This window comes from Salvelinus fontinalis, chromosome 23, assembly GCF_029448725.1.
Source record: "Salvelinus fontinalis isolate EN_2023a chromosome 23, ASM2944872v1, whole genome shotgun sequence".
Lineage (NCBI taxonomy): Eukaryota > Metazoa > Chordata > Actinopteri > Salmoniformes > Salmonidae > Salvelinus > Salvelinus fontinalis.
The window spans coordinates 20,231,577-20,375,755 of record NC_074687.1 but is presented as its reverse complement, the minus strand read 5'-3'; the positions used below and the strand labels follow the sequence as shown (position 1 = coordinate 20,375,755).

The 144,179-nt window shown below is 44.0% G+C and overlaps 2 protein-coding genes and 1 long non-coding RNA gene across 4 annotated transcripts; 1 reads left to right on the top strand and 2 right to left on the bottom strand.

Moving 5' to 3' along the window:
- Positions 1 to 50,848: 50,848 nt before the first annotated feature.
- On the top strand, positions 50,849 to 72,722 carry LOC129820995 (probable ribonuclease ZC3H12C). Its single transcript, XM_055878189.1, has 6 exons — positions 50,849 to 51,157; positions 56,416 to 57,214; positions 57,384 to 57,523; positions 67,152 to 67,386; positions 67,511 to 67,617; positions 67,713 to 72,722. Exons 2-6 carry the CDS (start codon positions 56,523 to 56,525, stop codon positions 69,164 to 69,166), a joined length of 2,628 nt encoding a protein of 875 aa, XP_055734164.1. The 5' UTR covers positions 50,849 to 51,157; positions 56,416 to 56,522; the 3' UTR covers positions 69,167 to 72,722.
- A 967-nt stretch (positions 72,723 to 73,689) lies between these two features.
- LOC129820996 (radixin) lies at positions 73,690 to 141,268 on the bottom strand. 2 transcript variants are annotated; one of them, XM_055878191.1, is made up of 15 exons: positions 141,024 to 141,268; positions 131,022 to 131,121; positions 125,270 to 125,468; positions 101,115 to 101,198; positions 88,571 to 88,789; positions 86,891 to 87,042; positions 86,384 to 86,467; positions 86,124 to 86,270; positions 85,741 to 85,837; positions 82,116 to 82,279; positions 81,560 to 81,690; positions 78,272 to 78,432; positions 76,797 to 76,889; positions 74,882 to 75,091; positions 73,690 to 74,574 (listed from the first exon to the last, which is right to left on the bottom strand). In XM_055878191.1, the coding sequence occupies exons 4-15, from the start codon at positions 101,175 to 101,177 to the stop codon at positions 74,410 to 74,412; spliced, it is 1,686 nt and encodes a 561-aa protein (XP_055734166.1). In that variant the 5' UTR covers positions 101,178 to 101,198; positions 125,270 to 125,468; positions 131,022 to 131,121; positions 141,024 to 141,268; the 3' UTR covers positions 73,690 to 74,409. The 2 variants fall into 2 exon arrangements, with proteins under 2 accessions (XP_055734166.1, XP_055734165.1); XM_055878190.1 differs by lacking the exon at positions 125,270 to 125,468.
- Positions 126,746 to 129,911, bottom strand: LOC129820997 (uncharacterized). The gene is made up of 3 exons (XR_008754260.1): positions 129,416 to 129,911; positions 128,640 to 129,004; positions 126,746 to 128,498 (listed from the first exon to the last, which is right to left on the bottom strand). It is a non-coding gene; the product is annotated as an uncharacterized LOC129820997 (long non-coding RNA).
- Positions 141,269 to 144,179: the final 2,911 nt, after the last annotated feature.

Genomic DNA, 144,179 nt, shown 5'->3' with positions numbered 1-144,179 from the left:
AGTGTTGAGGAGTATTTCTGTCTGTAATATACGTTGAACATTTTTTACCAATCAATTGAAGCTATTAATTATGTATCTAGTTAAAAGACTACTCTTGGTGGACCAAGATTTGTTTTAGTCGGGGACAGCCCTAGTAGAAATGCAGGAAATGAGCTTAGATAACCAAAGAAATTCTGAGGGAGGACCCCCTGCCAGGTTATGTCCACCCCACTTCTAGAACCGAAGTTGAGACCCTGATATATTGTGTCGTTTTGATAACATATTTTCTCTAGTTTGATGTACGTGCACCAAAACTCCAGTATTTTTCCTTCTAAGCTTGTTCTACATGTTCTTTTTAAATAGAGAGCCAATTTATTTTCAGCTATTTATTTCCACGACTGATCAAAACTCATTTTCTCATGGCTCTCTCTTGTCCCTCTGCAGCAGACATATGGTGAGCAATACGTTTGGAACATCGAATCGCAATAAAATCACTATCAAATCGCAATACATATAGAATCCTGAGAATCGCAATACATATCATATTTGCACCTAAGTATCATGATAATATTGTGTTGTGAGGTCATTGGCATTTCCCAGTTCTAGTAGAGGTGTGGAGATATCTTCAAGGGAGAGTATCTTCATGGCTATCCTAACCATAGACACCGTGATTATCTAGGACCTCCAGTCAGAGTTCAAGTGTGTGGTTCTCCTCTACCGTGGAGAGTAATAAACAGTAATAAACGGTTAAAAACATAAACTTCTTCCACTCCTCTGTTGTGTACCCAGACTGGTGGAGGCTGATGTATGCAGCCGAGCAGGAGGCTGATGGTCATTTTCGTGATGTTGTATTGATTAATGTGACGACTGCTGCTCATCGAATGATTAATGGTTCATAATTACGTGATTAAATTAATCAGGTAATTATTAACTCATTAACCTGGGGAACCATGGGAAAGTTTGGTTTTATTGAGTTTCTATTTCCCAAATTACCTCAAAGACTATCAGAATATCGATTTTACAACAGTCGGTAATTAATCAATTTCCTCTACAGTCTCATTCTGAACGCCGCATAATCCGTAATTCTGCACAAACCCGAGTCCCACCAATGAGTTCGTACCACACCAATTGAGTTGATTATTTATTTACTATTAAGCTAAAATGATAATATAAGATACACATACACAAACACACAGTCTAGGCTATTGATTAGTACTTAGTACAACGAAACAGCTCCCTAGTGGGCCAACACAATATGACACGTGTTACACAACATGGGGATTTAAAAGAGAGAAAGAGATAGAGTACACGAGAGAAAAATACACTTGGGTGCATCTGTCAGCTATGCTTATTTTAACCCTAACCTTGCCCCGAACTGCCGCTCTTATGGGTCAGAAAATAATGATGTAATTACGTGTTGAAGGTCTCCGATGGGGGTCTCTGCATGGACCGTTTCAGCTTCTCTGATGACGCACTTCTCTGGTGTAACTCTCTGGTTGTCCTCACGATGTCAGTATCCTTTGTCTTAGTGGTCTGTATTCATTGCCCTTGTTCTGAAAGGGGTATTTTGAGAACAGCCAGCCCTATAGCTCAAGGCTCACAGCGTAGGGATGAAAGCAGTGTAGTGACACGATTCGATGGAGAGTGGTGACCGGGTGGTCCTGCTTGAATTCACCCTCTTAGACGCAGCTACTCATCAGTGATATAGATAGATAAAAGGTTCCTTTGTCTTCATCCTCGTGTTGCGTTTTGGGGTTGCTGACTACTCAGACCTTGGCTGCAGCTCAGGTCACTTAGTCTGGTTGTAAACTCTTAAAACCTCTCTGGGATAGCGGGACGCTAGCGTCCCAACAGCCTGGGAAAATGTAGAGCGCCAGATTCAAAAAAATTATTATATAAAATCAAACTTTATTAAATCACACATATAAGATACCAAATTAAAGCTACACTCGTTGTGAATCCAGCCAACATGTCAGATTTCAAAAAGGCTTTCGGCGAAAGCATAAGATGCTATTATCTGATGATAGCAAAATGTCAACAAGAGAGTGTAGCCTATTTCAACCATGCTGGCGCTACTCAAAACGCAGATATAAAATATAAAACATGCATTACCTTTGACGAGATTCTTTTGTTGGCACTCCAATATGTCCCATAAACATCACAAATGGTCCTTTTGTTCGATTAATTCCGTCCATATATATCCAAATTGTCCATTTATTTGGCGCCGTTGTACCAGAAAAAAACAGCATCCAATTTGCACAAAGCCACGACAAAATATCAAAAAAAACTTTGCCAAAACATTTCAAAATACATTTGTAATACAACTTAAGGTATTTGTAAACGTTAATAATCGATCAAATTGAAGACGGGTCAATCTGTTTTCAATATAGGAGATAAACAAACTCACGGTACTTTTCAAGTCTTGCGCAACAATCAAACAAAAACACCAGACATCACTCTACTTCCTGGTGTTTTTCCTTCACATTCTTCAAATGAAAAACGTTAACCTTTTTCCATACACTGGCGACATCCAGTGGAAGCAGTAGGAACTGCGAGTAAAGTGATCAGAATTCTGGCCTGCCTATAATAAATCATTGAACACACAGTGACTTAAAAAAAAAAAAGTTAGTCCTCAGGGTTTTGACTGCTATATAAGTTCTGTTATACTTACAGATATGATTCAAACAGTTTTAGAAACTTCAGAGTGTTTTCTATCCAAATCCACCAATAATATGCATATCTTATATTCTGGGGATGAGTAGAACGAAGTTGAAATTGGGCACGCTATTTTTCCATAAGTGTAAACTCTGCACCCTATCCTAAAGAAGTTTTAACTCACAAGTTTTATACCCTCGGGTCAGAAATGGGCGTTTTCACCTTTTAGGGCAATTCTCTGGGCGTACCAAGCATGAGGCAAGGTCTGGATTTTACTCCAATCCAATTTAGACAACTAACTTCACATTTCATCTTTACAAAAACATTCTCTTTGATCTGGACATTTTCCACACAATGTACAATATGCAAACATCCAGCATATACTAGGACAACTCTTAAAGTTACAATGTTTTCGTTATAACGTCATCCTTTAACTTTTAATAACATAACAAATACGAAATTAATTTTCATATTCCATCTATCGTCATTACCACCATTGTGGCTGATGAAACCTGTCGTCCCAAAGTCCATTTATAGCATGTTAATGATCTGAGGCCGGTTCTCCATAGTGAGAGGACAAAGGAATTGGGTTTGCTGCCTTAGATTTACAATGGGCGTGATGTCTCATACCCCCCCCTATCTCCATACCTCTCGATCTCTTCTCCTCTGGTGGGTGTGAGAGATCTCTCTGTAGGATTGTGGTCCACGGTAACCTGACACGAGCAGGCCAGTCATGACATCATCCTGACCCCCAGCTCAAGCTCAGGTTGAGAGGTTGGGAGGGCAAGGGTCAGCGGAGCCAGTGGGCTACTCGTCCTCACTGACCCCTGCAGAAGACTGACGGTCTGTCAGGTGGGGCTCCACCAGGCTCTGGTCCACAGTGAGATGAGTGTCATCCTCATCCAGCTGGGGGATATGGGGCAGGGGGCTGCGAAATGGGCCCATGCATTATCATGCTCAAACATGAGTTGAAGGGCATGACAATGGGCCTCCAGATCTCGTCACTCTCAGTGCATTCAAATGACATTAAACTTCAATTGCAATTGTTGTCCGTAGCTTATGCCTGCCCGTAACTCCACCGCCACCATGGGGCAAACTGCCGCCCACATGATGCCATCTGCCCGGTACAGTTGAAACCGGGATTCATCCTTGTAGAGTACAGTGAGCCATTTGCCCGCTGAAGTTGGTTCAAGACCCTGGTGAGAACAAGCACACAGATGAGCTTCCCTCAGACAGTCTGTGTGCAATTTCTGCAAACCCAGTTTCATCAGCGGTCCTGGTGGCTGGTCCCAGATGATCCCGCAGGTGAAGTCGGGTGTGGCATCCTGGGCAGTGGTCTGCAGTTGTAAAGCTAGTTAGACATGCTGCCAAATTCTCTAAAATGACATTCGAGGCAGCTTATGGTAGAGAAATGAACATTTACATTCTCTGGTGGACATTCCTACAGTCAGCAGGCCAATTGCAAGCTCAACTTGACACATGTAGTGGTGTGAAAAATGCACTTTTTAGTGGCCTTTTATTGTCCTCACAAGGTGCACCTGTAATGATCATGCTGTTAAATCAGGCTAAATTCTCACTAACAGGGGTGAACAAATTTGTGCGCAATTACATACAGCTGAAGTCGGAAGTTTACATACACCTTAGCCAAATACATTTAAACTCAATTCACAATTCCTGACATTTAATCCTAGTAAAAATTCCTTGTTTTAGGCCAGTTAGGATCACCACTTTATTTTAAGTGTGAAATGTCAGAATAATAGTAGAGAGAATGATTTATTTCAGCTTTTATTTCTTTCATCACATTCCAAGTGGGTCAAAGTTTACATGCACTCTATTAGTATTAGGCAGCATTGCCTTTAAATTGTTTAACTTGGGTCAAACGTTTTGGGTAGCCTTCCATAAGCTTCCCACAATAAGGGGTGAATTTTGGCCCATTCCTCCTGACAGAGTTGGTGTAACTGAGTCAGGTTTGTAGGCCTCCTTGCTCACACATGCTTTTTTTTGCCCACAAATTTTCTATAGGATTGAGGTCAGGGCTTTGTGATGGCCACTCTAATACCTTGACTTTGTTGTCCTTATTAATGAACCTGTCTGGCTCTGGCGTTCCGCTAGCGGAACTCCTCCCACATTCCACTGAAAAGACAGAGCGCGAAATTCAAAATATATTTTTTTGAAATATTTAACTTTCACACATTAACAAGTCCAATACAGCAAATGAAAGATACACATCTTGTGAATCCAGTCAACATGTCTGATTTTTAAAATGTTTTACAGCGAAAACACCACATATATCTATGTTAGCTCACCACCAAATACAAAAAAGGACAGACATTTTTCACAGCACAGGTAGCATGTACAAAGCCAACCTAACTAACCAAGAACCAACCAAACCAAAAAACAACTTCATCAGATGACAGTCTTATAACATGTTATACAATAAATCTATGTTTTGTTCGAAAAATGTGCATATTTGAGGTATAAATCAGTTTTACATTGCAGCTACAATCATAGCTACCGTCAGAAATAGAACCGAAGCAGCCAGAGTAATTACAGACACCAACGTCAAATACCTAAATACTCATCATAAAACATTTCTGAAAAATCGATGGTGTACAGCAAATTAAAGACAAACATCTTGTGAATCCAGCCAATATTTCCGATTTTTTAAGTGTTTTACAGCGAAAACACAATATAGCATTATATTAGCTTACTACAATAGCCTACCACACTACCGCATTCATTCATCAAGGCACGTTAGCGATAGCAATAGGAACGTTAGCGATAGCGAATAAACCAGCAAGATATATAATTTTTGACTAATCTTGATAAGCTTCATCAAATGACAGTCCTATAACATCAGGTTATACATACACTTATGTTTTGTTCGAAAATGTGCATATTTAGAGCTGAAATCAGTGGTTATACATTGTGCTAACGTAGCATCCTTTTCCCACAACGTCCGGATATTTTTCTGACACTTTTTCTGACACACATGTTCTGAACAAATAACTATTCATAAACATAACTAAAAAATACATGTTGTATAGGAAATGATAGATACACTAGTTCTTAATGCAATCGCCGTGTTAGAATTCTAAAAATAACTTTATTACGATATGCTGTTTACGTTATGGCGAGAGAGTACCCAAAACCTGGCCGCAAACGACTAGTTCACATGTTCGACAGATATATGAAATAACATCATAAAATGGGTCCTCCTTTTGCTGATCTTCCATCAGAATGTTGTACAAGGGGTCCTTTGTCCAGAACAATCGTTGTTTGGTTTTAGAATGGCCTTTTTCCCTCTCGATTTAGCAAGCACACTTGCCAAGTGGTGCGAATCTCTCCATCGTCAACAAACTCAGAGAACGGAACACGGCAAAACTCCCGAAAAAATTTCAATAATCTGATTAAACTATATTGAAAAAACATACTTTACGGGGATATTGTCACATGTATCAAATAAAATCAAAGCCGGAGATATTAGTCGTCCATAACGACAGCTTATCAGAAGGCAAATCCAGGTCCCTTCTCGCACTCTCCAGAAAACAGGAAACTGGTGACACGTCATGCCAAGAGCTATTATTCAACCCCAGATCAAGTTACACACTCAATTTCTTCTCTCACTGCTTGTCGACATCTAGTGGAAGACGTATGAAGTGCATCTAAACTAATAAATATCAAGGACTTTAATAGGCAGGCCCTAGTTTTAGAAACTAGAGAGTGTTTTCTATCCAATAGTAATAATAATATGCACATTGTACGAGCAAGAATTGAGTACGAGGCCGTTTAAATTGGGCACGATTTCCTCCCAAAGTGAAAACAGCGCCCTCTGTCCTCAACAGGTTAAGCCATTTTGCAACAACTTTGGAAGTATGCTTGGGGTTATTGTCCATTTGGAAGACCCATCTTGCAGCAAAGCACCCCCACAACATGATGCTGCCACCCCTGTGCTTCACGGTTGGGATGGTGTTCTTCAGCTTGCAAGCCTCCCCTTCTTTCCTCCAAACATAACGATGGTCATTATGGCCAAACAACAGTTCTATTTTTGTTTCATCAGACCAGAGGACATTTCTCCAAAAAGTACGGTCTTTTTCCCCATGTGCAGTTGCAAACCGTGGTCTGGCTTTTTTATGGCGGTTTTGGAGCAGAGGCTTCTTTATGGCTGAACTGCCTTTCTCGTTATGTCAATATAGGACTCGTTTTACTGTGGATATAGATACTGTATCTCAATAACTACTGTAACTACCTCAATAAGTACTATTATTGCGGTTCGCTACTTCACAAAATCATCCTCATTACATTAAATTCTGATACATGCCTTCTGTAGTTCAAGTCTACCATTCACACACGTGTATGGGGTGGCTTGAGAGGCCTCGGCTCCCTCTCCGAGGCTTTTGTTTCTCTCGAAGGGAAGAATGGCCCATACCCTGCCGCTCAATGCCCCAGCTTCCATACATGGGGAGGAAATGGATCCATGAAGCTTCCCACAGGCAAGGTTGCAGTGCTTTGTTTACATGTCTAGCACTAAGATATTGCTGTATGAATATGCTGTTTCTGTGGTTTGTTAAGGATTTTTGCAGCCACCGACTGTTTGAGACTGTTCTGGGATCCTGAATGTATCTCAGCAACCTGGCATCTTTGGCTGCTTGGTGCGCGGCCTCTACTACGCCAATGTGTTTGGCGCCATTGGGAGCACCCGTGTATGGTTCAACACACGGCAGAGGTTAACTGGGAATGCTGTTCCAGAACAGAGCTTGTGCTTTTTTTCCTCATGTATGAGCAAGAGTTTGACGTAGGAACGGGAGTGTTCACTGAATGTATAATTGAGGTTTGTGGCATCTAACGTTCACCAAGGGTAGGTATACTTGGGCATGTACAGGCTCTAAAGTAGCCATGATTGTCAGAACTAGTTGTCGGGTTTGTGCTAGGGTATGTTTAAAGGGAGTTTGCCAGTCCTGTACCTAGCCTGCTCAGCTGTTGTCCTCTATGGTTCTCTTCTCTCTCACTGACTGGTAGGAAGGCTATTCACCAGTCAATGGGAGGAAGTGGGTATTATTTTGCTATCTCAGGAACCCGGCTGTCCAGAAAAGCAGATCTAGTTCCCTCAAGGAGCCAAAATACAAATCCATTAAACTTTCTGGCACAGTGTTTGGAGTCTAAACGACAGGTGTGAATTAGACACAAACTGAGGTTAACAGCACTGGTTGAAAATATCCAATAGAATGCAATAATCAACTGTGCTAAATGTAAGAGGAAATGTAAGCGAACTGTAGAACCTTCTTAAGTATCAAATCCCGTTAACGGGATAGATGTGACAACATCCGGTGAAATTGCAGAGCGCGAAATTCAAATGACAGAAATACAAATATTTAACTTTCATGAAAATACAAGTGTCATACATCAAAATAAAGCTTAACTTGTTAATCCAGCCGCTGTGTCAGATTTCAAAAAGGCTTTACAGCAAAATCACACCATGCGATTATCTGAGGACAGCGCCCCGCATACAAAAGCATGAAAACCATTTTCCAACCAAACAGATGCATAACGAAAGTCAGAAATAGCAAGAAAATAAATCGCTTACCTTTGAAGATCTTCATCTTTTTGCAATCCCAAATGTCTGTTACACAAAGGTCATTTTGTTTGAGAAATTCCTTCTTTATATCCCCAAAATGTCCATTTATTAGGTGCGTTTGATTCAGAAATACACCGGTTCCAACTCGCCCAACATGACTACAAAGTATCTAATAAGTTACCTGTAAACTTGGTCCAAACGTTTCAAACAACATTTCTAATCCAACCTCAGGTACCCTAAAATGTGAATAATCAATCAAATTTAAGATGGAATAAACTGTTTCCAATACCGGAGAAAAACAACACGGAGCGTGCAGTTGTTCACGCGCACAAAAAGACTAGGGTCCACCTGAGTGACACTTACAAAGAATAGGACTCAATAGGACTCATTACTCCTAACAAAAAAAAAAAAATTTTTGAAAGACTATTGACATCTAGTGGAAGCCATAGGAACTGCAATCTGGGGCCTAATAAATCAGGCTTCCCATAGAAATGCGTTGGAAAATCCTCAAAACAAAATTCCCTGGATAGATTGTGCTCAGGGTCTCGCCTGCCAAATCAGTTTTGTTATACTCAGACATTATTTTAACAGTTTTAGAAACTTTAGAGTTTTCTATCCAATACTAACATGCATATGCATATCCTAGCTTCTGGGCCTGAGTAACAGGCAGTTTACTTTGGGCACCTCAGTCATCCAAACTTGCGAATACTGCACCCTAGCCTGACATTTATTTAGACCCCTTACAATGAGCCAAACATTTACTTTAAATGGATATGACAGTTTTCAGAGCAGTAATTATATCACCAGTTTGAAAAACTTGAAATTATATGAAATTGAATTTGCTCAACCAAAAGGCTATGCATGTATCAGGATTGAGGTTTGAATGTACATTAGCTAATGCATATACGTGTGCTGTGATTGATCTGTTTTTCTCTGGCCACAGGGTGTTCTGACGGGGCAGTAAATTAGTTTCTCTGTTTGGGCCAGATGTGAAAGGATTAACGGCTGGTCAGTCATGAAAAATGATGACAAGGGCTTCCTGAGTGGCGCAGTGATCTAAGGCACTGCATCGCAGTGCTTGAGGCGTCATTACAGACCCGGGCTTGATCCCAGGCTGTGTCACAACTGTCCGTGACCGGGAGTCCCATAGGGCGGGATTGAATTCTAAACTGAAGATCACGATTAGGTGATTATTGGAGTCAGGTGTGTTAGCTGGGGCAAAACTGTGACACCAATCCAGCCCCCAAAGACAGGAATTGCCCACCCTTTTGTTACACGGACACAGTCTGGCCACGACCAGATTCAAACTGTTTGAGCCCCTGCCTTCCATCCACCGTATGGCTGGACCAATCAGCGTTCTTTGATAATCTGTGGGGGCCAAATCTGGACGATGCTGGGCCAGTTGTGAGCCGCCCAATGAGACTCCCAATCACAACCAGATGTGATTCAGACTGGATTCAAACCAGGGACTGTAGTGACGCCTCTTGCACTGAGATGCAGTGCCTTAGACCGCTGCCCCACTCAGGTGGCCCCACACTCGCAATAACATCTGCTAACCATTTAACAGCTGAAGTCGGAAGTTTACATACACTTAGATTGGAGAAGTTAACTCATTTTTCAACCACTCCACAAATTTCTTGTTAACCTGTTGAGGATGGGGGCGCTGTTGTCACTATTTATGCTAATCGTGTAATTTTTGAAACGGCTTCCCACAAAATTCTTGATCGTACAATATGCATATTATTATTATTATTGGATAGAAAACAGTCTATAGTTTCTATAGGAGTTGAAATTTTGTCTCTAAGTGGAACAGAAGTCATTCTACAGCAATTTCCCTGACATGGAGTCAGATTTCAGAAATTTTGGCCCCTGATCTGGAGTCAGTTAAAAGGCCGCAGTTATTGCTATGAGTATACGGACACTGCTTACGTCTTCCCCTGGATGCCTTTACGTGATGACGATTTGAATGGGGTCGATTGCGCGTTCACAGGCACTACAAATTAAAAAACCCTGTAGCTAGGAACTCTTTTCTTGCTGCGTAATGCGCCTGGAGGACATCGACCCGCACTTGTTCCAAGCATTAGTGGAGGGAGTAATATTACTCTGGTCATGTTTCTACTCGTTATGGGAGTTAAAAACATCATAAGGTAGTTAATTTAAAGTGTTTTATAACAATTTATATCCGTTTAGTGCGATTTTGGGACATTTATTTCTGAAACGCTGTGAATTGCTGGGCACGCTTCCAGTTCATCCCGAACGCAGTTGGCATTTCCACATGGCAAGAGGACAGCTTTCCACCAAAAGACGATTAGACCGAAGAAAGGATCCTTTGCCCAAGATACTAATGGAAGAACAGCTCAAAGTAGGACATTTTTATTATGATAAATCGTGTTTCTGTCGAAAAATGTTAGTGGCTTAGGACGCCATGTTTTTTGACGTAGCTTCGCTTGGCGCAAACTGTATTGAAAAGTAAGGATAATTTAAAAAATGTAATTCCGCGATTGTATTAAGAATTAAATTGTCTATCAATCCCTGTCCACCCTATATGTTTTAGTCACGTTTATGAGTATTTATGTATAAGAGTAGATCACTGTCTAATATGGCGCACGGACATTTTCTCACCAGCTGGGCTACATTTCACATTGTCTAACCATGATTTTGGTGGCTAAATATAAACATTTTCGATCAAACTCTATATGGATTGTGTAATATGATGTTACAGGAGTGTCATCTGAAGAATTCTGAGAAGGTTAGTGAAAAAATTTATATATTTTGGCGATGTTGACGTTATCGCTCACTTTGGCTAGAATCAATGCTGGGCTGCTATGTGCTATGTGCTATGCTAATATAACGATTTATTGTGTTTTCGCTGTAAGACACTTAGAAAATCTGAAATATTGTCTGTATTCACAGGATCTGTGTCTTTCGATTAGTGTATGCTGTGTATTTTTACGAAATGTTTGATGATTAGTAAATAGGTAAACACGTTGCTCTATGTAGTTATTCTAGTCCATTTGTGACGGTGGGTGCAATTGTAACCTATGCCATCTACCTGAAATATGCACTTTTTTCTAACAAAACCTATCCCATACCATAAATATGTTATCAGACTGTCATCTGATGAGTTTTTTTCTTGGTTAGGGGCTATAAATATCTTAGTTTAGCCGAATTGGTGATAGCTACTGGTGTTGGTGGACAAATAAAAGATGGTGGATTATGCTAATGTGTTTTTAAGTAATAGATGTACATCTTTACATATTGTGTCTTCCCTGTAAAACATTTTAAAAATCGGACATGTTGGCTGGATTCACAAGATCTGTGTCTTTCATTAGCTGTATTGGACTTTAATGTGTGAAAGTTAAATATTTTAAAAAAATATTTTTTTTGAATTTCGCGGCACTGGTTTTTCAGTGGGGGTGGGGGGGAGTGCCGCTAGCGGCACCCTCATCCTAGACAGGTTAACAAACTATAGTTTTGGCAAGTCGGTTAGGACATCTACTTTGTGCATGACACAAGTCATTTTTCCAACATTTATTTACAGACAGATTATTTCACTTATAATTCACTGTATCACAATTCCAGTGGGTCAGAAGTTTACATACACTAAGTTGACTGTGCCTTTAAACAGCTTGGAAAATTCCAGAAAAGGATGTCATGGCTTTAGAAGCTTCTGATAGGCTAATTGACATTTGAGACAATTTGAGGTGTACCTATGGATGTATTTCAAGGCCTACCTTAAAACTCAGTGCCTCTTTGCTTGACATCATGGGAAAACAAAAGAAATCAGCCAAGACCTCAGAAAAAAATTGTAGACGTCCACAAGTCTGGTTCCTCCTTGGGAGCAATTTCCAAATGCCTGAAGGTACCACGTTCATCTGTACAAACAATAGTACGCAAGTATAAACACCATGGGACCACACAGCCATCATACCGCTCAGGAAGTAGACGCGTTCTGTCTCCTGGAGATGAACGGACTTGGTGCGAAAAGTGCAAATCAATGCCAGAACAACAGCAAAGGACCTTGTGAAGATGCTGGAGGAAACAGGTACAAAAGTATCTATATCCACAGTAAAACGAGTCCTATATCGACATAACCTGAAAGGCTGCTCAGCAAGGAAGAAGCCACTTTTTCAAAACAGCCATAAAAAAGGCCATAATGACCATCGTCATGGTTGTAGGAAAAAGGGGGACGCTTGCAAGCCGAAGAACACCATCCCAACAGTGAAGCACGGGGGTGGCAGCATCATGTTGTGAGGGTGCTTTGCTGCAGGAGGGACTGGTGCACTTAAAAAAATTGATGGCATCATGAGGGAGGGAAATTATGTGGAGATGTTGCTTCAATATATCAAGACATCAGTCAGGAAGTTAAAGCTTGGTCGCAAATAGGTCTTCCAAATGGACAATTACCCCAAGCATACTTCCAAAGTTGTGGCAAACTTGCTTAAGGACAACAAAGTCAAGGTAATGGAGTGGCCATCACAAAGCCCTAACCTCAACCCTATAGAACATTTGTGGGCAGAACTGAAAAAGCGCGTGCGAGCAAGGAGGCCTACACACCTGACTCAGTTACAGCGGGGTGAACAGGCAGTGGCTCGGGTGGTTGTTGTCCTTGATGATCTTTTTGACCTTCCTGTGACATCGGGTGCTGTACAGTGTCCTGGAGGACAGGTAGTTTGCCCCCGGTGATGCGTTGTGCAAACCGCACTCCCCCCTCTGGAGAGCCCTGCGGTTGTGGGCGGTGCAGTTTCCGTACCAGGTGGTGATACAGCCCGACAGGATGCTCTCAATTGTGCATCTGTAAAATTCTGTGGGTTTTAGGTGACAAGCCCCATTTCTTCAGCCCCCTGAGGTTGAAGAGGTGCTGTTGTGCCTTTAACACACAGTCTGAACCATTTCAGTTTGTCAGTGATATGTCCACGGAGGATCTTAAAACTTCCACCTTCTCCACTGTTGTCCCATCAATGTGGATAGGGGGGTGCTCCCTCTGATGTTTCCTAAAGTCCACAATCTTCTCCTTTGTTTTTTTGACGTTGAGTGAGGTTTCTTTCTTGACACCACACACCAAGAACCCTCACCTCCTCCCTGTAGTCTGTCTCGTTGTTTGTAATCAAGCTTGAGCTTGGAGGGTACTATCGTGTTGAATTCTGAGCTATAGTCAATTAACAGCATTCTTACACACAAATATGGTGGTGAGAGGAAGCACAGTGGGAGATAATGGAGCGAGATGGATTTTGGCTGACATTCTGCACATTTTCTCATCGATTTTTATTTTAAACTTTTTTAAAGCTTTTTTTAATGTTACCCCTTCCTTAACCTGTCTAGCCCCGGGGTGCCGCTAGCGGCACACCCCCCCCACCCCCACTGAAAAGGCAGAGCCGCGAAATTCAAAAAAAAAATATTTTTTAAATATTTAACTTTCACACATTAAAGTCCAATACAGCTAATGAAAGACACAGATCTTGTGAATCCAGCCAACATGTCCGATTTTTAAAATGTTTTACAGGGAAGACACAATATGTAAAGATGTAAATCTATTAGCTAAACACATTAGCATAATCCACCATCTTTTCTTTGTCCACCAACACCAGTAGCTATCACCAATTCGGCTAAACTAAGATATTGATAGCCACCAACCAAGAAAAAACCTCCTCAGATGACAGTCTGATAACATATTTATAGTATAGGATAGGTTTTGTTAGAAAAATGTGCATATTTCAGGTAGATGTCATAGTTTACAATTGCACCCACCGTCACAAATGGACTAGAATAATTACAATGAGCAACGTGTTTACCTAACTACTAATCATCAAACATTTCGTAAAAATACACAGCATACACTAATCGAAAGACACAGATCCTGTGAATACAGACAATATTTCAGATTTTCTAAGTGTCTTACAGCGAAAACACAATAAATCGTTATATTAGCATAGCACATGTGCAAACATTACCCCAGCATTGATTCTAGCCAAAGAGAGCGATAACGTATACATCGCCAAAATATATAAATTTTTTCACTAACCTTCTCAGAATTCTTCAGATGACACTCCTGTAACATCACATTACAACATACATATACAGTTTGTTCGAAAATGTGCATATTTAGCCACCAAAATCATGGTTAGACAATGAGAAAAGTAGCCCAGCTGGTCAGAAAATGTTGTGCGCCATATTAAAAATCAAATCAAATCAAATTTATTAGTCACATACACATGGTTAGCAGATGTTAATGCGAGTGTAGCGAAATGCTTGTGCTTCTAGTTCCGACAATGCAGTAATAACAACAAGTAATCTAACCTAACAATTCCGCAACTACTACCTTATACACGCAAGTGTAAAGGGATAAAGAATATGTACATAAAGATATATGAATGAGTGATGGTACAGACGGCATAGGCAAGGTGCAGTAGATGGTATAGAGTACGGTATATACCTATGAGATGAGTACTGTAGGGTATGTAAACATAAAGTGGCATAGTTTAAAGTGGCTAGTGGTACATGTATTACATAAAGATGGCAAGATGCAGTAGATGATATAGAGTACAGTATATACATATACATAAGAGATGTGTAATGTAGGGTATGTAAACATTATATTAGGTGGCATTGTTTAAAGTGGCTGGAGGTACATTTTTACATAATTCCCATCAATTCCCATTTTTAAGGTGGCTGGAGCTGAGTCAGTTTGTTGGCAGCGGCCGCTAAATGTTAGTGGTGGCTGTTTAACAGTCTGATGGCCTTGAGATAGAAGCTGTTTTTCAGTCTCTCGGTCCCTGCTTGGATGCACCTGTACTGACCTCGCCTTCTGGATGATAGCGGGGTGAACAGGTAGTGGCTTGGGTGGTTGTTGTCCTTGATGATCTTTATGGCCTTCCTGTGACATCGGGTGGTGTAGGTGTCCTGGAGGGCAGGTAGTTTGCCCCGGGTGATGCGTTCTGCCGACCTCACTACCCTCTGGAGAGCCTTACGGTTGTGTGCGGAGCAGTTGCCGTACCAGGCGGTGATACAGCCCGACAGGATGCTCTCGATTGTGCATCTGTAGAAGTTTGTGAGTGCTTTTGGTGACAAGCCGAATTTCTTCAGCCTCCTGAGGTTGAAGAGGCGCTGCTGCGCCTTCTTCACAACGCTGTCTGTGTGGGTGGACCAATTCAGTTTGTCCGTGATGTGTACACCGAGGAACTTAAAACTTTCCACCTTCTCCACTACTGACCCGTCGATGTGGATAGGGGGGTGCTCCCTCTGCTGTTTCCTGAAGTCCACAATCATCTCCTTTGTTTTGTTGACGTTGAGTGTGAGGTTATTTTCCTGACACCACACTCCGAGGGCCCTCACCTCCTCCCTGTAGGCCGTCTCGTCGTTGTTGGTAATCAAGCCTACCACTGTAGTGTCGTCCGCAAACTTGATGATTGAGTTGGAGGCGTGCATGGCCACGCAGTCGTGGGTGAACAGGGAGTACAGGAGAGGGCTCAGAACGCACCCTTGTGGGGCCCCAGTGTTGAGGATCAGCGGGGTGGAGATGTTGTTACCTACCCTCACCACCTGGGGGCGGCCCGTCAGGAAGTCCAGGACCCAGTTGCACAGGGCGGGGTCGAGGCCCAGGGTCTCGAGCTTGATGACGAGTTTGGAGGGTACTATGGTGTTAAATGCTGAGCTGTAGTCGATGAACAGCATTCTCACATAGGTATTCCTCTTGTCCAGATGGGATTAGACAGTGATCTAGTCGTATACATAAATACTCATAAACGTGACTAAAAACTATAGGGTGGACAGCGATTGATAGACAATTTAATTCTTAATACAATCGCGGAATTACATTTTTTAAATTATCCTTACTTTTCAATACAGTTTGCGCCAAGCGAAGCTACGTCAAAAAAGATGGCGTCCTAAGCCACTAACATTTTTCGACAGAAACACGATTAATCATAATAAATTGTTCCTACTTTGAGATGTTCTTCCATCAGACTCTTGGTCAAAGAATCCTTTCTTGGGTCTAATCGTCTTTTGGTCGAAAGCTGTCCTCTTGCCATGCAGAAATGCACATTGCGTTCGGCATGAACTGGAACGGTGCCCAGAGATTCACAGTGGCTCAGAAATAAATGTCCCCAAATCGCACTAAACGGATATAAATTGCTATAAAACGCTTTAAATTAACTACCTTATGATGTTTTTAACTCCTATAACGAGTAAAAATATGACCGGAGAAATATAACTGGCTACACTAATGCTTGGAAAAACAGTAGGTCGATGTCCTCCGCGCGCCTGACGCACCAAGAAAAGAGTTCCTACCTACAGGATTTTTTCATTTATAGTGGCTGTGATTGGGCAATCGATACCATTCAAAGCGTCATCACGTAAAGGCATCCAGGGGAAGACGTAAGCAGTGTCCGTATACTCATAGGAATAACAGTGGCCTTAAAACTGACTCCAGAACAGGGGCCAAAATGTGTGAAATCTGACTCCATGTCAGGGAAATTGCTGTAGAATGAGTTCTGTTCCACTTAGAGACAAAATTTCAACGCCTATAGAAACTATAGACTGTTTTCTATCCAATAATAATAATAATATGCATATTGTACGATCAAGAATTTTGTAGGAAGCCGTTTCAAAAATTACACGATTTTCATAAACAGTGACAACAGCACCCCCTAGCCTTATTAAAGTATTAGAACATGAAGGACAAACAATACAGCATCAAACATGTATCAGTCTTTCTGCAACAGAGCCATCCTTATGTGTGAGGGTGCGTGTGCATGAGAGTGATATAAAATTTCATAGTTTCCTTTTTCATGATCACAATCTTGTGAAACCTGAACCCTCCAAGATCCCCCCCACCGTTCCCCAATAGCTGTCCCTCAACCATTCAAGACCCCTCCTACAGTCCCCCCTCCAGGAAGAATTAAAAAACTTTTTTTTTTTAAATAATCCATTCCCACCTGTCACGACTTCCGCCGAAGTTGGCCCCTCTCCTTGTTCGAGCGGCGTTCAGCGGTCGACGTCACCGGTTTTCTAGTCACCACTGATCCATGTTTCATTTTCGATTTGTTTTGTCTTCATTATACACACCTGGTTTCCATTCCATAATCATTGTTCCCTATTTAACCTCTGGTTTCGCCCTTGGTTTTGTGCGTGTTTGTTATTGTCAAGTTGTCTCGTTTTGTGACCTGGATTATTTGTCTCCTTTATGGAATATTGTTTTTGAGTAAAGTAACGGTTATTACACATCTCTGTGTCCTGCGCCTGACTCCGTTTTACCCGCAATACCTAGAAATTTGACAGAAACACGCACACAAACCAATGGAGTCAGCAGGTGCACACAGCCCTCCACTACCTGTAGAGGAGCGCGTCCAGCAGCACGCAAATATGTTGCAAAGTCTCGGCACAACCATGGATCACATGCTGTAAACCATGGAGCGATGGGAGAGAGGAGTTTTTCCAGCAATCCCATCATCATCACCCCAGCTCCCACAACAACCCACACCGCTGTCCACCCCTCCTTCACCTGGACCCAGAGGGATTCGTCTCGTGCTCCCGAGGGAATATGATGGGACGGCTGCTGGGTGCCAGGTGTTCCTACTCCAGCTGGAGCTCTACCTGGCGACCGTCCACCCGGCTCATTCAGGACACGAGAGTGTGAACGCCCTCATCTCCTGTCTATCTGGGAAAGCACTTGAATGGGCCAACGCCATCTGGGGAAGGGAAGGAGCGACGTTGGATAACTATGAAGATTTCACCTGCCGCTTCCGGACGGTTTTCGATCATCCACCTGAAGGGAGAGCGGCGGGGGAAAGCTTGTTTCATCTCAGACAGAGGATGAGGAGCGCACAAGACTTTGCACTGGACTTTTGAACTCTGGCCGCCGGCGTGGGATGGAATGAGCGTGCCCTGATCGACCACTACAGGTGTTGTCTACGCAAGGATGTTCGTCGGGAGCTAGCCTGCAGAGACACCACCCTTACATTTGACCCACTGGTGGACCTATCCATCCGGCTGGATAACCTGTTGGCCTCCCGTGGACGTCCGGATCGGGGTCCAGCAGTTCCATCCCCCAGCACCTCCGATCCAACACCTATGGAGCTAGGAGGTAATACTATTAGGGGTACTGGGGTGGGGGCCATTCTCTGCACCACCTGTGGCCGCAGAGGGCACACTGCTGGTCAGTGCTGGGGAGGTTCCCCAGGGAGTCGAGGTAGCAGGCAGGGCACTGGTGGCTCATCCCAGGTGAGTAGGCACCCGACTCACCCAGAGCTCCCTGTTGCTCACATGTTTGCGTTCATAGAATTTCCTGAGTTTTCCCAACATTCCCAGCATAAGGCGCTAGTAGATTCAGGCACAGCTGGGAACTTTATTGATCGTTCATTTGCACATAGTTTAGGGATCCCTATTGTTCCTGTTGATATGCCCTTCCCTGTGCATGCCTTAGATAGTCGACCATTAGGGTCAGGGCTGATTAAGGAGGCCACCGCTCCCCTATGCATGATAATGCAGGAGAGTCATGAGGAGAGAATTAAACGCTTCTTTACTGATTCTCCTGTGTTTCCCGTGGTGCTGGGCCTACCCTCGTTGGCCTATCATGACCCCACTATTTCGTGGCAACAGAGGGCTCTCAAGGGATGGTCACGTAAGTGCTCGGGAAGGTATGTAGGTGTTTCCATAGGTGCAACTGTGGTGGAAAATCCAAACCAGGCCTCGACCGTGCACATCCACACTGAATATGCCGATTTGGCTATCGCCTTGTAAAAAGACCCATCGATGGGGGGATTGTGCGATAAATCTCCTGGTAGATGCAGCACTTCCCAGGAGTCACGTGTATCCTCTGTCACAGGAGGAGACAGCGGTTATGGAAACATGTCTCCGAATCTCTGGGGCAGGGATACATTCGGCCTTCCACTTCACCTGCCTCCTCGAGTTACTTTTTTGTGAAGAAGGATGGAGGTTTACGCCCGTGTATTGACTATCGAGGTATCAATCAGATCACTGTGAGGTACAGTTACCCGCTACCTCTCATAGCCAGTGTGATTGAGTCAATGCACGGGGCGCGCTTCTTCACAAAATTGGATCTCAGGAGCGCTTTCAATCTGGTGCGTATCCGGGAGGGGGAAACACACAGCGAGGGCAACTAAGGAGTGGCTCCGTAAGAAGCATCTCAAGGTCCTGGAGTGGCCTAGCCAGTCTCCAGACCTGAACCCAATAGAAAATCTTTGGAGGGAGCTGAAAGTCCGTCTTACCCAGCGACAGCCCCGAAACCTGAAGGATCTCGAGAAGGTCTGTATGGAGGAGTGGGCCAAAATCCCTGCTGCAGTGTGTGCAAACCTGGTCATGAACTACAGGAAACATATGATCTCTGTAATTGCAAACAAAGTTTTTCTGATGTATCAAATACTTACGTCATGCAATAAAATGCTAATTAATTACTTAAAAATCAAACAATGTGATTTTCTGGATTTTTGATTCCGTCTCTCACAGTTGAAGTGTACCTATGATAAAAAATTACAGACCTCTACATGCTTTGTAAGTAGGAAAACCTGCAAAATCGGCAGTGAATCAAATACTTTTTTACATTTTTATTCTTCACATTTTCAAAGAGTCCTTTTACATTTTCCAAAGTGGCTATACATTTTCATGAGGGTTTTTTCTCGCCTGAGAATTCATCCATCTAGTGTTCAGTGAAATAACAACACAATGTCAAAAACAGGTAGCCTAGTCAAATAATTAACATCCAATCACATTAACCATTACTCTCTCGCGGGAATTCCACTAACTTTCCGTATGTAGCCAAACGTAGCTGCTGCTCATTCCGTTTGCTCAAAAATGTATAAATGGTTAAAAAAAAGTAAGGCCCGCATCTACAGAGACACATACCAGTTCTACTTGTAGTACTGCTACAACCAGCAGTATTACGCCTGCACCTGTCGCCGACACAAGTTGTTCTGCTTCCACAAGAAAATCCAAAGCTAGCATCAGTAGATCTACATTTGTTGTTAGCCCATCTAGCATGGACACTGATAAATCAAAATCAAATCAAATCAAATTTTATTTGTCAGATTCACATGGTTAGCAGATGTTAATGCGAGTGTAGCGAAATGCTTGTGCTTCTAGTTCCGACAATGCAGTAATAACCAACAAGTAATCTAACCTAACAATTCCACAACTACTACCTTATACACACACAAGTGTAAAGGGATAAAGAATATGTACATAAAGATATATGAATGAGTGATGGTACAGAACGGCATAGGCAAGATGCAGTAGATGGTATAGAGTACAGTATATACATATGAGATGAGTAATGTAGGGTATATAAACATAAAGTGGCATAGTTTAAAGTTGCTAGTGATACATGTATTACATAAAGATGGCAAGATGCAGTAGATGATATAGAGTACAGTATATACATATACATATGAGATGAGTAATGTAGGGTATGTAAACATTATATTAAGTGGCATTGTTTAAAGTGGCTAGTGATACATTTTTACATAATTTCCATCAATTCCATTATTAAAGTGATTGGAGTTGAGTCAGTATGTTGGCAGCGGCCACAAAATGTTAGTGGTGGCTGTTTAACAGTCTGATGGCCTTGAGATAGAAGCTGTTTTTCAGTCTCTCGGTCCCTGCTTTGATGCACCTGTACTGACCTCGCCTTCTGGATGATAGCGGGGTGAACAGGCAGTGGCTCAGGTGGTTGTTGTCCTTGATGATCTTTATGGCATTCCTGTGACATCGGGTGGTGTAGGTGTCCTGGAGGCCAGGTAGTTTGCCCCCGGTGATGCGTTGTGCAGACCTCACTACCCTCTGGAGAGCCTTACGGTTTTGGGCGGAGCAGTTGCCGTACCAGGCGGTGATACAGCCCGACAGGATGCTCTCGATTGTGCATCTGTAGAAGTTTGGGAGTGCTTTTGGTGACAATCCGAATTTCTGCTGCTGCACATTCTTCACAACGCTGTCTGTGTGGGTGGACCAATTAAGCTTGTCGGTGAAGTGTACACCGAGGAACTTAAAACTTTCCACCTTCTCCACTACTGTCCCGTCGATGTGGATAGGGGGGTGCTCCCTCTGCTGTTTCCTGAAGTCCACAATCATCTCCTTTGTTTTGTTGACGTTGAGTGTGAGGTTATTTTCCTGACACCACACTCCGAGGGCCCTCACCTCCTCCCTATAGGCCGTCTCGTCGTTGTTGGTAATCAAGCCTACCACTGTAGTGTCATCCGCAAACTTGAGGATTGAGTTGGAGGCGTGCATGGCCACGCAGTCGTGGGTGAACAGGGAGTACAGGAGAGGGCTCAGAACGCACCCTTGTGGGGCCCCAGTGTTGAGGATCAGCGGGGTGGAGATGTTGTTACCTACCCTCACCACCTGGGGACAGCCCGTCAGGAAGTCCAGGACCCAGTTGCACAGGGCGGGGTCGAGACCCAGGGTCTCGAGCTTGATGACGAGTTTGGAGGGTACTATGGTATTAAATGCTGAGCTGTAGTCGATGAACAGCATTCTCACATAGGTATTCCTCTTGTCCAGATGGGTTAGGGCAGTGTGCAGTGTGGTTGCGATTGCGTCGTCTGTGGACCTATTGGGTCGGTAAGCAAATTGGAGTGGGTCTAGGGTGTCAGGTAGGGTGGAGGTGATATGGTCCTTGACTAGTCTCTCAAAGCACTTCGTGATGACGGAAGTGAGTGCTACGGGGCGGTAGTCGTTTAGCTCAGTTACCTTAGCTTTCTTGGGAACAGGAACAATGGTGGCCCTCTTGAAGCATGTGGGAACAGCAGACTGGGATAAGGATTGATTGAATATGTCCTTAAACACACCAGCCAGCTGGTCTGCGCATGCTCTGGGGACGTGGCTGGGAATGCCGTCTGGCCCTGCCGCCTTGCAAGGGTTAACACGTTTAAATGTTTTACTCATCTCGGCTGCAGTGAAGGAGAGCCCGCAGGTTTTGGTAGTGGGCCGTGTCAGTGGCACTGTATTGTCCTCAAAGCAAGCAAAAAGTTATTTAGTCTGTCTGGGAGCAAGACATCCTGGTCCGCGACGGGGCTGGTTTTCTTTTTGTAATCCGTGATTGACTGTAGACCCTGCCACATACCTCTTGTGTCTGAGCTGGTGAATTGCGACTCTACTTTGTCTCTATACTGGCACTTAGCTTGTTTGATTGCCTTGCGGAGGGAATAGCTACACTGTTTGTATTCGGTCATGTTTCTGATAGTTGTGAATCTGATGCAGCTGAAGAGCTGCTGCTCCTTACCCGGGAAAGCAAAGAACAACAGACAGGAACGTTGGACCATCGAAGAGGCGCAAATATGATGAGAACTACATTGATTTGGGGTTCACTTATGTTGGGAGTTGTGCCTTTCCTCAGCTACAGTGTGGTATAGGTGCAAAAGTACTATCTCACAACTCGATGAAACCTTCACTCTTGCGCAGACATTTACAAACAAATCATGCCAATTTGAAAACTATGCCACGGAAGTTTTTTGAGCGAGAATCAAGACAACTTTCGTGTAGTAAGACATGTATAAAAGCAGCAGATACCATTAATAAGAAGGGTCTAGAAGTGTCTTATATGGTGAGCTACCAAGTGTCTAGGACAGGCAAGCCCCATAATGTTGTGGAGGACGTAATTCTTCCTGCTGCCACGGATATGGCTGGGAAAATGTTGGGGGAAAAGGCCAAAAAAACGATACACACAATGCCTACATCAAACAACACTTTTTCACGACGCATCAGTGACATGGCAGGAGACGTTTTGAAACAATTACTGCTTCACATACAAGCCAGAGAATTCTATGCGTTACAGCTGGATGAGTCAACAGACGTGGCGGGCCTGCCACAGCTCCTGGTATATGTCTGTTACGTTTATGGGGAGTCAAGATATCCTCTTCTTCAAACCACTGGAAACCAGGACAACAGGAGAGGATATTTTTAAAGTACTGGACAGCTTTGTGATATCAAATGGACTTTGGTGGTCAAGATGTGTTGGTATCTGTACTGATGGTGCAAAAGCCATGACAGGGAGACATAATGGAGTGGTAACGCGCGTGCATGCAGTTGCTCCCGACGCCACTTGGGGGGTACACTGCAGCATCCACCAACAGGTTCTTGCTGCCAAAGGAATGCCTGTCTGCTTGAAGAACGTTTTGGACACTACAGTGAAAAAGGCCTCTGAACTATCGTGTATTTTCTGCACTATTAATGATATGGGCAGCGACTATGTAACGCTTTTACAACATACAGAAGTGCGCTGGTTTTCAAGGGGCAAAGTATTGACACGTTTTTTTAAATTGAGAGACGAGCTTAGAGTTTTCTTTACTGACCATAGTTTTCACTTGTCTGACCGCTTGCATGATGACGAGTTTCTCACACACCTGGCCTATCTGCATGATGTTTTATTTCGCCGCAACTATACTCAATGTGCGGTACAAAATTGAGGCTATGATTAAGAAGTTGGAGCTCTTCTCTGTCTGCATCAACAAGGACAACACACAGGTCTTTCCATAATTGTGTGATGTTTTTTGTGCAAATTAACTCCGATACCGATATCTGAACAAGAGAGCCTCATCGAAATTGAATTAAGCGGTTCTGTGAAAATGTTATTTAACCTCTTGACGCTAGGGGTCAGATTATTATTATTTTTTTTAAATAACGTTCCCAAGGTAAACAGACTATTTCTCAGGTCCAGATCGTAGAATATGCATAATGTAAGAAATTGTAATAGATATTGGAAACTTGTAATAACAACTTCTCAACATAAGCCATCTTTTATACAAAATACACACACTCCTCTTTTCTCTTGGACATATGCTGGTCTCATTAAGACACCAACCACAGACACACACAACTCCCCTCCCCCATGACAACCACAGACACACACAACTCAAGGTTGGAGCACAAAACAAAGAACTATCTCAGGAACCAATGGAACGTTGACACCAGGCCTGATCAGGACTACCCAAGACCCAGATCGACCAATCGGAAGGCCAGACTACCAGATCAACCTACTTAATTCAATGCATATATAAAGCTGTACAACTGTTTAGACTGCCTCTTTCCTGACGATTCCATACGAATCAGACAGAAGGAGCCGTGCTGCACGATTTTACTAAGATATCTTTACATGTGATTAAACGGCCTTATTATAAAATTATCCACCTTGTCCTATGTCTCCACTTGATCTCCTGTCTCCAGTAAACGTTTTATCAACAATAACCTGAGAAAATCTAACCTGGAAGTGATTAAAAAAAAGAAAACCTGTGTTTCCTGGTCCGTCTTTCTTCCATTTAAAGGGGTATCAACCAGATTCCTTTTCCAATGGCTTCCTCAGGCTGTGACCAGGCTTTAGACATAGTTTCAGGCTTTTATTTTGAAAAATGAGCGAGATTTTTCAAAACTAGTCAGGTGTCGTCTGATTAGTTCCTGCGCGCGAGAGGGGTAGCTCTCCGTTTCTTTTTCTCTCTTATTGAATAGGTTACGGTATTATATTATTATATTATTATATTAAATATTATCGATTATGTTTGTTAAAAACAACCTGAGGATTGATTATTAAAAACATTTGACATGTTTCTACGAACATTACGAATACTTTTTGGAATTTTCATCGAACGGAACGAGGCTTTGGTTTTCTGAACATAACGCGCAACCCAAATGGTGTTTTTTTTGTTATAAAAGTAATATTTATCGAACAAAAAGTACATTTGTTGTGTAACTGGGAGTCTCGTGAGTGCAAACATCCAAAGATGATCAAAGGTAAGCAATTAATTTTATTGCTTTTTTGACTTTCGTGACCATGCTAATTTGGGGCTAGCTGTTGTAGCATTGATTGATACACTCACAAAAGCTTGGATTGCTTTCGCTGCAAAGCATATTTTCAAAATCTGACACGATAGGGGGATTAACAACAAGCTAAGCTGTGTTTTGGTATATTTCACCTGTGATTGCATGATTATAAATATTTTTAGTAATATTTTGCGCCCTGCAATTCAGCGGTTGTTTAGGAAAATGATCCCGTAAAAGGGATCCATAGCGCAGAGAAGTTAATCAGAAGCCACTGACAAATATCTGTATTGGGCTGCGCTCAGAGAACCCTGCCTTGGCAAATCGCGCTGTTAAGACACTGATGCCCTTTGCAACCAAGTACCTATGTGAGAGTGGATTCTCTGCCATCACCAGAATGAAAATTAAATACAGGCACAGACTGTGTGTGGAAAATGATTTAAGACTGAGACACTCTCCAATACAACCCATTGCAGAGTTATGTGCATCCTTTCAAGCACACACGTCTCATTAACCTGTGGTGAGTTACTCACAATTTTCAGTGAACAAATACATTTGTTTAAGTAAGATAGCTAAATAAAGAGCAAAATTATTGATTGTTATTATTTTTGCCCTGGTCCTATAAGAGCTTGTTGTCACTTCCCACTAGCTGGGTCTTGACAAAAACTCACACTCATTCTTATGTTTAATAAATGTATCGTATCGTGTGTGCATGGCAGGCTTACAATGATGACAAAAAAACAAAATTTGAGAGTGCGCCGACCCTGGTGCTTGGGGATGAAGGAGCTGGAGGTTAAATGTTTGAAGGGGTACGGGACTATAAAAAGTTTGGGAACAACTGCTCCTTTCAACCACTCCAGTCAACGCTTCACAATGCTCATGGTGATCTTAGGCTTGTGTGCGGCCATGGAGATCCCCTTCATGGACCTCCCGATTAACAGTTTTTGTGCTGACGTTTTTTCCAAAGGCAGTTTGAAACTCGCTTGTGTGGCCTACCACTCGCTGTTGCTCCTAGACATTTCCACTTCACAATAATGGCACTTACAGTTGACCGGGGCAGCTCTAGCAGAGCAGAAATTTGACAAACTGACTTGTTGGAGAGGTGGCATCCTATGACGGTGCCACCTTGAATTTCACTGAGCTATTCAGTCAGGCCATTCTACTGTCAATGTTTGTCTATGGAGATTGCATGGATGAGTGCTCAATTGTATACTTCTGTCAATAACAGGTGTGGTTGAATAAGCCAAATCCACTAATTTGAAGAGGTGTCCATATACTTTTGTGTGTCTAGTGTATATTTAGACCTGTTGTGACAGTATATTGCGTTATTTTATGGCTGGTTATGACCCCTACATAGAGTGTGAAAACCCACAAAATCTACCACACAAGGCAAACAATCTATTACACCATAGCCTAATTGTCAACAGTATGTTATGTTATATAACCTTTTTTGAAATTGACCATGATAAATTATCATTGTAATTGCGCACACATTGATGTCAGACATGCACCTACTCCAATGCTCTGTTTCTGATGACTGGGATGAATGCAGAAGAAGATTTCAGGAGCAGGTCAAGACATCCTCTTTTTGACTAATGACATAAGGGCATGTACCTGATAGGCCTAGCTGGCTTATATGATTATGAAGGTCATAATGCTTCTTGACAGTGTCATAAAATGTATTTTCTTAGTTCACGTAAAGTTACACAGGAGGGTCATATTGCTTTATGACAGTTTCAAAAAGTGTATTTTCTACAAGTTATTTAAAATATGATTTAAAAAAACACGACTGTTAAGAATTAATTACAACAACAAAGGACTTAAGAAACAAACTTTCTGTCACGTTCCTGACCTGTTTTCCATTGTTTTTGTATGTGTTTAGTTGGTCAGGGCGTGAGTTGGGGTGGGCATTCTATGTTATGTGTTTCTATGTTGGGTTTAATGTGTTGCCTGATATGGTTCTCAATTAGAGGCAGGTGTTTGACGTTTCCTCTGATTGAGAACCATATTTAGGTAGGCTGTTCTCACTGTTTGTTTGTGGAAGATTGTCTTCCGTGTCTGTGTATGTCGCACCACACGGGACTGTTTCGTTGTCGTTCGTGTATGTAGTCTGTTCCTGTTCGTGCGTTCTTCGTGTTATTATGTAAGTTCCATGTTCAGGTCTGTCTACGTCGTTTTGTTGTTGTAGTTATTCAAGTGTATTTCGTGTCAGTGTTCGTCTTGTTTAATAAATTCATTTATGTCTTCATACAACGCTGCGTTTTGGTCCGACCCTTACTCCTTCTCCTCATCCGAGGAGAAGGAATTAGACGAACGTTACACTTTCAAACGAAAGGAAACTTCCTGGCAGGGAAAAAACACATTTCTAATAAATGTGGGTTTTGACACTCTTATGCAGCCATAAAATAACGCAATGGATGTCACAACAGCTGTAACTATATGGGTCATGACAGTGTTATGACCATATTATGATTGGTTATGTCAGCCGTTATGACATATTATGACATGGTTATGACGTGTCATAACTCGTTATGATGTTGGGTGTCAAGTAAAGTGTTACTGTACACTGTAACTACAAGTAAATACACTTTAATGAACTAAAACCTGTGTAACAACTAGTAATTACATTCTACTTATGTGAATATTGCATGTATTCTATGAAGTACTAGTGTGTTTTTTCTCCCACTTGGATCACACTTCCAGAAACTTTAAAATGAGGGCCAGGTTGTCAGGATGGGTAATGTACTGTATAAGTACACATTAATCACATGCACGTTCCCCTCAAGATGCACTTCATTTTAACTAGCTATATGCTGTGTAACAACTAGTAATTACATTGTACTTAGGCAAACATCACATGTGCTTTGAAATGGTGTGGGATGACACTCGCATTAAATCTGTTATTGTTAGCTCAACCAAGTTGACCAGATAGTATGCTTTATTTTATGGGTAAGTGCCAGCAACAACATTGACTGGAGATATATTTTGAACAGTGCACATTAATGTTTAAGTAATTAGAGCCTATTGAGCATAATCTCTCAGACACCCGATACATCCACAAGGGATCGCAACCTTTGTCAAAGTTGTTCATGAATCAGATGCAGCTCAGATGAAGCAAAACACTAAGTTGGTGAGTTAGTGTAAACTTGCACATTTGTAATAAGTACGGTACAAGCATTTGTTGTTACAGTTCTGTAATTACAGACCACAATTACAACTAGGCACATGTTTTTATTACATTATAACCATAAGTAGTTACAGTTAACTACAAAAGTTGTTACAGTGTAAATGCACATGTAATTAAGCATCCTATACCTAGGATCCTAGACCTAGGATGCTTAATTATGATGTACTAGTGTGTTTATTCTCCCACTTGATTCTAAGTCACACCACACGGGGGAGGTCTAAATAGGGCCCGCTCATTGTGCAGTGCAGTAGGCCTATAGTCTGCAGTAGGCCTATGTTACGGATACCGGTATCCTGTGTGTGTATCTTTTCTCTCCCCTCACAGGTGGCAATCATCATTCCCCAATCAGTCATCAATCAGAAGACACACCTCCTCCTGTTTCCATTACCCAATCACATCCCCTTTCCCTTGGTTTAAAAACCCATTCAGTTGTTTTCTCTGGAGCTCGATCTCTCTGTTTCAATCTCTCTGTCATGCAATCTCTCTGTAGATCTCTCGTTTGGTTTAGCAACTACATGTCACTTTGTCCATTATCCTGTGTTTACCAAATAAACCATGAGTGTTTGATGGTAATTTAGTTGTCTGGTTTTTCGTTTTCAGTGTTACGTTTTCACTATTATACTTTGCATGAGTTATGTTACGGGTCTCGTTACCATCCCCCCTAGACTGCCGGGCCAAAGGGATTCGTAACAGCCTATCTGCTCAAAGCCTATCTGCTCAAAGTAAAATGATGCTCATTTTGCTCAAATTACAGAATTGAAGTAATAAATCATGGGCCTTTTAAGATAAAATAACTCAATTTCAGTTAAAATAGCGTTTAATATAATCTCTAGAATCCACTCTTCATTTTTAATAATTTTTTTATTGAACCTTTATTTAACTAGCCAAGTCAGTTAAGAACAAATTATTATGTACAATAATGGCCTACATGCAGAGGTTAGACAGAAACCTCTTTATCTGTGTTTTCAGATTGGAAGGTCTAGGATGCTTAAGTTGTCTACCAGATGGCTGGTGTAGACCAAGGCATAGAGGAGAAAGTGTCACTTTGTGAGAAACTGTCCTGCAGCAGAAGTGAGGCTTAAGACTTCATCCACAGCAGAAACACTTACCTGGAGAAGGTTGATTCTGTTAGACAGTTCCCTGCCCTCTAAGAGGCTTATTTTAACAGTCATAAACTGTTCAAAACGTAGACTTCTTCCACTCCTCTGTTGTGTCCCCAGACTGTTGGAGGCTGATTTATAAAGCCGAGCAGGAAGCTGATGGTCATCCTGACCCCCAGCTCAAGCTCAGGGTCAGGCTCAGGGTTGGGAGGTCAAGGGTTGGGAGGCAGAAGACTGACTGTCTGTCAGGTGGGGCTCCACCAGGCTCTGGTCCACAGTGAGATGAGTGTCATCCTTATCCAGCTGGGGGATAAGGGGGATAAGCTGGGGGATAAGCTTTTGTGAGTGTATCAATCAATATTAAAACAGCTAGCCCCAAATTAGCATGGTCACGAAAGTCAGAAAAGCAATCAAATTAATCGCTTACCTTTGATAATCTTCGGATGTTTGCACTCACGAGACTCCCAGTTACACAACAAATGTTCTTTTTGTTTGCTAAATATTACTTTTAGAACCAAAAAACGCCATTTGGGTTGCGCGTTATGTTCAGAAAAACAAAGCCTCGTTCCGTTCGATGAAAATTCCAAAAAGTTTCCGTAATGGTCGTAGAAACATGTCAAATGTTTTTCATAATCAATCCTCAGGTTGTTTTTAACAAACATAATCGATAATATTTCAACCGGACCGTAATACCCCAATAAAAGAGAAAAAGAAAATGGAGAGCTACCTCTCGCGCGCAGGAACTAATCAGAGGACACCTGATTAGTTTTGAAAAATCTCGCTAATTTTTCAAAATTAAAGCCTGAAACTATGTCTAAAGCCTGGTCACCGCCTGATGAAGCCATTGGAAAAGGAATCTGGTTGATACCCCTTTAAATGGAAGAAAGACCGGCCAGGAAACACAGATTTAAAAAAAAAAAAAAGATAATCACGTCCGGGTCAGATTTTCTCAGGTTTTCGCCTGCAGAATCAGTTTTGTTATACTCACAGACAATATTTTGACAGTTTTGGAAACTTTGGAGTGTTTTCTATCCTAATATGTAAATTATATGCATATTCTACGATCTGGACCTGAGAAATAGTCTGTTTACCTTGGGAACGTTATTTAAAAATAATAATAATAATCTGACCCCTAGCGTCAAGAGGTCAACACTTTTTTGTTACTACATGATTCCACATGTGTTATTTCATAGTTTTGATGTCTTCACTGCTATTTTACAATGTAGAAAATAATAAAAATAAAGAAAAACCCTGGAATGAGTAGGTGTGTCCAAACTTTTGACTGGTACTGTATAGTGTAGATGATGTCGCCACTGTCTGGGATCAAATCAAAGTTTATTGGTTGCGTACACAGTTTAGCAGGGGTTATAGTGGGTGCAGCGAAATGCTTATCTTACGAGCTCCTTACAATGCAGTAAAATGTCAAACATTTACACAAATAATCAATTTAAAGCAGCATTGCAGCATATGCAACTTTTTGGGCGACCTTACCATATTCACATAGAAATGTGTGTTATAGATCTATCCTTCTCATTGAAAGCAAGTCTACAAATCTGTAGGTCTGTTCTATGTGCTCTAATTCTATGCTTCTCATTCTTAAGTGTCATTTTTGCGTCTTTTACTTTCGGTTTTGTACACCAGCTACAGACATCTGAAAATCCAATGTTTTTGGTTGTGGAAAAGATATTTCACAGCAGTTTAGATGGTACAATGATTCTCTACACTATACTTGCTTGTTTTGCCACGGAAACTGAAATTAGGTGAACTATTAGAATTTTAGCAACCAGGAAATGGCAGAGTGATTTCTGCATAGTGGATCTTTAAAAAACTAAAACACAGAAAGAACAACATGAGAAATCAAGAAATGTCTGAACAAATCCAATTAACAACCCAAATAGCACAGTAACAGTAATCCAAATGCAATCTATATATATCTACACCGGATGAATTTACACAAGATATACTATTAATTACTGCCAGATAAGAGGCAGTAGGGATGACCAAAGATGTTCTGTTGATAAGTGCGTGAATTGGACCATGTTCCTGTCCTGCTAAGTATTCAAATGTAACAAGTACTTTTTGGTGTCAAGGAAAATATATGGAGTATAAAGTACTTTATTTTCTTTAGGAATGTAGTGAAGTAAAAGTAAAAGTGGTCCAAAATATAAATACCCCTGAGAGAATGCCAAGAGTGTGCAAAGGATGGCTATTTCAAAAATCTCAAAAATAAAATATATTTTGATTTGTTTAACACTTTTTTGGCTACTACATGATTCCATATGTGTTATTTCATAGTTTTGATGTCTTCACTATTATTATCTTCACTATTATTATTCCACAATGTAGAAAATAGTAAAAATAAAGAAAAAGCCTTGAATGAGTAGGTGTTCTAAAAGTTTTGACAGGTAGTGTATTTCTATAGAAGAAGAAAATAGAAGCCAATATGTTTTCTAAAAGACAGCCCGTCTTCTATCCAGATGCCCAGATATTTGCAAGCAGGAACACGATCTTAGTGGGCACCATCCGAAGTACAAATGCTTAAATAATTTGTGTCCTTTTAACACCCGCTAGAAAACAATATATACTTAGTTTTACCCACATTCAAAACTAGTTTGAGGTCAATAAAGGTTTTCTGTAAAACAATGAAGGCAGACTGTAGATCAGACAGAGTCTTGTCAACAGAAGTGGCAGCAGAATACACAGTAGTATCATCCGCATACAAGTGAAGGTTACTTTTTCTTTCTTTCCTTTTTTACAGACAAACAAATATTGTTAATATTGATAGTAAAAAGTACAGGACCCAAAATCGACCACTGTTGGACACCTTTTGTAGCATCAAGGAAACCTGATTTAACGCCATTAAAAAATACACATTTTGTCCTGTGTCTCAGGTCGTTTTTAAACCAGTTACATGCAGCCTGATCCAGGCCAATATTGGACAACCTTTCAATTAATAATGAGTGGTCCACAGTGTCAAAAGCCTTTGACAGGTCAATGAAAAGGGCAGCACAATGTTGCCTGCTGTTAACTATATCATTTATAAACAGTGATGAAGCAGAGATGGTCGTATGACCTGGTCTGAAAACAGATTGATGAATATTTTGAATACATTTTGCAAACAGGAAAGATCTTAAATGAGAATTGATCAAAGATTCTAATCTGTTTGCAAGGCAGGAAAGTTTAGAAATAGGGCAATAGTTATTTAGGTCACCAGGTTAACCACCTTTGTGGAGAGGAGGTACATGGGCTGCCCTCCAAACCCTGGGGATAGTACCAGTTACCATTGTCAGAGTAAAAATACGTGCTAATGATTCAGCAATCAAGACGTGAAAAGCTGCAATAAAAACAGGTCAAGCATATCTACACCAGTGGATATATTTTGCGTCAATCTTAAAAGCAAGGCAGTTAGCACAAAATAGGTAGTAAGTTGTTGAAATGAAAACAAAGATTCACTAGTAAATGATGACTGCCCTCTGGGACTGTGCCTCTCCTCCAGCAGCACTGGCTTAGTCTCATTCTCCATGCCTCTTATTGTGCTTACAACATTACGGTTTAACACTTATGTCAATAAAAACTCAGAAATTGTGTGTGAGACTGCAAAGTGCAAAATATGTTTTTATTCAACTTATTGACTTATAAATGTTTTATAAGTGGTTTTGTCCATCAAGGCCAGTTTTGGATTGTTGAATCACAGCCAAAATCTGCTAATGGTTTCTGTCTAAATATGTCATCATCCAAAGAATCTATCTAAGCAGCATATGTCTGGAACAGTTGTTTTAGTTTTGTCATCACTCTCTCATCATCCAACAACTTCTGCTTGAAAGACATCCCTTTCTCAGTCATCAAGTTTATTGTAGTTGTGACTGCTGTGCAGGTGGATGTTTTGTGGATGTATTTACATGTTTCTCTGCATGTTCCCATGTGCTCTTTCCCATAGTCTCTAGTGGGCCCCAGACATGACCATGGCCCCCTGGGCCGACCACGTGTGTGTGTGTGTTTGTGTGTATGCATGTGCATGTATCAGCAGAAGCCAGCACACTCCCATTCAGATGGGAAAGGGTGGGTGTTTGGGGGTAGTGATGGAGATGATGTTTGGCTTAACAGCTGGCACGGGGCCATAGGAGACCTGCTCCCCGGCTTTGTTCCTCTCTGGCCCCAGTGACATGGCACTCACCCTGCTGTCCCCCCACTGCCTCCCTTCAACTCCAGACCCCTCTCTCTGGACCCCCTGAACCAAACAAACCCCTGTCCAAACCCCACCCTTTCAGGGGCAAGGCAAGTGGGGGCCGATCCATCATGAGTTAATCAGAGAGCACTAAAAACAGACACCAGATGCACAATGAATGACAACCACATAGATAGATAGATATATAGATAACCCAGGCATGAATCTGTGATCGGCAATGTAGTCCCTACCACTGCTATGGGTGTTCAATGGCTGTCCACCAATATAGAAAGCATATTGAAAGTGATTGAAGGGAATTAATGGGAATCGTGTGGTGTCACATTTGACCTTGTCTCTGTGTCATATATCATAGTGGTGATGGCAGCAGCACCATGTAGAAATGACTGGGGAGGTCTCTATAGGACGTGTCCTGCCAGAGGCTCTGTTAGGGAGTACACTGCGATTCCTAGTGAGCTAGTCTGACTGGCACATTGTTTCTTGGATGATGAGGAAAGTGTTGTTGAGTTAGGCCATAGTATCTCAGTGAAGTCTTTACTCCTTTTCTCTGGGTTTGTAGGGGAGGAATCCACTCCATCACTATTAACCAACAGCTCTGAATGAACAGCAGGTGGTGGTGGTGGTGGTGGTGGGGGGGGGGGGGGGTCGTAGAGGTACAATGAACTGGCCTTAGGCCTACTGCCCTCAGGATCACTTAAACCAATGTGCACAAACACACACCACACACACCGAACATGCACACCTCCCAACACAATACTAACAGCCCTCACACATGCTCCCCCCTATGGAGAAGACGGCAAGACTAAGGAATCTAACAGGGCCCCATGCTGTGTGTGTTTGCACAATAGAGAGTGTCCATGTGTGGTGGTGAGTAGAGATATAAGCACAGAGCATCAGCTGGGCTTCTGGACTACCTCCCCTTTAGAGGCCTGGGGCTCCCAGTGCAGGCCCAGTAGCCTAGGGCTGGAGTAATCCCGTTTGCCTGAAAAAAGTGTGGCACTGTGGGGTTGAAGAGGAGGCGCTACCTGGCCACAGGGAATGCAATCCCACTATGTCCCCTTCCTTCCTCCATCTTTTTTCAATCACTGTTCATCTTTTAGTATCTCTTTCTCTGCCACTTTCTCGTGGCATGTCCTTCATTTAAGTCAGTATTGATGGGATGGAGCATCTCTCTCTCTCTGTCTCTCTAGTTTCTGTTTCGAGAAGGGGCAGTTTGCTCAGCCTAATCAGATATGGCATTTTACAACAACTATGCTGAACAAAAATCTAAATGCAACATGTAAAGTGTTTCATGAGCTGAAATTAAAGAACCCAGAAATGTTCCATAAGCACATAAAGCTTATTTCTCAAAAAAAATGTTGCACTAATTTGTTTACATCCTGTTAGTGAGCATTTCTCCTTTGCCAAGATAATCTATCCACCTGACAGGTGTGGCATATCAAGAAGCTGATTAAACAGAATGATCATTACACCGGTGCACCTTGTGCTGGGGACAATAAAAGGCCACTCTAAAATGTGCCGTTTTGTCACACAACACAAGGCCACACGTTTTGAGGGCGTGTGCAATTGGCATGCTGACTGCAGGAATGCCCACCAAAGCTGTTGCCAGATAATTCAATGTACATTTCTCTCCCATAATCTGTCTCCAATGTTGTTTTAGAGAATTTGAAACATCCAACCGGCCTCACAACCACAGCCCACGTGTAACCATGTCAGCCGAGGACCTCCACATCCAGCTTCTTCACCTGCGGGATCGTCTGAGACCAACCACCAGGATAGCTGATGAAGCTGTGGGTTTACACAAGCAAAGAATTTCTGTACAAAATGTCAGAAACCGTCTAAGGAAGCTCATCTGCGTGCTCGTTGTCCTCACCAGGGTCTTGACCTGACAACAGTTTGGTGTAGTAATCGACTTAATTCGGAAAATGCTCACCTTCGATGGCCACTGACATGCTGGAGAAGTGTGCTCCTCACGGATGAATCCCCGTCCCAACTGTACCGGGCAGATGGCAGAAAGCAGAAAGCGTGTATGGCGTCATGTGGTCGAGCGGTTTGCTGATGTCAATGTTGTGAACAGAGTGCCCCATAGTGGCGATTGGCTTATGGTATGGGCAGGCATAAGCTAAGGACAACATTCCACAGGCCACAATCAACAGCCTGATCAACTCTATGTGAAGGAAATGTGTCGCGCTGTATGAAGCAAAAGGTGGTTTTCTGATTCACGCACCTAGCTTTTTTTAAGGTATCTGTGACCGATGCATATCTGTATTCCCGGTCATGTGAACTCCATAGATTAGGGCCTAATGAATTTATTCAATTGACTGATTTCCTTGTATAAACTGTAGCTCAGTAAAATCTTTGAAATGATTGCATGTTGCATTTATATTTATGTTCAGTGTAAATAGTTTCATCTTCTTTTGTTACAACCTCAATAGTTTATTTCTACTGAACTAGCAGCACAGCAGCATGTGTAACAACGTCTTCAAAAGACCCACACATCTTCTTTAAGTATTTAAATCAAACCAAGTGAGGAGAGCAGGTTGCATTAGTTCCCTACAGGCTGAGATGAGCCAGTTAAGGAGAGGAGAACAGAGCAGTGGTGTGTTCTTCTATAAACAGACTAGCGCAGGGTTTGAAAGGTGCAGGGCCAGACCGGCAGGCAGAGAGGCAGGCAGAGAGGAGGAGAAGGAGGAGAAGGAGGAGGAGGACACCTGTTTATATCAGCCTTAGCAGCAGATGGCCAGGTCATGGCTCCCCAGGGGAAAGCTGTCAGCTGAGTCACCCACTGCACTGCACCCCTCAGCAACGCAAGTCAAACTGCCCAGGATACCTCTCCCGCCTGCAATTACACCTACATATGGACTCACAGAGTTACGCACATACTGTACGTAGGCACACACACTCAAATAGGCAACTGCAAACCCTTATGTCCCGCCTCAAACGCACCTTCCAAAAACACTTTCACATTCATGAAGACCCTCCACACGTCCACTACTGCAGCCCCAAACCTGTTAATACCTACATTCCCCCCAGCATACCACATATATACAGTACCAGTCAAAAGTTTGGACACACCTACTCATTCAAGGGGTTTTCTTTATTTGTTATATTTTCTACATTGTACAATAGTAGTGAAGACATCAAAACTATTAAATAACACATTTGGAATCATGTAGTAACCAAAAAAGTGTTAAACAAATACATTTTGAGAATTTGAGATTCTTCAAATAGCCACCCTTGATGACAGCTTTGCAAAATTTGGCATTCTCTCAACCAACTTTATGAGATTTCAATTAACAGGTTTGCCTTGTTTTAAAGTTAATTTTGTGTTATCCCAGGAGGCCTACCCAGGGGGGTGGTAATAGAGGGCAGTCACACCGCGAGGGGGAAGGGGGAGATACGGACACCAATTACGAGAGAGGAGAAAGACTGAGCAAAACCGAAGTGATTTCTTTGATATATTTATTTTCCGTCTTAGTAAAGTTGTTTTGTGGACTAAAGCCTCCCTGTCTCTGTGTCAATCTCTGTACGCTCAACCCAACACCCCACGGTTTACCACATATGGTGGAGAATGCGGGAAGCTCAGTAGCTTTGGGTGCCGTGGGGTCGAGTGTGCGGAGATTACATTTACATTTACATTTAAGTCATTTAGCAGACGCTCTTATCCAGAGCGACTTACAAATTGGTGCATTCACTTTATGATATCCAGTGGAACAACCATGGTCTTGTAGCGGATGCGAGCTTCAACTGGAAGCCAGTGGAGAGAGCGGAGGAGCGGGGTGACGTGAGAGAACTTGGGAAGGTTGAACACCAGACGGGCTGCGGCGTTCTGGATGAGTTGTAGGGGTTTAATGGCACAGGCAGGGAGCCCAGCCAACAGCGAGTTGCAGTAATCCAGACGGGAGATGACAAGTGCCTGGATTAGGACCTGCGCCGCTTCCTGTGTGAGGCAGGGTCGTACTCTGCGAATGTTGTAGAGCATGAACCTACAGGAACGGGTCACCGCCTTGATGTTAGTTGAGAACGACAGGGTGTTGTCCAGGATCACGCCAAGGTTCTTAGCACTCTGGGAGGAGGACACAATGGAGTTGTCAACCGTGATGGCGAGATCATGGAACGGGCAGTCCTTCCCCGGGAGGAAGAGCAGCTCCGTCTTGCCGAGGTTCAGCTTGAGGTGGTGATCTGTCATCCACACTGATATGTCTGCCAGACATGCAGAGATGCAATTCGCCACCTGGTTATCAGAAGGGGGAAAGGAGAAGATTAATTGTGTGTCGTCTGCATAGCAATGATAGGAGAGACCATGTGAGGATATGACAGAGCCAAGTGACTTGGTGTATAGCGAGAATAGGAGAGGGCCTAGGACAGAGCCCTGGGGGACACCAGTGGTGAGAGCACGTGGTGCGGAGACAGATTCTCGCCATGCCACCTGGTAGGAGCGACCTGTCAGGTAGGACGCAATCCAAGCGTGGGCCGCGCCAGAGATGCCCAACTCGGAGAGGGTGGAGAGGAGGATCTGATGGTTCACAGTATCAAAGGCAGCCGATAGGTCTAGAAGGATGAGAGCAGAGGAGAGAGAGTTAGCTTTAGCAGTGCGGAGCGCCTCCGTGACACAGAGAAGAGCAGTCTCAGTTGAATGACTAGTCTTGAAACCTGACTGATTCGACGAAGTCATCCACAGAGAGGGAGGAGGGGGGGAGAGGGGGAGGAGGATTCAGGAGGGAGGAGAAGGTGGCAAAGAGCTTCCTAGGGTTAGAGGCAGATGCTTGGAATTTAGAGTGGTAGAAAGTGGCTTTAGCAGCAGAGACAGTAGAGGAAAATGTAGAGAGGAGGGAGTGAAAGGATGCCAGGTCCGCAGGGAGGCGAGTTTTCCTCCATTTCCGCTCGGCTGCCCGGAGCCCTGTTCTGTGAGCTCGCAATGAGTCGTCGAGCCACGGAGCAGGAGGGGAGGACCGAGCCGGCCTGGAGGATAGGGGACATAGAGAGTCAAAGGATGCGGAAAGGGAGGAGAGGAGGGTTGAGGAGGCAGAATCAGGAGATAGGTTGGAGAAGGTTTGAGCAGAGGGAAGAGATGATAGGATGGAAGAGGAGAGAGTAGCGGGGGAGAGAGAGCGAAAGTTGGGACGGCGCGATACCATCCGAGTAGGGGCAGAGTGGGAAGTGTTGGATGAGAGCGAGAGGGAAAAGGATACAAGGTAGTGGTCGGAGACTTGGAGGGGAGTTGCAATGAGATTAGTGGAAGAACAGCATCTAGTAAAGATGAGGTCAAGCGTATTGCCTGCCTTGTGAGTAGGGGGGAAGGTGAGAGGGTGAGGTCAAAAGAGGAGAGGAGTGGAAAGAAGGAGGCAGAGAGGAATGAGTCAAAGGTAGACGTGGGGAGGTTAAAGTCACACAGAACTGTGAGAGGTGAGCCATCCTCAGGAAAGGAACTTATCAAGGCGTCAAGCTCATTGATGAACTCTCCAAGGGAACCTGGAGGGCGATAAATGATAAGGATGTTAAGCTTGAAAGGGCTGGTAACTGTGACAGCATGGAATTCAAAGGAGGCGATAGACAGATGGGTCAGGGGAGAAAGAGAGAATGTCCACTTGGGAGAGATGAGGATCCCAGTGCCACCACCCCGCTGACCAGAAGCTCTCTGGGTTTGCGAGAACACGTGGGCAGACGAGGAGAGAGCAGTAGGAGTAGCAGTGTTATCTGTGGTAATCCATGTTTCCGTCAGTGCCAAGAAGTCGAGGGACTGGAGGGAAGCATAGGCTGAGATGAACTCTGCCTTGTTGGCCGCAGATCGGCAGTTCCAGAGGCTGCCGGAGACCTGGAACTCCACGTGGGTCGTGCGTGCTGGGACCACCAGGTTAGAGTGGCAGCGGCCACGCGGTGTGAAGCGTTTGTATGGTCTGTGCAGAGAGGAGAGAACAGGGATAGACAGACACATAGTTGACATGCTACAGAAGAGGCTACGCTAATGCAAAGGAGATTGGAACGACAAGTGGACTACACGTCTCGAATGTTCAGAAAGTTAAGCTTGCGTTGCAAAAATCTTATTGACTAAAATGATTAAAATGATACAGTACTGCTGGCTGGTGAAGTAGGCTAGCTAGCAGTGGCTGCATTGTTGACTTTGTTTGAAAGTGTAGCTGGCTAGGTAACCTCGATAACTGGCTAGGTAACCTCGATAACCTCGATAATTACTCTAAACTACACAATTATATTAGATACAAAGACAGCAGAGACAACTATGTAGCTAGCTAACACTACACTAATCAAGTCGTTCCGTTGTAATGTAATAGTTTCTACAGTGCTGCTATTCGGTAGGAGTTGGCTAGCTGGCTAGCTAGCAGTTGTTGACTAGGTAGGAGAACGGTGGCGCGGCGACGAAAGTAGCTGGCTAGCTAACCTCGATAATTACTCTAAACTACACAATTATCTTAGATACAAAGACAGCAAAGACAACTATGTAGCTAGCTAACACTACACTAATCAAATCGTTCCGTTGTAATGTATTAGTTTCTACAGTGCTGCTAGTCTGTAGAAGTTGACTAGCTAGCTAGCAGTTGTTGACTAGGTAGGAGAACGGTGGCGCGGCGCGGCGGACGAAAATAGCTGGCTAGCTAACCTCGATAATTACTCTTAACTACACAATTATCTTAGATACAAAGACAGCAGAGACAACTATGTAGCTAGCTAACACTACACTAATCAAGTCGTTCCGTTGTAATGTAATAGTTTCTACAGTGCTGCTATTCGGTAGAAGTTGGCTAGCTGGCTAGCTAGCAGTGTTGGCTACGTTAGAAGGACGAAAATAGCTGGCTAGCTAACCTCGATAATTACTCTAAACTACACAATTATCTTTGATACAAAGACGGCTATGTAGCTAGCTAAGAAAAATTGCTCAGATGAAACAAATCAAACCGTTGTACTGTAATGAAATGTAATGAAATGTAATACTACCTGTGGAGCGAAGCGAAGCGAAGTGGAGCGAAGCGTACCATGGAAGAGCTGGTGGCTCAGTTCATCCTCAGCCAGCAGAAGCAACAGGCTCTCCAAGAGCAAGCACTGGAAGAGCCGTACCAACAAAACCGCAGACTGGTAGAGGAGGTAGTCCAGTTGAAGGTTGGGAGGGCTCAGGAGTCTGGCCCGAATCAGTTCCTGGTTCAGTAAACGTCTTGACGCTAGGGGTCAGATTATTTTTAACTTTTTTAAATAACGTTCCCAAGGTAAACAGACTATTTCTCAGATCCAGTTCGTAGAATATGCATATAATTTACAGATTAGGATAGAAAACACTCCAAAGTTTCCAAAACTGTCCAAATATTGTCTGTGAGTATAACAAAACTGATACTGCAGGCGAAAACCTGAGAAAATCTAACCCGGACGTGATTCTTTTTTTTTTTTTATCTGTGTTTCCTGGCCCGTCTTTCTTCCATTTAAAGGGGTATCAACCAGATTCATTTTCCAATGGCTTCCTCAGGCTGTGACCAGGCTTTAGACATCGTTTCAGGCTTTTATTTAGAAAAATGAGCGAGATCTTTTAAAAATAGTCAGGTGTCCTCTGATTAGTTCCTGCGCGCGAGAGGGGTAGCTCCCCATTTTCTTTTTCTCTCTTATGGAATAGGTTACGGTCCGGTGGAAATATTATCGATTATGTTTGTTAAAAACAACCTGAGGATTGATTATAAAAAACATTTGACATGTTTCTACGACCATTACGGATACTTTTTGGAATTTTCGTCGAACGGAACGAGGCTTTGGTTTTCTGAACATAACACCCAACCCAAATGGCGTTTTTTTGTTCTAAAAGTAATATTTATCGAACTAAAAGAACATTTGTTGTGTAACTGGGAGTCTTGTGAGTGCAAACATCCGAAGATTATCAAAGGTAAGCGATTCATTTTATTGCTTTTCTGACTTTCGTGACCAAGCTAACCAAGCTAATATAAGGCTAACTGTTCTAGCATTGATTGATACACTCACAAAAGCTTAGATTGCTTTCGTTGCAAAGCATATTTTCAAAATCTGACACGATAGGTGGATTAACAACAAGCTAAACTGTGTTTTGGTATATTTCACTTGTGATTGCATGATTATAAATATTTTTAGTAATATTTTTGAATCTGATACGTTTGAGAATTTTCTTCTGCCTTTCAGCACCGTAACGAGGCTGTAGTTTTCTGAACATAACACGCAACCCAAATGGCGTTTTTTTTGTTATAAAAGTAATATTTATCGAACAAAAATAACATTTATTGTGTAACTGGGAGTCTCGTGAGTGCAAACATCCGAAGATTATCAAAGGTAAGCGATTAATTGTATTGCTTTTCTGACTTTCGTGACCATGCTAATTTGGGGCTAGCTGTTCTAGCATTGATTGATACACTCACAAAAGCTTGGATTTCTTTCTCTGTAAAGCATATTTTCAAAATCTGACACGATAGGTGGATTAACAACAAGCTAAGCTGTGTTTTGGTATATGTCACTTGTGATTGCATGATTATAAATATTTTTAGTAATATTTTGCGCCCTGCAATTCAGCGGTTGTTTAGGAAAATGATCCCGTAAAAGGGATCCGTAGTGCAGAGAAGTTAAGGGAGGAAGATGATGTGGAGTTGTATCTGTGCACCTTCGAGAGGACGGCACAGCGGGAAGGATGGCCCAAGCCCAGTGGGCAAGCCTGTTGGCACCCTACCTCTCTGGGAAGGCCCAGAAGGCCTACTTTGATTTGAACACGGACCAGGCCGCGAATTATGAGGGACTCAAACGGGCGATACTAAGCCGCTATGGGTTCAATCTCGCACACCGTGCACAACTGGTCCACGACTGGGCCTTTGACCCCACCCTGTCCCCCCGTGCTCAGATGAGCGAACTTTTGCGACTGACCAAGGGCTGGCTACTGACGGAAGTACCGTCCCTCCCGATGCTCGACAAGCTCGTCCTGGATAAATACCTTCGGGCCCTGCCCTATGAGATGAAGAAGACAGTGAGCATGCAGAACCCCCAGAGCCTGGAGGAGTTGCTGACAGCGGTGGAAATTCACCAGAACACCCAGGACCTGCTGAGAGGGGCCAGAGCGGAGAGACGAGATGCGAAGAGGGGGGTGACCAACACAAAGAGAGGCGAGGAGCTGAAGGGGGCCTGGACGGAATCAGCCGAGGCTGTGAAACGGGAGGGTGACCCAAACCAACAACGTCGGCGGCTGCTGGACCCTGATCAGAGACGCTGCTATGCGTGCGGTGAGCTGGGGCACCTTGCGTGGAGCTGTCCCTGCCGGGAGGAGGCCATGCCCTCCGCACCCCCCAGCTCTGGGATAACCCGGATGGCGAGTTACGTCACCTCCTGTTGGGCGCACACCGAGACGGCCCCTCCGATGGTTCCGGTATGAATTGACACCAGCGCTCTGCTGGACTCTGGCAGCATGGTGACCCTGGCCCACCCGCAGTGGCTCACATGAGAGGGCAAGGAGGAACCAGGGGGCGAGGAGGTGACAGTGTCCTGTGTACACGGGGACACGAAGAGGTACCCAACGGTGCCCATGAGGATAACCACCCCAAAGGGGGAGTGCCAGATGCGCGTGAGAGCTGTTCCTAACCTGCCCGTGTCCCTTCTCCTCGGTCGAGACTGCCCTCTATTCCAGGCACTGTGGGGGTGTGACCTGGGGAGGCGAGCACGGGAGGTAGGAAGAAAAGGAAAAAAAGACGGTGGCCTGTGCAACCCAACCCCCGCCACGAGAGGTGTCCACTGGGCCTGAGTCGGACCCAGAGGAGGGAGACGACCCCGCTCCGGCAAGTGATCCACCGTGCGAGGAAGACCTTAGGCTCCCCTTTATGGAGGTGGAGACCCTAGACGGACCTCCTGACACGGAATCCTCACGGGTCAGTTCGGGACGGCCCAATTAGAAGACCCCGATCTCCAGAACGCTAGGGGCCAGGTGATTGTGGTGGATGGCGTACTGTTACCTGGGGTAAGTGATTGGCGCTACCCCCACTTTGCAATCAAGCATAGCGTATTGTATCAGGCTAGTAAAGCATAATGGGGAGACCAAAGACTTGTTACTTATACCCAGCCAGTATGTTAGGACTGTGTTGCAGCTTGCCCACATCCACCTGCTTGGGGCACACCTGGGGATGGAGAAAACCAGGGAGCGGATCGGGAACCGAATCGGGAACATGTGGAGGAGATGAGGGAGAGGATGATGGTGATTTGGCCAGTGGTGAGAGAGCACATGGCCCAGGCGCAACATGCCCAGGAGCGTGTATACAACCAGGGGGCCCAACCACGAGAGTTCCAACCCGGTGAGAAGGTCTTGGTGCTGATCCCTACCACGGAGAGTAAATTCCTGGCTACATGGCATGGGCCCTACGACATCGTTGAGCGGGTAGGCGACGTCAACTATAAGGTCCGCCAACCGGGGCGGAGAAAACTCCTCCAGCTTTACCATGTGAATTTACTGAAGAAATGGAATGCACGCGAGGCGATGTGCGTAACGTGGACCCGGCCACAGCAGGGTCCGCCCTCGGTCGAAGTGGCAATGGGGGAAGATCTCAGTCCGACCCAATCAGTCAGCCTGAGCCAGTCCAAACTTTTTTTTCTCCAAACGTTTGACTGGAACTGTACATCAGACTGGCATGAAAAAGCTGTGGACCACACTATCTACAAAGAGAGATAACATCTATATTTTCCAAAGCTGTCTATATACCACAGCAGACCGATGCTGGCATAAAGACCGCACTCAATGAGCTGTATACGGCCATAAGCAAACAGGAAAACATTCATCCAGAGGCGGCGCTCCTAGTGGCCGGGGACTTTAATGAAGGGAAACTCAAATCTATTTTTACCTAGTCTCTACCAGCATGTTAAATGTGCAACCAAAGGGGAAAAAACTCGAGACCACCTATACTCCACACACAGAGACATGTACAAAGCTCTCCCTAACCCTCCATTTGGCAAATCTGACCATAATGCTATCCTCCTGATTCCTGCTTACAAGCAAAACTAAACCAGGAGGCACCAGTGACTCGGTCAACAAGAAAGTGGTCAGATGAAGCAGATGCTAAGCTACAGGACTGTTTTGCTAGCACAGACTGGAATATGTCCGCCATTTTTCCGATGGCATTGAGGAGTACACCACATCAGTCACTGGCTTCATCAATAAGTGCATCGATGACGTTGTCCCCACAGTGACCGTACGTACGTACCCCAACCAGAAGCCATGGATTACAGGTAACACCTGCACTGAGCTAAAGTGTAGAGCTGCCGCTTCAAGGAGCGGGACTCTAACCCGGAAGCTTATAAGAAAATAAGAGCTGCCCAGTGACACAAACCTACCAGACAAGCTAAATTACTTCTATGCTCGCTTCGAGGCAGGTAACACTGAAACTTGCATGAGAGCACCAACTGTTCCGGACGACTGTGTGATTACGCTCTCCGTAGCCGATGTGATTAAGACTTTTAACTTCTTAGAGATCCCTTCCCGCTCCAATCCCGTTAACAGGATTGATTTGACAACATCCAGTGAAATTGCAGCGCGCTAAATTCAAAAACAGAAATACTCATAATACAAATTCATAAGACATACAAGTGTTATACATCAAAATAAAGCTTAACTTCTTGTTAATCCAGCCGCCGTGTCAGATTTCCAAAAGGCTTGACGGGGAAAGCAAACCATGCGATTATCTGGGGACAGCGCCCCAGCATACAAATGCATGACAAACATATTTCAAACAGGCAGGTGCGACACGAAAGTCAGAAATAGCGATATAAAAAATGCCTTAAATATGCCAGAAGATCTTCTTCTGTTGGCACCCCAAAAGGTCCCAGTTACATCACAAATGGTCCTTTAGTTCGATAATGTCCTTCTTTATATCCATAAAAACTCAGTTCAGCTGGCGCGATTCAGTCAATAATCCATCCAGTTTCCCTCCATCGAAATACATAGAAAATGAATCCCAAACGTTACTAATAAACTTTTCCAAACAAGTCAAACAATGTTTATAATCAAACATTAGGTATCCTACTACGCAAATAAACTATAAAATTTAAGACAGAGAATAGTATGTTCATTACCGGAGATAAATAAGAAAGAATGCGCTTTCCTCCACACGCTTGGAAACACTTCAGCCAAAATGGGAGCCACCTAGAAAAACTACAATTTCTGGGTCATTTTTCCAAAAACCAGCCTGAAACTCTTTCTAAAGACTGTTGACATCTAGTGTAAGCCCTAGTATTTGCAATCTGGGAGGACTTGGCCTTATTATTTTAGTTCTAGCCATTGAAAATAGAGGTAAGCTGAATTTTTTTGGGGGGGGTGGTATGTCCTCTGGGTTTCGCCTGCTATATCAGTTCTGTTATAATCCCAGACATAATTTTAACAGTTTTAGAAACTTTAGAGTGTAAGGGTAGGCAACAACACGTCTGCCACGCTGATCCTCAACACTGGGGGCCCTCAGGGGTGTGTACTTAGTCCCCTCCTGTACTCCCTGATCACCCATGGCTGCGTGGCCAAACATGACTCCAACACCATCATTAAGTTTGCTGATGACAAAAAATAAAAATAAAATAAATAAAAAAGTTTGCTGATGACACAACAGTGGTAGGCCTGATCACCAACAATGATGAGACAGCCTATAGGGAGGAGGTCAGAGACCTGGCCATGTGGTGCAAGGACAACAACCTCTCCCTCAATATGATCAAGACAAAGGAGAGGATTGTGGACTGCAGGAAAAGGAGGACCGAGCACGCCTCAATTCTCATCGACGGGGCTGTAGTGGAACAGGTTGAGAGCTTCACGTTCCTTGGTGTCCACATCACCAACAAACTATCATGGTTCAAACACACCAAGACAGTCGTGAAGAGGGCACAACAAAGCCTATTCCCCCCTCAGGAGACTGAAAATATTTGTCATGGGTCCTCAGATCCTCAAAAGGTTCTACAGCTGCACTCTCGAGATCATCCTGACTGGTTGCATCACTGCCTGTTATGGCAACTGCTCGGCCTCCAACCGCAAGGCACTACAGAGGGTAGTGCGTACAGCCCAGTACGGACAAGCGGTACCGGAGCGCCAAGTCTAGATCCAAAAGGCTTCTTAACACCTTCTATCCCCAAGCCATAAGACTCCTGAACAGCTAATCAAAGGGCTACCGAGACCCCTCTTTTACGCTGCTGCTACTCTCTGTTTATTATCTATGCATAGTCACGTTAACTCTACCTACATGTACATATTACCCCAATTACCTTGACTAACCGGTGCCCCCGCACAGTTGACTCTGTACCGTTACCCCCTGTACATAGCCTCGCCTGTTATTTTACTGCTGCTGTTTAATCATTTGTTACCCATTTTCAATTATTTACTTATCTATTTTTTACTTAACACGTTTTTCCCCCCTTAAAACTTCTTAAAGCATTGTTGTTTAAGGGCTTGTCAGTAAGCATTTCACTGTAAGGTCTACACCTGTTGTATTCGGCGCATGTGACAAATACAATTTCAAATTTACTGCCTTCATGTGCTCGTCGCAAGTGGAAAACGTTCAAGTCGTATATCTGACATGATTGTGTTCAAGTGCTTTTGATGTTGGAACAACTCTTCAACCAATAATATTTCAGCTAGCTAACATTGCTAATAATGAGGTTAGCTAGCTCGATTAACATTGACAATATGGTCAAAATAGCTTTTTTACCAAATGTCTATCTTTGTAAACTCAGCAAAATATGAAACGTCCCAATTACAGCACCCTCTCTTTCAAAGATAATTCGTAAAATTCCAAATAACTTCACAGATCTTCATTGTAAAGGGTTTAAGCACTGTTTCCCATGCTTTTTCAATGAACCATGAACACTTGTGGGGCAGCAGGTAGCCTAGTGGTTAGAGCGTTGGACTAGTAACCAAATGGTTGCAAGATCAAATCCCCTAGCTGACAAGGTAAAAATCTGTCGTTCTGCCCCTGAACAAGGCAGTTAATCCACTGTTCCAAGGCCGTCATTGAAAATAAGAATTTGTTCTTAACTGACTTGCCTAGTTAAAAAAAGGTAAAAACATTTTTTTTATGAACATGCACCTGTGGAATGGTCATTAAGACACTAACAGCTTACAGACGGTAGGCAATTAAGGTCACAGTTATGAAAACTTAGGACACTAAAGAGGCCTTTCTACTGACTGAAAAACACCAAAAGAAAGATGCCCAGGTTCCCTGCTCATCTGTGTGAATGTGCCTTAGGCATGCTGCAAGGAGGCATGAGAACTGCAGATGTGGCCAGGGCAATACATTTCAATGTCCGTACTGTGAGACGCCTAAGACAGCGCTACAGGACGAACAACTGATCGTCCTCACAGTGATAGACCATGTGTAACAACACCTGCACAGGATCGGTACATCTGAACATCACACCTGCGGGACAGGTACAGGATGGCAACAACAACTGTCTGAGTTACACCAGGAACGCACAATCCTTCTATCAGTGCTCAGACAGTCCGCAATAGGCTGACAGAGGCTGGACTGAGGGCTTGTAGGCCTGTTGTAAGGCGGGTCCTCACCAGACATCACCGGCAACAACGTTGCCTATGGGCACAAACCCACCGTTGCTGGACCAGACAGGACTGGCAAAAAGTGCTCTTTACTGACGAGTCACGGTTTTGTCTCACCAGGGGTGGGACAGGGATTCGCGTTTATTGTCGAAGGAATGTGCGTTACACCGAGGCCTGTACTCTGGAACGGGATCTATTTGGAGGTGGAGGGTCCGTCATGGTCTGGGGGCGGTGTGTCACAGCATCATCGGACTAAGCTTGTTGTCATTGCAGGCAATCTCAACGCTGTGAGTTACAGGGAAGACATCCTCCTCCCTCATGTGGTACCCTTCCTGCAGGCTCATCCTGACATGACCCTCCAGCATGACAATGCCACCAGCCATACTGCTCGTTCTGTGCATGATGGCCTGCAAGACAGGAATGTCAGTGTTTTGCCATGGCCAGCAAAGAGCCCGGATCTCAATCCCATTGAGCATGTCTGGAACCTGTTGGATCGGAGTGTGAGGGTTAGAGTCATTCCCGCCAGAAATGTCTAGGAATTTTCAGGTGCCTTGGTGGAAGAGTGGGGTAACATCTCACAGCAAGAACTTAATGTACTTAATGCAGCTGGTGGCCACACCAGATACTGACTGTTACTTTTGATTTTGACCCCCCCCCCCTTTGTTTAGGGACACATTATTCAATTTCTGTTAGTCACATGTCTATGGACCTTGTTCAGTTTATGTCTCAGTTGTTGAGTCTTGTTATGTTCATACAAATACTTACACATGTTAAGTTTGCTGAAAATAAACACAGTTGACAGTGGAATGTGGGTTTATTTTTTGGCTGAGTTTTGTTGTCAAAAAGGATTTCTTGGCATCTTTTGGTAGAAAAGGTGAAAGGTCAATGATGAAAAGTCACAATTCGGGAAAACTCAGGTAATTACGAGTCGGGGTGTAGTTCAAGCTAATCTTCTGAAACTCATGTTTTTAATTAGTCCGAAGGCACCATTAGGTGTGAAGGCACCATTAGGTGTGAAGGCACCATTAGGTGTAAGTAAAGGTACCATTAGCAACAGATCTCAACAGGACTAGAGATAGATACGCATCACTGGTTTTAGGGCATTTCACTAAGTCAAGACTTTTCTTTTTATCAAATTAAAACGTGTTGGAGCACTTCTAAGATGCCTTTTGTGAGACTGTACTTTTTTAGATGTAAGGCATGAGTTTGCTTGTTCTGTGTTTTGTTTATGCAAAGGAAGAATCCAACATGTACATCTCTCTATTGTTTGTTAAAGCGGTGTGGAGAGTTGAGTTTGGCTTTGTGCCTGGGAGATATTGCATTTGGGGTTTCTGTGTTATATGCAAATATGTGTCTGTAGGTGATAATGGGATAGATGTTGTCACAGTAACTGGAGAGGAAAGGTAATGAGACGTCTCCCTGGCTCTCAGGGACAGAGAGTTACCAACCCCAGTTGTTGAACTGTTGGCTCACACTGACTCTTTGATAACCTCAAAGTCCGAAAGTAATCCCTGTCTGTCGCTATCCGTATCCTTTGAAAAGAGTGCACCATTTTGTTGAAGTGTGTCCAAACAATTAGGACCCCCCTTCCCTCACCCCATCTCTCTCTCTTTCTCTCTTGCTCTCCCTCTCTCTTTCTCTCTGGACCTCCAATGACACTGAACGTTTTTGAAGTGTCTCCCTTCACTTGTAATTACGAGTTGGGGTGTAGTGATTCCGAAGGCACCATTAGGTGTGAAGGCACCATTAGGTGGGAAGGCACCATTAGGTATGAAGGCACCATTAGGTGTGAAGGCACCATTAGGTGTGAAGGGACCATTAGGTGTGAAGGCACCATTAGGTGTGAAGACACCATTAGGTGTGTAGGCACCATTAGGTATGTTTCCTCACAGAGAGTTACCAACCCCAGTTGTTGAACTGTTGCCTCACACTGACTCTTCGACAACCTCATAGTCCGAAAGTAATCCCTGTCTGTCGCCATCCGATTCCTTTGAAAAGAGTGCACCATTTTGTTGAAGTGTGTCCAAACAATTAGGATCCCCCCGCCCTCACTCCCCCCTCTCTCTCTATCTCTATCACTCTCCCTCTCTCTTTCTCTCTGGACCTCCAATGACACTGAAAGCTTTTGCAGGGTCTCCCTTCACAACCCCATCTTAACTTTTCCCCTCTTTTTTCCTTCTTTCCCCCTTCTCCATTCCATCTATTCTAACACCATTTAGGAATATGCACTACTTTTAACATAATTCAGCTCATTATCTGCCCACCCCCCACCCTCTGAGGGACAAAGGGTCCAAGGGAGACAGTGGTCCCCAGTGAGCCAGGTGTTCCCCAGGGCAAGGCCGCCGCTCTGTAATGGCTGCAGCCTGGTGCCTCTGCAGCTGCCCGCCGGCCGGGACCCTTTTGTTTGACTGCCATTGTCAGTGCACGCCCCTTGTCCATTCATGGCTCGAGCTGGAGGGGTGGAGGGAAGGGAGAGGTGCTTATTTTATTGCCATATTGGTGTGTGTGGGTTTGTGTGTGTTGAGGGGAGGGGGGGGGGGTTGAGGTAGTGGGTTTAGGGTGGTGTGTGTGTGTTGAGGGGGAGGGGGTTTAGGGTGATGGTTTAGAGTGGTGTGTGTGTGTGTGTGTGTGTGTGTGTGTGTGTGTGTGTGTGTGTGTGTGTGTGTGTGTGTGTGTGTGTGTGTGTGTGTGTGTGTGTGTGTGTGTGTGTGTGTGTGTGTGTGTGTGTGTGTGTGTGTGTGTGTTTGCGTGTGTGAATAAATGTGTGCCGGATTAGACGGCTTGATGGTGGTCACTGCTGTGCTCTTATTGGTCACTAGGCAGACTGTGTGTAATGGGGAAATGAATGGTAGACACTGCAGCTCCATCTGTTCACACTCACATTGTTCAACCCTCCTGCCTTGGGACCAGACTGCAGCACTACCAAACCTAAAAAGGCATTGAGTTGAGTTGAGTTTAGACCACTGTGCTACAAGGAAGCTTGATTCACTACACCTCCCTTTGGATTTTTTGTCACTTTATTCATTCTCTTCTGGATACATAGAACCTGGATTTGTATGTACAAACATTTGAGAAAATTTGAAAAAGCTGAAAAAGTCCTTCTGGCATGCAGGAATGACCAAAGCTATTCTGTCCGGAGCATATCTTTAGCAGTTCCTTCTGTATTTGTGTTGCTGTTTTTTTTTCTTCCTTGAAGCCTGTGGTAAGTCTTTTGATAAACATTTGTATAGGCAGATATATACGTTCCTTTTATAGTTACAACAGGTGTAAAAACTACATCTGAAGTCAAATGTTTCTCTGTCTGGTCCTGACCGTTGCACAGTTTAGTGCACAATGGTTCATTTTCATTGATTATGTGATTTAATTGAAGTGTTTGATTAAGTGTTTTTATTTTCTGAATTCTTGGTGGGAAACAATCTTAAATAAATCTAATGATAGATAAGCTTTATCCCAGTTTGATTATTTATTCATTTGATATCTATGATAAATTAATTGATAAATAGACTACACTTAATACTACCGGTATACTATCAATAAAACAGTAAAGATGTAAGATGCTAATTGTCCTGAATTTTGCTATGTGGTCCTCTGTAGCTCAGTTGGTAGAGCAGGGTGCTTGCACCACCAGGGTTATGGGTTTGATTCCAGGGGCCTCCCATATGTAAAATGCATGACTGTAAGTTGCTTTGGATAAAAGCGTCTTCTAAATGGCCTATATTATAATGTTTATACTCGGAACATAGCAACCAGGGAATCCCTACCCCATTGAAGTTTACATTTAAAATGGTTAAGGTTAGTGTTAGGTAAGGGTTATGGGTATGGATGACCCAAGGATCCCGGATAGCACTAACCCATAAAACAGTGTTGGAGTAGACAATACAACATGGAGTGTGTTAGTGTTGAAGCTTTTAATTTCACCTTTGGGCTAAAGATACAGTTATGTTTGAAAGATCGAATTGTTCAATCCATGTAGACAGGCGCTTTCAGAGTCACCAGTCTTCATGTTCAATGACAGGGAAAGACAGGTCAGGGATTGCTGCCAATGAAAATAAAACATACTTTCACATACAGTAGCCTATGATACAGTGAATATTTTGTCTAAGAGAGAGAGACAACCTGTCCACTGTCGCTATGTACAGACACAGTGAGCGTTGTTATTTCATAGAGGCCGCCATAGGCAGACCTGGCTCTCAAGAGAAGACAGACTATGTGCACACTGCCCACAATATGAGGTGGAAACTGAGCTGCACTTCCTAACCTCCTGCCACAGATCACACAGACCCACAAAGAATTTTAAAACAAATCAAACACTGATAAACTCGCATATCTATCTGTCAGGCGAAATACCGCAGTGTGCAATCACAGCAGTAAGATTTGTGGCCCATTGCCATGAGAAAGGGGCAACCAGTTGAGCACAAACAACATTGTAAATAACACCAATATTTATCTGTTTATTTATCTTCCTCTACTATTCATACTAGAAGTATTTGCACATTGCTAAAACACTGTATATAGCTGATAATATAACACATGAAATGTCTTTTTGAGTGTAATATTTACTGTTAAATTTTAATATTTAAAAAAAATCACTTTTGTTTATTGTTTATTTCACTTGCTTTGGCAATGTTCCTATGCCAATAAAGCCCCATTTAATTTAATTTAAGTAGGAAAGCGAGAAAGAGAAGCAAGAGCAAGAGAGAGAGATGGGGGGGGGGGCAGAATATAAAGTGAGTGAACGACTGAGCAAATGGAAATTTGTGTTCATGTCTGTGCTGAGGGGTGAAAGTGAGGTCCATTACCGGGTCACATGACAGTGGTGATATGTATCAGCCTTTACTGAGCGCCAGTTTCCGTGGTCCCCTGTGGTTTCAGTAGGCATCTGTTGCCCCTGCTGCCTATACACTCCCCCTGTCCCTCCTCCCCCCTCTCTTTCACTCCTCTTACCTCCCTTTGTTTGTCCCTGGCTCAGTGCAGACTTCAGAGTGTCATGGCTCAGCATTCTGAGGGGAACAGGTCAGGTCTGCCCCAGCCCCAGGGGAGATAGCAGGGCCTAAGGGGGCTAACTCTCTCCCCCAGCCCCAGGTACAGCAGGCTCGAACACTGAGGAGGAGGCTGCAGCATCTGCTCACTGTAGTAGGACCTTAACGCCCACTTCCATCTCTGTCTCTATCTACATGTCTAGATCTAGCTTGCCCTATATTTCCATTTTTCCATATCATTCTTTGTCTTTATTTGTATCTCTCTCCAGCTGGAAGTCTAGCTTTACATTTAGTTCCACTCATCTTTGCTGGAGACTGAGGCAGCGCAGAGGGGAGAGCAGTTGTGGAGTTTCTAGGACTGCTAGTGCCTGTGGTTATTGTTTGCAAAATAAAATGTGCAACCAGGCTCACTTATTTTCTAAATAGCCATTCAAGTTTCTCTTCATCTCTAATATAGCATAGGTCTGGTTTCTGTTGTTGCGTTTAATAAAACAATATTACTCTTAAGTCATCACATAAAGAAGTAAAATAAAGAAGGAATGGACACAGTCCTCTATAAATGAGTCAAAGGACCTTGGGCATTCATTGATCTGATCTCAAAGCCTTGGACCTTTCTACATTGTAATTTCAATTCAGTGTCTATTCAGCCTTGGTCCTTTACATCTGACTACAGTACCATCAATGGACTGAGCACTGCACTGTACTACTCCTCTTCATGGGGAGAATGAGTATATCTATGATGTGTAGAAACATGGAAATAATCTGACCTCAGTATCCACTGCTTGTGGAAGATTTTAATGGTGTCTGTGTTTGTTTGAAAGATTGTTTGGGTAAAATTTGAAGGTTGTGTGTTTGTGTTTAAAGAGAGAGATAATAAGGGTGTGTGTAGTGTTGGTGTGTGTGTAGTGTTGGTGTGTGTGTTCGTGTTGGTGAGTGTGAGTGTGATCATGTTGGTGTGTGTAGTGCTGGTGTGTGTGTGTTCATGTTGGTGTGTGTGTTCGTGTTGGTGTGTGTGTTCGTGTTGGTGTGTGTGTGGTGCTGGTGTGTGTTCATGTTGGTGTGTGTGTTCGTGTTGGTGTGTTTGTAGTGTTGGTGTTGGTGTGTGTGTGTGTGTGTGTGTGTGTGTGTGTGTGTGTGTGTGTGTGTGTGTGTGTGTGTGTGTGTGTGTGTGTGTGTGTGTGTGTGTGTGTGTGTGTGTAGTGCTGGTGTGTGTGTGTGTTCATGTTGGTGTGTGTGTTCGTGTTGGTGTGTGTGTTCGTGTTGGTGTGTGTGCAGTGCTGGTGTATGTGTTTGTGTTTGTGTGTGTGTGTAGTGCTGGTGTGTGTGTGTGTTCATGTTGGTGTGTGTGTTCATGTTGGTGTGTGTGTTCGTGTTGGTGAGTGTGTAGTGCTGGTGTGTGTGTGTTCATGTTGGTGTGTGTGTTCGTGTTGGTGTGTTTGTAGTGTTGGTGTTGGTGTGTGTGTGTGTGTGTGTGTGTGTGTGTGTGTGTGTGTGTGTGTGTGTGTGTGTGTGTGTGTGTGTGTGTGTGTGTGTGTGTGTGTGTGTGTGTGTGTGTAGTGTTGGTGTGTGTGTGTTGGTGAGTGTGTTCGTGTAGGTGTGTGTGTAGTGTGTCTTATCATGTTTAAACACTTGCGGATTCCATCTGGTGAGCAGTGACTCAGGCCCGCACAAGTACGTCTGTTCTGATTCTGACGGGGTAATTGTATGGGTGTGCGTACGTGGTGTGTGTATGTGATGTGTGTGTGTGTGTGTGTGTGTTTGAATAGCCCCATCCTCTGTCTGTGCACACCGCACGCCGCTGTGGAACAATGCTCTGTCGGAGGAGTCCAGATTGGGATGGCAGCGGCTTTGTTTGGGGACGGCAAGCCAGACACACTTTAGCCCCCCCATATCACCCTCCCTCCCACACACACACACACACACACACACACACACACACACACACACACACACACACACACACACACACACACACACACACACACACACACACACACACACACACACACACACACACACACACACACACACACACACACACACTCTCTCTCTCTCTCTCTCTCTCTCTCTCTCTCTCTCTTTCTTTGTTTGTGCCCCTTTTGTTGTTGCAGGACTAAATTATTTCAGCCATCTTGTGGCATTCATAGCGACCCACAATGGGGCAGCAGCTTGGACACTGAGAGGCAGGTCATTAGGAGGCCTTTTTTCCGGTAATGAGATCCCACCTTTACCCTACTTATACATGCAGAAACACACAGACGTATACACACTCATAAATCACTTCACACACATTTATAACCACTCATATATCACTCCACACACACACACTTATACACACTCATATATCACTCCACACAACTACTTATACATACTCATATATATCACTCCCCACATACACTTAAACACACTCAAATATCACTCCAGACATTCCCTTAAGTTTGATGTGCAGTGGTCTGGTGTAAATACAGGGCTATAGGACAACTGCTTGTGCACATTGATGAAATAATAGTATAATGCAAACGTCTAGCAACCCAATGATTCCGTGTTCAAATCTCATCACTGACAACTTTAGCATTTTAGCTAATTAGCAACTGTGCAACTACTTACTATTTTTTAGCTAATTTGCAACAATTTGCATGTTAGCTAACCCTTGCCCTAACTTTAACTCTTTAACCTAACTCCTAACCTTAACCCTAACCTTAACTCCTAACCCTAATCGTTTATTATATTACGTATACCCCTGGGTCCAGGTTGCCCTGGGTCCCTAGATTAGTGTGTCACCGTGCTCAGATGATGCTGTAATACGTGTCCCTTTTAAAGGGGTCACTGAGCAATTAGGAGGCTGGCCCATTAGAACAGGTCTTTCTTTGTTTCAGCTAATCACAAACCCCAGCCAGGGCTGCACACGACCACTGATCCTAATTTGAACATCAGGTGGTGGATGTAAAGAGTTCCCTTTAAATCATGTCAAAAAAATACCATCTTGCATTCTCCTGTATGGGTGTAGGTGCAATGTAGGGTATGTTATTGAGTGTCAATTACGCCAGGTTTGTGTTTCTTAGCACGGTGTGTTGTTAACAGCGATGTTGATTGAGAGCTTCTTTGACTGCTGATCTCATCGCTGCTAAAATGCAAATCAGTTGAAGTGAATGATGTAAATGACGGTTTTGAACCTGCCCTTTTGGAAATCCATTTGGTGTGTCATTCAGCCTAACCCTTAATAAGCTCTACTACAGCTCAGGTTACTCAATTAGAGCTCTTTAATGTTACCTACCGCCTGCAGCATGGGTGTTGAAAGGGAGGGCTGGGCCCAGTGATTTAATCTGGCTGCTATAAAGTATCTCAACAAGTTAGGAAATAGGAGTCAAATCACTTGGGGTTTCATTGTAACATTACAAAAGGTTCAGATAGAAAAGTTTTGAAAATTCCCCAGATTTACGGGAGGAAACCAGTCTGACCAATGCCCCTCCCTCTCCCCCAGGCTTCCGTCTCAGGATTGGTCAGAGAGCAGCCCGTCAGCAGCAGTGACATTGGAGTCGTCCGGGGTCAGAGGTCCGGTGTTAGATACTGGATGTATGAGACGGCTTCATGGGCCTGAAGGACCATCTGGAGGATGAAACAGACCACATCCTCAACCTGGGGCTGGATTTGGACTACCTCCACGTGGAAGGCACCGACCGCCAGGCCAGCTTGAGTGCCACAGTCGGCACACACTCAGGAGCCTTGGAGGGGGACGAGACGGAGGTAGGAGGCACCCATAGCAGTGTCAGTAGTAGCAGCATCAGCAGTAGTAGTAGTTGTAGTAACTCCTCTGAAGAGAGTGCTGCGTCGGACAGCGAGGATGAGCGGGGGGTCCAACATGGCTCTGGTTCTGACGCTCATACCACCCACCCGCACCCCTGTCACCCTGCTAGGCAGGGCCTGGCACAGAGCCCCCATTCTAGGGACCCAAAACACTCTACCAACCCCTTCACAGAGTACCGCTCCAAGATGGAGTTTGCCCTGAAGCTGGGCTACTCTGAGGAGCTGGTTCTGCTGGTTGTGCGGAAGCTAGGGCCTGACGCCCTCATTAATGACATACTGGGAGAACTGGTCAAACTGGGCACCAAGTCAGAGACGGATCAGGCTGGGGGGTCGGCCACCTCCCACTTGCCCTCCTCCTCCTCCTTATCCTCCTCCTCTCTGGACTCCTGCAGGCTGGACTGCTCCTCCCAGCTGCTGTTGGATGACAAGGAGAACATCAGACCTGTGGTGGTGGATGGGAGTAATGTAGCCATGAGGTGAGTCAACACAAATTGCTGCTCTATTCAGAAACACTTGACTCAGGTTCCTTTTCACTCTGAAAAACCTCATCCACTAGCTCTTCTAATCTTTAATCCATTTTATTATAGAAATAATCGAAGACACCAAGAATTTCATGACCATGAATTTGTGTATGTTTTTCCACAGCCATGGGAATAAGGAAGTGTTCTCCTGTCACGGCATCCAGCTGGCTGTTGATTGGTTCCTGGAGCGTGGTCACCGTGACATCACTGTGTTTGTTCCCGCCTGGAGAAAGGAACAGTCCAGACCGGACACCCTCATCACAGGTTAACCAGCATTTCCACGTGCACCGCCAACATTCCATAACTCTCCACCAAATCCCCACCTTATTTTGATTAAACTCCACCCTCACTCCTGTTTTAAATCACCTCTTTCTCCCAACATTTGTGTCTTCCCTTTAAGGTCAAAGGACAGTAAACACCAATAACACATTTTAGGTAATTGAGGATGCTCAAATCTCAGGTCATTAACCCTTAAAAAAACCTGAAAAAGTCTGTCCTCCTGAGCTTTTTTAAACTTTTTTTTTTACATAACATAAGTGTTTGGGGTGGGAAAAAAACACGTTACCAAAAATGTGTTTCGAAAAAATATTGTTAATTATATTTTATGGTAAGTGCAAAAATTGTCCTCTGTAGTGGTCATTAGGATTTAAAAATGAAAACATGTACAGTCGTGGCCAAAAGTTTTGAGAATTACATAAATATTAATTTTCACAGTCTGCTGCCTCAGTTTGTATGATGGAAATTTGCATATACAACAGAATGTTATAAAGAGTAACTAGATGAATTGCAATTAATTGCAAAGTCCCTCTTTGCCATGCAAATGAACTGAATCCCAAAAAAACATTTCCACTGCATTTCAGCCCTGCCAGAAAAGGACAAGCTGACATCATGTCAGTGATTCTCTCATTAACACAGGTGTGAGTGTTGACGAGGACAAGGCTGGAGATCACTCTGTCATGCTGATTGAGTTTGAATAACAGACTGGAAGCTTCAAAAGGAGGGTGGTGCTTGGAATCATTGTTCTTCCTCTGTCAACCGTGGTTACCTGCAAGGAAACACGTGCCGTCATAATTGTTTTCCACAAAAAGGGCTTCACAGGCAAGGATATTGCTGCAGTAAGATTGCACCTATATCAACAATTTATCGGATCATCAAGAAATTCAAGGAGAGTGGTTTAATTGTTGTGAAGAAGGCTTCAGGGTGCCCAAGAAAGTCCAGCAAGCGCCAGGACCGTCTCCTAAAGTTGATTCAGCTGCGGGATCGGGGCACCACCAGAACAGAGCTTGCTCAGGAATGGCAGCAGGCAGGTGTGAGTGCATCTGCACACATAGTGAGGCGAAGACTTTTGGAGGATGGCCTGGTGTCAAGAAGGGCAGCAAAGAAGCCACTTCTCTCCAGGAAAAACATCAGGGACAGACTGATATTCTGCAAAAGGTACACGGATTGGACTGCTGAGGACTGGGGTAAAGTTATTTTCTCTGATGAATCCCCTTTTCAATTGTTTGGGGCATCCGGAAAAAAGCTTGTCCGGAGAAGACAAAGTGAGCACTACCATCAGTCCTGTGTCATGCCAACAGTAAAGCATCCTGAGACCATTCATGTGTGGGGTTGCTTCTCAGCCAAGGGAGTGGGCTCACTCATAATTTGGCCTAAGAACACAGCCATGAATAAAGAATGGTACCAACATATCCTCCGAGAGCAACTTCTCCCAACCATCCAAGAACAATTTGGTGACGAACAATGCCTTTTCCAGCATGATGGAGCACCTTGCCATAAGGCAAAAGTGATAGCTAAGTGGCTCGGGGAACAAAACATCAATATTTTGGGTCCATGGACTTGTGGTCAATCCTCAAGAGGCGGGTGGACAAACAAAACCCCACAAATTCTGACAACCTCCAAGCATTGATTATGCAAGAATGGGCTGCCATTAGTCAGGATGTGGCCCAGAAGTTAATTGACAGCATGCCAGGGCGGATTGCAGAGGTCTTGAAAAAGAAGGATCAACACTGCAAATATTGACTCTTTGCATCAACTTCATGTAATTGTCAATAAAAGCCTTTAACACTTATGAAATGCTTGTAATTATACTTCAGTATTCCATAGTAACATCTGACAAAAATATCTAAAGACAATGAAGCAGCAAACTTTGTGGAAATTAGTATTTGTGTCATTCTCAAAACTTTTGGCCACTACTGTACATTACAGTCAATGGGTACAGTAGGTGAAAAACATCATTGTGGCATCTGGGTGTCCACTATAGAGGACATTTCTTAATGTCACACCAATTCAAGGACAAACCTGAAGCCACTTTAGACTGTTATAGACTTGTCTAACATTTTACCGATATCATTGCTTTTTTCATATACGTGGGAATTGCGTACTTTTACATTCTCTATAGGCACAAGCCGAGCCCTGGTGTTAGGCTACTTGACATTTAAATGTTTCATCAGAGAAGAATCACAAACAAACGCTGGGTGGCTTTGTTCATGAATTCAAATCAAATCAAAATAAATGTTATTGGTCACATTCACATAGTTAGCAGATGTTATTGCGAGTGTACTGCAAAGTTTCCAAAGGACTAGAAGCGAGGCAGCACTCTCTGTCGGCGCCATCTTAATTCATTGGTTTTTACATGTCTCTCCAGACTAAAAGTCTGAAGCCATAGTCAATTTCTGCACCTAAGTTCTGAGTTTATCTTATACTGTATAAGTTCAATCAATCAATCAAATTTATTTATAAAGCCCTTTTTACATCAGCCGATGTCATAAGTGCTATACAGAAATCCAGCCTGAAACCCCAAACAGCAAGCAATGCAGATGTAGAAGCACGGTGACTAGGAAAAACTCCCTAGAAAGGCAGGAACCCAGGAAGAAACCTAGAAAGGAACCAGGCTCTGAGGGGTGGCCAGTCCTCTTCTGGCTGTGCCGGGTGGAGATTATAAAAGTACATGGCCAAGATGTTCAAACGTTCATAGATGACCAGCAGGGTCAAATAATAATAATCACAGTGGTTGTAGAGGGTGCAACAGGACAGCACCTCAAGAGTAAATGTCAGTTGGCTTTTCGTAGCAGATAATTCAGAGTTAGAGACAGCAGGTGCAGTAGAGAGAGAGAGTCGAAAACAACAGGTCCGGGACAAGGTAGCACGTCCGGTGAACAGATCAGGGTTCCTTAGCCGCAGGCAGAACAGTTGAAACTGGAGCAACAGCAGGTGGACTGGGGTGGACTGGGGAAAGCAAGGAGTCATCAGTGACTCAGCCACCGTAATAGGGTTAGAGGCAGAAAATCCCAGTGGAGAGAGGGGAACCGGCCAGGTAGACAGCAAGGGAGGTTTGTCGCTCCAGTGCCTTTCCGTTCACCTTCACACCCCTGGTCCAGACTACACTCAATCATAGCACCTACTAAAGAGATGAGTCTTCAATAAAGACCTAAAGGTTGAGACTGAGTCTGCGTCTCTCACATGGATATAACAATAGAAAAATCTGTATACAGCTTGTGTAAATTAAGTAAGGAGCTAAGGCAATAAATAGGCCGATAGTGGCGAAGTAATTACAATTGAGCAATTTAGACTGGAGTGATATGTGCAGATGAGGATGTGCAAGTAGAAATACTGGTGTGCAAAAGAGCAGAAAAAAAAAAAATATGGGGATGAGGTAGGTAGTTGGTTGGATGGGCTATTTACAGATGGGCTGTGTACAGCTGCAGCGATCGGTAAGCTGCTCTGACAGCTGACGCTTAAAGTTAGTGAGGGAGATATAAGTCTCCAACTTCAGTGATTTTTGCAATTCGTTCCAGTCATTGGCAGCAGAGAACTGGAAGGAAAGGCGGCCAAAGGAAGTGTTGGCTTTGGGGATGACCAGTGAAATATATCTGCTTGAGCGCATGCTATGGGTGGGAGTTGCTATGGTGACCAGTGAGCTGAGATAAGGCGGAGCTTTACCTAGCAAGGACCTATAGATGACCTGGAGCCAGTGGGTTTGGCGACGAATATGTAGCGAGGACCAGCCAACGAGAGCATACAGGTTGCAGTGGTGTGTAGTATGTGGGGCTTTGGTGACAAAATGGATGGCACTGTGATAGACTGCATCCAATTTGCTGAGTAGAGTGTTGGAGGCTATTTTGTAAATGACATCGCTGAAGTCAAGGATTGGTAGGATAGTCAGTTTTACGAGGGTACGTTTGGCAGCATGAGTGAAGGGGGCTTTGTTTCGAAAAAGAAAGCTGATTCTAGATTTAACTTTGGATTGGAGATGCATAATGTGAGTCTGGAAGGAGAGTTTACAGTCTAGCCAGACACCTAGGTATTTGTAGTTGTCCACATATCCTAAGTCAGAACCGTCCAGAGAAGTGATGCTGTTCGGGCGGGCGGGTGTGGGCAGCGATCGGTTGAAGACCATGCATTTTGTTATACGAGCATTTAAGAGAAGTTGGAGGCCACGGAAGGAGTGTTGTTTAGCACTAACTGAAGTGTTTTTAGTGCTTTGTCCAGGTAGACGGAAAGTTGAGTCTAATTGTCTAATCTAGAAGTGACAAAAGCGTGGATGAAATTTTCTGCTTCATTTTTTTTTCTGCTTCATTTTTGGACAGAAAGTTTCAGATTTTTGTAATGTTATGTAGATGGAAAAAAGCTGACCTTGAAACAGTCTTGATATGTTCGTCAAAAGAGAGATCAGGGTCCAGAGTAAAGCTGAGGTCCTTTTATTTGAGACAACTGTACAACCATCAAGATTAGTTGTCAGAGCCAACAGAATATATTTTTGTTTCTTGAGACCTAGAACTAGCATCTTTGTTTTCTCCGAGTTTAAAAGTAAAACATTTGCCGCAATCCACTTCCTTATGTCTGAAACACAGTCTTCCAGGGAGGGAAATGTTGGGGCTTCGCCATGTTTTAATGAAATTTAATTGTCAGAGGACATACCATCCACAGAGACAAACTGATATCTTTCTGACAGATAAGATCTAAACCGGGCCAAAACATGTCCGTGTAGACCAATTTGGGTTTCCAATCTCTCCAAAAGAACGTGGTGATCGATGGTATCAAAAGCAGCACTGCGGTCCAGGAGCACGAGGACAGATGCAGAGCCTTGGTCTGATGCCATTAAAAGGTAATTTAACACCTTTACTAGTGCAATCTCAGTGCTATGATGGGGTCTAAAACCAAACTGAAGTGTTTCATATACATGGTTTGCCTTCAGGAAGGCAGTGAATTGCTGTACAACATTTTTTCAAAACGTTTTGAGAGGAATGGGAGATTCGATGTAGGCCGATAGTTTTTTATATTTTCTGGGTCAAGGTTTGGCTTTTTCAAGAGAGGTTTATATTACTGCCAATTTTTATTTATTTATTTTAATTTTACTTTTACCCCCTTTTCTCCCCAATTTTCGTGGTATCCAATTGTTAGTAATTACTATCTTGTCTCATCGCTACAACTCCCGTACGGGCTCGGGAGAGACGAAGGTCAAAAGCCATGCGTCCTCCGAAGCACAACCCAACCAAGCCGCACTGCTTCTTAACACAGCGCGCCTCCAACCCGGAAGCCAGCCGCACCAATGTGTCGGAGGAAACACTGTGCACCTGGCTCCCTTGGTTAGCGCGCACTGCTCCCAGCCCGCCACAGGAGTTGCTGGTGCGCGATGAGACAAGGATATCCCTACCGGCCAAACCCTCCCTAACCCGGACGACGCTAGGCCAATTGTGCGTCGCCCCACGGACCTCCCGGTCGCGGCCGGTATTACTGCCACTTTTAGTGAGTTTGGTACACATTCGGTGGATATGGAGTCATTCATTATGTTCAACATTGGAGGGCCATGCACAGGAAGCAGCTCTTTAGTTTAGTAGTTTAGTTGGTAGTTTAGTTGGAATAGTAGTTTAGTTTAGTAGTTCAGTAGTTTAGTTGGAAAGAGTCCAGTATGCAGCTTAAAGGTTTAGAGGCCATACCTATTTTCATCAATGTCTCAAGAGATATATTATTAAAAAACTTGAGTGTCTCCCTTGATCCTAGGCCCTGGCAGTGTTGTGCAGACTCAGGACAACTGAGCTTTGGAAAAATACGCAGATTTAAAGAGGAGTCCGTAATTTGCTTTCTAATGATCATGATCTTTTCGTCAAAGAAGTTCATGAATTTATCACTGCTGAACTGAAAGCCATCCTCTCTTGGGGAATGCTGCTTTTTAGTTAGCTTTGCGACAGTATCAAAAATAAATGTTGAATTGTTCTTCTTCTGCTCAATTCATTTGGAAAAATAGGATGATCGAGCGGCAGTGAGGGCTCTTCGCTCCTGCACGGTACTGTTTTTCCAAGCTAATCGGAAGACTTCCAGTTTGGTGTAGTGCCATTTCCATTCCAATTTTCTGGAAGCTGGCTTCAGGGCTTGGGTATTTTCTGTATACCAGGGAGCTAGTTTCTTATGACAAATGTTTTCAGTTTTTTTGTGGTGCAACTGCATCTAGGGTATTACACAAGGTTAAATTTAGCTCCTCAGTTAGGTGGTTAACCGATTTTTGTATTCTTTGTATGTCTTTTTACGTCTTTGGGTAGGTGGATGGAGTCTGGAAGGGCATTTAGGAATCTTTGGGTTGTTCGAGAATATATAGCACGGCTTTTGATGACCCTTGGTTGGGGTCTGAGCAGATTATTTGTTGCGATTGCAAACGTAATAAATGGTGGTCCGATAGTCCAGGATTATGAGGAAAAACATTAAGATCCACAATATTTATTCCACGGGACAAAACTAGGTCCAGAGTATGACTGTGGCAGTGAGTAGGACCGTAGACATGTTGGACAAAACCCACACGATGATGGCTCCGAAAGCCTATTGGAGTGGGTCTGTGGGCTTTTCCATGTGAAGATCAAAGTCACCAAAAATTGGAATATTATCTGCCATGACTACAAGGTCCGATGGGAATTCAGGGAACTCAGTGAAGAACGCTGTATACAGTCATTTTATGGGGGGGAAGTGAAATTTGCTATCGTAAATGTTAGCAACACATCCGCTTTTGCGGGAAGTGCGGAGGATATGGTCACTAGTGTAACCAGGAGGAGAGGCCTCATTTAACACAGTAAATTCATCAGGCTTATGCCATGTTTCAGTTAGGCCAATCACATCAAGATTATGATCAGTGATGAGTTCATTGACTATAACTGCCTTGGACGTGAGGGATCAAACATTAAGTAGCCCTATTTTGAGATGTGAGATAATGTATCACAATCTCTTTCAATAATGACAGGAATGGAGGAGGTCTTTATTCCAGTGAGATTGCTAGAGCGAACACTGCCACGTTTAGTTTTGCCCAACCTAAATTGAGGCACAGACACGGTCTCAATGGGGATAGCTGAGCTGACTACACTGACTGTGCTCGTGGCAGACTCCACTAAGCTGGCAAGCTGGCTAAGAGCCTGTTGCTTGGCCTGTGCCCTATCTCATTATGGAGCTAGGGGAGTTAGATCCCTGTCTATGTTCGTAGATAAGATGAGAGCACCCCTCCAGCTAGGATGGAGACCGTCACTCCTCAGTAGGCCAGACTTGGTCCTGTTTGTGGGTGAGTCCCAGAAAGAGGGCCAATTATCTACAAATTCTATCTTTTGGCAGGGGCAGAAAACAGTTTTCAACCAGCGATTGAGTTGTGAGACTCTGCTGTAGAGCTCATCACTCCCCCTAACTGAGAGGGGGCCAGAGACAATTACTTGATGCCGACACATCTTTCTAGCTGATTTACAGGTTGAAGCTATGTTGCACTTGGTGACCTCTGACTGTTTCATCCTAACATCGTTGGTGCCGACGTGGATAACCATATCGCTATACTCTCTACACTCGCCAGTTTTAGCTTTAGCCAGCACCATCTTCAGACTAGCCTTAACGTCGGTAGCCCTGAAACCTGGTAAACAGTGTATGATCGCTGGACAATTCTTTACTGCGGGTCTAATACTGCGGGTAATGGAGTCGCCAATGACTAGGGTTTTCAATTTGTCAGAGCTAATGGTGGGAGGCTTCGACGTCTCACCATGTGACATCTCACCATTAAATGTGCTGCATGGTCAATCTGACGTCTTTATTGGCCTTGCATCATTTACGGTGATACGGCCTCTGCAGAAGTCAGGGCATTCACACTTCTTGCGCTTTGTAGAGCAGAGCTGTTGTGAAGGAATCAAATCAAATCAAATGTTATTTGTCACATTCGCTGAATACAACAGGTGTAGGTAGACCTTAGTGAAATGCTTACTTACAAGCCCTTAACCAACAACGCAGATTTTAAAAAATACCTAAAAAAAGTAAGAGATAAGAATAGCAAATAATTAAAGAGCAGCAGTAAATAACAATAGCGGGGCAGGGGGTACCGATAAAGAGTCAATGTGTCAATGTGCAGGGGAACCGGTGTCAAGGTAACTGAGGTAATTATGTACATGTAGGTAGAGTTATTAAAGTGGCTATGGATAGATAATAACAGAGAGTAGCAGCAGCGTGGTGGGGGGCAATGCAAATAGTCTGGGTAGCCATTTGATTAGCTGTTCAGGAGTGTTATGGCTTGAGGGTAGAAGCTGTTTAGAAGCCTCTTGGACCTAGACTTGGCGCTCCGGTACCGCTTGCCATGCGGTAGCAGAAAGTACAGTCTATGACTAGGGTGGCTGGAGTCTTTGACAATTTGTAGGGCCTTCCTCTGACACCGCCTGGTTTAATGGTCCTGGATGGCAGGAAGCTTGGCCCCAGTGATGTACTGGGCCGTACGCCCTACCCTCTGTAGTGCCTTGCGGTCGGAGGCCGAGCAGTTGCAATACCAGGCAGTGATGCAACCCGTCAGGATGCTCTCAATGGTGCAGCTGTAAAACCTTTTGAGGATCTGAGGACCCGTGCCAAATCCTTTTCAGTCTCCTGAGGGGGAATAGGTTTTGTTGTGCCCTCTTCACAACTGTCTTGGTGTGCTTGGACCATGTTAGTTTGTTGGTGATGTGGACGCCAAGGAACTTGAAATTCTTTACCTGTTCCACTCCACTACAGCCCCGTCGATGAGAATGGGGACGTGCTCTGTCCTCCTTTTCCTGTAGTGGACAATCATCTCCTTTGTCTTGATCACATTGAGGGAGAGGTTGTTGTCCTTGCACCACACAGTCAGGTCTCTGACCTCCTCTCTATAGGCTGTCTCATCATTGTTGGTGATCAGGCCTAAAACTGTTGTGTCATCAGCAAACTTAATGATGGTGTTGGAGTCGTGCTTGGCCATGCAGTCATGAGTGAACAGAGAGTACAGGAGGGGACTGAACTCGCACCCCTGAGGGGCCCCTGTGTTGAGGATCAGCGTGGCGGATGTGTTGTTACTTACCCTTACCACCTGGGGGCGGCCCATCTGGAAGTCCAGGATCCAGTTGCAGGGGGAAGTGTTTAGTCCCAGGGTCCTTAGCTTAGTGATGAGCCTTGAGGGCACTATGGTGATGAACGCTGAGCTGTAGTCAATAAAACAAATTCTCACATAGGTGTTACTTTTGTCCAGGTGGGAAAGGTCAGTGTGGAGTGCAAAAGAGATTGCATCATCTGTGGGACTGTTGGGGTAGTATACAAATTGGAGTGGGTCTAGGGTTTCTGGGATAATGGTGTTGATCTGAGCCATGACCAGCCTTTCAAAGCATTTCATGGCTACAGACGTGAGTGCTACGGGTCGGTAGTCATTTAGGCAGGTTACCTTAGTGTCAAGGAAGTGAGTTTGTATCTATACAGGACCTCCCACCCCCACCTACCGTCAAGCAATCATGTCAATGGGGAGCTATATGGAGCTGTACAGAGCCCTCCGCATTGTTACAAAATTTGAAAGGCGCATGGCGATGTGTTACGGAGCTCAATTTGGCCTCTGCAATTGCGTCACATAATGCATACCTCTCTCTCGCTCTCTCTCTTCTCTCTCTAGACCAGGAGATATTGCGGCATCTAGAGAAAGACAAGATCCTTGTGTTCACTCCCTCTCGTCGGGTCCAGGGCCGCCGGGTGGTCTGCTATGACGACCGCTTCATCGTCAAGCTGGCCTACGAGTCCGACGGCATCATCGTCTCTAACGACAACTACCGGGACCTGGCCAATGAGAAGCCAGAGTGGAAGAAGTTCATTGACGAGCGGTTGCTCATGTATACGTTCGTCAATGACAAGTATGGAAGTCCCACCAACACAGTGGACAAAGAGCCTATCACTATTAGTATCTGGAGTTGTTTTTTCCAAGGGGATTGATATGTGGATATCTGATGGTGTGTCCGAATATGTGGTTGTGTCCAGGTTCATGCCTCCTGATGATCCTCTGGGTCGCCATGGTCCCAGTCTGGAGAACTTCCTGAGGAAGAGACCAGTTATCCCAGAACACAGGAAGCAGCAATGTCCCTATGGTATCACCTAGCCATTCTCTCTTATGCATTATTCATTCAGCCTCTTTTGGCTTGCCTCAAAATTGAAAGTTAACCATCCTGTATTCTCTCCTTAGGGAAGAAGTGCACTTACGGCCACAAGTGTAAGTTCTTCCACCCTGAGAGAGGCAGTCAGCCCCAACGCGCTGTGGCCGACGAGCTGCGTGCCAAGAACTCCTCTTCATCCTCTACCTCTTCCTCCAAAAGGGTGGGTGAGGCTCTGATGGTGAAGAGTCACAGCATGTCCAGCAGCTCCAGGGTAGACGGGACCCCAGACCCCCACCAAGCTCCCCCAAAGAGGCAGTCGGACCCCAGCCTTTGCGCCCCCCCCTACAACGACCTCCTGGAAGAGCATCTGGGCAGAAGGACTAAAGCAGAGGCCCGCAGAGGGAGTAGCAGCAGCAGTAGCAGCAACTGCAGCAGCAGCCTCTTGGCTTCTGCTCCTGGGGGACCTCCTTCCAGCCACGGCTTCTCTCTTCAGGACTGGGGGAACACCTCCTCCAGAGCTCCAGGGCTGTCGGGGCTTGGTCACTCAAAGTCATACTCCACGTGTGAATCCCCGGAGCTAAGCTACCACTCCCTGATGAGGGCCTACTCCAGCCTAAGCCTGGTAGTGCCGCGGAGCCCCGATCGGCTGTTCCCGGCTGACCTACGGACGGGCTCACTGGTGTCTGACTGCAGCAGCGAGGGCAGCGTGAGCTCAGACTCCTTCTCCCCTGATCCCCTGCTGGATGACAGCCTCAAGTGCCACTATCCCCACCCCCATCACCACCACCATCACTGCCCTAGCTGCTACCCACATCACCCCAACCACCCACCCCCTGGTCTGACCCAGCACCCCCATGGAGGCTCCCACCATGGCTACCCTCATGCTCAAAGCAGCCTGGAGGATCCTCCCTCCTACCTCCACCACTTCAAGGCACAGCTCTCCTACCTTCCTCCCCATATTCAGCAACCGTCTGTGGGGAGCCACTCTGGCTGTTCTGGGAACTACCCTCCCCAAACTCTATCCCAGACCTCAAGCCCCCACTCCCTCTCTCACAACTCTCCTCTGGGGCATAACCTGGGGGGCTCCACCTGGCAGGACAACAACAGCCTCTACAAGCAATCCCATGTCCACCCAAGGAGGATCTACCCTGGGCCAGGACAGGAGCAGCAACTGGCCAGATGGGACCCCCACTACCAGCATCCCCCCCAGGCCTGCTACGAGCCTTTCACTTTCCAGTCCCTGCCTGAGGGCCGCAAACAACCCTGGCACTCGCCCTGGCCCAGGGGGACACACTCTCCCCATCCTCAATCCCTTTCCTCCTCCCATCCTCCACCTCTTACCCACCCCTCCACGGCCCCCCAGCACCAGGAGCCCCCTGCCCTGGGCAGATACCAGGATGTGAGGGAGAATGTGTTTGTCAACCTGTGTAACATCTTCCCCCCAGAGCTGGTGAGGGTGGTGATGGTGAGGAACCCCCATGTGATGGACGCCCAGCAGCTGGCTGCAGCCATCCTGGCTGAGAAGTCCCAGGCTGGCTACTGAGTACTGACACTACCGTAGCAGAGGAAATAAGTGGCGTGCTCAACTCTATAATCTCCCCAAAACATCTACGATGCAGGGGAAGATGCTTTGTCTTTTTCCAGCAAATGTTATTTTTTCAACCTTATTGTTTTATGTCACTGCCCTGCTCGTTCATTGATGTTGTGTGGTATGAGAACACCTTCAGCACTTAAGGTCAGGATTCCGGAGACTCTGAATGGGATGTGTTGCTTTAATTTATTTATTTTGTAATATATTTTAAATTATTTCTATAGCTTTTTATATTTTTTTAATGGCACTTTTCATAGATTTATTTATGATTTTTTTATTTTTGGAAATCACATCATAGGGTAAGAGGGGCTCAAGTGTTTCAGGGTGCTTCAGAGTTAGGGAAAGTCCTGAGGTGTCAAAACAGGGTGAATTCTGGGATTCCAAATCTAGGGTATGGTTTGTCGTCATAAAATTACACTTCCAAACATTTTAAACTAAAAGACAAAGCAAATACATAAGTCCAAGCTACACTGATGACATTTTATCCCTGTCATTTTTCATCAGAGAATTGTTAAAACAGGTGGTGAATTTGATATCATTGTTGAAAGATTTGATGAATTTCCCATTTAGAGAAGTGAAACGCAGGAACTCCAACTGTTAAAGGCCTGATAAAGTTAATGTGAAAACCCCAGGTTATTGTTTACTCTTACATACAGGAGCTAGTTCCTCTCTGGGGAGAGACCAAAAACTTACTTCACAGCATAGAAGATTGCGATATTGATTTTCTTTTCCTTTTTTAAATGATTTTTCTTTGTCCTCAAAAAAACATTCTGGCAATTGAAATCATATCAATATGGTTCTTGAGGATATTTAGACTAGTGCAGGTGCATTGTTCGTTTAAACAGTTTTTTTTATATTGTTGTTTTTTTACGTATGAATGTGTTAATTTATTTGTCCCTTTGTCATTTTCATTATGAGTAAGAGTATTTTAGTTAAAGAGGGTATCATTACAAGAGAAGACGTCTGGTGTAACCATCCAGACAGACAGACAAATAGCGCTGCACTGTAACTTCAGTCTGTGGACAGGGTATTTCTAGCCTCTACCTCCTGGCTTAGAATCCATTGCAAGTTGTCACTATCGCTCAGTAAATAGAATAAATAGTACGGCAATAACACCTCTGTGCCTTACTCACACACAGCAGTCCAAAACACTGGACTTGTGTTGCCAATGTAACCTGACCACCACATACTTTAGTGAACAAGAGAATGCCTCTCCTCGTTGATACAAATTGTATCCTATTAACTTAAACCAGATCATTGTTTTATATGAGAATATTTATACAAGAGGTATTTTGAGTATATGTGCCGTAATTGGTCACATTTGTTACTGTTATAAAATATACTGAACAAAAATATAAACGCAACATGTAAAGTATTGATCCCATGTTTCATGAGCTGAAATAAAAGATCCCAGATATTTTCCATACACACAAGAAGCATATTTCTCTCAAATGTTTACATCCCTGTTAATGAGCATTTATTTTTTGCCAAGATAATCCAGATGTGGCATATCAAGAAGCTGATTAAACAGCTTTATCATTACACAGGAACAACTTCGCTGCGGAAAATAAAAGGCCACTAAAATGTGCAGTTTTGTCACAACACAATGCCACAGATGTCTCATGTTTTGAGGGAGTGTGCAATTGGCATGTTGACTGCAGCATGTCCAATAGAGCTGTTGCCAGATAATTGAATGTTCATTTCTCTACCATAAGCCACCTCCAATGTTGTTTTATTGTTGTTCAGTATATATTTTGGGATTTAAAAAAATTGTGTTTTAAGAAGTATTTGTGAAAGAAAAGGGCATCAAATGCAATTTATTCAAACTACTGTACTGTGATTGATGATCAGCATACAGAGAGGACAGAAAAAGTTATGTGATATCCGGGTTCCTTGGGACGTCCCTACCCCATTGAAGTTGACATTTTAAATGGTTAAGGTTTGGGTTAGGTAATGGTTAGGCTGGGGGTGAGGGTTTAAGGTAGGGATGTCCCAAGGATTCCGGATAGCACTGATCGACAGGAAAAGGTGGGTTGTTGTTTTTATTATTGTTTAACTGAAATTGTGTTGGGTGGTCTCAGTCATGCGAGTGTGACTGTGTCAGCTTTACAGTGAAGCCAGGATTTATTTCTTCACCATCAGCCTCTATTGACGGTCATGATCTTTCTCTTAATATATTTCTGTACCGTGGTTCTCAGCTCTCTCTTCAAACTAAGGCTATCCCTTCAGAGGATCAGTGGAACACCGCTAACTTGACAAAGACAGTACTTTGTCTCTGGAACCAGTTTCTCATCATGACAACAGCCAAAAGTTAATTTTTTTAGCTGAGCAACGTCTAGCACCTTTCCAGGGCACTATGTGCCAGCGTGCTCCGGTGTGTGGCAGAGTATTAAATGCCTCTACATGGCATTGTGCTTTTTTTAACCACATCTGATGATAGTCTGAACCATGTTCAGTTAAACAAATTAATATTTTTCCATGTTCAGATTTTTTAAAGAGGTGTTTTTGTAATTCTGTGTGATGTTTCTGTACTCTGTGTGATGTTTCTGTACTCTACTGTTCATCTCTGGTATAATTAAACACCCTTTGATGAGGTGACTTGTGTTCAGTTTGCAGACAGTGTATGTATACTGTATGTCAATGGAGGCTGCTGAGGGGAGGATGGCTCCTAATGATGGCTGGATGGAGTAAATGGAATGGCATCAAACCTGGAAACCATGTGTTTGATACTATTCCACTTAAACTGCTCCAGCCATTACCACGAGGCCGTCCTCCCCAATTTAGGTGCCACCAACCTCCTGTGGTATATGTGCTGGTTTTTGTATACAGTACTTGGTTGAATTTCTTCCACCAATTTTTTTTATTTTTTTGGAATTTGGTTCATTTTATTTTATTTCATCTGACTGATTAGTATATTATTGTATTTGACTGTTTGTTTCATTGTGTCAGTCTGTATCCAAGGCCTACAATTCAGGTTTTAAAAAACAGTTTGTCAGACACTCCAAATACCATGTATAATTTATTTAAATAGTCATCCCTCTTGTTCTTTAAACCCAACATAATTTATGCTACAATAAAACTATTACATCTAATAAATGCTTATAAAAGTGCAAAAAAATAAGGTTGGGAGGCAGTATTCTGTCAGGGACCAAAGCAATTGGCAAAAGGATTGAGGGTTAGCCTATGTTATATATGTATTATGATGATCCTCTCATCACAGGTCAACATGGGTCATTTCAAGCCAAAATGTAATGGAGGAAAATGGAGAACTGTGACCTGATGTGATGTTGATGTTCTTGCCTTAGTGACTGTACTGTATGTGAATGGGGGGAGGGGCAACGCATGTTAAAACAATGAGCTTTAAGTACTGTAACCCCAGAGCACGTGACTCTTTATAATACTCTGGCCTGTGTAGCAGTCTTACTTGCTGATTCAGGGAACTGAGGCCAAATGGAAAATGTTGACTCCTTATGAGTTATGAATAATAAAGCCTTACTCAAGCTTTCAAGGTGGTGATGATGAGTCTTTTTCGGGGGGAAAGGAATGGGTTTGCTGCCAAAATTGTTCTCAGGTTAATTTAGATAAAGTAGGATGCTAGTGAGGCATGTGTGTATCATCCTGGGATAATGACATTTCAACACTCGGTGGCATATGTCAAAGACATGTACTGTAGCCTACACTGAATGGGATGACAGGATAATGACACTTAATAAGAAGCTTGTCATTTCAACATCATGATGATAATGCTAGACTTTCCTCCACTTTTGCATGTCAATTCAAATAGGCCTACCTGAAATATTCTTCACAACTTTTATATCTATTTATTTTAATTATTGTCATACTAAACGGAATGTCTGAAGATTATGCGTACATAAATCAACTCCGACATCTGAAATTCAATTTAAAATCAAACAGTTGTTACATTTACTGTGGTGATGAAGTTGAATGAATAACCTAGTGTGTTGTCATCCACAACACTATATAAAACACTACACATGTACTTTGGAAGGGTTACCACTACGTTAGAGTTATGGGTTTCACTTAAATGATTTGACATCTAGAAGAGATCGGAACATATAGTACATACTGTACTTTGGTTGACATTTAAGGATAACACAGTTGACATGACTATTTTACCTAGTCTTAGAATTCCCAGACTGGAACATTGGTTACATTGTGGGAGGCGACCCGTCGGTCTAGACTAGAGACTGTTTTACCAGTTGTAGGAGGAGCTAGACAGATCATTTGTTACAAAACCTTAGTGTCTATACCATGATTTAGACCACTAAAATGTCTCAGGTGGTTTTATGGTTATTTTCCCTTCACTCATTGTTAAAATGCCTGGAAGGTAATTCATCTGGAATGTTCAAAATAAACAGTTCCTCATACTACTCCATCCATATAATATTGAACTGCTGCCTCCCTCCCATTCTACCCTCATCCAACCTGGGATAAATACTTTGACTGACTGGAAGTAAGAAATATACATGGATTCTTTATTGTGGACCAAAATATATGTTAACAAAACCTTCAATGGACGGTGAACAACACATCAAACATATAGGTTAGAAGGGACAAATAAAACGCTGTGTTCAAATTCTGGAGGAATTAAACACTGGTTCAACATCAGCTGACCCATGACTAGAGCACAGCTAACTCACCACAGTTAAATATGAAACCAAAACTAAAGTAATGTAAATGAAATGAGACAAATAAGGCAGTTTTTTAAGAAAACCATTTAAATACTTGATGATAAACAAAAAAAGTAAGGTACGGTATTTAAAGCTTTACATACAAGCTTGCCAATAACATCAAAAAGCTACAAATGGCAATTCTCTCAATAAAAGCAAGATATTTACCAATTTCTCTCTACATTATTTTTTAAAATCCATTCTTACATCAGACATGCAAGGGTTAAATTATCCTTTGCTCAAGGAGAAGTTCATTTCGGCAGGATATGTTGCTTGTCATTCCAGATTGGATGATTCCAGATGTGGTTGGGTGGAGCGGTTTGATTGGCCAACCGCTAGTGGGCAGAGCTTTGGCAAGGCGTAGTGGGTGGGACATTGAATCCACACACCTCTGGCCTTTTTGCAAGTACGGATTTGGGGGAACGGGGTGGGAACGGGCAGGTTCGGCTGTACAAGAAAGCGAGCCGTTGTCATGGCAACGAGAGGGTGGGAGGGCGCAGTCTCTTACATGGACTCGAACTCGTCAATGCGCTGCTTGGTGTTGCCCTGTCGGATCTGGCGCAGGGTTTTGTACTTGTCCCTCCCAGCCTTCACATTCTCCGCATGTAGCATGTCATTCTGGGTCTTCTTGGTGTCGTCCCTCGCCTGAGCCAACTCTGAACTCAGAGCCTGACAAAGAGGGAGAGGGGAAAACAGAGAACACTTCATTTTGACAGTTGCAGACAGATGGTGTATTGTTCAACATATTATCAGTAAACTGTTGATCTACTGACCCCAACACTAGCCCTAGCTCTAAACATAACCCTACATTTTTTTTGCAGTTGATAGCTACAAGCATTTCGCTACACCCACAATAACATCTGCTAAATATGCGTGTGACCAATAAAACAGTATTTGATTTTTATCTTGTTGACAGATTGAGCCTGTAGGGGTCTATACATCCTAATGATGTGAGGCCACGTCTTCCTTAGCCTACCTGCAGCTGTTTCTTGACGCGTTCGTTCTTCTGGGCCTCTGTGACACGTTCCTCCTCGCTGCGGTGGCTGGTGACCCCGTCACTGTGCAGCTCAGTACTGCCCTCTGCGTTCGTCTCATCTTGCTCATCGTGCTCCGGCGCCGGGGGTGATGACATCACAGACTTCAGCTCCTCTTTAGTCTTTTCCAGGTCTTCCTGGGCTGAGATGGCCTGGCGGGAGGGTTCATGTGGGAATAACTGATCGTCACTTGGCGTTCAACAAACTACTCATCTATTGTATCATATATAACAATCATACAGTACACATTTCAATATTCTATTTGGAACAGGCAACACAAAAACATTCTCGCTTACACACACACACAAACTCATACACCAACACATTTCAAGACAACTTTGTCAAAAGACAGGGACCCCTGTATTTAAGAGACTTTCCAAAAACAAACAAGAGACTTTTCAAAAACAATAAAACACTGACATACTAAACTAGGGGTTCACATGCAAATAAGGGACACAATTACATCATAAAAACATCTTGTTCTGGCTCATGCATACAATTTCAACCTCAGATCTTACTCATACATATACTGAACAAAAATACAAACACAACATGCTACAATTTCAAGTTACAGTTAATTTAAGGAAATCAGTCAATTTAAATAAATTCACTATGGATTTCACATGACTGGGAATACAGATATGCATCTGTTGGTCACAGATACCTAGGGGCGTGGATCAGAAAACCAGTCAGTATCTGGTGTGACCCCTATTTGCCTCATGCAGCGCGACTCCTCTCCTTTGCATAGAGTTGATGAGGCTGTTGATTGTGACAGATCCTTGCGACATGGGGCCATGCATTATCATGCTGAAACATGAGGTGATGGCAGCAGATGAATGGTACGACAATGGGCCTCAGGATCTCATCACGGTATCTCTATGACTTCAAATTGCCATCAATAAAATGCAATCGTGTTCCTTATCCATAGCTTATGCCTGCCCATACCATAACGCCACCTCTACCATGGGGCACTCTGTTCACGTTGACATCAGCAAACCGCTCACCCACACAATGCCATACACGTGGTCTGCGGTTGTGAGGCCGGTTGGACGTATGGCCAAATTCTCTAAAATTATGTTGAAGGCGGCTTATGGTAGAGAAATTAACATTCAATTCTCTGGCAACAGTTTGTGGACATTCCTGCGGTCAGCATGCCAATTGCACATTCCCTCAAAATTTGAGACATCTGTGGCATTGTGTTGTGTGACAAAACTGCACCTATTAAGCAGGCCTTTAATTGTCCCCAGCACAAGGTGAACCTGTGTAAAGATGATGCTGTTTAATCAGCTTCTTGATATACCACAACTGTCAGGTGGATGGATTATCTTGGCAAAGGCGAAAGGCACTAACAGGGATATAAATACATTTGTGCACACAATTTGAGAGAAATAAGCTTTTCTGCGTATGGAACATTTCTGGGATATTTCATTTCAGCTCATGGAACATGGGACCAACACTTTACATGTTGCCTTTAGATTTTTGTTCAGTGTACATTAGATCTTATGAATGCTGTTAAATGATCTGGTTTGAGGGCATACAGCTCCATACATTTGGATACAGACACTATTATTTATGTGTCAGTCCCAGGGGGCAGAGCAGTGGAGGCTGCTGGGGGAGGACGGCTCATAATAATGGCTGGTACAGAGTGTTCTGGCTGGAATAGAGTGTTCTGGCTGGAATAGAGTGTTCTGGCTGGTACAGAGTGTTCTGGCTGGAATAGAGTGAATGGAACGGTATTAAACACATGAAAACCACATGTTTATGTTTGATACCAATCAATTAACTCTATTCCAGACATTATTATGATCCATCCTTCCCTCAGTAGCCGCCACTGGATCAGAGAGAGGTAGCCGTTACTTTGTGTTGCCATTCAGTCGCCTCCTCTTCCTTCTTCCTCTTGGCCTCTTCAAGCAGAGCGATTTTGGCAGTGAATTCTCCTAGCTCAGCGGCCTGCAAGAGACAAGGACAAAGCACTCTTCTGTCAGACACACACACGCCACCAGACTGCAAGAGCTGACCATGGCGCCCATGAGGTTTAATGGGCCAGTATGAAAATGTAATTGACACATGGTTCCATACTGTTAACCATGTAATACCACCCATGAAATATTCCTTGAAATACCAAAGAGAGAGTGGGGGTGGTGAGAGCAGAGAACTTCCCCTGGGGCACGCTGCCTGCACATTAACACCTCAATCACAGATATCTGTCAGCACCCAGAGATTATATTTAGTTATCAATGCAAAATAGGCTGGTAGCCTGGCGGGTAGAAGAGTTGGGCCAGTAACTGTAAGGTTGCTGGATCAAATCCCCAAGCAAGGCACTTAACCCACTGTTCCCCGGGCGCTGATGATGTGGATGTTGATTAAGGCAGCCTCTCTGATTCAGAGGAGTTGGGTTAAATGCAGAAGACACATTTCAGTTCAATGCATTCAGTTGTACAACTGACTAGGTATCTCCTTTTCTCTTAAAGGTTACTGCCTCAGGGCCTTCCAACACTGTATAAATGTTATTTCCCTACACCCAATGACAAGGTGTCGAGTCTCTTTGGCTTATTGTCTCCCTCTCTCCGTAGCTCTCCATAACTCTACCAACTTGGCAGTACTTTTTTGGGATGTTATTTCACACCTTATTACTGTAGCTCAGAACGCGTTCTTTGCATTATTACATACAGACGGAAATAACTTTTGAATATTAGAGCGGTGGTAACTCACCAGCATTTTGTTTTACAAGCATTTTGCTACACCCGCAATAACATCTGCTAATTATGTGTATGCGACCAATCAAATTTGATTTGATGTGGAAACAGCTACATGAGCAATAAGCCTACTGTCAGTCATTTGGAGCTGTAAGCCATTAGTAGAGCTATGGGATTCCAGGTTAAATACCATGAGGAATAACCAAATCACCTTTGGAATGCATGTCGTAAAAACATCCATACATTTTCTGTAAGCAAGGGAGGTATTTACAAGAGGTCAGTCAGTGCCACTCATTTACATATGTATACATATGTATTGACATGATAATAACTTAGCAGGTACAGTGCAGATATGTTGTAGGTTAGTGTTTGCAAAGGTTTTAGTGTGTTGGACAATCCAGAAGAGACCGATGACTTAGATAATTGCTGTATACCTGTCTACAGTAGGTATATGTACATGGTTCATCCTTCCTTCAGGTAATCAATCAATAGGAAGTCGAGTAGGGTGTCTATTATATTGCATTCATCGGTCATTTAATATAAAATCAGTGATTTCTTCAAGGAAGCAAGGAAAGAAGGACGCACTGAAAGTATGTCTACGGGGCCCTGATCGAAAGTGGTGAAGTGAAGTGTTACCAGTTGTTCCTGGTTCTTCATCTGGTCAGCGGACTGTTTAGCCAGCGCTGCCTTGGCCTCCTCCGCTGCCTGTCTCTCTCCCTCCAACCTTTCCGCCTCCTCCTTCGCTCTCTTCCTCTCCTGGTCCAACTCCAGGGCCCTGCGCGTCTGCTCCTCCAGCTCTGTATGAGTATGCACAGACAGACAGCGACAGAGACAGAAACAGACACACACACACACACACACAATTACTGATTACAACAATATACTGTATAACAAATATACTCAGATCTTAGCGAGAGTCGCACCTGTAGCGTTTGCTTCCAACTCACACTCTCAAATACATAGATCCCCTGAAAGCAGCTCACTCTCCAGATCCCAATCACCTGAATTCTGATCACCTGTTCACACACCTGTATGTCATTATCACACACTATTTGGTTCAGTTCTTTGCACCCCATTATTGTGAGGTATTGTTTGTTTTGTGACACACTTCTATTCGGAGCTCTGTTTTCCCCGTAATTGAAACATCCCGTGTATGATAGTTTTTGCCTGCCTCGCTAACGACACCTTTTGGCTATTGCCTGCATGTACTTTAGCCTATCGGATTTCCTGTTATCAACCTATTGCCTGATCTCCCAGATGACGTTACTAGCCTTTTCCCTGCCTGTACTGTTGCCTTTTTGGACCCCCCGTGTATAACCTTCTGCCTGTCCCTGGACCCAGCTACCTGCCTCCTCCTGTGGTCTTTTACAAATAAACACCTGCTGCGCCCTGCGCTTGAAACCAGCTCTCTGTCTCCCATCGTGTTCATTACAGCACCCATCTTTCCTGACACACATTCACCTCATGAAACACAAGAGGAGGACTTGAATAATCACCCATGGAACACCAGTGTTTATATAGGGAGACAGAAAGATACCTCTGAGAAAGGCCCGACCTATATTTGATGAGAGCATTTCTAGAGGCAACATTCTGTAGAAATAAATCATTCTGATTCTGATTGGAATGGACCTTTCGGGATCAAATATTTTTTTATCTCAGCCAAGCAAATAAACTCCTGTCTTTTACAAACAGAATGGCTCTGCAGTGATTCGTTAGACCTGCTGGGGATTTCAGGGCTGTAGCTAACTCTCTCCCTCCAGCCCTTCACTATGTAAATACCCCCCAGGTGTGTTCTGCCCTTTTCGGTTATGACAGCCGTGGTGCTAGGGCCAACACTATAGAGAATGAATGTTCATGTCCCCCTCCCTGTAACATGATAAAACAGCTAGCAGTCCTCCTATGGTCTCTAAATGATAGCCCATTCCTCACTCCTCCTAACAAGAGCTAGTATGCAAATCCCAGTGTTGCGTACTATAGCTGTAAACTTGTCTGAACACCAGCTGTGAACTACAGCGGGTGTTAGTGTTACTCCAGGGTGTTGTTTGCATGGTAAACTTTGACATGTAAAATAAGTGAGATGATAAGTCCCATTTACATTGTTCCTCTGAAGTTGTATCCTTTGTGTGTGTGTGTGTGTGTGTGTGTGTGCGTGTGTGTAATGCATGTGCATATAATGTGTGTGCATGCATGTAATGTACGTGTGTGAGTGCGCGTGTGTATATGTGCGTGTGTAATGCATACGCGTGTGTGTAATGTACGTGTGTGTGTGTGCGTGTTGAGATGTACAGTTGAAGTTGGAAGTTTACATACACTTAGGTTGGAGTCATTAAAACGTGTTTTTCAACCACTCCACAAATTTCTTGTTAACAAACTATAGTTTCGGCAAGTCGGTTAGGACATCTACTTTGTGCATGACACAAGTAATTTTTCCAACAATTGTTTACAGACAGACTATTTCACTTATAAATTAACTGTATCACAATTCCAGTGGGTCAAAAGCTTACATACACTAAGTTGACTGTGCCTTTAAACAGCTTGGGAAATTCCAGAAAAGGATGGCATGGCTTTAGAAGCTTCTGATAGGCTTATTGACATCACTTGAGTCAATTGGAGGTGTACCTGTGGATGTATTTCAAGGCCTACCTTCAAACTCAGTACCTCTTTGCTTGACAGCATGGGAAAATTAAGAGAAATCAGCCAAGACCTCAGAAAAAAAATTGTAGACCTCCACAAGTCTGATTCATCCTTGGGGGCAATTTCCAAACGCATGAAGGTATCACGTTCATCTGTACAAACAATAGTACGCAAGTATTCACACCATGGGACCACGCAGCTGTCATACCGCTCAGGAAGGAAACGCGTTCTGTCTCCTAGAGATGAACGTACTGTGGTGTGAAAAGTGCAAATCATTCCCAGAACAACAGCAAAGGACCTTGTGAAGATGCTGGAGAAACAGGCACAAAAGTATCTATATCCACAGTAAAATGAGTCCTATATCGACGTAACCTGAAAGGCCACTCAGCAAGGAAGAAGCCACTGCTCCAAAACCAAAACCCAGACTACGGTTTGCAACTGCACATGGGGACAAAGATCGTACTTTTTGGAGAAATGTCCTTTGGTCTGATGAAACAAAAATAGAACTGTTTGGGCATGATGACCATCATTATGTTTGGAGGAAAAAGGGGAAGGCTTGCAAGCCGAAGAACACCATCCCAACAGTGAAGCACGGGGGTGGCAGCATCATGTTGTGGGGGTGCTTTGCTGCAGGAGGGACTAGTGCACTTCACAAAATAGATGGCATCATGAGGGAGGAAAATTATGTGGATATATTGATGCAACATCTCAAGACATCAGTCAGGAAGTTAAAGCTTGGTCGCAAATGGGTCTTCCAAATGGACAATGACCACAAGCATACTTCCAAAGTTGTGGCAAAATGGCTTAAGGACAACAAAGTCAAGGTATTGGAGTGGCTATCACAAAGCCCTGACCTCAATCCTATAGAAAACTTGTGGGCAGAACTGAAAAAGCGTGTGCGAGCAAGGAGGACTACAAACCTGACTCAGTTACACCAGCTCTGTCAGGAGGAATGGACCAAAATTCCCCCAACTTATTGTGGGAAGCTTGTGGAAGGCTACCTGAAACGTTTGACCCAAGTTTAACAATTTAAAGGCAACGCTACCAAATACTAATTGAGTGTATGTAAACTTCTGTCCCACTGGGAATATGATGAAAGAAATAAAAGCTGAAATAAATCATTCTCTCTACTATTATTCTGACATTTCACATTCTTAAAATAAAGTGGTGATCCTAATTGACCAAAGACAGGGAATTTATACTAGGATTAAATGTCAGGAATTGTGAAAAACTGAGTTTAAATGTATTTGGCTAAGGTGTATGTAAACTTCCAACTTCAAATGTAGATACCTTTCTGGGCCTTTAGCGTCTGTTCCTCAATCTGTCTTAGCCTCTCGACAAGCTCGTCCTTCTCCTTCTCTATCTTCGCCCTCTCCTTCTCTGCGTGCTCTCGTTTTCTCTTCTCGTTCTCTAGCTGGGCTCTGTAAAACAAAAGAGGCATAGTTCAGTTGATGAAAATGCCTGGGCTAATAATATATTCAAATTAAATGTAATTAATTGTTGAATATCTTACTCATATGATTCAATATCAAACTATATTTTGATGTATAAAATATGATCACAACACAGGTACAACTTTCTGCAACTTCAAGATGCTTTACAAAAAGGTAAAACACAAAAATGCACATTAGAGCAATACAGATATCCAGTCCATGAATGACTCTAAATAGCCTCATTAGACACACGAGAGCAGCTGTCAGGATGGTGGATCTCACCTCCTTTGAGGAGTCAAGTGAATACAGAGATCCACCATTCATGAGGCTCTGGTACAGACCAGACATATTTTAATACAATGCTGCCCCATTCTGGTCAGAATCACAACTATATGTTTGTGTTCCTTCTGTACCTTTCCATCTGTTTGTGGTGTTTCTCCTCCCTGGCCTGGGCCTTCATTTGCTGAACCTCAATGGTGTCAGGCTTCCTCCTCCTCATGTACAGTTCGTGGTTCCCCATGCACAGCGCCAGGATACGCTTGTTGATCCGCAACCGCGGGGCATAGAACACAAAATCCTATAGAGAGAGGAGTGAAGAGGAAAAGGGGAGAGGAGGGAGAGGCAGGGAGGAGAGAGGAGGGAGAAGCAGGGAGGAGAGAGGGGAAAGGAGGAGGAAGAGGCAGGGAGGAGAGAGGAGGGAGAGGCAGGGAGGAGAGAGGAGGGAGAGGCAGGGAGGAGAGAGGAGGGAGAGGCAGGGAGGAGAAAGGATAGAAGAGGAGAGGAGAGGAAAAGAGGAGGGGAGAGGAAAAGAGGAGGGGAGGCGGAGGGAGGGGAGAGAAGGAGGAGAGGCAGAGCAGGGAGGGGAGAGGCGGAGGAAGGGGAGAGGAGGAGTGAGGGGAGAAGATGAGTGAGGGGAGAAGATGAGTGAGGGGAGAGGAGGAGGGAGAGGCATGGAGGAGAGAGAGGCATGGAGGAGAGAGGAAGGGAGAGAAGGGGAGAGGAGGGAGGGGAGAAAAGGAAAAGAGGAAGGGGTTGACTCATTTTTCAGGTAATTCTACATTTAAGGAATTTAGCCCTCATTTTACTAATTTACAGATTAGTGCAATGTCTTTATTATATTATCATTGTTTATTGTACATTGTGGTGTATTGTTTCCTCCCGCCAATCCCAACCTTCCCAGTAGACTGACCAACCCTAAACCTAACCCTACCTTCCCGGTAGACTGACCAACCCTAAACCTAATCCTACCTTCCCGGGCAGACTGCCGAACCCTAAACCTAACACTACCTTCCGGTAGACTGACTAACCCTAAACCTAGCCCTACCTTCCCGGTAGACTGACCAACCCTAAACCTAACCCTACCTTCCGGTAGACTGACTAACCCTAAACCTAACCCTACATTCCCGGTAGACTGACCAACCCTAAACCTAACCCTACCTTCCCGGTAGACTGACTAACCCTAAACCTATCTTCCTGGTAGACTGACCGACCCTAAACCTAACCCTACCTTCCTGGTAGACTGACCAACCCTAAACCTAACCCTACCTTCCTGGTAGACTGACCAACGCTAAACTCTACCTTCCAGTAGACTGACTACCCCTAAACCTAACCCTACATTCCCGGTAGACTGACCAACCCTAAACCTAACCCTACCTTCCCGGTAGACTGACCAACCCTAAACCTACCTTCCTGGTAGACTGACCAACCCTAAACCTACCTTCCCGGTAAACTGACCAACCCTAAACCTAACCCTACCTTCCCGGTAGACTGACCAACCCTAAACCTACCTTCCTGGTAGACTGACCAACTCTAAACCTAACCCTACCTTCCCGGTAGACTGACCAACCCTAAACCTACCTTTCTGGTAGACTGACCAACCCTAAACCTAAACCTACCTTCCTGGTAGACTGGCCAACCCTAAACCTACCTTCCCGGTGGACTGACCAACCCTAAACCTTACCTTCCTGGTAGACTGACCAACCCTAAACCTAACCCTACCTTCCTGGTAGACTGACCAACCCCAACCCTAAACCTAACCCTACGTTCCCGGTAGACTGACCAACCCTAAACCTAACCCTACCTTCCTGGTAGACTGACCAGTACTAAACCTAACCCTACCTTCCTGGTAGACTGACCAACCCTAAACCTACCTTCCTGGTAGACTGACCAACCCTAAACCTAACCCTACCTTCCTGGTAGACTGACTAACCCTAAACTTAACCCTACCTTCCGGTAGACTGACTAACCCTAAACCTACCTTCCCGGTAGACTGACCAACCCTAAACCTAACCCTACCTTCCTGGTAGACTGACCAACCCTAAACCTAACCCTACCTTCCTGGTAGACTGACCAACCCTAACCCTACCTTCCTGGTAGACTGGCCAACCCTAAACCTACCTTCCTGGTAGACTGACCAACTCTAAACCTAACCCTACCTTCCTGGTAGACTGACCAACCCTAAACCTACCTTCCTGGTAGACTGACCAACTCTAAACCTAAACCTACCTTCCTGGTAGACTGACCAACCCTAAACCTACCTTCCTGGTAGACTGACCAACTCTAAACCTAACCCTACCTTCCTGGTAGACTGGCCAACCCTAAACCTACCTTCCTGGTAGACTGACCAACCCTAAACCTAACCCTACCTTCCTGGTAGACTGGCCAACCCTAAACCTAACCCTACCTTCCTGGTAGACTGGCCAACTCTAAACCTAACCGTACCTTCCTGGTAGACTGGCCAACTCTAAACCTAACCCTACCTTCATGGTAGACTGACCAACTCTAAACCTAACCCTACCTTCCTGGTAGACTGACTAACCCTAAACCTAAACCTACCTTCCCGGTAGACTGACCAACCCTAAACCTAACCCTACCTTCCGTTAGACTGACCAACCCTAAACCTAACCCTACCTTCCTGGTAGACTGGCCAACTCTAAACCTAACCCTACCTTGCTGGTAGACTGGCCAACCCTAAGCCTAACCCTACCTTCCTGGTAGACTGACCAACCCTAAACCTAACCCTACCTTCCTGGTAGACTGACCAACCCTAAACCTAACCCTACCTTCCTGGTAGACTGGCCAACTCTAAACCTAACCCTACCTTCCTGGTAGACTGACCAACCCTAACCCTACCTTCCTGGTAGACTGGCCAACCCTAAACCTACCTTCCTGGTAGACTGACCAACTCTAAACCTAACCCTACCTTCCTGGTAGACTGACCAACCCTAAACCTACCTTCCTGGTAGACTGACCAACTCTAAACCTAAACCTACCTTCCTGGTAGACTGACCAACCCTAAACCTACCTTCCTGGTAGACTGACCAACTCTAAACCTAACCCTACCTTCCTGGTAGACTGGCCAACCCTAAACCTACCTTCCTGGTAGACTGACCAACCCTAAACCTAACCCTACCTTCCTGGTAGACTGGCCAACCCTAAACCTAACCCTACCTTCCTGGTAGACTGGCCAACTCTAAACCTAACCGTACCTTCCTGGTAGACTGGCCAACTCTAAACCTAACCCTACCTTCATGGTAGACTGACCAACTCTAAACCTAACCCTACCTTCCTGGTAGACTGACTAACCCTAAACCTAAACCTACCTTCCCGGTAGACTGACCAACCCTAAACCTAACCCTACCTTCCGTTAGACTGACCAACCCTAAACCTAACCCTACCTTCCTGGTAGACTGGCCAACTCTAAACCTAACCCTACCTTGCTGGTAGACTGGCCAACCCTAAGCCTAACCCTACCTTCCTGGTAGACTGACCAACCCTAAACCTAACCCTACCTTCCTGGTAGACTGACCAACCCTAAACCTAACCCTACCTTCCTGGTAGACTGGCCAACTCTAAACCTAACCCTACCTTCCGGTAGACTGACTAACCCTAAACCTAACCCTACCTTCCCGGTAGACTGACCAACCCTAAACCTAACCCTACCTTCCGGTAGACTGACTAACTCTAAACCTAACCCTACCTTCCTGGTAGACTGACCAACCCTAAACCTAACCCTACCTTCCTGGTAGACTGACTTACTGGAGCTTTTTTGTCGATGGGTTTGATGACAAACTTCTTGTCGCTGAAGGAGATGTTCCTGATCTCGCTCCAGGGGAAGCCAATCTTTGGTGTCAACCTGGGGAGAAGGGAAGGAAAAATACAGACTGACTGTCTCAACACTATGCTAGTACAGTACTATGCCATGTGAAGGTAACTACCTACCCATATCAGTGTAGTATTAAATTAAGCTAGAGGTACCATCCATGCCCAGCAGACGGCGATAGTGTCATGGAGTATATCTGACAAGGCCATGCTCAGGTAGCCACAAAGGCTCTCTTACGTTCCACCTTAGTGGATGAATGGCATATTCCACCTTCCACTCTAAAATAACAAAAAAAACTGTATATATCAGTATTGCGTACTTGTCCTCGTGTTCGTAGATATTGAGTCCCAGTGCATCCACACCCAGCCACAACTCTGTTCCCTTCTTGTTCTTGATCTCAAAGTAGTTGACTCCATACATCTCCAGGTCCTGGGCTATCTTCAGATACTCCATCACTGAGTCCTCTCTGTGGACACAAACACACATTAGAAACAGTTAGAACTTGTGTAGAGAAGCAAGTTTGACACTAACAGACTCATATAAAGAAACACACATATAGACCCTCACACAAAGCACTACCTGAGCATGCCTCTGTGTTCCTCATGCCAGGTCTGTATTCTGTCCTCCCACTGCTCCTTAGTCAACTTGTGCTGCTCCAAGACCCTGCAGGACACACAAAAACATAAAGGGTTATTCAAACAGGGTTATTCAAACAGGGTTATTCAAACAGGGCCACACTAGAGGCCTAGCATCAAAAGACAGAACAGATTTATAGTGAGGGAGGGGCAAGCGACTCTACTGAAGAACTCCTTCTTTACAAAAGCACAAAATCCCTCCCTCCAACACACACTAATGGGGGAGTATGGAGAGAATTCATTAAGTAGAAGGACATTCCAGCCTCCTCAACCATTGTAGGAGCAATTTCAATAGAGATCCTCTGAGTTACTATGACAGCAAGACTCTTCCCCTGGTATTCTTTGAGTGGGACAGAGAGGGGCAGAGGAAGTGAAGGTGGAAATGTGGAGGTCTCTTCTGTACAGAGAGGGTTAGAGAGGGGACAGAGAGAGGTGTGTTTGGGGTACGGACCTCTGTGGCAGCAGGCGGTCGGAGGTGAGGTAGCCAGGCCTGTGGAGGTCTCTGTTGTAGTCTGCGTACTTGGCCTGGACAGAGTAGGAGGCCAGCAGCACGGCTGTCTCTGGAGGACAGTAGTTCTCATCATTCAGGATGGCCTCCTTTACCTGGCATGGGCAGGGAACACACACACACAGAAACACACACTTGTTTAAATACTTTGGATCTGCAATGTACATTGTGAGTACGACGGACACCAATAAACACGGAAACAAAAATAAACGTAACATGCAACAATTTCAAAGATTTTACTGTTACAGTTCATAAGGAAATCAGTCAATTGAAATAATTTCATTAGGCCCTAATCTATGGATTTCACATGACTGGGAATACAGATATGCATCTGTTGGTCACAGATACCTTTAAAAAAAGGTAGGAGTGTGGATCAGAAAACCAGTCAGTATCTGGTATGACCACCATTTGCCTCATGCAGCGTGGCACATCTCCTTCGCATAAAGCTGATCAGGCTGTTGATTGTGGCCTGTGGAATGTTGTCCCAGTCCTCTTTAATGGCTGTGCTAAGTTGCTGGATATTGCCGAGATCTGGAACTCACTGTCGTACAAGTCGATCCAGAGGATCCCAAACGTGCTCAATGTCTGGTGATGGAAGAACTGGGGCATTTTCAGCTTCCAGGAATTGTGTACAGATCCTTGCGACATGAGCGGATGGTGGCGGATGAATGGAATGACAATGGGCCTCAGGATCTCATCACGGTATCTCTGTGCATTCAAATTGCCATTAATAAAATGCAATCGTGTTCGTTGTCTGTAGCTAATGCTTGGCCATACCATAATCCCACCGCCACCATTGGGCACTATGTTCACAACGTTGTGTGTGCGAGTAATCAGCAAATCACTCGCACACACACGAAGCCATACACACTGTCTGCCATCTGCCCGGCACAGTTGAAACCGGAATTCATCTGTGAAGAGCACACTTCTCCAGCATGCCAGTGGCCATCGAAGTTCAGCATTTGCCTAATGAAGTCGATTACGACGCCGGACTGTGGTCAGGTCAAGACCCTGGTGAGGACGACGAGTGCAAAAATGAGCTTCCCTAAGACGGTTTCTGACAGTTTGTATAGAAACTTTTCGGTTGAGCAAACCCACAGCTGCCCGGATGGCTGGTCTCAGAGGATCCCGCAGGTGAAGACTCCAGATGTGGAGGTCCTGGGCTGGCGTGGTTACACGTGGTCGGTTGGACGTACTGCCAAATTCTCTAAAACAACATTGGAGGCTGCTTATGGTGGATAAATTAACATAACATTTTCTGGCAACAGCTCTGGTGGACAATCCTGCAGTCAGCATGTCAATTGCACGCTCCCTCAAAACTTGAGACATCTGTGGCGTTGTTTTGTGTGACAAAACTGCACATTTTAGAGTGGCCTTTTATTGTTCCCAGCACAAGGTGCAAATAATCATGCTGTTTAATCAGCTTCTTGATATGCCACACCTGTCAAGTGGATGGATTATCTTGCAAAGGAGAAAAGCTCACTTACTTACGAAACATGGGACCAACAATTCACATGTTGCGTATATATTTTTGTTCAGTATAAGAGTGTGCGTGCGTGTGTGTGTGTGTGTGTGTGTGTGTGTGTGTGTGTGTGTGTGTGTGTGTGTGTGTGTGTGTGTTACCTGCAGGAAGAAGAGTCTCTGTGTGATCTCCTGGATGAGTTCCTCAGACACGTCCTCAGGGAAGAACTTGGCTCTGAACTTAAACTGCAGAGGGTTCTCTTTCTTCACATCCTGCTGCGTCACCTTCTTGTTGAGTTTGAGCCACGTGCTGTAGCCTTTACTGTCTGTGTACTGCAGGCCAAAGAACCACACCTCCCGGAGGCCCACTGTCTTCACCACCTGAAAACACAAACACAATATGCGTCAATGATTAGCAGGTTAGGCCTCACGTAGCACTGAGAACCCAGATTCACCGTAGCCCAAAGCCTGCTCACCATTGATGCTCAAGTGTGTGAGCCACTTCACTGTTTCACCCCTAAGTGGGAGAACATCACTTTATTACAACACTCCTCTCTTTTCTCCATTCACACATGACCACATCTCTTTCACTCTCTCAGAAAGGCCCCTCAGGGTGTGTTCTCTCAGGCGCTGGCTCAACCATCAGGCCTGATGTGATTTACAGTCAATAGAGCACCACTGACCAGGGACATCATTCACTAACACATCATTAACTCTCCTCTCAATCTTACTCTGTCCATTTCTCACTCACTCTGTGACCCCATTCTCTCAAACACACACTCGTTTTGAACGAAGCCTGCTTGTGTTTTATTATTATTTCATTATCATTAGTCATATATATACACACACACACACTACCGTTCCAAAGGTAGGGGTCAGTTAGAAATGTCCTTGTTTTTTTTTTATCAAATTGATCAGAAATACAGTGTAGACATTGTTAATGTTGTAAATTACTATTGTAGCTGGAAACGGCTGATTTTGAATGGAATATCTACATAGGCGTACAGAGGCCCATTATCAGCAACCATCACTCCTGTGTTCCAATGGCACGTTGTGTTAGCTAATCCAAGTTTATCATTTTAAAAGGCTAATTGATCATTAGAAAACCCCTTTTGCAATTATGTTAGCACAGCTGAAAACTGTTGTTCTGATTAAAGAAGCAATAAAACTGGCCTTCTTTAGACTAGTTGAGTATCTGGAGTATCAGCATTTGTGGGTTTGATTACAGGCTCAAAATAGACAGAAACAAATAACTTTCTTCTGAAACTCAGTCTATTCTTGTTCTGAGGAATGATGGCTATTCCATGCGAGAAATTGCCAAGAAACTGAAGATATCGTACAATGCTGTGTGCTACTCCCTTTACAGAACAGCGCAAACTGGCCCTAATAGAAAGAGGAGTGAGAAAGAGTAGAAAGAGGAGTGAGAGAATAGAAAGAGGAGAGGCCCTGGTGCACAACTGAGCAAGAGGACAAGTACATTAGAGTGTCTTGTTTGAGAAACAGACGCCTCACAAGTCCTCAACTGGCAGCTACATTAAATAGTACCCGCAAAACACCAGTCTCAACGTCAACAGTGAAGAGGCGACTGACTCCGGGATGCTGGCCTTCTAGGCAGAGTTTCAAAGAAAAAGCCATCTCTCAGATTGTCCAATAAAATGAAAAGATTAAGATGGGCAAAAGAACACAGACACTGGACAGAGGAAGATTGGAAAAAGGTTCTATGGACAGTTTGAGGTGAAAAGTTTGAGGTGAAAAGTGAAAAGATGCTGGACGAGTGCTTGACGCCATCTGTCAAGCATGGTGGAGGCATTGTGATGGTCTGGGGGTGCTTTGGTGGTGGTAAAGTGGGAGATTTGTACAGGGTAAAGAGATCTTGAAGAAGGAAGGCTATCACTCCATTTTGCCACGCCATGCCATACCCTGCGGATGGCGCTTAATTGGAGCCAATTTCCTCCAAACTATGCAATAACTATTTAGGGAAGAAGCAGTCAGCTGGTATTCTGTCTATAATGGAGTGGCCAGCACAGTCACCGGATCTCAACCCTATTGAGCTGTTGTGGGAGAAGCTTGACTGTATGGTATGCAAGAAGTGCCCATCAAGATAATCCAACTTGTGGGAGGTGCTTCAGGAAGCATGGGTTGAAATCTCTTCAGATTACCTCAACAAATTGACAACTAGAATGCCAAAGGTCTGCAAGGCTGCAATTGCTGCAAATGGAGGATTCTTTGACGAAAGCAAAGTTTGAAGAACACAATTATTATTTAAATTAAAAATCCTTATTTATAAACCATGTTAACGTCTTGACTATATTTCCTATTCATTTTGCAACTAATTTCATTTATGTTTTCATGGAAAACAAGGACATTTCTAAGTGACCCCAAATTTTTGAACGGTAGTGCATATGTGTACATTATGATTCCCCTCAAAACAGGCCTCCTAGATCGCTTAAAGGGATGGGTAACTCCTGAGGTATGTTAGTACTAATATTGGCATGCATAACACCATAGAGCCTCTCTTTTTAAAAATGTTTTAATTTCACCTATATTTAACTAGGTAGGCCAGTTGAGAACAAGTTCTCATTTACAACTGCGAAATGGCCAAGATAAAGCAAAGCAGTTCGACACATACAACAACAGAGTTACACATGGAGTAAAACAAACATACAGTCAATAATACAGTAAAAAAAGTCTATATACAGTGAGTGCAAATGAGGTAAGGTAAGGGAGGTAAGGCAATATATAGGCCAATAGTGGCGAAGTAGTTACAATATAGCAATTAAACACTGGAGTGATAGATATGCAGAAGATGAATATGCAAGTAGAGATACTGGGGTGCAAAGGAGCAAAACAAATAATACAGTATGGGGATGAGGTAGTTGGATGGGCTATTTACAGATGGGCTATGTACAGGTGCAGTGAGGGAGATGAGTCTCCAGCTTCAGTGATTTTTGCAGTTCGTTCCAGTCATTGACAACAGAGAACTGGAAGGAAAGGCGGCCAAAGTAGGAATTGGCTTTGGGGTGACCAGTGAAATATACCTGCTGGAGCGCGTGCTATGGGTGGGTGCTGCTATGGTGACCAGTGAGCTGAGATAAGGCGGAGCATTACCTAGCAGAGACTTGTAGATGACCTAGAGCCAGTGGGTTTGGCGACGAGTATGAAGAGGGCCAGCCAACGAGAGCGTACAGGTCGCAGTGGTGGGTAGGGCTTTGGTGACAAAATGGATGGCACCGTGATAGACTGCATCCAATTTGTTGAGTGTTGGAGGCTATTTGGTAAATGACATCACCGAAGTCGAGGATCGGTGGGATAGTCAGTTTTACGAGGGTATGTTTGGCAGCATGAGTGAAGGAGGCTTTGTTGCGAAATAGGCAGCCGATTCTAGGTTTAATTTTGGACTGGAGATGCTTAATGTGAGTCTGGAAGGAGAGTTTACAGTCTAACCAGACACCTAGGTATTTGTAGTTGTCCACATATTCTAAGTCAGAACCGTCCAGAGTTGTGATGATGGACGGGCAGGCAGGTGCGGGCAGCGATCGGTTGAAGAGCATGCATTTAGTTTTACTTGCATCTAAGAGCAGTTGGAGGCCACGGAAGGAAAGTTGTATGGCATTGAAGATCATCTGGAGGTTAGTTAACACAGTATCCAAAGAAGGGCCAGAAGTATACAGAATGGTGTCATCTGCGTAGAGGTGGATCAGAGAATCATCAGCAGCAAGAGCGACATCATTGATGTATAGAGAAGAGAGTCGGCCCGAGAATTGAACCCTGTGGCACCCCCATAGACACTGCCAGAGGTCCGGACAACAGGCCATCCGATTTGACACACTGAACTCAATCTGAGAAGTAGTTGGTGAACCAGGCGAGGCAGTCATTTGAGAAACCAAAGCTGTTGAGTCTGCCAATAAGAATGTGGTGATTGACAGAGTCAAAAGTCTTGGCCAGGTCGATGAATACGGCTGCACAGCATTGTCTCTTATCGATGGCGGTTATGATATCGTTTAGGACCTTGAGCGTGGCTGAGGTGCACCCACGACCAGCTCTGAAACCAGATTGCATAGCGGAGAAGGTACGGTGGAATTCGAAATGGTCGGTAATCGGTTTCTTAACTTGGCTTTCGAAGACCTTAGAAAGGCAGGGTAGGATAGATATAGGTCTGTAGCAGTTTGGGTCAAGAGTGTCTCCCCCTTTGAAGAGGGGGATGACCGCGGCAGCTTTCCAATCTTTGGGAATCTCAGACGATACGAAAGATAAGTTGAACAGGCTAGTAATAGGGGTTGCAACAATTTCAGCAGATCATTTTAGAAAGAGAGGGTCCAGATTGTCTAGCCCGGCTGATTTGTAGGGGTCTGGATTTTGCAGCTCTTTCAGAACATCAGCTATCTGGATTTTGGTGAAGGAGAAATGGGGAGGCTTGGGTGAGTTGCTGTCGGGGGTGCAGGGCTGTTGACCGGGGTAGGGGTAGCCAGGTGGAAAGCATGGCCAGCCGTAGAAAAATGTTTATTGAAATTCTCAATTATCATGGATTTATTGGTGGATACAGTGTTTCCTAGCCTCAGTGCAGTGGGCAGCTGGGAGGAGGTGCTCTTATTCTCCATGGACTTTACAGTGTCCCAGAATTTTTTTGAGTTTGTGCTACAGGATGCAAATTTCTGTTTGAAAAAGCTAGCCTTAGCTTTCCTAACTGCCTGTGTACATTGGTTCCTAACTTCCCTGAAAAGTTGAATATCACGGGGGCTATTGATCGCTGAGATCTTGGTTGAAGACAGGACAAGTTGGTTAAGATGATATCTATGAGGGTGCCCGTGTTTATGGATTTGGGGTTGTACCTGGTAGGTTCATTGATAATTTGTGTGAGATTGAGGGCATCAAGCTTAGATTGTAGGATGGCCGGGGTGTTAAGCATGTCCCAGTTTAGGTGACCTAGCAGCACGAGCTCTGAAGATAGATGGGGGGCAATCAATTCACATATGGTGTCCAGGGCACAGCTGGGGGCAGAGGGTGGTCTATAGCAAGCGGCAACGGTGAGAGACTTGTTTCTGGAAAGGTGGATTTTAGTAGAAGCTTGAATTGTTTGTGCACAGACCTGGATAGTAAGACAGAACTCTGCAGGCTATCTCTGTTATCTCTGCAGCCTCTTTGTGCTATTGGGGAAAATAAGTATTAGGTTGATTAAATATGTTATCGAATTTGATTTAGAATTCAGTTTAATTACAGTATTCAGACCTGATTTGCCAGTTTTAATTTAAATTTTATTTAGTTGTCTAAAAATATATCTATTTTGTTGTAATATGATTTAGTTTCAGTTTTAGTGTTAGGTTCAGAAAGCATGCATGGGCCAGGCTAGGAGCCTGTTTTTTGGGATGTCACTACTGGGGGGCAGTAATACAGTCGTGGCAAAAAGTTTTGAGAATGACACAAATACTAATTTTCACAAAGTCTGCTGCCTTCTTAACGATGGCAATTTGCATATACTCAAGAATGTTATGAAGAGTGATCAGATGAATTGCAATTAATTGCAAAGTCCCTCTTCGCCATGCAAATTAACTGAATCCCCAAAAAAACATTTCCACTGCATTTCTGCCCTGCCACAAAAGGACCAGCTGACATCATGTCAGTGATTCTCTCGTTAACACAGGTGTGAGTGTTGACGAGGACAAGGCTGGAGATCACTCTGTCATGCTGATTGAGTTTGAATAACAGACTGGAAGCTTCAAAAGGAGGGTGCTTGGAATCATTGTTCTTCCTCTGTCAACCATAGTTACCTGCAAGGAAACACATGCGTCATCATTGCTTTGCACAAAAAGGGCTTCACAGGCAAGGATATTGCTGCCAGTAAGATTGCACCTATATCAACCATTTATTGGATCATCAAGAACTTCAAGGAAAGCGGTTCAATTGTTGTATAGAAGGCTTCAGGGTGCCCAAGAAAGTCCAGCAAGCGCCAAGACCGTCTCCTAAAGTTGTTTCAGCTGTGGGATCGGGGCACCATCAGTACAGAGCTTGCTCAGGAATGGCAGCAGGCAGGTGTGAGTGCATCTGCGCGCACAGTGAGGCGAAGACTTTGAGGATGGCTTGGTGTCAAGAAGGGCAGCAAAGAAGCCACTTCTCTCCAGGAAAAACATCAGGGACAGACTGATATTCTGCAAAAGGTACAGGGATTGGACTGCTGAGGACTGGGGTAAAGTAATTTTCTCTGATGAATCCCCTTTCTGATTGTTTGGGGCATCTGGAAAAAAGCTTGTCCGGAGAAGACAAGGTGAGCGCTACCATCAGTCCTGTGTTATGCCAATAGTAAAGCATCCTGAGACCATTCATGTGTGGAATTGCTTCTCAGCCAAGGGAGTGGGCTCACTCACAATTTTGCCTAAGAACACAGCCATGAATAAAGAATGGTACCAACACATCCTCCGAGTGCATCTTCTCCCAACCATCCAGGAACAGTTTGGTGACGAAGAATGCCTTTTCCAGCATGATGGAGCACCTTGCCATAAGGCAAAAGTGATAACTAAGTGGCTCGGGGAACAAAACATCGATATTTTGGGTCCATGGCCTGTCACGATCGTGTGGAGGATTGACGGACCAAAACGCAGCATTTGGAAAATAAGACATCTTCCTTTTATTGATGACGAAGGCAAAACGAAACAAAACACTTACACACTAACAAAACAATAAAACGACCGTGAAGCTATGAACGTAGTGCACACACAGGCTACAAACGTATAACATAGACAATTACCCACATCAAACGAAAGCCTATGGCTACCCTAAATATGGCTCCCAATCAGAGACAACAGAAATCAGCTGTCTCTAATTGGGAACCCATTCAGGCAACCATAGACTCTCCTAGACAACTACACCAACATAGACACAGCTAGACACATACACTCAACACAAACCCATACACTACACCCAACACCCCCTTTACCATATAACCACCCAAAACCGATAAAACACAAACATTCCCCATGTCACACCCTGACCTAACTAAAATAATAAAGAAAACAAAGAATACTAAGGCCAGGGTGTGACATAACCCCCCCCTTAAGGTGCGAACTCCGGGCGCACCAGCACACAGTCTAGGGGAGGGTCTGGGTGGGCTTCCTTCCACGGTGGCGGCTCCGGTACTGGTCGTGGTCCCCACCCCACCACAGTCACTAACCGCCTCCTTAGCTTCCTCCAAATGACCCCCCTCCACATTAACCCCACTGAATTAAGGGGCAGCTCCGGACTGAGGAACGGCAGCTCCGGACTGAGGAACGGCAGCTCCGGACTGAGGAACGGCAGCTCCCGACTGAGGAACGGCAGCTCCCGACTGAGGAACGGCAGCTCCCGACTGAGGAACGGCAGCTCCCGACTGAGGAACGGCAGCTCCCGACTGAGGAACGGCAGCTCCCGACTGAGGAACGGCAGCTCCCGACTGAGGAACGGCAGCTCCCGACTGAGGAACGGCAGCTCCCGACTGAGGAACGGCAGCTCCCGACTGAGGAACGGCAGCTCCCGACTGAGGAACGGCAGCTCCCGACTGAGGAACGGCAGCTCCCGACTGAGGAACGGCAGCTCCCGACTGAGGAACGGCAGCTCCCGACTGAGGAACGGCAGCTCCCGACTGAGGAACGGCAGCTCCCGACTGAGGAACGGCAGCTCCCGACTGAGGAACGGCAGCTCCCGACTGAGGAACGGCAGCTCCCGACTGAGGAACGGCAGCTCCCGACTGAGGAACGGCAGCTCCCGACTGAGGAACGGCAGCTCCCGACTGAGGAACGGCAGCTCCCGACTGAGGAACGGCAGCTCCCGACTGAGGAACGGCAGCTCCCGACTGAGGAACGGCAGCTCCCGACTGAGGAACGGCAGCTCCCGACTGAGGAACGGCAGCTCCCGACTGAGGAACGGCAGCTCCCGACTGAGGAACGGCAGCTCCCGACTGAGGAACGGCAGCTCCCGACTGAGGAACGGCAGCTCCCGACTGAGGAACGGCAGCTCCCGACTGAGGAACGGCAGCTCCCGACTGAGGAACGGCAGCTCCCGACTGAGGAACGGCAGCTCCCGACTGAGGAACGGCAGCTCCCGACTGAGGAACGGCAGCTCCCGACTGAGGAACGGCAGCTCCCGACTGAGGAACGGCAGCTCCCGACTGAGGAACGGCAGCTCCCGACTGAGGAACGGCAGCTCCCGACTGAGGAACGGCAGCTCCCGACTGAGGAACGGCAGCTCCCGACTGAGGAACGGCAGCTCCCGACTGAGGAACGGCAGCTCCCGACTGAGGAACGGCAGCTCCCGACTGAGGAACGGCAGCTCCCGACTGAGGAACGGCAGCTCCCGACTGAGGAACGGCAGCTCCCGACTGAGGAACGGCAGCTCCCGACTGAGGAACGGCAGCTCCCGACTGAGGAACGGCAGCTCCCGACTGAGGAACGGCAGCTCCCGACTGAGGAACGGCAGCTCCCGACTGAGGAACGGCAGCTCCCGACTGAGGAACGGCAGCTCCCGACTGAGGAACGGCAGCTCCCGACTGAGGAACGGCAGCTCCCGACTGAGGAACGGCAGCTCCCGACTGAGGAACGGCAGCTCCCGACTGAGGAACGGCAGCTCCCGACTGAGGAACGGCAGCTCCCGACTGAGGAACGGCAGCTCCCGACTGAGGAACGGCAGCTCCCGACTGAGGAACGGCAGCTCCCGACTGAGGAACGGCAGCTCCCGACTGAGGAACGGCAGCTCCCGACTGAGGAACGGCAGCTCCCGACTGAGGAACGGCAGCTCCCGACTGAGGAACGGCAGCTCCCGACTGAGGAACGGCAGCTCCCGACTGAGGAACGGCAGCTCCCGACTGAGGAACGGCAGCTCCCGACTGAGGGACGGCCCAGGCTGCTCATGGCTGGCTGACGGCCCAGGCTGCTCATGGCTGGCTGACGGATCTGGCTGCTCATGGCTGGCTGACGGATCTGGCTGCTCATGGCTGGCTGGCGGATCTGGCAGATCCTGGCTGGCTGGCGGCTCTGGCAGATCCTGTCTGGCTGGCGGCTCTGGCAGATCCTGTCTGGCTGGCGGCTCTGGCAGATCCTGTCTGGCTGGCGGCTCTGGCAGATCCTGTCTGGCTGGCGGCTCTGGCAGATCCTGTCTGGCTGGCGGCTCTGGCAGATCCTGTCTGGTTGGCGGCTCTGGCAGATCCTGTCTGGTTGGCGGCTCTGGCAGATCCTGTCTGGTTGGCGGCTCTGGCAGATCCTGTCTGGTTGGCGGCTCTGGCAGATCCTGTCTGGTTGGCGGCTCTGGCAGATCCTGTCTGGTTGGCGGCTCTGGCAGATCCTGTCTGGTTGGCGGCTCTGGCAGATCCTGTCTGGTTGGCGGCTCTGGCAGATCCTGTCTGGTTGGCGGCTCTGGCAGATCCTGTCTGGTTGGCGGCTCTGGCAGATCCTGTCTGGTTGGCGGCTCTGGCAGATCCTGTCTGGTTGGCGGCTCTGGCAGATCCTGTCTGGTTGGCGGCTCTGGCAGATCCTGTCTGGTTGGCGGCTCTGGCAGATCCTGTCTGGTTGGCGGCTCTGGCAGATCCTGTCTGGTTGGCGGCTCTGGCAGATCCTGTCTGGTTGGCGGCTCTGGCAGATCCTGTCTGACGAATGGCTCTAGCGGCTCCTGACTGACGAACGGCTCTGACGGCTCGGGACAGACGGGCGGCTCTAATGGCTCGGGGCAGACGGATGGCTCAGATGGCGCTGGGTAGACGGATGGCTCAGATGGCGCTGGGTAGACGGATGGCTCAGATGGCGCTTGGCAGACGGGCAGTTCAGGCATCGCTGTGCAGACGGCAGACTCTTGCCGGCTGAGGCGTACTGTAGGTCTGGTGCGTGGTGCCGGAACTGGTGGTACCGGGCTGGGGACACGCATCTCCGGGCTAGTGCGGGGAGAAGGAACAGGGCATACTGGACCCTGGGAACGCACATTAGGCCTAGTGCGTGGTGCCGGAACTGGTGGTACCGGACTGGGGACACGCATCTCAGGGCTAGTGCGGGGGAGCAGCAACAGGACGCACAGGACTCTGGGGACACACAGGAGGCTTGTTGCGTGGTTTAGGCACTGGTGGTAAAGGGCTGGAGACACGCACCATAGGACTAGTGCGTGGAGGAGGCACTGGTGGTACTGGGTAGGGGCGGGGAGGTGGCGCCGGAAATACCGGACCGTGCATGCGTACTGGCTCCCTTGAGCACTGAGCCTGCCCAACCCTACCTGGTTGTATGCTCCCCGTCGCCTGACCAGTGCGGGGAGGTGGAATAACCCGCACCGGGCTATGTAGGCGAACCGGGGACACCATGCGTAAGGCTGGTGCCATGTACGCCGGCCCGAGGAGACGCACTGGTGACCAGATGCGTTGGGCCGGCTTCATGACATACGGCTCAACGCTCAATCTAGCCCGGCCGATACGTGGAGCTGGAATGTACCGAACCGGGCTATGCACGCGTACAGGAGACACCGTGCGCTCTACTGCGTAACACGGTGTCTGCCCGTACTCTCGCTCTCCACGGTAAGTACAGGGAGTAGGCGCAGGTTTCCTACCTGACTTCGCCACACTCCCTTTAAGGCCCCCCCCAAGAAATTTTTGGGTTGTACTCACGGGCTTCCAGCCTTGTTTCCGTGCTGCCTCCTCATATCGCCTCCTCTCGGCTTTAGCTGCCTCCAGCTCTTCACGAGAAAGGCGATATTCTCCCGGTTGTGCCCAAGGCCCCTTACCATCCAGTATCTCCTCCCATGTCCAAGAATCCTGTGTAGGTGGGTCCTGTTGCCGCTTTACATGCCGCTTGGTCCTGTATTGGTGGGTAATTCTGTCACGATCGTGTGGAGGATTGACGGACCAAAACGCAGCATTTGGAAAATAAGCCATCTTCCTTTTATTGATGACGAAGGCAAAACGAAACAAAACACTTACACACTAACAAAACAATAAAACGACCATGAAGCTATGAACGTAGTGCACACACAGGCTACAAACGTATAACATAGACAATTACCCACATCAAACGAAAGCCTATGGCTACCCTAAATATGGCTCCCAATCAGAGACAACAGAAATCAGCAGTCTCTAATTGGGAACCCATTCAGGCAACCATAGACTCTCCTAGACAACTACACCAACATAGACACAGCTAGACACATACACTCAACACAAACCCATACACTACACCCAACACCCCCTTTACCATATAACCACCCAAAACCGATAAAACACAAACATTCCCCATGTCACACCCTGACCTAACTAAAATAATAAAGAAAACAAAGAATACTAAGGCCAGGAAACTCCCCAGACCTTAATCCTATTGAGAACTTGTGGTCAAACCTCAAGAGGCGGGTGGACAAACAAAAACCGACAAATTCTGACAAACTCCAAGCATTGATTATGCAAGAATGGGCTACCATTGGTCAGGATGTGGCCCAGAAGTTAATTGACAGCATGCCAGGGCGGATTGCAGAGGTCTTGAAAAAGAAGGGTCAACACTGCAAATAGATTTTTTGGGATCAACTTCATGTAATTGTCAATTAAAAAGCCCTTTGACACTTATGAAATGCTTGTAATTATACTTCAGTATTCCATAGTAACATCTGACAAAAATATCTAGACACTGATGCAGCAAACTTTGTGAAAATTAATATTTGTGTCATTCTCAAAACTTTTGACCACGACTGTACATAATAAGGTGATGGGTCAGGTCATAGGTTAGGCTGAGTTTCATCTCTCGTGGACAGACCAGTTCAACAGAAATGGTATCATAGATCAGTCATGGTACAACAGGATGCATGAGACAAAAGCAGTATTAGTTCCGGTGCTTTGAACAAATCACGATTTCGGGAGAGGAGGGAACAATCGGCCATCAGCCTTAGATCAACAGTTGGCCCAGTGTAGTGTTTGAGAGAGAGAAAGCAAGAGAGCGTTAGAGAGAAATTATTTTGTAGAAAATGCAACAGAGTATCTTGTAGTGTGTGTGTATATATATGTATGTGTTGTAGCGATTATGACATGGTGTGCATGCAAGATTGTAAGTAAAGGTCATTGGAGTCCAGTGACTGAGTGTGTCATTGGAGTCCAGTGACTGAGTGTGTCATTGGAGTCCAGTGACTGAGTGTGTCATTGGAGTCCAGTGTGTTCACTGATGTGACTCTGCCTGTATGACAAGCAGAGTCAGCAGAAGAGGATGCCTGCTGAGTCAGAGCTGGGCTCCAGTCCAGCACTACAGAGATAACTAGTTGCTAACAATCTTTGGACTGGAATGGAGTTGCAAATTGAACTGACTGTCAACGTGAACCACATTACGAGGTAAAAGGTTTCAAATATCAGCATTTCCTCAACTCACATACACAGCCATTTCCTGTCTCAATCAGCTTCCTTGGGAAACACATGCAAACAATATCTGTCTCTACATCTCTCTGCCTATGCCTCTCGCTCTCTGCTGCTCCAGCAGTCTCCTGTAGCCCACCCGAGTTCTGCTACTGAAAGCTGCCCTTTCTGCACACAACACACACACTGGCCTCCCACCTCTCTGTGGGAGTCTCCACTGGCCTCTCTCTGTCACTGCTCTGCACAATGAATGCTCTGTTTCTCTGTCTCAGTCTCTCCCTCTCTGTTCCTGACAATACCCATACAGGCTCTAACTAGACCAGCTCCCAGCCTTGTTGACCCTCTATAGTGTGTGTGTCTGTTCTAAGTCAACCCCATGCTTACCTGGTCAAAGAGCTGTTTGCCGGTGGTGTTGGGCTGGATGGCAAACTCCAACTCTGCATCCATGGTGGTGACCCGCACATTGATCTACACAGACAGACAGACAGAATACCCATTAGTAACTCATATGTTCATAAACACACAGTACTTTAAGCAAAAGGAGAGGAAACATTTGTGCACAGCAGGGTAATTCTCTTCCAAGGTGCTGGTTTTGACAAGACCAATATGAGCACAGCAAATTCAGAGGAAACAGATGCACATGTTAATGTCCCACAGATATGTGTCACACAGAACCCACTTGGCAGCATGCTCCCCCTCCCTTCCCCCTCCCTCCGTCAGTCTCCTTAGCTGCATCCCTCCATCTCACAGCTGGAGAGAAGAGAACACATACTGTTAATGTACAGCAGTACAAAGTGAGAGTCCACTACACTGATACACCACCACTGCCGGGTAACTGAAAAGAGAGGGCCAAGGGCTTTAGCTGCATATACTGTAGCCTAATGCGTGTTCACGTGGATGTTGGAGTTATCGGACTGAGTTGAGTGGGCACCTGTGCAGTCTACTGCTGAAGACATGCAAGTGTGTGTGCTCCACTTCTTATCATTCTTCTAGAAATATCTCTAACCTCTTGTAGGACATCTACTCACACACTACATATGCACGCCACGAGCACACAAGTCAGACAGGCTCTCATTCTCACTTTAGAATTTAGGTCAACCCCTTTAAGTGATTGCCTAGTTAAATAAAAAGGTTCAATAAAAAATTAAATAAATAAAAAAAGTTGAGCAACGATGCTTCCAAAAGGGCTGTGCCACAGACATACCCCCTGAAGACGAAACACAATAAAAAAACAAACTCCTGTCAATTTACATGATGCAGCTCATAAGACACAAAATAAGCCAGAAAGTGCTCCGGGCCAGAATCTAAGTGAGTCACACTTGCTCTGTTGAAATGATCCCCTCTCTCACTCTCTCTCTCTCTCTCTCTCTGTCTGTCCCATTTCTCTCCCCCTCTCCTCTCGTCCCGAGGCACCGAGCTTCACAGAAAGAGGGTACAATAGCAGTTATTTGGCACCAGAATAGCAGCAGCAGCCATTTGACTGAGGATTCTCCGATGGCCCTTTAGCGCACTGGTTCTCAATCCTGGTCCTGGGGACCCGGAGGGGTGCACATTTTGTTTTTGCCCTAGCACTACACAGCTGATTCAAATTATCAACTCATCAAAAGGCTTTGATGATTGAATCAGGTGTGTGGTGCTAGGGCAAAAACAAAAATGTCCACCCCTCCGGGTCCCCAGGACCAGGATTGAGAACCAGTGCTTAGCGCGTCAATGAGTAAATACCTCTGGTACAGAAACAGAACTCCCTGGGTTTGAATTATTCACCGCTTTAAAAATAAATCCTCAATGCCAGCTGAACTTCATGAGTAAATAGCGCAGTGTAGTTCTGTTCTAGGAGCTGAGATGTAGGCCAAAGACGGAGACAAAAAAGGAAATAAATTAAGTCTTTCAGATTTGCACCAGGGGCAATATTGGACTCAATCCAATGCAATCCAAGATATCAGAACTATGTCTGTGCCAAAGCTAAAAGTCATAAGACCCTTTAAACGTTAATGAAAACATACGCCATCTTAAATCACATCTATAGAACACAGAGGCCTCAGAACAGGCAGACAGCAGTAGCAATACAGAGATATAACATCTACAGAAAAGACAGGAATACCCTATAGGGAGGTGTTGCTGTATATGTTCAGAGCCATATTCCTCATATTTGATCTCATGTTAAATGTTTTTGAAGTGTTGTAGTTGAAAGTTCACCTGCCCCATCTAAAGCCTATTCTTTTGTGATGCTGCTATATGCCATCAAGTGCTAACAGTCAGTATTTGCATAATATGTGTTAGAGGTCGAACGATTATGATTTTTCAACGCCGATACCGATTATTGGAGGACCAAAAAAGCCGATACTGATAAAATCGGCCGATTTTTATATATATATTTGTAATAATGACAATTACAACAATACTGAACACTTATTTTAACTTAATATAATACATCAAAAAAATCTATTTAGTCTCAAATAAATAATGAAACATGTTCAATTTGGTTTAAATAATGCAAAAACAAAGTGTTGGAGAAGAAAGTAAAAGTGCAATATGTGCCATGTAAAAAAAGCTAACGTTTAAGTTCCTTGCTCAGAACATGAGAACATATGAAAGCTGGTGGTTCCTTTTAACATGAGTCTTCAATATTCCCAGTTAATACGTTTTAGGTTGTAGTTATTATAGGACTATTTCTCTCTATACCATTTGTATTTCATTAACCTTTGACTATTGGATGTTCTAATAGGTACTTTAGTATTGCCAGCCTAATCTCGGGAGTTGATAGGCTAAACAGCGCAATCAAATCAAATGTATTTGTCACATACACATGGTTTGCAAATGTTAATGCGAGTGTAGCGAAATGCTTGTGCTTCTAGTTCCGACCACGCAGTAATATCTAACAAGTAATATAACCTAACAATTTCACAACAACTACCTTATACACACAAGTGTAAAGGAATGAATACAAATATGTATATAAAAAATCTATGAATGAGTGATGGCCGAACGGCATAGGCAAGATGCAGTAGATGGTATAGAGTACAGTATATACATATGAGATGAGTAATGTAGGATATGAAAACATTATATAAAGTGGCATTGTTTAAAGTGGCTAGTGATACATTACATCAAGATGGCGAGATGCAGTAGATGGTATAGTGTACAGTATATACATATGAGATGAGTAATGTAGGATATGAAAACATTATATAAAGTGGTACTGTTTAAAGTGGCTAGTGATACATTACATCAAGATGGCAAGATGCAGTAGATGGTATAGTGTACAGTATATACATATGAGATGATTAATGTAGGGTATGTAAGCATTATATAAAGTGGCTAGTGATAAATTGATTACATCAATTTTTCCATTATTAAAAGTGGCTACAGTTGAGTCAGTATGTTGGCAGCAGCCACTCAATGTTAGTGATGGCTGTTTAACAGTCTGATGGCCTTGAGATAGAAGCTGTTTTTCAGTCTCTCGGTCCCCGCTTTGATGCACCTGTGCTTGAAGCACAGCGAAGAGTTTCTGGCAAAACGCAGGAAAGTTCTGTTTGAATGAATGCTTACGAGCCTGCTGCTGCCTACCACCGCTCAGTCAGACTGCTCTATCAAATCATAGACTAAATTATAATATAATAACACACAGAAATACGAGTCTTAGGTCATTAATATGGTCAAATCCGGAAACTATAATTTCGAAAACAAAATGTTTATTCTTTCAGTGAAATACGGAACCGTTCTGTATTTTATCTAACGGGTGGCATCCCAAAGTCTAAATATTGCTGTTACATTGCACAACCTTCAGTGTTATGTCATTATTATGTAAAATTCTTGCAAATTAATTACGGTCTTTGTTAGGAAGAAATGGTCTTCACACAGTTCGCAACGAGCCAGGCGGCCCAAACTGCTGCATATACCCTGACTCTGCTTGCACAGAACGCAAGAAAAGTGACACAATTTCCCTAGCTAAAAGAAATTCAAGTTAGCAGGCAATATTAGCTAAATATGCAGGTTTAAACATATATACTTGTGTATTGATTTTAAGAAAGGCATTGATGTTTATGCTTAGGTACACATTGGTGCAACGACAGTGCTTCATTCGTGAATGCGCTTGTTAAATCACCCGTTTGGCGAAGTAGGCTGTGATTCAATGACAAATAAACAGGCACGCATCGATAATATGCAACGCAGGACAAGCTAGATAAACTAGTAATAACATCAACCATGTGTAGTTAACTAGTGATTGTTAAGATTCATTGTTTTTTATAAAATAAGTTTAATGCTAGCTAGCACCTCACCTTGGCTCCTTGCTGCACTCGCATAACAGGTAGTCAGCCTGCAACCCAGTCTCCTCGTGGAGTGCAATGTAATCGGCCATGATCGGTGTCAAAATTCTGATTACCGATTGTTATGAAAACTAGAAATCGGCCCTAATTAATTGCCCATTCCGATTAATCGGTCAACCTCTAATATGTGTGCAATGCTTGATAATGTGTGTGAAGTCAACAGAGAGGTCTATTTTCTGGGTGACCTGAACATTGACTGGTTAGCAACTAGAGTTGAAGTCGAAAGTTTACATACACCTTAGCCAAATACACTGCTCAAAAAAATAAAGGGAACACTTAAACAACACAATGTAACTCCAAGTCAATCACACTTCTGTGAAATCAAACTGTCCACTTAGGAAGCAACACTGATTGACAATGAATTTCACATGCTGTTGTGCAAATGGAATAGACAAAAGGTGGAAATTATAGGCAATTAGCAAGACACCCCCAAAAAAGGAGTGGTTCTGCAGGTGGTGACCACAGACCACTTCTCAGTTCCTATGCTTCCTGGCTGATGTTTTGGTCACTTTTGAATGCTGGCGGTGCTCTCACTCTAGTGGTAGCATGAGACGGAGTCTACAACCCACACAAGTGGCTCAGGTAGTGCAGCTCATCCAGGATGGCACATTAATGCGAGCTGTGGCAAAAAGGTTTGCTGTGTCTGTCAGCGTAGTGTCCAGAGCATGGAGGCGCTACCAGGAGACAGGCCAGTACATCAGGAGACGTGGAGGAGGCCGTAGGAGGGCAACAACCCAGCAGCAGGACCGCTACCTCCGCCTTTGTGCAAAGAGGTGCACTGCCAGAGCCCTGCAAAATGACCTCCAGCAGGCCACAAATGGTTGAAAAACGAGTTTTAATGACTCCAACCTAAGTGTATGTAAACTTCCAACTTCAACTGTAGCTGATGTCTCAAGAGGAAACTTCTAACTGTGCCTAATGCCTGTAATGTAACCCCGTTTATCACTTAACCATCTAGAGTGCATACCAATAGTGTTGGATCTGTGACATCCACTTTGATCACATCTTCACTAATGCTACAGAACTTTGCTCCAAAGCAATTTTAGTTTTCATTGGCTGTAGTGGCCATAACATTTTGGCAATAACAAGGAAAGCCAAAGTGCCAAAGGTTGGGCCTAAAGAAATTCATAAGAGATCATACAAAATGTTTTCTTAGGATTCTTTTGATACATTTTTTACATCTTTATGTTGGTCTGATGTGCATGAGGAAGTGAATCCAGATGCAACACCGGAAGTATTTGTACAATTATTCATACAAATGATTGACAAGCATGCAACTGTGAGAACCATTAGAGCCCCCTGGATTAATGATGAATTGAAAAATGGTATGGTTCAAAGGAATAATGCAAAAGAGGTGGCATGCTCAGGATGATTATTTGTTTTTTTTCTCAGCTGATTGTTTGACATACTGTGAATTGAGAAATGTGGTGACTAAACTTAAGAGAATAATACATTATATTACCAAACAGAGATAAATGACATAAAACAAAATAGAAAAATACTTGAGTACCTTGAATGAGCATCATGGGCAGAAAACCCAATACATCTACATCGTTAAATGAAGTTGATGGGTCATTTAAAACAAAACCTTTTGATATTGCCATTAATTTCAATTGCTATTTCACTAGTGAAATGAAATTACATTGAACAGTGAAGCATCATATTTTTGTATAAATGATCTAATAATGAAAGAGAAGGATTGGCGTTTTGAATTTGGTCAAGTTAGTGTGGGAGAGTTGTAAAAACTATTGTTATCCATTAATAATGATAAGCCACCAGGTATAGACAACTTGATGGGAAACAAAAAATAGTAAAGCACTTTGCTCGCTCTAACAGCCGCCCAATCAGTTTGCTGCCTGTTTTTAGTAAACTGACGGGGGATAGTGTTTGACGAAATACAATTGTATTTTTCAGAGAACAAGTTAACTACAGACTTTCAGCATGCATCTAGAGAAGAGCACTCAACTTGCACTGCACTGACTCAGATGACTGATGATTGATAATGATGATCATCTTACTTTACCTGCTCATGACAGTCGGTATACTTGAAAATGTATGATTTTTAGGGTTGCCAGATTTACGTGGAACTTTATCTATTTTAAATGTAATGTGTAATGGCTGAGGAAGCCAAACCCACAGAAACCTCAGGAGGAGTGAAGAAGAGGAGGAGGAAGAAAAAGAAAGATGGGGATAAGGAGGCTCTGAAGCCCAAAGCCACTGAGGAACAGACAGATACCTCAGGAAGAGCAAAGAAAAAAAAGAATGCTAAAGTGGAGTGAGACTGACTCTTCAGCAGGTAAAAAAAAATAAAGTAAATTAACTGACTATATTAAAAACAAGCACACAGCACCTTTTACTGATGATAAGTTGATAGTTGGAGCTGTATTGTTAGATTTCAGTGCAGCCTTTGATGTTATTGACATAAATAAAACATACTTGCTATGGCTTTACATCACCTGCCATTACATGGTTGGAGAGTTATTTATCCTATAGAACCCAGAGAGTGTTCTTCAATGGAAGCTTCTCTAACATCAGATATGTATAGTGCAGTGTCCCTCAGGGCAGTTGCCTTGGGCCATTATTCTTCTCTATTTTTTATGATTTGCTACTGGTCTTACACAAAGCTAGAATGACTATGTATGCGGATGATTCCACACTCATGTCAGCACCCAAATCCAGTGTGCTCACTGAAAATCTATATGAGGAGTTAGTCAGTATCATAATGGTGGCTTAGTAATAAACTTGACTTAAATACATCTAAAACTAAACGCATTGTATTTGGTTCTAAACATTCTCTAAGATCTAAACCCCAGCTGGAGTTGTAATTAAAGGTTGTGACCATTGAGCAAATTGAGGAAGCTGAACTCCTAGGTATAACATTGGATGGTCAATTATCATTGGCAAGTCATATTTACAAAGTCGTTGTGAAGATGGGGAGGGGTGTGTGTTATAAAAAGAGGTTCTGTGTTTTTGACACAAAAATCAACTGTACTAGTTGTTCAGGCGCTGGTCTTGTCCCATCTTGATTACTGTCTGGTAATATGGCCAAGGGCGGCAAAGAAAGACCTAGCAAAGCTGCAGCTAGCTCAAAACAGAGCAGCATGCCTTTTAACTACACATGCAGAACTAACATCAACAACATGCATGCCAGTCTTTCCTTGTTGAGGGTTGACAAGATATTAACTGCTAACATACCACCAGGGGTCTCTTTACAGTCGCCAAGTCCGAAACGAATTCACAGCAATGCACAGTTTTATACAGAGCAATGATCGCATGGAACTCCGTTCCATCTCCAATTTCTCAAGCAAACAGCAAAATTACCGTTAAACTGTATTAAAAAACAACTCATGGAACAGCGGGGACTGTGAAGGGAGAAACAAACACACATTGTTTGTAAATCATTGTATTTTACATTTCTGTGACTGTCCTTGTCTATCAATGTATCAGTGTTTTGTTACTTGTCATGTTCTGTGTTTTTTTGTGGACCCCAGGAAAAGTAGCTGCTGCAAAAGCTAATGGGGATCCTAATAAACAAATAAATAACAAGTCTCATAACCAAATATTAATTTAGCCCATCATAACTATATGGGTCATTTGTAGCTTCAGCGCCAATATGTGGCCATCTATCTCCCTTCCAGTCAGTGTCTAATAACTTTCTTTGCTTCAGTGTGTGTCTGTGACTGCAGCAAGTCAGGCTCAGCCAGAGCCAGAGGTACAGTATCAACCGGATATAACCTAAGGGAGGAAGGAAGAGTAGAGGCTGATAGAGGAAAGAGATTGGCATATGGAGAGAAAGAGAGAGAGAGTACAGACTCAGTGAGCATAGCCTTGCTATTGAGAAAGGCCGCCGAAGGCAGACCTGACTTTCAAGAGAAGACAGGCTATGTGCACACTGCCCACAAAATGAGGTGGATACTGAGCGGCACTTCCTAACCTCCTGCCAAATAAATGTACGACCATATTAGAGACAGATATTTCCCTCAGATTACAAAGAATTCAAAAACAAATCCAATTTTTATAAACTCCCATATCTATTGGGTGAAATACCAGTGTGCAATCACAGCAGCAAGATTAGTGACTTGTTGCCACAAGAAAAGGGCAACCAGTGAAGAACAAACACCGTTGTAAATACAACCTATATTTATGTTTATTTATTTTCCCTTTTATACTTTAACTATTTGCACATCATTGCAACACTGTATATAGACATAATATGTCATTTGAAAAGTCTATTCTTTTGGAACTTTTGTGAGTGTAATGTTTACTGTACATTTTTGTTTTTTTCCACTTTTGTTAATTATATATTTCACTTGATTTGGCAATGTAAACATATGTTTCCCAATAAAGCCATTAAATTGAATATGAAATTGAATTGAGAGAGAGAGAGCAAGTTAGAGCCGAGCGGAGATCTCCAATAAGAAGTGTGACAGAGGGAGTAAAAATCCCAGTGCATAGTTAGCCAACTCAGCAGACAGACTGACAGCACTGGCCTTGCTATATACAGTACATCACCGGCCAGCAGCAGCAGAGATGCAGATGGGGACAATGCACTAGCAGTTAGAGGGGTGTGCATGCCAGAGACAGAAGCTTGAATGGCATGCACACACTTAGAGCAGTGTGCACAAGCAGAGGATGTGCCTTTTGTGTGTGCACGAGGAGAGAGGATCTATCAGAAGCGTGCACGAGGATAGCGGATCTATCAGGAGCATGCAAGAGGAGAGCGGCTCTATCAGGAGCGTGCACAAGGAGAGAGGACCTATCAAGAGTGTGCATGAGGAGAGAGGTGCAATGCTAGAAGAGCATGCACATAGTGGGGCAAAAAAGTATTTAGTCAGCCACCAATTGTGCAAGTTCTCCCACTTTAAAAGATGAGAGAGGCCAGTAATTTTCATCATAGGTACACTTCAACTATGACAGACAAAATGAGAAAAGAAAATCCAGAAAATCACATTGTAGGATTTTTAAAGAATTTATTTGCAAATTATGGTGGAAAATAAGTATTTGGTCAATAACAAAAGTTTCTCAATACTTTGTTATATACCCTTTGTTGGCAATGACAGAGGTCAAACGTTTTCTGTAAGGTTTTCACACACTGTTGCTGGTATTTTGGCCCATTCCTACATGCAAATCTCCTCTAGAGCAGTGATGTTTTGGGGCTGTTGCTGGGCAACACGGACTTTCAACTCCCTCCAAAGATTTTCTATGGGGTTGAGATCTGGAGACTGGCTAGGCCACTCCAGGACCTTGAAATGCTTCTTACGAAGCCACTCCTTCGTTGCCTGGGCGATGTGTTTGGGATCATTGTCATGCTGAAAGACCCAGCCACGTTTAATCTTCAATGCCCTTGCTGATGGAAGGAGGTTTTCACTCAAAATCTCACGATACATGGCCCCATTCATTCTTTCCTTTACACGGATCAGTCGTCCTGGTCCCTTTGCAGAAAAACAGCCCCAAAGCATGATGTTTCCACCCCCATGCTTCACAGTAGGTATGGTGTTCTTTGGATGCAACTCAGCATTCTTTGTCCTCCAAACACAACGAGTTGAGTTTTTACCAAAAAGTTAGATTTTGGTTTCATCTGACCATATGACATTCTCCCAATCTTCTTCTGGATCATCCAAATGCTCTCTAGCAAACTACAGACGGCCTGGACATGTACTGGCTTAAGCAGGGGGACACGTCTGGCACTGCAGGATTTGAGTCCCTGGCGGCGTAGTGTGTTACTGATGGTAGGCTTTGTTACTTTGGTCCCAGCTCTCTGCAGGTCATTCACTAGGTCCCCCCGTGTGGTTCTGGGATTTTTGCTCACCGTTCTTGTGATCATTTTGACCCCACGGGGTGAGATCTTGCGTGGAGCCCCAGATCGAGGGAGATTATTAGTGGTCTTGTATGTCTTTCATTTCCTAATAATTGCTCCCACAGTTGATTTCTTCAAACCAAGCTGCTTACCTATTGCATATTCAGTCTTCCCAGCCTGGTGCAGGTCTACAATTTTGTTTCTGGTGTCCTTTGACAGCTCTTTGGTCTTGGCCATAGTGGAGTTTGGAGTGTGACTGTTTGAGGTTGTGGACAGGTGTCTTTTATACTGATAACAAGTTCAAACAGGTGCCATTAATACAGGTAACGAGTGGAGGACAGAGGAGCCTCTTAAAGAAGAAGTTACAGGTCTGTGAGAGCCAGAAATCTTGCTTGTTTGTAGGTGACCAAATACTTATTTTCCACCATAATTTGCAAATAAATTCATTAAAAATCCTACAATGTGATTTTCTGGATTTTTTTTTCTCATTTTGTCTGTCATAGTTGAAGTGTACCTATGATGACAATTACAGGCCTCTCTCATCTTTTAAAGTGGGAGTACTTGCACAATTGGTGGCTGACTAAATACTTTTTTTGTCCCACTGTAGAAAGCAGTAGGTCAGGTATTATTAGAGGAGGATGTTGACATGTTGGTAGTCAGTGAATTAGCAGATCAGGACAGGGCTGTTGGGGGATTAGTGGGTTACGGCTTTGGTGTCTATATATACAGTAAGTACTGTGTCTATTTATGTGTTGTGTAAATTAGGGTTACGGAGGGTTAGGATCGGGCTGTATGAAGGGTTTGGTTTGTATATAAGTGTCTTTAGAAAGTATTCATACCTCTGGACTTATTCCACATTTTGTTGTGTTACAGCCTGAATTCAACATTTATTAAATAGTTATTATTTTCTCACCAATCTACACACAATATTAGAGGTCGACCGATTAATCGGAATCGGCTTTTTTTGGTCCTCCAATAATCGGTATCGGCGTTGAAAAATCATAAATCGGTCGACCTCTACACAAAACCCCATAATCACAAAGTGAAAACATGTTAAAAAAAATAATTCCACTTTGACATTATGGGATATTGTGTGTAGGCTGACAAAAAAAATCGAAATTAAATCAATTTTAAATGCAGGCCTTAACACAACAAAATGTGGAAAAAGTCAAGGGGTGTGAATACTTTCTGAAGGCATGTAACAGTGCTCCTCCTCTTCGTCTGAGGAGGAGTAGGAAATATCGAACCAATGTGCAGCGTGGTAAGTGTCCATAATAGATTTTTAATAAATCAAATAAACACAGAACAAAATAACAAAACATGAACAAACAACCGAAACAGTTCCGTATGGTGAAACACAGACACAGAAAATAACTACCCACAAAACAGGGAAAACAGGCTACCTAAGTATGATTCTCAATCAGAGACAACGATCGACACCTGCCTCTTATTGAGAACCATACTAGGCCAAACACATAGAAATATAACACACAGAACAAAACATAGAATAACAACATAGAATGCCCACCCCAACTCACGCCCTGACCAAACTAAAATAAAGACATAAAAAAGAAACTAAGGTCAGAACGTGACAAGGCACTGATATATATACAGTGGGATATATATTGGGAAAGTATTCACACCCCTTGACTTTATACACATTTTGTTTCGTAACACCCTTATTCTAAAATTGATTAAATTGTTTATTTTTCCTGGTACTGTATATACACACTACATGACCAAAAGTATGTAGATACCTGCTCATATTACATCTCATTCCAAAATCATGGGCATTAATATGGAGTTGGTCCCCCCTTCGCTGCTATAATAGCCTCCAATATTCTAGGAAGGTTTTCCACCCCAATACATTGCTGCTGGGACTTGCTTCCATTCAGCCACAAGAGCATTAGTGAGGTCAGGCACTAAAGTTGGGCGATTAAGCCTGGCTCGCAGTCAGCTTTCCAATTAATCCCAAAGGTGTTCAATGGGGTTGAGGTCAGGGCTCTGTGTAGGTCAGTCAAGTTCTTCCACACAGATCTCGACAAACCATGTGTATGTGAAGTCACCACAAGAATAATAAACAAGCAACTTTTGCTAGTCCCCACAAGGTCAAATGCTATTCTAGGGGGTTAAGGTTAGAATTAGTGTTACATTTAGGTTTAGGAGCTAGGTCCACTGTAGGTTTAGGGTTAAGGTTAGGTTTTAAGTTAAAGGTTAGGGTAAGGAGTTAGGGAAAATATTGTTTTGAATGGGACTTAAATCATGGAAACTTACCACGCTGCACATTGGTCCTCCGATCCTTCTCGCCTCTCCTCGTCCGAGGAGGAGGAAGAGCTAGATTGCCGTTACATGAGCTAACATAAATATATGTTGTGTTTTCGCTGTAAAACATTTTAAAAATCGGATATGTTGGCTGGATTCACAAGATGTTTATCTTTAATTATGTGTACAACATGTATTTTTCATAAATGTTTTATGATGAGTATTTATGTATTTCACATTGCTCTCTGTAATTATTCCGGCTGTTTTGGAGCCATTTATGATCATGGCACCAATGTAAAACCAGGATTTGTAGCTATAAATATGCAAATTTTTGAACAAAACATAAATGTATTGTATAACATGATGTTATAAGACTGTCATCTGATGAAGTTGTTCAAAGGTTAGTGATTATTTTTATCTCTATTTGTGGGTTTTGTGAAAGCTATCTTTGCTGTGAAAAAATGGCTGTGTTTTTTGGATATGGTGGTGAGCTAACATAAATATATGTTGTGTTTTCGCTGTAAAACATTTAAAAAAATCAGACATGTTGGCTGGATTCACAAAATGTTTATCTTTCATTTGCTGTATTGGACTTGTGATTTCATGAAATTATATTATATGATATTCCCTGTGGTGCTAGGCTAGGCTATGCTAGTCAGCGTTTCTAATGAGGAGGATCCCGGATCCGGGAGGGGGGGGTCGGTAGAGGTTATTAATGAACATGAAAACAAGACACTATACAAAATAACAAACAAACTAACCATCACAGTCCCGTGTGGCACAAACACTGACACAGAAAACAACCACCCACAAAATCCCAACACAAAACAAGCCACCTATATATGATTCTCAATCAGGGACAACGATTGACAGCTGCCTCTGATTGAGAACCATATTAGGCTGAACACAGAAACAGACAAACTAGACACACAACATAGAATGCCCACCCAGCTCACGTCCTGACCAACACTAAAACAAGTACAACACATAAGAACTCTGGTCAGGACGTTACAGTACCCCCCTCCTGAGGTGCGGACTCTGAACGCACCCCTAAAACTCAAGAGGAGGGTCTGGGTGGGCATTTGTCCGCGGGGGCGGCTCCGGCGCAGGACGAGGACACCACTCCACCATTGTCTTTGTCCCCCTCTTTAGCGTCCTTTGAGTGGCGACCCTCGCCCCCGACCCTGGTCTAGGAAACTTCACAAAGGTCCCCCCTAGATAGAGGAGACAGCTCAGGACAGAGGGGCGGCTCCTGACTGGGGGGCGGCTCCTGACTGGGGGGCGGCTCCTGACTGGGGGGCGGCTCCTGACTGGGGGGCGGCTCCTGACTGGCGGGCGGCTCATGACTGGCGGGCGGCTCATGACTGGCGGGCGGCTCCTGACTGGCGGGCGGCTCCTGACTGGCGGGCGGCTCCTGACTGGCGGGCGGCTCATGACTGGCGGGCGGCTCATGACTGGAGGGCCCCTCATGACTGGAGGGCCCCTCATGACTGGAAGGCGGCTCATGACTGGCGGGCCCCTCATGACTGGAAGGCGGCTCATGACTGGCGGGCCCCTCATGACTGGAAGGCGGCTCATGACTGGGGGGCGGCTCATGACTGGGGGGCGGCTCATGACTGGGGGGCGGCTCATGACTGGGGGGCGGCTCATGACTGGGGGCGGCTCATGACTGAGGGGCGGCTCATGACTGAGGGGCGGCTCATGACTGAGGGGCGGCTCATGACTGAGGGGCGGCTCATGACTGAGGGGCGGCTCATGACTGAGGGGCGGCTCATGACTGAGGGGCGGCTCATGACTGGAGGGCGGCTCATGACTGGAGGGCGGCTCATGACTGGAGGGCGGCTCATGACTGGAGGGCGGCTCATGACTGGAGGGCGGCTCATGACTGGAGGGCGGCTCATGACTGGAGGGCGGCTCATGACTGGAGGGCGGCTCATGACTGGAGGGCGGCTCATGACTGGAGGGCGGCTCATGACTGGAGGGCAGCTCTGGACTGACTGACGGCTCTAGCGGCTCCTGACTGACGGACGGCTCTAATGGCTCGGGACAGACGGGCGGCTCAGATGGCGCTAGGCAGACGGATGGCTCAGATGGCGCAGGGCATACGGATGGCTCAGACGGCGCTGGGCAGGCAAGCAGCTCAGACTGCGCTGGGCAGGCGAGCAGTGCAGGCAGCGTTGAGCAGACGGCCGACTCTGACCTGCTGAGGCACACAGTAGGCATGGTGCGTGGTGCCGGAACTGGTGGTACCGGACTCGAGACACGCACCTCTAGGCTAGTGCGGGGAGCAGGAACAGTGCGTACAGGGCTCTGGAGATGCACAGGAGGCTTAGTGCGTGGTGCCGGAACTGGAGGTACTGGGCTGGAGACACGCACCACAGGGAGAGTGCGTGGAGGAGGATCAGGGCTCTGGAGACGCACTGGAAGCCTGGTGCATGGTGTAGGCACTGATGGTACTGGGCTGGGGTGGGAAGGTGGCACCAGATATACCGGACCGTGCAGGCGTACTGGCTCCCTTGAGCACCGAGCCTGCCCAACCTTACCTGGTTGAATGCTCCCCGTAGCCCGTCCAGTGCGGGGAGGTGGAATAACCTGCACTGGGCTGTGTTGGCGAACCGGGGACACCATGCGTACACCGGCCCAAGGAGACGTACTGGAGGCCAAATATGTTGAGCCGGCTTCATGGCACATGGCTCAATGCTCAATCTAGCCCGGCCAGTGCGGGGAGGTGGAATAACCCGCACCGGGCTATGCACACGTACAGGAGACACCGTGCGCTCTTCCGCATAACATGGTGTCTGCCCGTACTCCCGCTCTCCACGGTAAGCATGGAAAGTGGGCGCAGGTTTCCTACCTGCCTTCGCCACACTACCTTTTATCCCCCCCCCCCCCCAAAGACATTTTTGGGATTTCTTCTCGGGCTTCTTACCGCGCCGTCGTGCTAACCCCATTCGCCGGTATCGCTCCGCACATTGCTCCATCGAATCCCAGGCGGGCTCCGGGCACTCTCCCTGGGTCAACCGACCACCTTTCTATTTCCTCCCAAGTGGTGTAACCCAGATCCGGCTCCTGCTGCCGAGCTAGCTCCTCGAAACGCCGCCTCTCCGCTTTTGCTGCCTCCAGCTCTGCTTTGGGGCGGCGATACTCCTCTGGCTCTGCCCAGGGTCCTTTCCCCTCCAAAATTTCCTCCCATGTCCAGGAGTCCTGTGTAGTTGGCCGCTGCTGCCCGTTGCCACGCTGCTTGGTCCGAGTTAGGTGGGTGGTTCTGTAACGGCAATCTAGCTCTTCTCCTCGTCCGATGAGGAGGGCGAAATAGACTGCCGTTACAGCTCACCACAATAGCCCAAAACACAATGCCATTTTTTCACCGCAAAGATAGCTTTTACAAAACCCACAAATAGAGATAAAAATAATCACTAACCTTTGAACAACTTCATCAGATGACAGTCTTATAATATCATGTTATACAATAAATTTATGTTTTGTTTGAAAATGTGCATATTTATAGCTACAAATCCTGGTTTTATATTGTGAACATGGCGCCAAAATGCTCCAAATTGTCCGGAGAAATTTTAGAGAGTCACGTAATCTAACAGAAAAACTTGTTGGACATATAATTAAAGATACACTGATTCTTAATGCAACAGCTGTGTTAGATTTTAAAAAATAACTTTAGTAAAAAGCACAGCATACAATAATCTGAGACAGGGCTCAGCCATTCTCCGCCATGTTGGAGTCAACATATTCCATAAAAATACAAAATAACATCATAAATATTCTCTTACCTTTGATGATCTTTCATCAGAATGCAGTGCAAGGAGTCCTAGTTCCACAATAAATCGTTTTGTTTTAGAATGTCCATCTAGTGAAAGGCGTATGAAATGCATACATATCCATAAATACAAGGCAATTGAATAGGCGAAGCCCTTCACAGAGACCCATTTCAGAATTTTCATTTCCTGTTTGGAAGTTTGCCTGCCAAATGAGTTCTGTTTTACTCACATATATAGTTTTTAGAAACTTCAGAGTGTTTTCTATCCAATAGTAATAATAATATGGATATCATATGATCTAGAACTGTTAAATGTTTAAATGTTTTATTTCTTATTTCTTACTATTATTTTTTTTTATTTTTTTATTTGTGCGTGACTGTTATTGAAAGTTGTATTGTCAATCTTGTTTTGTATTTAACGCCACTTTAAATGTGTACATGACACTGCAACAAAATTTCCCCATGGGGACAATAAAGTAAGTAAGTAAGTAAGTAAGAACAGAGTACGAGGCCGTTTAATTTGGGCACTATTTTTTCCCAAAGTGGAAATGGCGCCCCCTATTAAGAAGTTTTAAGGTTATTTATACAAGACTATGTGTGTGTGTGCGTGCACACGTGTACACATGTCTGCACATATGCATGTGTGCACGTGCGTAACAGGTGGCTGACAACGTGGCAGACACCTTGCGGGATTGGTTTAATGTAATTGTAAAAAGCTGCCCCACACCACTTAACAGGGATTTAACCTGTTGGGGATGGGGGCGCTGTTTAGACTATTTATGCTAATGTGGCTAATTTTTTAAACGGCTTCCCACAAAATCCTTGATCGTACAATATGCATATTATTATTATTATTGGATAGAAAACAGTCTATAGTTTCTATAGGAGTTGAAATTTTGTCTCTAAGTGGAACAGAGCCCATTCTACAGCAATTTCCCTGACATGGAGTCAGATTTGAGAAACGTTGGCCACTTTTCTGAAGTCATTTAAACGGGCACTGTCGTTGCTATGACTATACGGACACTTCTTACGTCTTCCCCTGGATGCCTTTACGTGATGACGATTCCAACGGGCTCGATTGCTCGTTCACAGGCCCTACAAATGAAAAAAACCTTTAGCTAGCAAGTCTTTTCTTGCTGCGTAACGCGCGTGGAAGACACCGACCCTCTCCTGTTCCAAGCGTTAGTTTAGCCTGTTATATTTCTCCGGTCATCTTTTCACTCGTTATAGGAGTTACAAACATCACAAAGTAGTTAATTTAAAGCGTTTTATAGCAATTTATATCCGTTTAGTGCGATTTTGGGACATTTATTTTTGCAACGATGTGAAAAGTTGGGAACGCTTTTCAGTTCATCCCGAACGTAGTTGACATTTCCACATGGCAAGAGGACAGCTTTCCACCAAAAGACGATTTCTCCCAAGAAAGGATCCTTTGCCCAAGATACTGATGGAAGAACAGCTCAAGGTAGGACATTTTTATTATGATAAATCGTGTTTCTGTCGAAACATTTTAGTGGCTTAGGACGCCATGTTTTTTGACGTAGCTTCGCTTGGCGCAAACTGTATTGAAAAGTAAGGATAAATTAAAAAATGTAATAACGCAATTGTATTAAGAATTAAATTGTCTATCAATCCCTGTCCACCCTATATTTTTTAGTCACGTTTATGAGTATTTATGTATAAGAGTAGATCACTGTCTAAGTGGCGCAAGGACGTTTTCTTTACCAGCTTGTCTACATTTCACATTGTCTAACCATGATTTTGGTGGCTAAATATAAACATTTTCGATCAAACTGTATATGCATGTTGTAATGTGATGTTACAGGAGTGTCATCGGAAGAATTCTGAGAAGGTTAGTGAAAAAATTAATATCTTTTGGCGATGTTGACTTTTATCGCTCACTTTGGCTAGAATCAATGCTGGGCTGCTAATTGCTATGTGCTAAGCTAATATAACGATTTATTGTGTTTTCGCTGTAAGACACTTAGAAAATCTGAAATATTGTCTGTATTCACAGGATCTGTGTCTTTCGATTCGTGTATGCTGTGTATTTTTACGAAATGTTTGATGATTAGTAGTTAGGTAAACACGTTGCTCATTGTAATTATTCTAGTCCATTTGTGATGGTGGGTGCAATTGTAAACTATGCCATCTACCTGAAATATGCACTTTTTTCTAACAAAACCTATCCCATACCATAAATATGTTATCAGACTGTCATCTAATGAGTTTTTTTGTTGGTTAGAGGCTATAAATATCTTAGTTTAGCCGAATTGGTGATGGCTACTGGTGTTGGTGGACAAATAAAAGATGGTGGAATATGCTAATGTGTTTTTAGGTAATAGATGTACATCTTTACATATTGTGTCTTCCCTGTAAAACATTTTAAAAATCGGAAATGTTGACTGGATTCATAAGATCTGTGTCTTTCATTAGCTGTATTGGACTTTAATGTGTGAAAGTTAAATATTTTAAAAAAATATTTTTTTTGAATTTCGCGGCACTGGTTTTTCAGTGGGGGGGGGGGGGGAGTGCCGCTAGCGGCACGCTGATCCTAGACAGGTTAAACACTGACTGGGGCACAGAAAACAATGACTGTAGGATTAACCTCTTAGGCTGGGAGATGGGACCTTAGTAACTAGAGGTCGACCGATTAATCGGAATGGCCGATTAATTAGGGCCGATTTCAAGTTTTCATACCAATCGGAAATCAATATTTTTGCCGATTATTATTTTTTTATTATAATTTTTTTTACACCTTTATTTAACTAGGCAAGTCAGTTAAGAACACATTCTATTTTCAATGACGGCCTAGGAACGGTGGGTTAACTGCCTCGTTCAGGGGCAGAACGACATATTTTTACCTTATCAGCTCGGGGGATATAATCTTGCAACCTTACAGTTAACTAGTCCAACGCTCTAACCACCTGATTACATTGCACTCCACGAGGAGCCTGTCTGTTACGTGAATGCATTAGAAGCCAAGGTAAGTTGCTAGCTAGCATTAAACTTCTTATAAAAAATAATCAATCAGTCATAATCACTAGTTAACTACACATGGTTGATGATATTACTAGTTTATCTAGCGTGTCCAGCGTGTCCTGCGTTGCATATAATCGATGCGGTGCGTATTGTTGCTCCAATGTGTACCTAACCATAAACATCAATGCCTTTCTTAAAATCAATACACAGAAGTATATATTTTTAAACCTGCATATTTAACTAAAAGAAATCCAGGTTAGCAGGCAATATTAACTAGGGGAAATTGTGTCACTTCTCTTGCGTTCATTGCACGCAGAGTCAGTGTATATGCAACAGTTTGGGCCACCTAATTTGCCAGAATTTTACGTAATTATGACATAACATTGAAGATTGTGCAATGTAACAGGAATATTTAGACTTATGGATGCCACCCGTTAGATGAAATACGGAACGGTTCCGTATTTCACTGAAAGAATAAACGTCTTGTTTTCGAGATGATAGTTTCCGGATTCAACCATATTAATGACCTAAGGCTCATATTTCTGTGTGTTATTATGTTATAACTAAGTCTATGATTTGATAGAGTAGTCTGACTGAGCGGTGGTAGAAAGCAGCAGGCTTGTAAGCATTCATTCAAACAGCACTTTCCTGCATTTTGCCAGAAGCTCTTCGCCGTGCTTCAAGCCTATCAACTCCCGAGATTAGGCTGGTGTAACCGATGTGAAATGGCTAGCTAGTTAGCGGGGTGCGCGCTAATAGCGTTTCAAACGTCACTCGTTCTGAGACTTGAAGTAGTTATTCCCCTTACTCTGCATGGGTAACGCTGCTTCGAGGGTGGCTGTTGTCGTTGTGTTCCTTGTTCGAGCCCAGGTAGGAGCGAGGAGAGGGATGGAAGCTATACTGTTACACTGGCAATACTAAAGTGCCTATAAGAACATCCAAATGTCAAAGGTTAATGAAATACAAATGGTATAGAGAGAAATAGTCCTATAATTCCTATAATAACTACAACCTAAAACTTCTTACATGGGAATATTGACGACTCATGTTAAAAGGAACCATCAGCTTTCATATGTTCTCATGTTCTGAGCAAGGAACTTAAACGTTAGCTTTCTTACATGGCACATATTGCACTTTTACTTTCTTCACCAACACTTTGTTTTTGCATTATTTAAACCAAATTGAACATGTTTCATTATTTATTTGAGGCTAAATTGATTTTATTGATGTATTATAGGTTCGGAGCTTTTGTGAAATAGCACAGTTACAAGTGGAAATCAAACTGGATGGACATCAGAAATAGAGGAAGGACTAAGAACAAACAAGAGAGAACTATTGTAAAGTAGACTGTCTGTAAAATGTGTATAAGATGTATAAATTGAAGGTAAAAGCAGAAGTGTTTATTAGTTTACTCCAATTGGGGGATTGGTGGTAGGGTTTGCGGGGAATAATAATAAAAGGTATGTTCTTTAAAAAAGTATATATGTCTATATAGGTATGTGTATGTATATATGTGTATATGTATGCATACGTGTATGGATATATATATTTACCCAAAAAATATGGGGGATTGGAAATGATGCAGACAATTACATTGGAAGCAACATTCTTTCCGCAATATTAAGCTGATCCACCCCTAAAAAGAAAAAAAATAAATAAGAAAAAATAAAAATAAATCTATAACGATCGTCTGTTGAAGAAGGAGTGGACCAAAGCGCAGCGTGGTAAGTGTTCATGATTTATTAATAAAACTGAACACTAAATAACAAAACATCAAAGAGAACGAACGAAAACTACCGACAAAGCATCGGTGGGGAAAAGCTACCTAAGTATGGTTCTCAAATCAGAGACAACGTTAGACAGCTGCCTCTGATTGAGAACCACACCCGGCCAAAACCAAAGAAATACAAAACATAGAAAATGAACATAGAATGCCCACCCAAATTACACCCTGACCAAACCAAAATAGAGACATAAAAAGATCTCTATGGTCAGGGCGTGACAAAATCGGCTGATTAATCGGTATCGACTTTTTTTGGTCCTCCAATAAATCTGTATCGGCGTTGAAAAATCATAATCGGTCGACCTCTATTAGTAACATCATTAACACATGATGGACCACATTAACGGAAAGGTTGCACGATATATATTCCACAAATCTAACAACGTAGATTATGTTCGATCTAAACGGTCTTTATGCAAAAGTTTATAAAAATATATATAATTATACACTTCAATTGCTACAGGACTTGTAGCTACAGAAGTCTTGCAGGTAGAACACTTTTTCCCTTCAAGAATGATTATGTGGCCTGGATCCTGTTATTGGAGGTAATTTTGGTCTGGTGTTTAGAGAATTTCCTTTGTGTCGTAGCAGTGCACATCCTATAGCCCATCAATAGCTTATTTCTATAAGGAAATAATTGAATGTGTGTGTGTGTGTGTGTGTGTGTGTGTGTGTGTGTGTGTGTGTGTGTGTGTGTGTGTGTGTGTGTGTGTTATAGAGCAAGAGAAACTGAGCGAAACTGAGCAGGAGAGAGAGCGAGAGAAACTGAGCAGGAGAGAGAGGGAGCGAAACTGAGCGGGAGCGAGAGAAACTGAGCGGGAGAGAGAGGGAGAGAAACTGAGCGGGAGAGAGAGGGAGAGAAACTGAGCTGGAGAGAGAGGGAGAGAAACTGAGCTGGAGAGAGAGGGAGAGAAACTGACAGGGAGAGAAAATGAGCGGGAGAGGGAGAGAAACTGAGCAGGAGAGGGAGCGAGAGAAACTGGCAGATACTGTAGAGGAGAAGAGCAGACAGAGCAAGATGTCTCAGAACTGATAGGAGCTGATCACCAACTGACAAATCACGTAGAGACAGAGCAGTGCACAGTGAATACTAGAACTCCATTCTCTGACAGCGACTCGGCTATACATACAGTAGCCACGTCTGCTAGTTAGGGGTCAATTCGGGAAGTAAATTGGAAATGGCTTAGAGAACCAGGCAAAAAAACAGATAACACCATCTGTATGCTTGAGTGGCTCTTTCTATATGTCCAGTGACCCCAAAGGCAGAGGTAGTAGCCCGTTACATATCCCCAACCCAAGCAACACTTGATAAGCATTGGTAAAATTGGTTAAAGATGGACAGCTGTGACTTATAGATAGCAAAATAGTTGTGAAGAGATGTACCGATTCAATGGCACATGGTTTGTGAACTGATACACAAGACAACGCTGGATTCAAAACCTTTCAGTTTAACTGATTATACAAAATTCTTGCAATCAATAGAATGTTATATACAGTGGGGCAAAAAAGTATTTAGTCAGCCACCAATTGTGCAAGTTCTCCCACTTAAAAAGATGAGAGAGGCCTGTAATTTTCATCATAGGTACACTTCAACTATGACAGACAAAATTAGAAGAAAAAATCCAGAAAATCACATTGTAGGATTTTTAATTTATTTATTTGCAAATTATGGTGGAAAATAAGTATTTGATCACCTACAAACAGGCAAGATTTCTGGCTCTCACAGACCTGTAACTTCTTCTTTAAGAAGCTCCTCTGTCCTTCACTCGTTACCTGTATTAATGGCACCTGTTTGAACTTGTTATCAGTATAAAACACACCTGTCCACAACCTCAAACAGTCACACTCCAAACTCCACTATGGCCAAGACCAAAGAGCTGTCAAAGGACACCAGAAACAAAATTGTAGACCTGCACCAGGCTGGGAAGACTGAATATGCAATAGGTAAGCAGCTTGGTTTGAAGAAATCAACTGTGGGAGCAATTATTAGGAAATGAAAGACATACAAGACCACTGATAATCTCCCTCGATCTGGGGCTCCACGCAAGATCTCACCCCGTGGGGTCAAAATGATCACAAGAACGGTGAGCAAAAATCCCAGAACCACACGGGGGGACCTAGTCAATGACCTGCAGAGAGCTGGGACCAAAGTAACAAAGCCTACCATCAGTAACACTACGCCGCCAGGGACTCAAATCCTGTAGTGCCAGACGTGTCCCCCTGCCTAAGCCAGTACATGTCCAGGCCCGTCTGAAGTTTGCTAGAGAGCATTTGGATGATCCAGAAGAAGATTGGGAGAATGTCATATGGTCAGATGAAACCAAAATCTAACTTTTTGGTAAAAACTCAACTCGTCGTGTTTGGAGGACAAAGAATGCTGAGTTGCATCCAAAGAACACCATACCTACTGTAAAGCATGGGGGTGGAAACATCATGCTTTGGGGCTGTTTTTCTGCAAAGGGACCAGGACGACTGATCCATGTAAAGGAAAGAATGAATGGGGCCATGTATCGTGAGATTTTGAGTGAAAACCTTCTTCCATCAGCAAGGGCATTGAAGATTAAACGTGGCTGGGTCTTTCAGCATGACAATGATCCCAAACACACCGCCCGGGCAACGAAGGAGTGGCTTCGTAAGAAGCATTTCAAGGTCCTGGAGTGGCCTAGCCAGTCTCCAGATCACAACCCCATAGAAAATCTTTGGAGGGAGTTGAAAGTCTGTGTTGCCCAGCAACAGCCCCAAAACATCACTGCTCTAGAGGAGATCTGCAAGGAGGAATGCGCCAAAATACCAGCAAGTAGGTGAAAACCTTGTGAAGACTTACAGAAAACGTTTGACCTCTGTCATTGCCAACAAAGGGTATATAACAAAGTATTGAGATAAACTTTTGTTATTGACCAAATACTTATTTTCCACCATAATTTGCAAATACATTCATAAAAAATCCTACAATGTGTTTTTCTGGATTTTTTCCCCTCATTTTGGCTGTCATGGTTGAAGTGTACCTATGATGAAAATTACAGGCCTCTCTCATCTTTTTAAGTGGGAGAACTTGCACAATTGGTGGCTGACTAAATACTTTTTTGCCCCACTATACATGTATATGGGGGATAGAACCATCCCAGCTCTGCAGATTTTGCTGCGAAGAGACAAATTCATTAGATCATTTGTTTTGGTAATGTCCATATGTAGCTTGTTTTTGGTCGCAGGTTCAAGAATGGCTGAAGAATTGCAACATTTACCTGGGGCTAACTCTGGTAATAGCACTGCTAGGTGATTTAAAAAGTCATAGTCAATCGATCAATAAATTTTATGAAAGTTCTGAAAAACAAACAAAAGATAACTATTGTAAACTATACTGTGTCGATGAAAATGTATACAGTACGTATACAATAAAATTTAAGACGGATCTAGAAGCATAAGTCTTGTTGTCCATTAGTTTACTCCAATTAGGGGAGGGGTGGTAGGGTTAGGAGAAAATAAAGGTAAATATATAAGAAAATTGTGGAATAATAGTGAAGACATCAAAACTATGAAATCATGTAGTAACCCAAAAATACCCTTTGCCTTGATGACAGCTTTGCACACTCTAGGCACTCTCTCAACCAGCTTCACCTGGAATGCTTTTCCAACAGTCTTGAAGGAGTTCCCACATATGAGGAGCACTTGTTGGCTGCTTTTCCTTCACTCTGCAGTCCAACTTGGGTTGAGGTCGGGTGATTGTGAAGGCGAGATCATCTGATGCAGCACCATCACTCTCCTTCTTGGTCAAATAGCCCTTACACAGCCTGGAGGTGTGTTTTGGGTCATTGTCCTGTTGAAAAACAAATGATAGTGGGACTAAGTGCGTATCGCTGCAGAATGCTGTGGTAGCCATGCTGGTTAAGTGTGCCTTGAATTCTAAATAAATCAGACAGTGTCACCAGCAAAGCACCCCCACACCTGCTTCACGGTGGGAACCCCACATGCAGAGATCTTCCGTTCACCTACTCTGCGTCTCACAAAGACACAGGGTTGGAACCAAAAATAACGTATCCTCTGCAGCAGAGGTAACTATGGGTCTTCCTTTCCTGTGGCGGTCCTCATGAGAGCCAGTTTCATCATAGTGCTTGATGGTATTGCAACTGCACTTGAAGAAACTTTCAAAGTTTTAGAAATGTTCTGCATTGACTGGCCTTCATGTCATAAAGTAATGGACTGTCATTTCTCTGCTTATTTGAGCTGTTCTTGACATAATATGGACTTGGTCTTTTACCAAATATGTCTATCCTATCTACCTTGTCACAACACAACTGAATGGCTCAAACGCATTAAGGAAAGAAATTCCACAAATTAACAAAGCACATCTGTTAATTGAAATGCATTCCAGGTGACTACCTCATGAAACTGGTTGAGAGAATGACAAGAGTGTGCAAAGCTGTCATCAAGGCAAAGGGTGGCTACTTTGAAGAATCTAAAATATAAAATATATTTTGGTTTCCTTAACACTTTTTTTTGGTTACAACATGATTCCATATGTGTTATTTCATAGTTTTGATATCTTCACTAATATTATCCAATGTAGAAAATAGTAAAAAATAAAGAAAAACCCTTGAATGAGTAGTTGTGTCCAAACTTCTGACTGGTACTGTATATTTACAAAAAATATATATGGGGGATTGGAAATTATGCAGATAATTACATTGATGGAAGCCACAATCTGCAATATTCAATCCGATCTACCCCCACCAAAAAAATGTAATCTTGATAAGTACGTATTTTCCATATGGTAAACTGTGTGTGTGTGTTTGTGGTACCAGACAGGCCTAATTAAATGCACAGCTGTTTGTTGCTAAGCCGGTTACCAGGGGCTTTAAGGCACAGAGGACCAGGCTTTACCCCTCTTCACTGCCTCCTCCTCTACCTCACCTCTCTTCACCCATCCTCATCTACCTCACCCCTCCTCCTCTACCTCACCCCTCTTAACCATTGACTTCTACCTCACCCATCCCCTTCCTCCTCACCTCTCTTCACCCCTCACCCATCCTCCTCATCCCACTTCACCCTCTTCCTAACCCCTCTTCCCCCTCACCCATTCCCCTTTACCTCCATTACCTCACCCTCTCCCTCACCTCTTGCCCGGGATCTACTAGATTTGTTTTACCTAGCAAGACATATAATAGGAAAGATACAGAGACGGATGTAGGGACATACGGCCGAGAGAGCAAGGGTTGAGAGTTTCAAGAGAGTTCTTTGGGGTCAAGGGTTGAGAGTTTCAAGAGAGTTCTTTGGGGTCAAGGGTTGAGAGTTTCAAGAGAGTTCTTTGGGGTCAAGGGTTGAGAGTTTCAAGAGAGTTCTTTGGGGTCAAGGGTTGAGTGTTTCAAGATAGTTATTTTGGGTCCAAACTGCTGCAGAAGACTCTTGATTTACCACCACCAGCTGTCCTGCTAGGCACCACAACACCAAGTCCATGTTTTTCTGGGAGATGCAGCTTTCCCCCTACATGAGAAACTGAGTCGCCCTTATCCAGGTATGTTGATAATAGAATGTTGGAATCAATTTTTCTTTCTAATTCCCTTTGTTACTGCATACATGTATGCACATCTATATGAGAAATGCCATTTTATTAAGGCTTTTGGAATATGGTTCCTGGAAAAAAAATATTTAATTTTTTTTACCAAATAGGCTATATTTTATATCTAACATATATTCTTATTATCTCTCATTCACAGGTGTCCATCTCAATGAACCTGGGCGTACCTACAACTACCGCCACTCTCGTTGTCATAGAGAATGCATTCGGCATCATGGCTGCAAGGATGAGGACTCTTGTTCGCCTAATCGAGCGTACCCCTGAAAAGGTTAAGGACATTCTGAAGGCTTGTCTGGCCTTCCACAACTACCTGTCCTCCACAGATGAAGCTCATGAACCGAACACAAGATAAGTGTCTCCCGCTTTTGGGGACACTCCCCTCCCTTCTAGCAACTACCAACCTGGAGAGTGGAAGTGGGTTGTGGCAGGGGACAACAATTTCCAAGAGCCAGGCAGACTCTTTCGTGCCAGGGCGAGACGGCTTGCAAGCGAAACAAGAAACACGCTCAGGGATGTCGTCTCCCCCCCGCATGTGTGCAATGGCAAAAAGACATGGTTAGGAGAGGACAACTCAACCCATGACCAGCCAATCATGCAGAATAGGACTTTGTTTGGACTGCTCACACACACACAGCCCTTGGAGGCACGCATTCTTTGTGTGCACTGTGAACCAAAGTACTTTGTACTAAAATGTAGTTTTAATCTTGTTAATGAAATGAAACCAGATGTTTATGATGTCTGTGTGCATTCATTTAGATTAGATTGAACTACGCCACACAAAATATAGCCTGTAAGGTCTGCAGCGCACAGCTCTTCTCAACATTGGCAGTACTTGATTATCAAATAGAATGCATTGAAACACCTTGTATCGACATGAAGAAACAGAGCTTTTTCAGCACACAAAAAAAATTAACCTTATTCTTGCATCTGGGCTCTGAAAGTAAACCACAATACAACAGTGTCTGCTAAGAACAGACATGTAAACAACACATCAATGATATATCATTAAAGTGTCAGACAAATGCAATTATTTGTAGAATAGTACAAATTTGTCTGTGAAAAACAGACATGCAAACAACAAAAGTGTCTATGGAATAAGATTGTCGAGGGTCTGACTCCTGAGATGTCTGAACAACAAGAACAAGTTTTTAATTTCACTGTGATCCCAGTCGTTCGATCCATGTCTTCTTGAAGTCATGCAGCTGGTGATCGAATTCCAACCAGAATTTTGGCAATAGTTCATCCATGAAATCAGCTATAGGTGCCAGGGCCCTGTGGAGAGGATGAGAAGAGGGGGGACATGTTAGGAGTGTCTGTGGAGAGCAGTGTGCATGGTGAGGAGAAGAGGAAAAAAGGACAACAGAAGAGAGGAAAGGATATCAGAATAAAGGAGGAGAGTCTGAAATGATTTACCTCTGGGTTGCTCAATGCATGACGTTCTCCAGATCTTGAGATCGGTCTTTGCAACGCCTTTGTGAGTGATGTGTCAAGGGTTGAGTCTGCAGCTCATTTCTCCCTTCTTCTCACAGTCCTGCTACTACTGCTGCTGCTCTGTGGCATTGGTGAGGAGCAAGCCAGTGGAGTAGGTATTGGAGGTGGGCCCAGGATAGGGCTTCCCAGGTCCTTCATAGAGATGGTTTTCCATTCTGCACAGCAGCTCAGTGCGAGAGATGGGCTGGGGGTTAATGACCAGTCAGTGCTGGGGGCCGGTGAAGAGGCCATGCTGGGGAGCAGAGAACAAAACCTGGTGCTGTCCCCATTCACTGGTTTGTGCGTGCCTTGAAAAAGAAAAAAAGTAGAGGGCTTTTTAGTTCACATAATCAAACCATCCAAAACAATCAATAAACAACATATCAAATATCATTAACCAAGACTAAAATAGACTATAATTAATGTTACAAATGTTTGAGCAGAGTTGAGTTGGCCTAGCTACATTTGCAACATTTTAGCTAGCTGGACCTTGATACCGAACTTTGACTTAGGTGTTACCAATGTGGGAAGCTTATGATTTTCTTTCTCTGACAAAATTATGTTTGATCAAAAAGTTGTAAAGATCTTTAGTTTAGTTGGTTGGCTTGCTTGCTTGCTCTACATGAGTATGCTGCTAAGATAGAGCTAGCTGGCTGGCTGGCTTTTGTTCGCAAACATGGCTACTCTTTTCCTCGACTACAATATAAAATACAACATACCTCATTCTCTGGTGAAGATGGCATGTTGCTTTCCGTCTTGCTTACTTCTGTACCTCCTTGGCTAAGCAACGCTTGAAGTTGCCGTTCGCCATGTTGAATCCACACTGAGTTTTCGGACTAAATCGAGAAGAAGAAACTCGCGTCACCCCTACAGTTGACCAATCGCCAACGAAGGGGTGTAGACTTCGGCTATCGAACTTCGGCTTGCTTCTCAAAACATTTTGTGTGCACGAACAGATTAACAAAACCCTTAACAAAGACCAAAACGAACCAAAATATCACAAAATGTCTTCATAATATATGCACAAACTGTTCCAGATGGAGAGACTAGGAGAGGATGAGAATAGTGAGGGAGGACTAGAAGGACATCAAAAGGTATTGAGAAAATAAAGAGCAGGGGAGAGAGAGAGTAGACGTGCAGAGTGGAGGATTATGTAGAGCCTACGTTTTTCTATGTGTTTGGGCTAAGGTAAGGTTGAGGGAAAGGGATGGGTGAGTGAACTTCACACCTGATAATTAGATTTAGTGACTTGGATAATTCCCATTATATTAATGAAAACCGGCTTATGAAATATTTAAAGCCTGCCTGTGTGTCCGGCGGGTGGGCGCAGGCATGCTGGTGTGGAGCAGGGAAAGTAGTGAGGCTAACCAGAAGGGCGACATGTGCAAAACGTTTCAGTAAATCAATAATGCATTAAGTCCCACCACGCCCAACACCACAGTCCTACAATGGTGATACATGCTTACAAGCCACACAAATATACAGATGAAGTACACACACAACAAACAAGTACTCACTAACACATACAACCCCCCCCCCAAAAAAACCTGCAGACACTCGGCCCTCTGTGGAATGAGTTTGACACCTCTAGTTTACAGTGACTGACGGACTATAGAGTGGAGGGTTTACAGTGATTAGGTAAAAAACAGGGAGACTCTCTGGAGCTCTCCGTCTGTCCGTCCCCAAGCTCTGAGCCTGTTACAGACAAAATAAGCCTGTGTGTGTGTGTGTGTGTGTGTGTGTGTGTGTGTGTGTGTGTGTGTGTGTGTGTGTGTGTGTGTGTGTGTGTGTGTGTGTGTGTGTGTGTGTGTGTGTGTGTGTGTGTGTGTGTGTGCTCAAAATAAGAGTTAAAGATGCCTTTGTGTTTTCTACAAACAGGTCGGAAGTGGGTAATCAGGACTCTGTGTTTTTGTTTATGTGTTAGGGGGGTGGGGGATACTGTGTGGTTGTCAGTGGAGGCTGCTGAGGGGAGGACGGAGCAAATGGAATGGCATCAAATAGGTGTGTTTGATGTATTTGATACCATTCCACTAATTCCGCTCCAGCCATTACCACGAGCCCGTCCTCCCCAATGAAGCTGCCACCAACCTCCTGCGGTGTATGTGAGTGTTTGTTACAGTCAGGTTACTGTGTCCTAACATGTGGCTGCTTAGTTACTTGCATGGTGTGAAAGATGCTTTGGGACAAAGCCTGCGGTGTTGTGGTGGAAAATACACTGTGAAATTCACAACACAACCTGAACATTCACGTCTCCTGTGAATATTATTTTCCCCAATGTGTTTATACATCTATATTGTCATCATTTTTTCCCGACGTGAGTCTCACCGGTTTGGGCATCTTTGTCCTCTCTCCAGCCTTGCCCTTCTGCTGAGAAAATGCAAATAAATCGTCCTCCGTCTCGTTGACTCGCCCTGAGCTCCACTGCCTGTAGGAGAGAGCAGATAAGTTATTATTAACACTATAAATAACAAAGAAGAATGCAGATCAGTTACCATTAACACAGAGAAAGAAACAAATGTATCTAACATCAATGTCAGTGATAATTGACAGTTCAGGATATCAAAACTCATGTAAAAAACCATCACATTTGAATTTATTTTGTATTGAGTCAGTTGTAGTGGTTACTACAACGAAAACATATGCTGGCTCCTTAACAACAACTCCAAACAGCGAAAAGAGAAAATGGCGGGAGGGAGGGCTCGAGCGCCAGCGGTAGGTAGGCCTTGAAGTAGTCCCTGTGGTGACAGAGCCCTGAGATGGCAAAGGCCAGAAATAGGCTCTGCTAATGAAGTAATGAAAGTCAGCCCAGAGAGAGAGCAGAGAGATGTGATAGCAGCCAGCCAGACAGGCAGGGCTGCAGAACTAAGCAGGAAATGAGGAGCAGGCTTACTGAGGGACGGTAATCTGACTCTATCTTTACCTCTCTCTCTCTCCCTAGCAGAGAACAGATAAACTGCAGTGTGATAGGGAAGGTAGAGAACCCAAGCTGGGCCTGCCCCACTTACCTGGTACAGAGGAGATAAAAGAGTGGACAGAATCACTAGAGAGTGATGGAGGAAGAAGGGGCAGAAGCTCCACATTGCTTCCTAACTTAAACTTTCTCCCTAATTGAGCACAAAGTAAGAAAATAAGGTTATTCTAACTTCTGAGTAAGAATTACCCTTTAGAAGGACACATTAACTATTTTAGACAAGGTATTGGGTCCAAATAGACATTTCATGCTATTCCTCTACTTTTTAATCTCCCTTTTATCTCCCTCATAATTTATAGGGTGTAGTCAAGTCCCTGGACTCTCTGCGTTTAGTAGGGCACAACGTTGTGGTACGCTGAGATAGAAATATATCAGGCCAGTCATGCCTCTCTAACATGTAGAGGAAGCAATCATATCTATCACCCTCCTCAACGTGACGCAGGTGCTTAGAGTTCATCCCTAGAGCAGGACTGGTTTCTATATATTCTAGCTATATTAGTCTCTATAAGGACCTCCGGTGGGTCTTTGGGAGAAAGATGACCTATGCTTCCCCCACCCACCTCAAGGCAGCCTTAACCTGCGACTTTGTGAGGTCATTAATTAGCATCCGGTGCCAAACATAGGTACTCCCTGTTTACCCCACTCACCTTTAAACCTGCCTGGCAGAGAAAAGCTATAATCCTGTCTGCAGTGTGTCTGTGTTACCTGACCCCTCCATTCACCAAATCCTGAGCGTCACTCTCAAACGGATACAGCTTCCAGGTCACCATTCATGCAGAAAGTAACAGGCTCTGCTCTCCACACACACACTACTCTCTTTCATCTTTCTCCCTTTCTGTCTTTTTCTTTCACTCTCTGACGCAGTAGCTTTTAACAGGACATGGCTTATAGCTCTCATAAAACTAGTTACAGGAGTCTAAGTAACAATCCTTTTCCACACCACAAATCCTGTTTCCCTCCTCTCCATTCCCTTGTTCCTCTCGAATTTCATACTTTCACTGCAGTGGTACAAGCGAGTGCAGAAGGGCTGCTGAACAAATGGGCCAATGGGTTTGCAGGGTGTGTGTGTGTTTACAGATCTGATGGCCAGATCTCCAGCTGTGGTGTGAGTGATACTACAGAGGGTATACAAACAAAGGAGATGTAGAACCCACTACAACAACAAGAAAATGTACTAGGCTCTCCTTATGGGGGCATTACAACTTCCAGATAGTTGGATGAAAGGCTCACAAGAGTGACACTGTGTACGATTTCTGTCATGACCTCGCCTGATGGTTCCAAAGAAAAGTTCACCCCCCCCAAAAGATATTACACATCAAACCTTGTTACTTTTGCCAAGCCCATCAAGAAAGACCCTGATTGGGTAACCACTGCTCCATTCACAGCTATTTTTGTCTGTTGGCAAGGATACTCACATACACACACACACACAGTGCTTTTAACAGTGTTTTCGACTTACATATTTAACACACTTTGACATACATTATTATTGTGCATGTTCATTTACACAGTTATTAGTATTCAACATGTCCTCTTGGTTCATATCTTGCTGCTATGCCACCATGTCTGTCAGTTATCATTTAGTTCATTTGAATATTCTCTCATCACTGATGTAAGGGCTTAGTTATCTAATGTTGATGCGGCATATTAACCTGTTTTAAGGATACTCCTGAATCAAATCAAAGTGTATTTGTCACGTGCGCCGAATACAACAGGTGTAGACCTTACAGTGAAATGCTTACTTACAGGCTCTAACCAATAGTGCAGAAACGGTATTAGGTGAACAATAGGTAAGTAAAGAAATAAAACAGTAAAAAGATAGGCTATGTACAGTAGCGAGGCTATAAAAGTAGCGAGGCTACATACAGACACCGGTTAGTCAGGCTGATTGTGGTAGTATGTACATGTAGATATGGTTAAAGTGATCACTATGATCAATAACAGTTTTTCTTAAGTGTACCTTTAACAGAGCTGAGATTCAAGTGCCTTCACCCTATTGCTTACCCCTATCAAGTTGTTTCAGATCTACACAAGTGCCTTTGGAGGAGGGTTTACGGTTTCTTCTGGACAAGGCCTAACTGTACTGGCCCAATTAGCACATACCCTAGAGATATCCCTTACTGGGACAGTGGTTAAGGTGTTTGTCATTGGTGCTAGTGGCCTGGGTTTGCGACCCGCTTGGGAATCCCCCTACATTCTTAGCAATATATGTTAATGTCATTATTTTGCAACAATTATAACATACCTATCTGATCTCATTAAAATGTGTTTCTCATTAAAAGACTGGAATCGGTAGAATTCTAGATAGAGTTATTTTTGAGATGCTCAGCTATCAATCAATCAAGTTTATTTTATATAGCCCTTCGTACATCAGCTAATATCTCGAAGTGCTGTACAGAGACCCAGCCTAAAACCCCAAACAGCTAGAATGCAGGTGTAGAAGCACGGTGGCTAGGAAAAACTCCCTAGAAAGGCCAAAACCTAGGAAGAAACCTAGAGAGGAACCAGCCTATGAGGGGTGGCCAGTCCTCTTCTGGCTGTGCCGGGTGGAGATGGTCCAGGTGGTACTATCGTCTTTTTGAAATCCACACCACATATACCAAATGGGTCTCTGATAAGAAATGACATCAGTTCATCATTGCATTTCCAAAACATGGCCGAGGTAGTAGTGTTGCTTCTGATAGAAACATGGCCGAGGTAGTAGTGTTGCTTCTGATAGAAACATGGTCCAGGAGGTAGTGTTGCTTCTGATAGAAACATGGCCAAGGTAGTAGTGTTGCTTCTGATAGAAACATGGCCACGGTAGTAGTGTTGCTTCTGATAGAAACATGGTCCAGGTGGTAGTGTTGCTTCTGATAGAAACACGGCCCAGGTGGTAGTGTTGCTTCTGATAGAAACACGGCCCGAGGTAGTAGTGTTGCTTCTGATAGAAACATGGCCCGAGGTAGTAGTGTTGCTTCTGATAGAAACATGGTCCATTGGGTAGTGTTGCTTCTGATAGAAACATGGTCCATTGGGTAGTGTTGCTTCTGATAGAAACATGGTCCATTGGGTAGTGTTGCTTCTGATAGAAACATGGTCCATTGGGTAGTGTTGCTTCTGATAGAAACATGGTCCAGTAGGTAGTGTTGCTTCTGATAGAAACATGGTCCAGTAGGTAGTGTTGCTTCTGATAGAAACATGGTCCAGTAGGTAGTGTTGCTTCTGATAGAAACATGGTCCAGTAGGTAGTGTTGCTTCTGATAGAAACATGGTCCAGGTAGTAGTGTTGCTTCTGATAGAAACATGGTCCAGGTAGTAGTGTTGCTTCTGATAGAAACATGGTCCAGGTAGTAGTGTTGCTTCTGATAGAAACATGGTCCAGGTAGTAGTGTTGCTTCTGATAGAAACATGGTCCAGGTAGTAGTGTTGCTTCTGATAGAAACATGGTCCAGGTAGTAGTGTTGCTTCTGATAGAAACATGGTCCAGGTAGTAGTGTTGCTTCTGATAGAAACATGGTCCAGGTAGTAGTGTTGCTTCTGATAGAAACATGGTCCAGGTAGTAGTGTTGCTTCTGATAGAAACATGGTCCAGGTAGTAGTGTTGCTTCTGATAGAAACATGGTCCAGGTAGTAGTGTTGCTTCTGATAGAAACATGGTCCAGGTAGTAGTGTTGCTTCTGATAGAAACATGGTCCAGGTAGTAGTGTTGCTTCTGATAGAAACATGGTCCAGGTAGTAGTGTTGCTTCTGATAGAAACATGGTCCAGGTAGTAGTGTTGCTTCTGATAGAAACATGGTTCAGGTGGTAGTCTTGCTTCTGATAGAAACATGGTCCATTGGGTAGTGTTGCTTCTGATAGAAACATGGTTCAGGTGGTAGTGTTGCTTCCGATAGAAACATGGTTCAGGTGGTAGTGTTGCTTCTGATAGAAACATGGTTCAGGTGGTAGTGTTGCTTCTGATAGAAACATGGTTCAGGTGGTAGTGTTGCTTCTGATAGAAACATGGTTCAGGTGGTAGTGTTGCTTCTGATAGAAACATGGTTCAGGTGGTAGTCTTGCTTCTGATAGAAACATGGTCCATTGGGTAGTGTTGCTTCTGATAGAAACATGGTTCAGTAGGTAGTGTTGCTTCTGATAGAAATATGGCCCAGGTAGTAGTGTTGCTTCTGATAGAAACATGGCCGAGGTAGTAGTGTTGCTTCTGATAGAAACATGGTCCAGGTAGTAGTGTTGCTTCTGATAGAAACATGGTCCAGGTAGTAGTGTTGCTTCTGATAGAAACATGGTCCAGGTAGTAGTGTTGCTTCTGATAGAAACATGGTCCAGGTAGTAGTGTTGCTTCTGATAGAAACATGGTCCAGGTAGTAGTGTTGCTTCTGATAGAAACATGGTCCAGGTAGTAGTGTTGCTTCTGATAGAAACATGGTCCAGGTAGTAGTGTTGCTTCTGATAGAAACATGGTCCAGGTAGTAGTGTTGCTTCTGATAGAAACATGGTCCAGGTAGTAGTGTTGCTTCTGATAGAAACATGGTCCAGGTAGTAGTGTTGCTTCTGATAGAAACATGGTTCAGGTGGTAGTGTTGCTTCCGATAGAAACATGGTTCAGGTGGTAGTGTTGCTTCTGATAGAAACATGGTTCAGGTGGTAGTGTTGCTTCTGATAGAAACATGGTCCATTGGGTAGTGTTGCTTCTGATAGAAACATGGCCCAGGTAGTAGTGTTGCTTATGACAGAAACATACCCAGAACATGGTTGCCATATTCTCAGAAATGTGTATATTTACAGTAGCATGTCTGTACTCCCACATTTGCCATTTAAGCAATGATGATGCTATCAGTTATACAAAAACAATAAACAACACAGAGTTCCATCTCCAACTTATAATGTGGAAAAATAGACAAACTGCAAGAGAATCATTTCGGACCAGTATTGGGGGTAATAAATTACTGTTATAGTTAGGCTCTGTCCAGAAGGGACCTTTACACCACTGCTATGGAGGGGTTAACTACTGAAGTATTTTATTTATTTAACCTTTATTTAACTAGGAAAGTCAGTTAAGAACAAATTCTTATTTACGATGACGGCCAACCAAAAGGCAAAAAGCCTCCTGCGAGGACAGGGGCCTGGGATTAAAATAATTATAATATAAATACAATATAAATATAGGACAAAACACAGATCACAACAAGAGAGACACAACACTACATAAAGAGAGAGTAAAAAAGTAAAGTAAAAATACATTAAAGTACTACTTAAGTTGTTTTTGGGGTATCTGTACTTTATACTATTTATATTTTTGACAACTTTTTTTTGACAATGCCTGTTACATTTTGAACGCTTAGCAGGACAGGAAAATGGTCCGAATCACACACTTATCAAGAGAACATCCCTGGTCATCCCTACTGCCTCTGATCTGATGGACTCAAACACAAATGCATCGTTTGTAAATTATGTCTGAGTTTAGGAGTGTGCCCCTGGCTATCCGTAAATTAAAAAAAAAAAGCTGTCTGGTTTGCTTAACATAAGGAATATGAAATTATTTCTACTTTTACTTTTGATACTTAAGTATATTCAAGTAGTATTTTACTGAGTGACTTTCATTTTTACTTTAGTCATTTTCAATTAAGGTACACTATAGTGAAGGGGTGTCCACAAAAGTATGTGGACACCCCTTCAAATTAGTGGATTCGGCTATTTCTGCCACACCCGTTGCTGACAGGTGTATAAAAATCGAGCACAGCCATGCAATCTCCATAGACAAACATTGACAGTAGAATGGCCCGTACTGAAGAGCTCAGTGACTTTCAACGTGGCACATCACACTGTAGGATGCCACTTTTCCAACAAGTCAGTTTGTCAAATATCTGCCCTGGTCAACTGTGCTGTTATTGTGAAGTGGAAACAGCTCAGCCACGAAGTCGTAGGCCACACATGCTCACAGAAAAAGACTGCCGACTGCTGAAGCAAGTAGCAGGTAAAAATCATCTGTCTTCGGTTGCAACACTCACTACCGAGTTCCAAACTGCCTCTGGAAGCAACATCAGCACAAGAACTGACTGTTATCTGGAGCTTCATGAAATCGGTTTCTATGGTCGAGCAGCCGCACACAAGACCAAGATCACAGTGTGCAATGCCAAGTGTTGTCTGGAGTGGTGTAAAGCTTGCCGCCATTGGACACCGGAGAAGTGGAAATGCGTTCTCTGGAGTGATGAATCACACTTCACCATCTGGTGGTCCGACGGACTAAACTGGGTTTGGCAGATGCCAGAAGAACGCAACCTGTCCAAATGCATAGTACCCCATATTGTAGTTTCTAGGATCTGAAGTATTTGGTGCCCCAAGAACAGTGTTGCCATGTTCGTTGTTTTCCCGCTAAATTAGGCTCATTTGAAAATGATTTTGCGGGTGAAAATGTAATTGTTGCAGGTTTTTGGGCTATTTCTAAGTTGCACCGTGGCCGTCATGGCATTCCTCTTAAATATAGATTTCACTGTGACCTGTTGCTGAGGCAGGCTGTTGATTAGTGAGTGGTGGGGAGGGCTGGAGGTGCGTGTGCGTGTGTGTGTGTGTGTGAGAGAGAGAGAGCAGCATGCATGCATGTTGTGACAACTTATTACCAGTTGTCAGTGGCGGATTTAGACATAGGCGGCATGGGCAGCCGCCCAGGGCGTCATCTTGCCAGGAGCGGCATGGGGCGCCCGCACAATTTTTTTTAATATATATATATATATATATATCCCGAAAGGTGACTTTTGCGTAATCGGTTTTCTATCACTCCTTGTCACGTCAATGATATCATGTCACCGTGTGAGACTGTGGGTAAATTAACCTTGTCGGAGTGGGCTCCCTGATTCTAGTTTGTGAGCTAGGCAGGATACTGCCTGGGAAGGTCTCCCACTCAGAAGTACGAGATAGAGAGGGAGCGGGGGTAGGTTGACCTCAGGTCTCCCCACTGGAAGCCTGAGATAGGGGGAGAATCTGTCAAATAGCACACCTCTAACTTTGTACAGTACTAACACAATCGGTTGTGCAATTTAGTTTGTGTGTTTCCTGTTTGAAGTGCAATAGTGTAATAATCAGGTTCTCTTCTTTATAAGTGTTATTCTATTTTTTTAATTTGTGTGATAATTTAGTTTTATTTGTGTGTTTTTTGTTAGCAATAGGGTAATAGTGTAATCATTTATATACTACAATTTGTTTCTATTTGTCTTTGCTTCTTCTTTTTGATATTTATGAGTCTTATTTTGTATATATATTTATATAGTTTTAAATGTTATGATTATTTATTTGTGTTGTTTCAAATGTCTGAATAAAAATTACAGTTAGTTCAGAATTTGAAGGGGGGGGGGTTCACCCAGGGAGCCATACAAGCTAGAACAGCCACTGCCAGTTGTATATAGGCTATTTAGATTGTCATTATGGAGACACCAATTTCCAACTCTTTAAACATAAAACATTAATACGCTAAAACTGATGCACATCAATAAATAATGGAGACAAAGCACTGGAAAAATACTTTGGGCACACTAGAGCATATTAGATGAATTTGGTCGTAGTTGGTTTAAACTGCAGTCTAATGTTTACTGCTTAAAGAAAACGCTATCAAGCGAAGTGCTTATGCATGCTTAGCTCTTGGATCTTGGGGAAATTTGAAATGGAGGTTATGGAACTTTCTCATGTGGCTCTTTTTATTGAGAAAGTCCTCAATGAAACTGACATTAGGCAAAATCTGAGGAATGATACATTTGCCTCTGTTGGTCATCAAGTAGCCAATTAATGTATATGCCATTGTCGGCTACCATTTGATACAATAAATATGATGAAATGACAATATCACTGGAGTCATTGCAATTCAATTTGTGCCACTTGTGTAGCCACTCAGTTCATATACATATTATTAATATTTAATTCAGTCATTGAAATGACCCCATCCTCAGTAGCCTATTCCAGCAGGCTATTGGGAAACACAAACACTTCTTACCTCTTAATCGCCTCGTTATTCATGTTGAATAAATTAGTCAGTTAATTTTAACTAAGCAAGCTGCTAAATTGTTAAATTTTCATCATGCCTACATCTTGTCTAGGCTACTGTAGACTAACTAAAATGAGATGTAAGCCTTGTTTAACCAAGTTTTTCTTGCTCAGAGATTTTGAGATCCTCTGTCCAACTCTCCTGTCGGATGTATCTATAGTTATGCACATGCGCAAAGGGGATTTATTTACAATTATAAACTTGGTTCGAGCCCTGAATGCTGATTGGTTGAAAGACATGGTATATCAGACCATATACCACGGGTATGATTAAACATAACGTTTTACTGTTCTAATTACGTTGGTCACCATTTTATAATAGCAATAAGGTACCCCAGGGGTTTGTGGTATATGGCCAATATACCACTGCTAACAGCTGTATCCAGGCACTCCACGTTGCATCATGCTTAAGAACAGCCCTTAGCCGTGCTATATTGGCCATATACCATACCCATTGTGCAAATGATCTGGTGAGGTTAATAAGGGCGAATTATCTTTTCTCTTGCCACATATTCAAATGCCTTTGTTACGTCATGTCATAGCTTGCCTAATGTCATAGCTTGCAATAATTATTATTTTGAAACCCAGGTTACTATGATATTCCTTCTTAGATGTCTCGAAACTCTGTGGAAAAGGGGTTTATTGTATAAATATGGCAACGCCTCTCTTGATGTGAAAAAATTCCTCAATGCTCTAGTTTTCAGGCCTTTTGGGACGGTTTTGAGTGGTCATTGGGCTAGACATTTGAGCTTAACCTGGCAACCCTGCCTGAGACAAGTGAAATTTGATTGTAGATACTAACACACAAAAAAGCCAAAGAAAAAAACACTCCACTGGCAAGCTATTTTGAGGACCCTGGTCGCAAGAGTGCAAAAATAACCTGCTGTTACAAATGCTGCATATAATCACTTGCAACAAAGTTGCACACCCTTGTTTCCACTATGCCACAATGGGGAGCATTAAATGTAACGTTTTAAAGTGAATGAAGTTGCCAATTAGCTTAATGTTGATTCACAGTAGCCTGAGGGTGCAACACTAGTCATGAAGCGCTTATCTAATTAGATAACTTTTTTAATGTTTAGCGCTTAAATGTTGTTCTATTGTCGATGGACCACAGTAATGCCCTTGAATAAAACGTGGAACATGATACCAAATGTTTACACAATTACACAAAAATGGGATTAATACCAATAGGCATATAGAGAGCACGTAGGCTATACTTAGGTAGGCAACAAGCCTGCGTAACGACGACAAACAGCCACCGTCGAGCACAGGGCAAATCCTCTTCATTCGGAGCTGTTTAGGAGCCACCAGCGAAGAAATACACCCGATAAAAACTCACCTCAGTAGATGGACTGCGTTCAGAAAATGGTAAACTGCCTCCCCTGGGCCCACAGTGTAGTCTACTTTATATATCCAACGCGACCAAAATAGATCGATGTGTACCGTTAGACACTCCGCTGTTTCTCAGCCTCCGTATGCAGTGTGATGTATGAAGCGACTGAGCCAGTTTCACCGCCGGGCAAGAGAGGAGGTGTAGACAGTCAATATGGCCGTCGAACTTTACCGTGCGACGCGAGGCGTGGTTGAGCCGGGGGCATAACGTGTGCGGCGAAATTCAGACACGCTCCCTTCAAACAGTTATTAAGAGAGGAATACACATACACCACCCGATTAGCCACCAATCACCCCATTAACACACATACAACAAAAAAGGTAAATATAACAAAAGAGTCAACTTCAAAATATCTAGCCTATAATAACCTGAAGGTAACCCATAGAAAGATGGACTATAGTACAGTCAATATAAAATATTTCTGAAAAAGTAATTATTTTATACAGGTTAAGTTCAGTATATCATTTCAAGGTAGTGTTGTTTCTATGAATATACTTTTTTCAGGGGCTAAAATGTCATTATCTTTTATATTTTTATTTAAGGTCTAATTAAATATAGCCTTCATTTGTGAGTTACATAATCCACATACTGTAGTTTACAGACTAGACCAGTTCCAGGCATGACATATGACTGACTACCAAGATCTGCTTGTGAGGATGACACTTCAGAAACATAAGACCTACCACTTTATTCACTGACATATTGCTTTCTTCTATGAGTACTGTACTGCATTACCAGCTTATGTGTGAGCAGGAAATTTGACTCAGTGATTATGAACATCCTAATGATGAGAACATATGACTGCAACTTGTTGTGACACCTGTGGTTCCTAAACCTGTCTTCTCTATGGACCTAGGCCAACTCATACTCTTCCAAGAATATAACAAGCCCACATTTCATGCACTTGATCAAACATGTCCCGATTTACACACACTTTCTTCTCCTACAGTCGTGGCCAAAATTTTTGAGAATGACACAAATATTAAATTCCACAAAGTTTGCTGCTTCACTGTCTTTAGATATTTTTGTCAGATGTTACTATGGAATATTGAAGTATAATTACAAGCATTTCATAAGTGCCAAAGGCTTTTATTAACAATTACATGAAGTTGATGCAAAGAGTCAATATTTGCAGTGTTCACCCTTCTTTTTCAAGACCTCTGTTATCCGCCCTGGCATGCTGTCAATTAACTTCTGGGCCATTTCCTGACTGATGGCAGCCCATTCTTGCATAATTTTATATACCGTTATTTTACCAGGTAAATTGACTGAGAACACATTCTCATTTACAGCAACGACCTGGGGAATAGTTACAGGGGATGAATGAGCTGGGGATGATTAGGTGACCGTGATGGTTTGAGGGCCAGATTGGGAATTTAGCCAGGACACCAGGGTTAACACCCCTCCTCTTACAATAAGTGCCATGGGATCTTTAATGACCTCAGAGAGTCAGGACACCCGTTTAACATCCCATCCAAAAGACAACACCCTACACAGGACAGTGTCAATCACTGCCCTGGGGCATTTTTTAGACCAGAGGAAAGTGTGCCTCCTACTGTCCCTCCAAAACCACTTCCAGCAGCATCTGGTCTCCCATCCAGGGACTGACCAGGACCAACCCTGCTTAGCTTCAGAAGCAAGCCAGCAGTGGGATGCAGGGTGGTATGCTAATCAACACTTGGAGATTGTTAGAATTTGTGGGTTTTTGTTTGTCCATCCTCCTCTTGAGGATTGATCACAAGTTCTCAATGAGATTAAGGTCTGGGGAGTTTCCTGGTCATGGACCCAAAATATCTATGTTTTGTTCCCCGGGCCACTTAGTTATCACTTTTGCCTTATGGCAAGGTGCTCCATCATGCTGGAAAAGGCATTGTTCTACACCAAACTGTTCCTGGATGGTTGGGAGAAGTTGCTCTCGGAGGATGTGTTGGTACCATTCTTTATTCATGACTGTGTTCTTAGGCAAAATTGTGAGTGAGCCCACTCCCTTGGCTGAGAAGCAATCCCACACATGAATGGTCTCAGGATGCTTTACTGTTGGCATGACACAGGACTGATGGTAGCGCTCACCTTGTCTTCTCCGGACAAGATTTTTTCCAGATGCCCCAAACAATCGGAAAGGGGATTCATCAGAGAAATGACTTTACCCCAGTACTCAGCAGTCCAATCCCTGTACTTTTTGCAGAATATATAATCCCTGTACTTTTTGCAGAATATCCTCCAAAAGTCTTCGCCTCACTGTGCGTGCAGATGGACTCACACCTGCCTGCTGCCATTCCTGAGTAAGCTCTGTACTGGTGGTGCCCCAGCTGAATCAACTTTAGGAGACGGTCCTGGCGCTTGCTGGACTTTCTTGGGCGCCCTGAAGCCTTCTTCACAACAATTGAACCACTCTCCTTGAAGTTCTTGATAATCTGATAAATGGTTGATTTAGGTGCAATCTTACTGGCAGCAATATCCTTGCCTGTGAAGCCCTTTTTGTGGAAAGCAATGATGACGGAACGTGTTTCCTTCCAGGTAACTATGGTTGACAGAGGAAGAACAATGATTCCAAGCATCACCCTCCTTTTGAAGCTTCCAGTCTGTTATTCGAACTCAATCAGCATGACAGAGTGATCTCCAGCCTTGTCCTCGTCAACACTCACACCTGTGTTAACGAGAGAATCGCTCACATGATGTCAGCTGGTCCTTTTGTGGCAGGGCTGAAATGCAGTGGAAATGTTTTTGGGGGATTCAGTTCATTTGCATGGCAAAGAGGGATTTGCAATTAATTGCAATTCATCTGATCACTCTTCATAACATTCTGGAGTATATGCAAATTACCATCATACAAACTGAGGCAGCAGTCTTTGTGAAAATGTATATTTGTGTCATTCTCAAAACTTTTGGCCATGACTGTAGTCACACATTCTCACATGTAGGCTAGACATTCTCATTGTTACTTAGTCAGTCACTGTTCTCTGACTGTCCCTCACACTACCACCACATCGTAACTGCTTCCATTCTGTGTTGATGAGTCATACCTAGCCTACCTACTGATGTGGTTACTTCACACTCCATTACCACAGCCTTATGAGGTGACATTTCTTGATTTGGTTTTAT

Bases quoted from the DNA above. Each gene is read 5' to 3' on its own strand.
- LOC129820995 (XM_055878189.1), top strand. From the start codon at position 56,523: ATGGGCCTGAAGGACCATCTGGAGGATGAAACAGACCACATCCTCAAC. The intron at 57,215-57,383 runs GTGAGTCAACAC...GTTTTTCCACAG, and splicing joins GGGAGTAATGTAGCCATGAG to CCATGGGAATAAGGAAGTGT. The intron at 67,387-67,510 runs GTATGGAAGTCC...GGTTGTGTCCAG, and splicing joins TATACGTTCGTCAATGACAA to GTTCATGCCTCCTGATGATC.
- LOC129820996 (XM_055878190.1), bottom strand. The intron at 81,691-82,115 runs GTACAGAAGGAA...TTTGTTTTACAG, and splicing joins CACCACAAACAGATGGAAAG to AGCCCAGCTAGAGAACGAGA. The intron at 76,890-78,271 runs GTAACACTTCAC...TGTCTCTTGCAG, and splicing joins TGAAGAACCAGGAACAACTG to GCCGCTGAGCTAGGAGAATT.